The sequence below is a fragment of the Topomyia yanbarensis genome, chromosome 1, assembly GCF_030247195.1.
Source record: "Topomyia yanbarensis strain Yona2022 chromosome 1, ASM3024719v1, whole genome shotgun sequence".
Lineage (NCBI taxonomy): Eukaryota > Metazoa > Arthropoda > Insecta > Diptera > Culicidae > Topomyia > Topomyia yanbarensis.
Window position 1 is genome coordinate 209095507 of NC_080670.1, and position 144179 is coordinate 209239685.

Consider the following 144179-nt stretch of genomic DNA (forward strand, 5'->3'; position numbering starts at 1 on the left):
TTCAAATAGCTATACTGCCCATGCTTGCAAATCAGTCCCATAAAGATAGGAAATCCCATAGAAAACGGGACAAATATGCGTTCATGGGCAGTATAACTTTGGGGTTGGACAAGATTTCTTCACAAAAAAGTGAAACTAATAATTGTGACAATCACCGTTTATTTAAGCGCTAATAGTTACAAGAAAGATCCCTATAACTGAAGTTATTGCAATTGCTCTGATTGGATTTCACTGGAGCAGTGCTGCCAGAGACATTTTCAGTTATCAGTGAAAAATTATATTTTGATATATCTTCGTTTTCTTCAACTATTTTTGAAAACTGATAAATCTTATTAATTTGGACTGCTTTCGGCTACCTTTTCTGCCCAAACGAACTATTGAAAACTTTGCAGGAGATGTGTATTAAGGATTGGTATGTAAAAATTCAGCAGCTTCTAACACTGCTAGAGAAGCATCTGTCTTGATCAAAACAGGTTTTTCGTCTTTCTTCACTCTAACAATTTTAAGAAAAACGGTTTTGGAACCCTATATGTGCTAGAAAATTATGTATGAGAGTTAATTTAATCCATATTATTCATATTATTTATTTTATTATTCCAATTTTTTATGGTTTTATTCATATTATTTATTTCAATCATTTTATTAATGGTTAGTTTTTCCCAGTTCACATATTTTATTCAGTTTCTTAATTTTATCAATTCGGTTTAGCCAGTCCTTTATGTTATTGTATGATAGCTTTTATCCTGAAACAATTTAATTCACTCTCTTAATTTCATTTCGTTTTAATATCGTCTAATTTTAATTTGAGCTAATTTGATTTATTTATTTTATTAATTTGATTTATGTTAACCATTCTGTCCATTTTATGAATAACTTTGTTATTTTAAATTTTTTGTTTTATTATTTTTCTTTAATTTATTCAGTTTATTCGAAGCGTTATTCGTGCACATCTCACATCTAGTTGTTCGTAAATTTAGCGTGTGATCGGCAAGCTAATGAATAATACAACAGTGATACGTGTAAGAAATGTCTCATCTCACTGATAGGTGGATTAAATCGGTTTTTTATTATAGTACTTTTTTTGTTATTTCTCATCATATAATCTTTGGCAGATTTTAACAATCTTGTTTCCTGTTGTTGATTGGAAATGACCGTAGCCCTACACGGAGTGTCAATCGATGAAAATAAGACACCATTCCTGGTTTAAACTACTCTAAACACTCATTGATCACTGACACAGATCCACAATCGACATCTCGAAAACGAAACGCTACCCCGCAGCAACAAACGCTCATGAATTTTTCCATCGTTCGAAGCACGTGTCAAGCATAATGCTCCAGTCGCAGCATCAGAATCGTCCTGTCAGTTCCAAAACAAAAACCCACACACAGCTCTGTCTGTGATTGTCGCATTCCGTCTCTTTCCAACCAACGACCATCTATCGAATAACAGGCGCACATTCCAATCGGAATTGTACCGTCGTCCGTTTGCCGTCTCACTCTCTATAGCATAGCCGACGACAACAACGGCGGCTGTTGTGTTTTTTCCAACATGGCGGGCTGACTGAATGGCCGCGTCATGGAGAACCGTGCACATTTTTGGAGAGGCGTTAGAGACCATCAATTGGAACTTTAGTGCAGTGTTGCGCCAATCTCAGATATTTCTGTGAAAAGTAGTTTTTTCATCGTTAATCGACAAAGATTTGTTTTATAATCAAACAATTTTAAAAATTTCATTCATTTCTCGTGATTTTTGTGAATATTCCTTGTTTTAAAAGGGTTTTTCGTCCATTTTAACCACCAAAAAACGAAAACAATCTAGCAACCCTGATTTCGCCAATCGTTCTCAGCCGCCTTTGCTCGTCGTTCACCACATTCGCCAGTCTCATTCAGTCGAGTCGAGTCGCGTAGCGCAGTCATCAGTATATAGTGTAGTGTCCTCGCGTACGTCCGCCGCCGTCGCTGCCGTCCGTCTCTGTGTGTGTGTGTAAAGTGCTGCTGCTGCTGCTAGTACTACCATTAGTATTGAAGTGATGAAATCGACAGAACGACAGACCTCCGCAGAAGGATGATGAGATGCACACCATTTGCAGCAGCCATCAACCATGTTCACACCCCTTAGGCTAGTGTTTTTAAAATCGTGTAGCAACCAGAAGAAGCGATCTCGCAGGTAAAAAAGTGTAATTTTCGCACGGTGATACGCGTTGGCTGGCTCCGGGTCCGGATCGGTGCGGGAACGGCGAAAACAGCGGCCCCGAAAGCAACAGATTACGACCGGGGGTTAAGGGCTGCTGCTGCTGCTGCTGTTGCTGTTGTTGGTTGTTGATGAACGGGCAGGAAGGATTGAGCGGGAGAGAGGGAGTGAGAGTGAGTGAGTGAGTGAGTGAGAGAGAGGGTGCAAAGCAGGGCAGGGCACTTTAACTGAGTGTGAATGGTGGTCCAGGCGAATGTGTGAGAGTGAGAGCGGTGATATGAATATATCTGTGCTTCGTTGGGAGCGAGAGCAATTTGGACATGGATGTGAGCGAGATGGGAGTGATGCCCTGTTTGGTATGGAATGAGGGAGACGGAAAGCGAGAATAGTTTGCGAGAGAAGAAAGAATCTGTGTGTTGGGCGTTTTGCGTTTGGAGAAGCTTTTTTCTTGTCTTGTCGGGCAGAAGTTACAGAAAATTTGGTCCCGATGTAAAAATGATGTAAAATTCGTGTTTTCCAGAATGGAGACATGGTAGCAGTGTAGTGTAACAGAAATTGATAGCTAGACAACAGTGAAGTGCAGTGGTGAAGTGATTTCGGGAGTGTCTGGGTTCGGTGAGTGATAGGAAACCCTGGAAAGGTAGACGGAAAAGTTGAAAACTAAGGCCAGACCCAGTGGATATTGGCTGAATTCAGTGCCTGTGTGGGATCGGCGTGTGCAAAATGTTACCCTCTTGGAGGGAGTCTGGTTTGACCAGACACTAGCTTTGGTGTAGTGTTTTTATGTGAAAGTGTCCGATCGAGGGGCGAGTTCCTTGCAGAAAAGAAAAAAAAACCAACAAAGTGCAAAAAAAAAGTTTTACCAAGGGGCGAGCAGTTATTGCAAATTTAAAGTGAGGAAGAGAGAGTGTGAGCAGAGCAGTAAAACGAAGCAAAAATTGATTGATACATTCGGCCGATGATGCGCTGCTGTTGTGCCGGAAACATTGCTGCTATTGGCCCCACTAATTCGTCCAATTCGCACACTAGACTCGATAAGGTAATTGGCTCGGGCTGCGCACCCCCAGCCCCCGCTTTCATTGCATCCGATCGCCGTTCAATCGGATGGAAATAGCGGAATTTTCGCCTCCATCTGTTCCCATTTTTTCGGACTTTCTTCTTTCTCTCTCTCTCCACTACCTACCCGCGCGCCAATCGTCCGAATCGACCCAATACCCCCCGCGCTTTCTGGTCAAGCAGCTCGCAGCATGAAAGCAATCGCAGTAGGCAAAGCGACAGCAAAAAACACAACGACTGAGGCAGCTCGCACCAACAACAATAACAACAGCAACAACACCAACAACCAACACAAAACAAAACGAGAAAGAAACAGAAAAACTGGATTACCTTCAGAAAATGCGATTTGCGCAAGCCAAACGCGTATATCACTTTACTCTTTTCGCTCCGTTGGCGATTTGGAGTCTAACTCTTGCCTGTGCCTGTGCCATTCGCCAAACGGGGAAGGGCCGCTTGTCACTTTCCGAGTAGGCTAAATATTGTGAAGTTTGTCAAGGAATGATGCAAAACAAAATGTAGGCCCCCGTGATGAGTCACGGAATCAAGTTCGATCTTGTTTATAATTACGGTGTAACTTTTTCTTTCTAACGGATCCAATTGGGTGATTTAATGTCTTTCACCGCGTTGGAAGAATTTTGAGTTCAGGGAATTTGATCAATACTGTCATTTGTAAAAGAGGTTACGAGCTGTTGGAAATATTGGTATATTTATTACAGTTGTTAGAGCCTAGAATCGTCATTACATTGACAATAACGTTCTAATTGATAATGATAATTGGTAACAATCGTACATACTTTTCACATTACTGTTTGACGCTGAACCGGAAGCAAACCGTTCCAACAGATCACTCGATCATCACTCGTAATCGAGAGAGACACGAATGGAGTGTTACGACTCTGATTTTATGTGATTCGACTGTAGCTATTGTAGCACATGCTGTTTCACTTTCTATTTTTGTGAGTTTAAATATTGGTATGAATTTAAACACAGTCAGTCATCGTACCTATTTCAATAAACTGGGACTTCTAGGCACACATTTTCAGATTAAAAATTTGACAAGATAAAACATGAAATATGAAATATAAAATATAAAATATAAAATATAAAATATAAAATATAAAATATAAAATATAAAATATAAAATATAAAATATAAAATATAAAATATAAAATATAAAATATAAAATATAAAATATAAAATATAAAATATAAAATATAAAATATAAAATATAAAATATAAAATATAAAATATAAAATATAAAATATAGAATATAAAATATAAAATATAAAATATAAAATATAAAATATAAAATATAAAATATAAAATATAAAATATAAAACATAAAATATAAAATATAAAATATAAAATATAAAATATAAAATATAAAATATAAAATATAAAATATAAAATATAAAATATAAAATATAAAATATAAAATATAAAATATAAAATATAAAATATAAAATATAAAATATAAAATATAAAATATAAAATATAAAATATAAAATATAAAATATAAAATATAAAATATAAAATATAAAATATAAAATATAAAATATGAAATATAAAATATAAAATACGACATGACAAAATAACAAATTAATGAATGGAAAAACCGAACATAAAAAAATCAAAAATGGAACAACAATAACACGTAAAAAAGACTAAGAAAGGAACGAGTGAGAAAATGAGACACGAAGGATTGCAAAATTAGACAAATTAAAAATGGCAAATAATTAAATTAAATTATTTCTGGAAATTTGAAAATGATGGCACGAAAATAATACAAAAATTAAAATGAGGAAAATAAAACAAGAAGATTGATAAGTTGGAAAAATAAAGAAGTCGCCTAGTGGAAACAATAGAAATAATGGAAAATTAGTGAATACATAAACAAAGATAATAACATGAAAAAAGAGTAAGAAAAAGAAAAGAAAAAATTCAAACCAGAAAAACGGAAGAATTAAAATATGATTTAACTATCATAGAACTGAAAAAAATTAAAAAAGGAAAATTGGCGGAATGTATCAAAAAAAATTAATAGAACGAATACATGTAAATATGAATAGATAACAAAATCTAAACAATTAATAAAATGAAACAATGAATTTAAAATTTAAAAAAATTTAATTCATCAAAATGAACAAAAAATTGAAATACTGAAATGTTTTCTATTTTATCATATAATTTTTTTCATTGTCATTTTCAAAAAAATAAAGCTAAACTTTTTAAAATGATAATAATGAAAAAATAGCAGCAAAAATCATGCAATAATAAAACATGGAGTAATGTTAAACACAAAAAAATAATTTAAAAAAGTGGGAGATTTGAAAAACGACATAAAATAGTAAATAATGGAAAGGTATTTTTTTAATTAAAGAAAAGTGGAAGAGTGAAAAAATAAACAAATAAAGAAACTGAAAATGGACGTATAAAAATTGAAAACATGGAAATCAAAATAATGGAAATGTAAAAAAATATTAAAAATGGGAATAATTGAAAAATAAATAAATAAATTTCGATTAACAAGTAAATGTATTGAGTTTCAGATAAGTATAAAAAAGCAATATTGAAAAAAGAACATATTTTTTGAAGTAGTTATAGAAGATTATAAAATAAAAAAGCGGAAAAATTTAAAAAATTAGTGACAGCAAAATGACAAAAATAGGAAAACATTAACAAACAGGTGAAGAAAAATAATCGAATAAAAAATGATGAAATGAAATATTGGAAAAGTACAATAGTGTTTACTATTTTCTTTTATAGGAAAGGTACAAAATGAAAAAAAAATCATATGCAAATTATAGAATGAAGAATCGGAAAAATAAAAAAGGAAAACAATATATTTCGAAAACAGAAATAAGATGCATAAAATACAAAAAAATAAAAAGCAACTGAAAAAAATGAGACGACAAAACAGAAAATGATGAACTCAAAAAAATGGGACAAAGAGATAAACTAACATCAACTTGATGCCAGTAAGACAATAAATCCAAACTAGCACCAAAATTGGCACCAGTTAGGCATTGAATCCATTGCGCGGTCATACAGCTTGACCCGCTAAAGGAACTAGCTAAGCCAGAGTTGTGTCTCGGGAAAGCAAAAATGAAGTTTTGTTTTTTGGCCTAGGAATTTGGGAATGGTTCTATTATTTCCCCGCAAAAACAAATATAATGGATTAAATAAAAAAAGAAATAAAAAACAACAACATGGAAGAATTAAAAAACAAACAAGTAAAAATCGAAAAATAAATTGGAAATAGGTGAATCAGATTAAAATAGAAGCTTGGAAGATTGAAATATGGCAGAACAAATACTGAATTGAAACAAAAACGCACAAGTAAAACTGAGCAATTATAAAATAGAAAAACAGAAAAGTGATAAAATAGCAAATCAAATGGAATTGAAAATAGAAAAAAATAAACAAAAGAAAACTGGAAATGGAAAGGAAAGAAAAATACAAAATGGCAAAAATAGAAATAAAGCAAACAAATTTCTAAACAGCGAATTATAGAATGAAGAAAACAAAAATAAAAATGAATAATGAGAAAACAAATAATTCAAATCAAAAACAGAAATGAACAAAATTAAAAATGGAAACATTGAAAAAAAATAATATAATATATACTAGTAAAATAGTATAGTGTAAACAAGAGAGAAAAATAAAATTAAATCGGGAAAATAAAAAAATTGAAAGTAAAACCTACAAATGAAAGTATGTAGACAAAATCAATCCAATTGAAGAAAATAAAAGTTCTAAGTTCTAAGAATTATGGTTTGAACAAAATGTGAAAGTAAAAAAAAACGATATTATATGGACGTTACAATGCACAGTAGTCCAGAATGCAATTTTTTTTAGAATTTACTAAAACTAATCAACGTACTCTTATTAAGTCTTTGGAGAAGTTTTTGTAGTATGTTATCCCCTTCTTTTTATTAAAACAACAGTTAGGGTGGTTCTATCTTTTCCAAGATCAAAAAAAATACTTTTTAGTCATTCTAGCTAGAGCCAAATGACCTTCAGCGAAGGTAGGGTGGTTCAATTTTTTTAAAATCAGAAAATTAACTATTTAATGGCTCGAGATAGCTTCGCTGCCTTCTGGAAAATTTAGGAAAATAAAATTTTAAAAAACTTTGTCGAAGCCACTGAAAATCTATGTCGTGTACTTTTCATTTTGCAAGAAATTTTCCAAAACAAAAATTAGGGCGTTTCTTAAAAAATGGTTTTCTTTGTATAACTTTTGCAGTTTTGATTTTTCATTAAGATTACTTAAGAAATACTTGCAGATAATTTGAAGGAGAACAATTTGTCTTAATATACCAAACTTGTAGCTTCTCTCGTTAAAAAGTTATGTGTACTTTTTACTAAAAATAAACTATTGTCAATTTTTGATGATTTTTTATATAAAAGTTCTCATAACTTTGAAACGAAAAAAGTTTAGTAGTTGGTGCTTTAAAGCAAATAATGCGCGCTGAAATAATCTTCAAGTTGCCCAAGGGGTAGCTTAGTGTAAAATTAAAACTGCAAAAGTTATACAAATAAAATCGTTTTTCTAAGGAACACCCTAAAGCTTACATTTGGATTTCTCGTACAATGAAAAGTATACAAGCTAGAGCTTGCCTGTCTCCAGCAAAATTGTCTAAAATGTGTTGCTCTACAACTTCATCGAAGACAGCAAAGCTCTATCTCGAACCGTTAAAAATTTCAATTTTAAATTACTCTAGAATTAGAACCACCCCAGCAACTGTTTGGACAAAAAGAAGGGCTTTGCAAAGTACAACAACTTTGTCAAACATATTGTATGGCTAAGTCGTTTAATTTCAGCAAAATGTTAAAATTTCTGCTAATTTCACAATCTGGACCACTGTGCAATGCGAAAAATGAAAATAAAAAATAAAATGAATAAATAAAGGAAATGGGTAAACTGTGTATGAAATGAAAATGAAAATTTATTAGATATCAAAAGAAACTGCAAAAAAACACAAATGGTAAAATGAGAAAATGGGAGAAATGACCATTTTAAAAAAGAAGAATTTGAAAGTTGAAAAATAAGAGCACGCAAAAATAAACAAATGGGTTAAATGAAAAGGAGAAAATATGAAAATATAAAACAGAAGTAAGAAGATGGAAAAAAGGAAAATAGGAAAATGAAAATTGATTTAAAAAAATACTAAAATGGAAAAAGGATAAAAATAATTCAAGGAAGACTGTAAAAGACATGAAAATATAGATAAAAGTAAAAATTGGAAAAAAATGCAAAAAAATATAAAATGGCAAAATATGAAAACGGAAAAATGAAGAGAAAGAAATAGAGGAAGAAAAAAAATAATTTCGAAAAAATACTAAAAGCAGAAAAACGTTTAAAAAATAAGTCATAGTAGAAGTAAAGTATGAATCTAGAACTAACACTTAGAGATCTGACCTCGCTATTTACATAGCGTGGCCTGAGCATTGATAACGGCTCTTGTTTTGATATTTTTAGTCTCAGATAAGAAGGAATAAGTAAAATCATTTGCAATTTTACGACAGGAACACCGTTAGAAATATCTGGGAAGAAAGATTTCTACATGTTTCGCACGCAATAGACATTTCGGTGAGATATTTGAAGTAAAGTTATTCGGAAATACGCAAAGACAGATCGTGTAGAAATACTTTGATTCTGTCAAACGTCTATATATACAGGGATGTTACACGCATCGACATGTTTCAGCTTGTTATTTTGAGCACAATAAAGCCATAAACTTTGGTTTTAACTATTGAAAGGCTGTCAGTTCAGAATTTCGTGTATGGTGAAACCGTATATTAAAGCTCAAATTGCTTCTTCAACAAATATTCTATCTCGTGAATAGAAGGACTGTTACCACAATATTTAAAATCAACAGACATTGTATTTGCGTTGTACTGCGGAGCCTTCTCTCATCCTTTTGGTCGTTTCATTCCATCTATATTGTATGAATTGGTCCAGGGTTCACCTCAAGCAGACATAAGTGTATTTATAACTAACTCTGGAGATGAATTTTCGGAGGTTGCCTAGGTTATAGAAGTTTTAACCATAAGGTTTCAGGTTTAACCCTCCGGCACTCGAGCGAATGGCTCCCCCGAATGAGCAGCCGCTGGTGCTGAAAGAAGATTTCGCTAGAGTTTCGGAAGGTGTTGCACAAAATACAACGGCGCGAGTGCCAGGGGGGTTAACTTGACTCAGCACAGACTTCCTGGCGACAAGTTTTAACATTTTCTTCCGTTTTTTTCAAGCAGTTGAATGGTCTCTGATGAAGAGACTTGTTCCCTAATATCGGCTTTCGTCAATGTCCAACATTTGATTTTGGGTATACTTTGCCAGTTATATAGACGGATTCAAGTCATTTGAAACGAAAATAAGATTGCAGTGGTATACCATTCTAGCACTGATTTTGAGTAATAACAAGACGCAAGGTCTGACCAGAAGACAATGGAATATTTGTGAGTTCGAATCATTGCTAGAAGTTATTTTTGTAAACATTCAACGAAGCAATTGTAATGAAGAGCTATAAAAATTTACCACAGGTTCAAATGGCTTGCCAGATCATCGCCTCTATAAAACAACACGCGAAAGATTTTCAATTATTGCGAAATGGCAGCGGTTTATGACTGCGTCAATACTTTTTGGGACAGTCTTTATCTGATAGCCAAGTCGAAAGGCCAGATACTGCTGAATGGCGGAATAAACGAACGAAATACATTATGGGTGATGAAAAATATAAAGTGAAGTCGTGCACAGTGGTTAAAAAAACTGATGGGAAAACTGAACAATTCTACCCACCATAACGGCATCTTTAAATTAAAAAAAAACTCCGATCGTCGGCAAAGGAAGCTGAAATGGAGAGCGATAACGTATTTCCCTTGAAAAAGGCCATAACCAGTGGCCGAAACGTTGGGCAGTATAAATCACCCGTTCTAATTAGTCAGACTGAAATAGCCTAAAATCCAATAAGTATATGAAAAGTGAAGTTTTTTTTCCAATATTATTTAACTGTTACAAAATAAATGCTATGAAAGAAGATGGCCGATCCTTTCTAGGGCCATCGTTACAAAAATTTTGACAAAAAAAAAATTAAATTGAAGAACTTGAATTTGAACAACCAAATAGTTAGTTCATTAGCCATAATGACCATTTTATACCGGTTTCTCATCAGCAAAAAGAACTGCTGTGCTTGTGGGACGTTGTTTACCTGATCAAATTCGTTTCTTAATATAGCGCTGGTGCTAAATCACTGCCAAAATCACTGATGATAAAAATTTGCTAGTTTGAAATTTTGCGAAAGAAAATTATTCCAATTTATCGAAAAGCAAAATTATGTTACCGTATGAAAACTGTAGAAACCAGGTGTAAGTTCTATAATTCTACTAGGCCGTTTAGTTAATTCACTATCAATTGGTTCGAACCCGTTATCAATGGTACAATTCCCAGGCCCAAATCGGTACGATTATTTTCAAGTTCCGAACTAAGTTCAGCATTTGTCATAACATTGTACTTCTAGAGATAGCATCGCACCGAACACTTTCGGCTCCCTCCATCCCGTGTTCGATGATTCATGCTAGAAAATTTTCATTCCCGGAAAAATTATCACTGTGTTAGTGATCACGCCGATTAGTGTGTTATCTTTTTCTCCTTTTGTATTCACGGCTAAGTGCACCATTTATAAACTATGATTCCCCCTTCGGTTTTCTGTTGAAATCAAATTAGACTGACACGAAGGTCAAATTTTCAGCCGAACAAGAAAATCCAACACAGAGAGAGAAAAAGAGTGTGAAAAATCCTATTGGAATTGAAAACAGCTCCGACGATGGCACTGGCCCGTAACCGAACAGGCCAAAATTTACAAACAAAACGAATGACGTGCATCCATGACCCTCGCACAGTTTCTCGATACCAACTAGCATAACATAGGTACCTTCCTAAATAGACAATAAACGTGCGAAGAAATTTTTCTTACTTCAGCACATCACAGTCGGCCATGCGCGCGGGTAGTGAAGGGAACACTGGAGCAAGTTGCCAGCGTCAGCGAAAAGAACAAAACACCAGAGACATCCGTCGACGACGACGGCGACGATGACGAAGAAGACGCCGCCCGTGTCGGTTGATGTCGGTGAAGGCGAAAGAAAAGTAAAAGTAGCTAATTAATGAAACAAACAAAAAAAAGCTTCCATTAATATGAATGAGTCAAATTTGGACCTGGTCGGTCGGTCGGGGTTGCAGTATGGTCGACCGTCGGGTGGGTGTCGGGACTGTGACTGTGCCGTCGCAGTCATCGTCGTCGTCGGCATCGTCGAGGAAGGCTAGAAGACCGAAGCTGTAACGTAATTAGTTCGGCATGTTCCCGCGCTATACGTCAGGGAATATAAGTGCTCACAGAATGATGAGAATGAGCGCTCCTCTGACGTTTGACACCGTCGCCGTCGGTCTGCACTTCCGGTTCCGGATGACTTCCCGGGAAAACTTTTTCGCAGTGACATGTATGATGTGAAGGGTTGAACAAAAACTCGGTGGGCTAAATTAGAGAAGTTCAGGGAAAGAGACTTGTGGAGACTTCATTCTGGATTGTTTGGAAACATGTTCAGCTGTCAAACATGGATCCAATCAAACATCTCTTTACTCTGATTACATTGGACGTGTTGCCATACAATGCGGTTTTGCTCTTCGCAGATCTAGTTTTTCTACTTGAAATTGCTCTAAAGGTGTCCATTATTAGACCCGTTTCAGATGGAATCACGAAATCGAATTTGTGGTCGAGATATGATTTGACGTTTCGTCAACATAGTTCGCCCTTGAATATTTAAATACCGATCATTGTCGAATCAATAAATATTCTCAACGCACAACGAACTCCCCATTTCAATTACACATTTTGCAGAATTTTGGGCGTTTTCAGTGACCTCTAGCGAGATCAGTTGGAAACAGTTTCTAGTAGAAAAATCATAGAAGCGCTAGACAGGAGATTTGCTACCTTCGACCTCCCCTGTACTAACTGTAATCGAGCTAATAAAGCTATGTCCTGCTCAGAATCCTGCAAGTAAGCCCCTGGTAAAGGAGCATACTGTCAGGGGCGAAGGTGAGGATGGAAAAAAACTCCCCACAGTCCGGTTGAATGTTGCGAATGAATAGTGCGGCACAATATGCGGGAGAAAGGGCGTAGAATTTCCAGCTTTCAAAGTTGTTCCGTTTTTTTTGTTTCCTTACTGAAGGATTACTCCCGGGTTCCGGTTAAAGGGGGAAAACCGGGGGTTGAACGGGGGGGGGGTCCGAGAAAGAGTGAGCATTGATTGCATTTCATGAATACCCCCCCATCCCAGTGCTAGAGAGTGGGTAGAGGCATGCTTTTCAGCTCTGCTGCTGGCAAACCAGCAGCGGGCGCGCGTTCGGTGGAAAAAGTGGAAACTCGCACTAAGTGGCGGAAAGTGTTGCACACCAGAACAGGAAACCCTCGCAGTTGAAATGTGTTGTGCTGGAAAGTATACACACCTGCACACGCACGAAAGAATCCTCTTTTGCCTTATTACTTCTATGCTGAATCGCGGATGGGGGGGTCCTTTGCAAATCGGTTGAAGTAGCGGCAGAGTTGCCAGCAAATTAGCGGCTAGTAAAGTTCTAATTACTGACTCTCCGAGGAAACGAAACTTTTTCTCACCCTTTTCTGCGCTTGTAATAATTTCATCTATTTTATGAATTTCTTTTTATTTTATTTTCTTTTGTCCTTTCATTGTTTCTCTTTTATTTTTTCCTACTTTCTGTCGTTTTATTTCGATTCCAGTTATTCTTTTTTATTCTCTGTTCATAGTTTTCGATTCTCAATTTTTTTCTTTTTTAAAGCTATATTTTAATTTTTTCGATCAGTTCACTTTCTTTCTTGGCTTTCGTTTTTTCAATTCCTTTTTTAAAATTACTTCTCTACAATTTAGTTTCTTTTTTATCAATTTAATTTTATCCATTTTGTCGTTGCTCCCTCTTTTTGAATTTAAATTTTTCATTTTTCTGCATTTCGTTTTCCTTCCACTTCACTCACTTTTACATTCACGATTTATTTTTACATTTTTTCTATTCCAGTTTCTATTCTGCTAATCCCTCTCTTATTCCATTTGCATTGGGTTTTTCGCCGTTCTTTTTCCTGGTCGATTTTTTCTTTTCCATTCCATATTGCCGCTTCACTTCACGAATTCTTTCTTCCCGCTCTTTTAATAGAACCCTTATTTTTTTCCTTTCAATTATTTTTGTCGTTTCCTTTTATTTTCTTTTATTTCCCTTGTTTATCTTCAGCTTTCCTTTTTCCATTATCATTTTTCTTTTCTGTACCCTTCTCTTTTAATTTTCCCCTTTTTTCTTGCTTATACCTTTTCCTATTCCTTGTTGTTCCTTTTTCTCATTTTGTTTCTTGCTTTATTTTCTTCTTTCTTTTCTTTGTGCCCTGTCATTTTTCCTACTTTTCTTTATTTTTAGTTTTACTGTTGTTCTCTGTTCATGGTTGTTTTTAAATTGTTTTCTGTTTCCTAATTGCCGTGCATTTTAATGTTTCTTTTCCTTGCCTCTATATTTTTCCTTTTTTGTTCTTAATTTTATTATTTCATTTTTTAAATTTTCTTTACGATTTCTTTTATTCCAATATTTTCCATTCATTTCTTACTCTTTTTTCAATCTTTGTTTGTCATTTTATTTTCACCCTGTCTTTATTTATGTTCACGTTTACGTTTTCTCTTTTACCTCCTTCTATTCATTTTGGTGTCTTATTTTTTCTTGTTGCACTGCCTTTTTCTATTTTTCCATTTAACCTTTTTGGTTTCAGTTTTGTTTCTTTGCCTTTTTTTCAGCTACCTTTCCCTATCATTCTCCGATTTTTTTTGTCATATTTTCGTTTTCTTTTTCTTCTATCCTTTTTATTCTCCTTGTATTTTTCCTACTTCTTTCCGCTTTTTTCAATATTTCTAGCTTATCTTTTTAATTTTTTTAATTTTGCTTTTACGTTCTTTTTACTCATTTCATATTATTTTTTAATTCTTTTTGTTTTTCTCTTTTTTATAGTCTACCCTTCTACATCTGTCTTTTTTGAATTTACACCACTTTAATCTTTTTTCCACCTTTCCTTTCTCAATATTTTTGAATTTTTGTTTTCCAATGTTTATTTTTTTTCATTTTTACCAATTGCCTTTCACTTAACTCGCTTGCGCATCTACATTTTTCCTTTTACATTTTCCGTTTTTACTCTGTTCGTCCGGTTCTCCGGTTTATTGGTGGGTTGGTAGGTTTTACTATTTTTTCTTATCTCTTTTTATTTATTTATTTATTTATTTATATTTATTATTATATTGTGAACTTTTATGTTTCTTTTCCCATATATTTACTTTCGCTTCTACCTTCTTCATTTTTTCCATTTTTTTTCTAATTTTCAACATTTCTATTTTATTTTGTTGATCCATTTAACCTTTCCTCTCAACATTTTCCAATTTTTTTTATTACTCCCTTCTTTAATCTTTGTATATCATTTTATTTGCATAGTCTCTACATCTTTGTCTTTATTTACTATCATGTTTACGGTTTCCCGTTTACCTTCTTATTTTGGTTTTACCTTTTTTGTTACTTTACCATTTCCTGTTTTTACATTTTTAATTTTTTGTTCATTTTCACTTTTTTGTTTTTCCTTCTACTTTTTCTCGTTTCCGATTTTTTAGTAATTATTTACCTTTCTCTTTGTTTCTATTGTAGTCTATATTTCTTTGTTCCCCTTGTATTTTTTCCTGCCTTCTTTTGTTTTTTATTATTTCTAGTTTATCTATTTTTTTGCTCATCGTTCTCTTTATTCCAATATTTCTTTTTCAATTTATTCCATTTTACCTTCTTTATCATTTTTCCCCATTTCGTTCTACATTGATGGTTCTTTTTCTTTTCCTTCTTTCTTTTGGGTTTCCCTTGTTCAGGTTTTCTATTTTTTTCATTTACTTCGCTTCAATTTCTATTTCTTTTTGTTAATTTAACTTTTTGCTCACAATTAATTTTTTCTTCCAATTTTTAAAATTTTTCTTTTCATTTCTTTTAGCGTTTTATTTCCTTCTACTTGCCTCCGCATTTGCGTTTTTTCTTGTAACTTATTTTTTGTTTTTCTGTTCGTATCGTTGTCCTTTTCTATTTAGGTTAGTATTTTTTGTCATTTTGTTTCCTTGACTCTTTTTATTCTGTCTTTTTTTTTCTCTTCCGCTTAGTCGGATTGTCATGATTTTTTTATTTGTCGTTCATTCACTATTTTTTCCTATACATTTGATCCTTGTTTTTTTTTTTAAACATTTTTCTTTTAGAATAATTGTTTTATTTTACTTTTTTATTCCCTTTTTTCTTTTTATTTCAGCGTTCTCTTCTGTGTCCTTTTCCTCTTTTCGGTCTTCTTTTTCCACTGCATAATACCTCTTTTTCTTTCACATTTCTTTTTCCTTTTCCCTTCTTTTCCATATATTTTCTCCTTTCGTTCCTTTTCATTTTCCTGTTCTTTTTCTTCCAAAGGCTATTATCTTTTTGTTTTGTTTTAGTTTCCCAATTATTGATTTGTGTTTTTTCCCTTTCCTTTGCTCCTCCTCTAATTATTTTTACATCTTTTCTACCGTTCACCATGTTTATATTTTCCCGTTTTTTGCTTTCACCTTTTTATGGAATTGTTCAAGTTTTGCAGTTTACTAATTATCAACACATTGGTGTGGGTCAAAATCCAGCGTCAAAATAGCCGAAGAAATCTCACACGCTTCTTGGTTTCGCGAGCGTCATCGACTTCAGTGGCGTTGATCGCAGAGCAGTGGAAGAGATATGTATGCCTTTTGAAAGGAAGGCCCGATTCGAAATGGTGTTGTGTTCATTAGCAAACAACTGGTTACGGATGATGTTCCGCATGCACAGAAATTTTAATTACTGGTGTGAAGCATTCCAATACTTTGCACTTTGATGTACAGTTCGGCATTTTCATCGTCCAAATTTATAATTTTCCTATCTTTCGATTTTTAAGATCATTACTTTTACAATTTTATTTATTGATTTAGTTTTTTTTTATTTTGGTAACTTTTCAATCAGGTACTAAAATCATTTCCGTGTATCTGTTTGAACTTAAGAATATTCGAATATTCACAGTACCCAACACATACATATTTCAACAGTACTCAAAAAAAGACAGTATCCGTTTTGCTTCTAAACACTATGCGAACTATAAATTCAGGGCAAAAAATTAGCTGCATAGCCGCCACTTCCGACCTCGCACATATTTTTTTTTTCTACTTCCATGAATCTCCACCGTTCCACTATCGGGGACAACCGGCCGTCGTGACTTCATTTGATTAAAACTTCCAGATAAGCTTCTCCATCCCTGATATGAGCCCACAGCTGGGGTGCATTCTAAAGCATACATATAGTCATGGCCGCTTTGAAAAAAAAAATACACTACACTCTAGCACTCCTGCACGGCAAGTGGAGTAACTTTTTTCTTTCTTTCTTTCTCTCTAGTAAATAAAGACACACATTCAAAGTGCAATATGAGAATGAATGTGACGCGTGACTGAATCGAAAACACGGTTCACTAGATCTCTTAGCCGCATATATGTGACATGGTAGAGACTTTGTATTATCACAGGAGGCAGAGCCTGCTTATTCGCTTGAATGTTTAGTAAACCGATACCGAACTCGAATGTCATCCGTCATTGGGCCGAGACGCGGCGGCTAAAATGTTGCTGTGTTGTATGTGTTCGCCAAGTTTGTGTTCACATTGATGCAAAAACGGCGATGGACGCTCTTTCGGTTAGGGTAGGGTGACCGAAAAAAAAACAGTTCTGCGATTGTTTTCCGGGTATGCAGCATTTTCATTCACCTGCCCACATTGCTGCGGTAAATCACAATTAATACTGACAGCTGTCAAGTTGTGTATTTTAAGTTTGTGTGTATGTGTAGGTCGGAGTCAGATATCACAGGTAATGCAATTTTCGTCGGAAGTTACTTTCTTTTGCGTGCGTGGTTAGAGTGAGTGTATAGGTAACACATTCGGAAGAGGTGCGAAGTTCGCGATAAGAAGTGGGATCGTCGACCGAGTGAAATAATACAACATAAAACAGAGTTTAGATTGAATTCCACCTTTGCGGTCACCGTCCGTGTCGTTGTCATTGTCACTGAAGTTGTCACCGAGCTGGGCTTTCCTCCGCAACGAGAAAACTTCAAACTGTGAGAAGGCGGCGTCGGCTAGGTAGGTGGGTGGGTTATGATAGACGATTTTACCTTTGGAATTCTGTAGCGAAGGAGGACGATTTTTGCTCTTCGCTTTACATTCGTATGTGTGGCATGCCATTCGTCGTCAGCCGAGAGCTCACGGGGGTTGATTATGTTAAAACTGATCTCTTGTTTTTGATGACTGCTGTCTATCCGCTATACGACTGTAGGCAGTCGTACGAACATTTCCCTAGGTGATAAGGCAAATGTACCGCCAACGCCCACCCACACTCCGACCTTGTTTCGCAAATTTATTGCGTGAGTAATGAAGCTACCCTTTTCGGAATGATAGCAATTTGAGACGAATGACAAATTGAGGGCTGTCTTGTTTCGTTCATCTCGGAAAATGGGGGAGGAAAATTGGGTTGAGAGCGGTAGAAATTATAGTCTACTGGAATGTAACAGTTTAATTTGAAAAAGATTGTGTTCTGGCGAGTGTATGTACGAGAGTGCCTTACGCGGTTGCCAGCTTCAATAAACATCACTGGAATGGTGGGCCGCAGGAAGAGGAATGTTTAATTTATTTACAGGTATTCAAGTAAATTATGTTGAGGGTATCTTGAACATTAAAATTTATTATTTTTAAGGGGAGATAAACAGTTGGGAACCAGAGAGCGATCATTTTGTTATTATTTTTAAGGATAACCTTTGAAATTTCAAATCGTGAGTTTCTCTACACATTCTAAAATATGTTAATTATTTTTCAATAAAAAATCAAAAGTTGTCGAAATTGTGGTTCATCGGAATACCGTGAAAAAGTCAGCAAACAGTATTCTCTAACAAATATTGCATCACGTCAATGATAGAGTAGTGGGCATAGGGCCAAGTTCTCACTGGCGATGCAAAGCTGATAGGTTTCTAGCAGCTATCATGTACTTTGTCTTGTCAGAGTTCATAATCAATTCGATTCTCGCAAACTCCCTTTTAAAAAAGCACACCTGCCTCTTCTGCTGCTCTGCGATCAGCGTCACTGATGTGGTTGTCGTCCGCAACGCCAAGAAGCATTTAGAATCTCACCTTGTTAGCTGCGTTCCTTTGCACATCAGATCTTCGTATCGCACCTTTGAGCGCTATCTTGAACAATAGATTGCATGGTTCTACTTTAATCCATCTAACATTACAAACGAGTCAGATGTCTCTCGGACTATTTTGACGCCTAGTTTGGATCCGTCCAACCTTTAGAAAAAACCATTAAAATGGTCTTTCACAAGCATATAAAGTGACCCCTAAATGCACCAAAATACAGTTTTTATATGAGATCTACTTAACCATAATGATAGTGCTTTCGCGAGTTGAACCCTTTTTGAACACTCATGTCAGACACCATACGCATGGGGGTATTATTGGCTTTTTGCTTGCTCTTGATGTTCCAGCAATAGCTGCTACAGTTCGTTTTGTTTTACTGATTCGTACGCAACATTGAAATTCACAAGCTGAAACTGGTGAGTCCACTTCTTGGATTTTTTCCACGGTAAACAGCTAGTCTGTCGTTGGTCGTTCTTCTCGAAACACACCATTTGATGACAAAGGCTTCAGCTAATTGGTGCAATCTGCTGTTTCTAAATTTTAGTTAGTTTTTTTTATTTTCAGTCCATTTCTTGTATTTTCTTTTTAATATTTTCTATTGCTATTCAAATGATCAACTTTTTAATTTTTTCTCTTTGCATCCATTATTTAATAATATTGTTTTCCGTTTTTATGTTATTCTTCTATTTTTTCCTTGTTCCATGCTTTCTTTTATTGGCTTTTTTCAGTGCAGTTTTCGATTTTATTATTTTTTTCGTTTTTTATTCTATTATGCTTTTCTTCTTTTCTTTGTTTTTTATTTTCGTAGTTTTCCTTTTTTCTTTACCATTATTTTTTCTTTATTTTAATTTTGCTTTTTCATTTCTCTTTTTTCCTTTATTGTTTTCAGACTGTTTTAATTTCTCGTTTTCTTTTCTCTTACTTTTTTTAATTTCTGTTTTTATCTTCTCTCTTTTGGCCATTTTCCTTTTTGCATTTTTTATCCCTTTTGGGGTTTTTATTTTCTTCTTTTCGAATTCACTTTTTTATTCCCTACTCCAATTTTTTGCTTTTATATGTTCGTTTTATTATGTCCATTTTATTTCTATTTCCTTTACTATCCTCATATTTCATTAAGCTTTTACTTTCTCATTTTAATTCTTTTTCACTATTTTCTACTCTTTTATCTTTTCTATTTAACTTGTTCGTCTTTCCTTTTACTTTTTTGGTGTCCTTCATGCATTTTTCTTTCAGATTTTAATTTTCTTTAATATTTTCTTTCATCTTCTCTGCTTCGGATTTTTCCTTGTTTTGTCCACTTTTGCCTTTTACCGTTCACAATTTCGCTTTTATTCAATGTATATGTATAAGACTCGCTCAAACTTTGAAAGCCTTTTTTAGATATTTTGTTCGCTGTTCTTCCTGTTCTACAATTCGTTTACTAACCTTTATTTAATTTCTATACTCATTTGTATTTTTACATTGCTCTCTTCTTTTCTTTTTCGTTATTTCTCTTTCTTTCCATCATGAAGCTCTTCCATTTTTCCTCTTCAATCCTTTTTCTATTCTGTTTTTGTAGGTACTTTTTCCATTTTCCCACTCTTTCTTTTTATTGCTGTTATTTTCATCCTTTTTCTTATTATTTCTTAATTTGCTCTTATTTGTCTTCTTTCTGTGTTCTCCGCATCGTTGTCGCTTACGTTTTACATTACGTTTCAATTCTGAATTTTTCTGCACATTTTCATTATTTTTCCATTTTATTTCTCTTCCTTGTCTGCTTTTTTACCTTTTGCTCATCCTTCTTTCTTTTTTTCGTTCCCTAATTTTTTTCCCCTTCTTCCATTTGCCTACTTTCGCATTTTTTCCTTTATCCTGTTTTAATTCATTTAATCAATTCATTTTATTTTTTCACTGTTCATTCTAACTTTCCTTTATTCATTACCTTTTGACTTTGGTTATTCCGCCCTCTGTTCACTTTTTTGCAGTTCGGTTTTTCACTCTGTTTCTGTTAGCTTCTTTCTTCTGTTTGGAGTATTTTGTTATCTCTTCCATACGTTACAGTTTTCCCTTTCGTTTTCTCATTTTTACTACTTTACTTATTTCTATTTCTGTTTTCTTTTTGTTTTCCTTTTTTTGGTTTTTCCTTTATTACATTTGCATCCCTGTTGGCCTTTTTTCATAGTCAACTTTTCTTCTCGTTTTCTGTTCTATTTTTTGTCTTTTGCTCTTTTTCATTTATTTTTTCTTAGATTTGGTTTCCCATTGCTTTTTTGGTCTGTTTCTTTAATAGGTTTTTCTTACACTCGATCCTTTCCTCTTTTTTCCTTTTTGTCCAGTCCTTTTACATTGTTTATTTTTCATATTTTTTGTTTTACTCTTGTTTCATTTTCAATCTGTTTATTTCTCCCCCTTCTCAACATTATTTAGTATTCATTATTTCACCTTTTTCCCCTTTTATTTTTTTCTATTTTCTCTTCGTTTTTAGTCTTGCCTTTGATTTTTCACCATTTACCATTTTTTCATGCTTTTACCTTCATTCCCTTCGTTATCCCTTCGGTTTTCTTTTCTCCGTCTTTACTTATTTCTTTTTCTGTTCTCATTTTTTTTCTTTTTACCTTTGTATTTGCTTTGTTATACTGCCAGAGAGTTATATTAGTCATTAAAATAAAGCAAAAACTACTTTTCCATAATATCCGGACGTTTCGATCGTTGATTTCGGCCTTCTTCAGCGGAAATCTGTAATATTTTTTATTGCAACAAAACTTTGCACGTGTTAATTTTCGTAATCGACGCACTATATGTAATATTCACGTTAGCCGCTTTAAACAAACTGTCTATCATAGGATTTTTCTGTTTCTTCCAATATTGTTGCACTTATTTGAAGATAATTGGTTGAAGAATTTGTTCCAACGGTTGTTGGTCCCGCAAGGGGGATATATTATGGCAGGGGAGTGCGACTTGTGGTAGCTAGGAGCGAGAAGGAGCGCGTGAGATACTTTAGATGTTTAGTATTCGGCAATTGGGTGACTTGAGTTATGTGCTGTTACTGAAGAGCGGGAAGAGGTGGGATGTTTGATCGGGCTCGTTTACCCGTGTTGCTACGCACTCTATGCAGTACTCCAGCGTAGGTTACACTTATACCGTTTACATTGTTTCATCTGTTAAGTGTTTGAAGTATTATAGATGTGGAAACACTCTAGTATAGGAGTGTGTATTTCTGTCTGGTCTATAAATTTGACCTGATCCAAACCAAATCGATGTTCACGGCTCAACACCAGGGATGCCAACGGTACCGATAAACTACATTTTTTTCGATATATTTACATTTGCACAAGCCGTACAGCCCGCTACAGCGACGCATCACTACAGCTCTTGCCAGAACGGTAGCCAAATCGAGTACATTTTCCCGTACAGCAGTAGAATACATTTTTGTTTTGCTGCTGTACTCCGACTGCTCGATGAGAGTGTGGCGTAGTAAAGTTTGTTCTCTCGCGTTGTACATTTTTCTCTGCATAGTCAAAGGGAGAGGCCCGCACACGACAGCGTTGATGCCGGCCGTGGCGTAAATGAGCCGCATTCATTGTCGTCATTTTTGAATAAAAATATTAAAAAGATTGAAAATATTAAAAAATGTAAAATAAGGAAAGAGAAGCTGTACCGCTCGCGTCTGGTGGCTGTACTGGGGACAGTAGTTTTTTGTCATGTTACTGCTTTGCACACAGGCAGCCGTACAGCGCTGGGCGTCCTGCACTAGCGAATGACAGCAGCATCGAGAGAGAAATGAGAATGTAGGCAGAAAAGTTACAGCCGCAGAAAAGGTAGGCATTTTGCATCCTTGCTCAACACAGTGCTCTACGATAGTAGTGTTTTCACTGAATTATACTACTGTTGGGTCGGTGTATGCGTGACCAAATTTGTTTAAATCGTTTAATTGGTTGATTTTGGATTGATGACTGTATATCCTAGTTTTCAGCCTGTTTCTTGTCAAACCCACGTAACATCCTTCACAGTTATTACATGGGATGCTATGCATTAAGTTGATTTTTGTCAGATGAGACATAAGGTCTTTAGTGAAAAGGATTAACTGTGTACCTATTTTTGGTTGCTATCGTAATTGTAGGATTCAAACGATTGCTAGTGAGCTGCCTGAGATTAGAAATCTATGGAAGGAAGACGAATGTTGTTAAGCGAATGTCTTCTGAAATATCGACGACTATACCGCTTTGATTATTGATGCTGTAAATCTGTGAGCTTAAAGGGTGGAAAAGGCGCATTATTATTGAAGTAGGACAACTGTTTCGGGGGATGGGGCATGGACGAATTGATCTGCTAATCATGTTCGTTGCAATGTTCACTTTCAGCTGGATGGGATGAACCAAGTAGTAGTTGAGTACCCTACCAGTGGCAATGGGTTTGCAGTATCATTCTGTTGTTATTGTATTTGATCTTCTGGAATTCAACTAGCAATTTTTTCAGGAAAAGAACAGTGAATGACTGTTTTTTTTATTTATTTTCTACAAGTGTATTCAAGACCAAATCTGCTAATGCGGGAGCCATTGGACTACCCATTGCTGTACCAAGCTATTGCGGATAGAACTTCGAAGTGAACATAAAGTTGCTTATGTTGAGGAGAAACTTCATCATTACAAGAAAAAGATCCAGATGTATGTCGGTCTTATTTCCAATAATATTCCAGTGAGCAATGATTTCTCCGATCGTCTTTGGAATGTTTATAAACGGCGACATTACATCGAACGATACCAGATTGTATCTTTCGGCTATCTTTAGGCTGCGAATTTCAGCGGCGAACGTGTACGAGTCTTTGATCTTGTATTCACTATGAATTGCAGAATATTGCAGACAAATTTTGAAAGCCAATATGGTGGGTTAATGATGTTCGGTACGACCGGCTTCAAAGGGAGAATCGCTTTCTGGGCTTTGGATTGCCCGTGGGCAAACTGCAGCGTGACTCTGTAATTGGTAAACTGTTTTTTATCGATCAGTGCTAAATCGCTTAGTAGTTTAACAAAACTGGTTTGGATTTTGCAAATCTTTAACTTTCATGTGGTGGAAATTATGTTGTACCTACCTATTTCGGTCACGAATGTTCGAGCTTCTCCGGGCAGGGTCAAAGCATCGATAAAAGTTTTTCTCAATAATTTCTATTTCCTATTCGTATTGCGCCAAAGCAAATTTCACGTTCCATTGGCAGATTAATACCGTTACTTACAATCGGTTATCCAGTAGCAGCTCCACCTTCGCAGTTTGGTTGATCGGTTATAATCCTGAGGTACGGATGCTGACAGTAGATACTGGAAGTTCCGCCGTAAAGCTTTCGGCAATCAAAAACTGGATGCTGACTCTTCTGCATGGAGTGGACTGTGGTGATGGCGATTACCTTTCGAACTGGAACTATCCACTGCAATATAAAAAATCGGGTTTCATTGTATCAGCAATTTGGAGGTGTATTTCTCTAGGGAGCTAAAATGGGGGTAATCAAGGAATTTATACAAGAAGTTTAAAATAGCTAACCAAAGTAAAATTGAATTTTCTATATTTCGGATTCTCCTCATCAGTAGCTAATAGAGACTGGAACAAAAGCTAGATAATAATTTGACACACAACTTCTCTGTTCGGTTAAAACGACTGGTTGGGACTGATGTCCCGATTGGTACAGATCAAACTGAAAAGAAACACCAATGTGGCAATATGTGATATGTGTGATGCGACAATTTCTTTACTTTTTTTATGGTAGTATCCAACGGGATTGAACACGAATAACTAATTAGTTAGACGAGAAATTCAAACAGTCACACAACTTGCGTAAAAATGCCCCTGGTTGATTCCGAGTCGTGTCTCGGGGAGTGCAAGTACAGAAGCTCTGGATTGATGACGAAAAAGCGAGCCTTAGCTTGGCTTGAGAAATAAAAACGACTGGCACTATGCAAGATATCGATTGAGCCAATTAGTGCATAAATTTAAATCTAATTCAGATCAAGTTGGAATCAATTTTGCTTCTAATTCGTCTCGTCAGTAACAAGCATTAAGCTATATTAATGCTAGTTCGGTTTTATCGAGTTTTTAATCCACCTGCAATCCGTTTTCAATCCGCCTAATCGCCTCTAGGCGGTCCGTTCTAAATAAGTAACTGATTCATACTGTATTTATTCGTTTTTTAGTTTATTCATATTTTAATATGTTATGGAATTGAACATCAGAGGATATCTTAAGCAAATATGTAAAATAAACCACGGGATAGAAATGAACCAAGAAGTACTCAACGCGGATATTTACTTTGCAATGCTAATTTCACACTGATACTTCCTGCTTCAAATGACTTTTTCGTCGGCTTAGCGGCGGGAGCCAATTGAACAGAACCAGTGACACTGATTGTCAGTGAAACCCAGTTTTCGGTGCAAATTCATTAAACCATTAGAACCTTCAACTTCACCAACTAACAAGCTTCCTGATCCGCCGAAAAGCTTTCGGTAAAACCCCACACCTCATATTCAAATTCGTGCGGACACATTTCAAATCACCCCAACGGCAAAAGTTCCAAACATTTAAAAATCCTCCGCTAAAGTTTCCGCTCCGAATCCGGTCAAACTTTTCAACGCCTAGCTTACAAAGGGCTTTCGGATATGAACCGACGAATGTTGAACAAAAAAAATACTAAAATTTGACGTGGGTAGGTAGGTTTCTTGCTGGTTGCTTGCTTGGTGAGTGTGTTGACAGAGGCGAAAACATTTTTCGATGACAACGCAGCAGGCACCGCCCGCTTCGAACGTGGTGCAAAGTTTATAGCCTCCTTCGATTTATGCGCGGAAGTAAGAACCGGGGGTGGTGAAGAACCGAAGAGGTGTGAAGGAATTTCGCTTCCACGGCATCACAACGTCTCCCCCAGGGGAGGAATTTCCTATCGATTGAAGCTCAGGGCCGTCAAGCGCGTTGTAGTTTCGATCAAAGAAAGCGGGGGGGGGGGGGGGGGGGGGTGGCGATGTATACCAAACCAATTAGGGAAACATCAAACAATCTGATTGCAGTGGGAAAAACTTGAGAAAGTAGGGAAAAGCTTTGAGATTTTTTTTTCGTGTCAGTAGTTTACCATAAAAAAAACCGGCAACCCTAGCTGCGATGTGCTTACGTCGAACTTCTTGACGATTTTAGTTTATTTTTTCACAGAAACGTGTGCAAGAGGCAAAATTCAAGATGGAAGTTTGCTGGAGATTGACATTTGAGATTCTTTGGGAATTGTTTCTGTCAGCCGTTGTTGAAAAATCGACTGCTTGGATTGATTTGAGGATGAGAAAATATCGCTCACCTTAAAATTGGCACAGCTTTCCATCCAACAGTCTCCGGGCCTGGTAACGGTGGTACTCGCCCTTAAAACCTTCGATACTCGCTGTTGGCAGACACGAGAAGGCGAAAAATTTATTCACTTTCAATATGTAAACTAACTGTATCAGATAACATTGTCGTGTTTATAGTTTTTTTGTTCCTCTTCTCCTTCCCTGCTAGAGCACATTCATGAGAGCACAAACACATTTACATGATTTATCACAATCGCACCGCTTGCTGTGTGCCATTCATGATGCATGCTGCCGGGCTCGGGAAGGTCGACAATGAAGAAAAAATGCAATAAAGCCGAGGAAAGCAGTAACAAAAAAACCAAACTACCGTCAAGTGAAATGATTGAATGAATGCATGCATATATTATTAGCAAGCAAAGAGTCAAGCGCACACACACACATACATAAACCTACCGACAGACCGAGCGATAGAGGAAGTACAATAGAGGGTAACAAAAGACCGATATACCAAAATGTGTTCACAGACCGCGCACAGCCACCCCTGGCTGCACTGCCGTATCATCTTGCCCCGGACTCCGGACAAAAAGCCTCACCGAATCATGCGATGCAAGAAGCACAGGCGAAAGACTCTTCCTTCGCTGCCACCATCATCGCCGTTGCCGGAATCGAACAGGAAAGAGCAATTTCTCAGCTAATAATGATTACGAGCTTACGTACCAACCATTGGACGGAGACGGAGATGGTGGTGCGACGGGCGCTGGTACGGAACTGACGGGATGGGAATCTTAATTGAACTGTTGAGAAATCAGTTCGGTCGTTTGAGGTTACATAGAGTATAGGCATCGGTAACAAGAACCGATTGTTGGCCACTTGAAGATACGACGACACGCGCGGTTCGAGATTCGCTTGGAATTTTGGTTTGTTCGCGAGAGCTTTTAGGGGGGATTAATCAGGTCGGTTGATTCGGTGGTTGCTAGAAGAAGTAGGCTAGGCAGCCGGGTGTCAACGTTGTCACAATCATCAGCAACAATCTAGTCTGGAAGCATGATTTATTCATTTGGGATAGCTCCGTCACCAAACCAGTGCAGTGCCATTGAGTGCTGCAATTTCGAATCTAAATATTTGCGGACGGATGGAGTGCTGAGTGTTTTCTGTTCATCGGAAGTGCTATTTTGAAGATTTCCACTATCTTGCTTCTAACGAATACACGTGCGGGGGTTATACGCATTGTTATTTTTTTGCGATTCGGAATTAAACTTCTTAGTGTCGATCATCGATGATCATGACAGATATGATAAAAATCACATTCTAAGTAATTCCTAGTCAAATTTCAGTTACGGAAAATTTGTAATTGTTTAGACGGGGTGCGAGTTGCAAAAAAGAAGGGAAAATATAGACAATACTCCAGAAATACAAATATGGTGTAACAGACAAAAACTAAGACGAAAAACATAATAAAAAAATGTAAATTTCTAAATAAAGCTGCTCGGACGAAATTTCGAAAACGACAAAAATCAAATTTGGCAAATATTTATAAACGAAAAATCCAGAATAGGTAACTAATAGCATGGAGAACAGATATTGCCAAAAAAAACTGCAAGCTATGCAAAAAAAGTTAGAGAGAAGGGTTTTGTTGCCTCCTAGGCGAAACAAGTTAGAAAAGGAAAAAAAGGGAAATGTAAACATAAAAAGGACAAATAGGTAAAAAGAATAGAATATCTATAAAAGGCAAAAAACAAGCAGAAAACAAGGCAAATATTCAGATCTGAATAAGGCAACGACAAAAAAGAAATAAAAAGAATATAAAATAAAAAAGGCCATGCACAGATAAATACAAAACAAACAAGTATAAGTACATTAAAATAATAAAAATCAAAATAGGCAAAACAGGTATATAACATAAAGTAGACCACGAACGCAACACAATATAAAGAAATACTTTACTTTGTACTTCTTTTCCATTTCCTCTCCCCTTTTTTCCGTTTTGCATTCATCTTTCTTATTTTTCTTCTCTATTCTCTTGCTTATTCTCTTTTTGTTCTTTGGTATTTTCCTTTTCTTTTTACTTGTGTCCATTTCGTTAATTTGACTTTTTTTTGGATTTATACTTCGGTGCTCCTTTCTTTTCTTTACTTTTTCCTTTTCTTTTCTTCATTATTCCTTTTACATTTTATTTCTTTTTCCTCATTCCATTTTTTATCTTTTCTATATTATAACCTATCAACTTCTTTACCTTTCCTTCTGCGTATTCTCTTTGCTCTTTTACCCTGCCCCTTTTATTTAATATTTTTTCTACTTCTATTTTCAGTTTTCCTTCTTCATTTTTCTTTTTACCTTTAACTTTCTGCCTCTTCGTTTCCCTTACTGTTTATCTTTTCAATCTCCTGTTCAACTTTTTTTTTATTATTCTAATTTTGTTTTATTTTCTTTCTATATACTTCTTTCCTGTTCTCTCTTCCCTATCTTCCATTGCTGTAGCTTTTCATTGTTTCTTTTTTATCTTTTCGTTTATGTCATTTACCATTATTATACCATTTTCTTTACGTAATTTTGTCTGCTTTTCTTGTGATTTCCATTTTACTTGTTGCGTTTATGATTCTCGCTTTTCCCTTTTTATCATTTCCCTTAAACTTCCCTTTTCTCATCATTATTTCATTTCAGTTTTTCAAGTTTCCTCTTTCATTTCCCCTTTTCACCTTTTCTCTTTCCCTCTTCACTTTTTTCCATTATTTATACAAAATTTGTCATAATACATTTTGCCTTATTCATTTAATTTCTTTCTTTCTCCATCTTCCTTCTGTTTATTACCCATTTACTATTTTTTATTCTTCATTTTCTTATTTCTTGTCCCATTTTTTTTTGTTTTGCTTGGTGCCATATTTTTTTTTTTTATATTATTGCATTTAATTTTTCTTTGATTTCTCATCCCTTTAAATTTTTACTTTTTTTCTTCTTTTACTTTTTTTCCTTTTAGCTTCTTCTTTTCTTCACTTATATTTATGTCAATTTTTCCCGTTTCTTGCCTATTTTTTTACTTTTGCATATTTTCCTTCTCTCATGTCGTTTTTCGTTTCGCTACTCTATTATATTTCGCCATTTTATGGATCTTTACCCTATTTTCTAATTTCCATCGTTTTACTATTTCCCTTTTTCATCGTAGTTTTCTATTTCAGTTATCGTTTCATCATTTCCTTTTTTCCAGTTACATTTACTTTCATTTTTGATTGCTCTACTTCCTTCTTTCTATTGTTTTCATTTTCTCTTTTCAATTCCTATCACCGATTTTATCGTTAAACTCTAGCCTTTATTCTTGCTTCCTTTCGTTTTAACTTTTCCTTTTCCTAGCTTTCTATTAATTTTCTGTAAATTTTTTCTTATTCATGTGTCATTGTTTCTTTTCTTCTTTTTATTTGCATTTTCAATATTTCTCGATTTTTTATTTGGTTAGGTTTTTTCTTTTCCACTTTTTCCATTTCACCTAATTTTTTCTCTATTCTTTTTTATTGTTGTCTTCTCAGTCATTTTTCTCTTTTCCCTTAACTATTTTCTTCCTTTCTTCATCTCTTTCTAATTACTTTTTATAGCCGTTTTTCCCAATGTACGTTTTCATTGAATTCTATTTTTTTTCCTCCCATGAACTTTCCTTTTTCTTTTCTTACTACATTTTCCTTTTTATTTTCTCATTTTCTTTTTGCAGTTTGTAGTGTAATTTTATCCTGTTTTGTACCTTCCCATTGTTCTGTTTTTTCTTTCATTTGCCTTTTCCTATTTTTAATGACTTCTTTCTTTTGCCTTTTTTCATCCTTTCTCCATTTTATATTGTTATTTTTGTTTAAAATCCCCTTTTCATTTTCTTGAATTTTTCTTGATTCTTGATTCATTTATTTGATTTTCCTTTTCAGTTTTTCCTCCTTTCATCTTTTTCAGATATTCTTTTGTGCTTCTTCCTATTTATTACTACTCCTTTTCTCATTTATGTTTAAATTTTTCTTCCACTATCCATACTTCTTTTGTTTCTTTTCCTTATCCGATTTCTTTTTTTTTTCAATGATTTTTTGTCGTTATTTTTTCTTTTCTTTCCGTTATACACTTCTCTTATTTTTGTACCTTTATGGGCAGTTTTACTTCATACTGTTAGCTCTTTTCAATATTTTTAATTGATTTCTGTCCACAACCATTCTGCATATTATTTACCTTCAACTGTTTCCTTACCTCAACATAAGCGTACTATATTTTTTTTCTTCTTTTCCTGTTTCACTGTGCTATTCCGTTATTTCTTTTCCTGTCTACATTGACATTTTTTTTAATTAAATTTAGTCCCGTTTCGCTTCACTTTTTATTCCATCAATTTTTTTTCTCCTTCCGCTTTACTTGTTCACATTGTTTCATTTTATTTTATCCTGATTTTTGTTTGTTTTGGGTTTTTTCTTCTTTATACAGCTCCTTTTCAATTTTCCTTTTCCCTATTTTAGCTTTTCTTCTTTTTGTTGTTTACAATTTTCTTTTTGACTACCAATTTTTGTTTTTTTTTCATTTTTCTTACTGTTCTGCATCATTTTTACACCTCTTTCTTTGCCTTTTTTCTTCTGTAAAACATATTCCCCCTTTTTCCTTATTTCTTTTTCCTCTTTTATTAATTCGTTTTTAATTTTTCTATTTGCAAATTTTGTTCTTACGTTCTTTTCTCCCCCCATTTTTACTTTTTTATTTTCTTATTTTTTCCGATTGTTTTTCCTTCATTCCCGTTTGTCTCTTCCCTCTACTCTCCCTTGTTTTGTTCCATTTTTTCACATCACTTTCTTTTTTTTCACCCTCTTCTTCTTTCGCCTTTCCTCAACTTTTTTCTCTTCTCTCCATTTTGTTTAATTTTTTTTTCTTTTACCGTTCACCTTTTGTTCCTATTACTATTTTTCTTTCATACTTTTTCGTTCACTCTTTTTTTTATTTTCGCGTTCCATTTTTTCTTTTACATTTTCCTTTTTTTTGACTTTCGCCATCTTCCATTTAATTTTCTTTGTTCTCCTTTTACTTGATGATTTCCTATTTTTACATCTTAATTTTCTTTTTATACATTCACATTTATTTTTTCTTTCGTTTCACTTTTCACTTTTTTTAATTTCTTTTTATCGCTTGACTCCATCCTTTTACTGTTTTTCTTTTCATTCTTCTATTTGTTCTGTTTCCAGTTGTGCATGCTTTTTTGCTTTCTGCCTTTCTCATAGAGAAGGGTAATGCAATCACTCTAAAAATCGTCAACGTAATCCCGGCCACGGAGGCAACTTTGACTTTTTAGGCGTAGGTAGGAGTATCCAGTGAGGGGTTGCTACTTTAAAATTGAAACTAGTTTAAAATTTCTTAACAAGTTGAAAATTTTCGGCAGGGTCCGGACCCCCCGGATCCGCCGCTGGTTTTAAGCGATGTTTCAGTGTCGCATCTCAAGATCGTGGCTGTCGGTCCATTGTATGTATGTGCAAATCGTACTGACCATGTAATATTCATTTCCACCGTTGTATTGAACATAACCAGCCATGGGATCGTAGTTTGAACAAATGAGAAATGCACAATTGCACCACTAGGTAGATTAAAACAGGTTTTTCCTGCTAATTTTGTCGTTTTATTTTGTTTTTCTTCTTCTTTTCACTTTTGCTTATATCTTTATATCGTTTTCCGTCTTGGTCAGTCTTGCTTTCAGTTCTATCTTTTTCCAATTTATCTTGTTTTTTGTTATTCGTTTTTAGTTTGTTTTTTTTTTTCATTTTCATCTCTCTGGTCTGCTTTTACTTTTTTCACTTTTTCATTTACTTTTATCTATTTATATTTTTTACCCTTTTTGTTTTGTTTTTCATTCATCTTTTTTTCTATTCCTTTTTACGTCGATTGTTTTACATTTCTTGCCTATTTCCTTTTATATCCCAGGTTACATCCCATTCTTTTCCTTTTTGCTTCTTCTCCTACTCATCTTTCCTTTTCTTCTTTTTATTGTTATATTTTCATTTTCATTTAATATTTTTGATTGATTTTTTTTTATCATTTCTCTGTACTCCCTTTCACCATTTTTCGTTCCTTATCTCTTTTTTCCCTTTTTTGTTCTGTTATTATTTTTCCCTTCAATTTTTTTTTCTCTGCAAACCTTTTTTTCTTTTTCTATTCTTCAGTTTGTCTGCTTCTTTTAATTTTCTATATATTTTTTCTATTGTATTTTTTTCTTTTATCTCTTTTATTCTCTTGTCCGCTTTTCTATTACTGTTGTATTGTGCTTTTCTATTTTAGCTGCTCTTTTTTTCGTTTTTGGCCATTCCCCTTACTTTGCTCTTGTTTTTTCTCCGATTATCTTTCTTTAATTTCCTTTAAAATTCTTTTATGTGTCTTGTCCCTTTTTCTTTTACCTATGAATATTTTTCCGTTTTCTATTTCCTTTTTATTATTTTTTTCGCAATTTTTTTTCTGGCTGACAGTTTCTTACTGCTTTTAATGTTTTTCGTTTCACCTATTACTTTTTTATTTCTTTTTTGCATTGTATGTTAGCTAATCTTTTAGGTAGATTGAAACAGGTTTCCTATTAACCCTCTTAAGACAGATGCCTTCCGTTTAAGTTCACTTCCTCTCCTTTACTTCATTTTTTTCTTTCTCGACTTTTCTTTCATTCCATCTCTGTCTTCTTTGTTCTTTCTACCCATACTACTTTTCATTGTTTCCTTTCGTTTCTTCATTGTCTTTTTTTTTTTTTAATTTTCCATTGATTTTATTTCAATTTTTCTGTTGTTAGCTCATGTCTAATTTTTTCTTTATTATGTCGAGAAAATTCTCATAGCTTCAAACACCGTGCAAGCCCATAAAATGGCCATAAATTTAAATTAGTTATGGAATTTGTGTTTCGACTTCGTCTCATCAGAATCCGAGAATAACTTAGTGACAGGACTAAGCTCTGGCTCCAAAAACACGCAGACACAATGTCTTTCTGAGCGAACCCCTAATCAAGAGTGATGCTCCGCAAGACTCTTTTTAAGCTGATGAGAACTAATGAAATCGAAACATTTGGTTTGGCTTAGCAAGTCAATGCAAGAGGCACTATGCTATATTTCTCTTTGGTAGAAAACGCCATATTTAACAACCATCGATGCACCAAAAAATGGTCTCAAGATATCATAAGAATATGGTTTTTATATGAGATCTACCGGACAATGGAGATGGTGTTTTTAATGGGTTGAACTCATTTCAAACACCAATAAAACACTATAAAGTGGAGGTGAATTTAGAAAAACCATGACCATGAACGAATTATGGGGTTTTCATTTGCTCGGTACATTTCTCTTACCGTTCTTTTTTTTTCTCCTTGACTCTTATTTTCTTTTGTTCCTTTTTATTTTTTTTTTTTGCTTAATTTTCCTAATTTATCATGTTGAATTTCCTTTCATCTGTTTGTGTTTCATTTCTCCATTTCTACTTTTCTTTGTTTCTACTTCCATTGCTTCTTTTGTTCTGCTTTTCTTCTCTTCATTTTATTTCTCTTGTTCTTTGGTTTCATTTCCTCTTTACTACTTTTTTTTCTTTTGCCTTTTCTCAATATTTTTCCATTCTTTATCTACGATTTTGTTTTTTATTTCTTTTGTTTGTGTCTTTCCGTCTCGTCGTTTTTTTAAATTCTCTCCTTTACCTTTTTGTGGTTTCCATTTTTTATTTTTTCATTATTTTCCCTGTTTTGTTTTGTTGCGTTCCTCTTACTTTTTACCCTTTTTTCCTTCTCTTGTTTATCTATTTACATGTTCCTTATTTTCTATTTTTTCGTGATATATCCCTATTGCAGTTCCTCTGTTTTTCTTTTTTTTTTTCTTAATCCTCTTACCGTTTTACCTTTTCTTTTATTCTTCTATGTGCCATTCTTCTTAAACAATGAACCCTCAGAAGGATTGCTGATAATTCTTTTTATGTTTTCTATTTTTATTTAATCTTCTTTCAACATTTTCTCTCTGTTATTTTAGATGATTCCTTCAACATTTTGCCGTGTTTTCCCTCTTTTGTTACTCTATTTAAGAAGTTCCTTCAACTTTTACTTACATTTTTTTCTGCTCTCCCTATTTCCTCTTTGATCTTTTCCTTTCTTCTCTAAATATTTTTTTGTTTATTCTTTTTCCCCTTTGCCTTAACCTTTTCCATTTCCTCCTCTTTTTTCTGAAGCCATGTTTCTGTTTCACCTTTTCTTTTTTCTAATTTTTACAGTTCTCCTAAAATAAACACTTCGTAAATCCTAAAAATAATTGGGACTGTCTAACTCACCTACGATACTGTGGCCACCAGGAAGCAATATTCAGCACAGTTTCCGCTGATAGAGATTTTTTTAATCGAGAAAAGGTTTTAGGTGCTGCTTTAGAGAGAGAAAGAGAGAGAGAGAGAGAGAGAGAGAGAGAGAGAGAGAGAGAGAGATATGGGTCTACAAGCATTTTGGTTCAGACCATAAAAGTTCCAACATGGCTCGGCACCGTATCATAAAGGGCTTGTCATTTAGAAATGGTTAAACATTTTTTGGTTACTTTATTTTATAGACACGCATATGTTGGGGCGTACACTAATGGAGACCATTGTGTGATTCTGTTTATGAAAGAAGATTGCTGTGAATTTTTCATGAGTGTCTGACGGCCTAAATATGCCATGTTGCAAATTTAACTATTTCTTTAGCGCAATGCTAGGCCTCTGGGGCCACGTGTTCATTATTAACAGTGGATAAATAAATAATTAATTAAAATATTTGAAATTGCAGTTATCGAGCTCTTGGCAAAGGTTCCCAACGGATCGAAACGTTGGATGAATACAATATACCATGTTTTGATTATAAATTAGTAGAATAGTTAATTACAGTAATGACAACATACTAACAAGCCTTTTATTTATTGGTTTGATTTGATAGTGATAGAAGCTCAGTCTTCTGACCATTACAAAATTCTTTCAAATATTGAATCACCTTACTTATATTAAAATGTTAAAACTAAACTGAAACAACCCAACCCAAAACTGCCCACCAAAAAAACACAGAACGAACACTCGCAAAAAGCCATTCCCTCACGGACCCCAGGTGTTTTTCCAACCAACCAACAGAGAGACACAGTAGTGTGGGACAGTTTGTGTAGGTACTTTTCGGAAGGCCTTTCCCCGCTGCCATCGCCAACATCTCGCTGCAGCCCGGAGTCTGGGCGAGCCCGGCATGTAGGTAAGAGATCTATCTCCAACATGAACGCGGGCACGGCACGGCACTGCACTGTATATAACAATGCATTGTATTGCCGAATGCTGGCAACAGCTCGGGTCACTTACCCCCAAGCCCGTCGCTCGTAGCCAGCCAAGCCAAATCCACCGCGTGACCGATTCCATTCAGTCTCTGTGTGTTTATCCGCTTTGAGCAGCACCCTGCGATACATCGAATCAGCCGGAGCAGCAGCAGCAACAGCAACATCAGAGCGGACCGAGAGGTCGCCTTTCTTTTGTTCGGAACTTATTACTCATAATTGAGTGTTTTCACTGGACGATGTGCGATAACTGCGCGACTGTGTGTACACACAAAAGGTTTCCATCGAATGAATGTTGTTTGTGTGTGTGTGTGTGTTTGGCCTGGTCAGTCGCAGTCTACTTCGATTCGGTTGAATGGAGCGGTGCGATGCATGTGCGATATCTGATCGAATTGAACGGATTTGTTTGGGGCGTGGGGAAAAGATATGAAGCCTACTAAGGTTGACGGATCGAATTCACTGAAAGTACTCGAGGCCAGCCAACCAACCAGCAACTTGTCTTCTTTAGCGGCGCTCAAGGGGGGGAATGAAAAGCATACAACTGTATCTCTTTCATAGAAAAATGCATGTAGGTTAACCGGAGAAAAAAGTAACCATTTTCTTCTATCCTTTTACCTTCACCTCGTTTCAGAACTCATAGCAATGGAGCGAATCCAGTGGTGCAGCGTCATCCTTATCATCCTCATTAAGATTCTGTGCGCGCAGCCACTGGCAAACAGCAACTTCCCGCTGAAGGGAGCAAATGGCACAGAGAACCTTAGCAGTCGACTAGTTAGTCAAATAGTTTTTAATTCTACCCTGAATCATCTGGCGGTGGACCGGACCAGTGGCATGGTAAGTTTCCTTTTTGTTCTAAATATTTGATTCATCCGCGTAGGGGATGCGTTTTTTTCCCGCAATAATCTAGGTCACCGCTTTGTTTGATGTCATTTGTGACAGTTCCGTTAGAAAAAAAACTCCAAATTAGTGGTTTCTCAAGAGAGCACTCAATAGAAACCAGTTTTAATTTAAGGACCCTTAAAAACGACAACCGATGCAAAAAAGGAATTTTAAATCCGGCTCGCCTTGACCGTGCAACTATCCCGAACCGGCTTCGATATTCTACAACCTAACAGTCGAGGCACAAGCGAGCGAGCAAATAAAACACAGGTGTTCCGCCATAAATCTCAATCCACATCCGATAAGATCTATTTGCAACAGCCCATACACCCGCACACGATACCCATATTCAAAAGGTTCCCCCACTATTCGCCAGATGGCACCACTGATACGTGAAACAACTACCCCTTCATCAAGCGCGAAGCCCCAACCCAACAAGGTTGAGAAATGCAATGGCCACCCATTCAAACGCGATCGGTAAGTGCCCTCCAGAGAGCGAGTAAGTTGTCAAGACTCGACAATTGATGAAGAGCGAGAGAGAGAAAGGAAGAGTAAGAGACCAATATCGAAAGAGAAAGAGGATGGATACATTTCAAGACGAGAGTTAATGTCATTAAATGCTTCAGCAACAGCACGGCCGTCGTCGTCGTCTCAGTCGTCTTTCCATTTTCCCGACGGTCTTTGTTTGTTTGTATTGGTTCTATTGCTTAACAACCCGAGTCGGTGTTTGTGTCCCGTCCTGCCAGTAGGAATTGTGCAGAAGCAGAAAAAATAGCAAGAGACCATAAAGTTTTCTTCCTAGCAAGTGCACTAGTGCTTGTTCAGGGGTGGGTTCTCAGGGGATTTAAAAATAAATTATCGGAACACGGGGTAACCGAACGACGAAACAGACGGACTACCCCGTACGTTGGTACGAAACACAAGAGGGTTTATGCTCTGTTATGCTATGCGTGCGTATGTCGACTGTCATTTTATGAGCTTTCTCGGTGGCTGGCTGTGGCGTGACCAGAGAACGCGAATGGCAAAGAAGGGGGTTTTGGATTGGGTCGAATATTGGGTGTGTAATGGTTGGTAGTAAAACCTCCCCCGGTCGTGTGCCGGGCTATTCGCAAAAAAAGGTGGCCCACGGTGCGGCAGCTGGCGACGACGATGACGGCTAATGGCTGAGCAGACCGAGGCAGGCTGTTGATAGGCATATAAGAGCACAAGTAGGATAAATGTGATTCGGAGCGAAATAAAAAGTGAAAATATCAAGTGGGATAAATGACGGGCCGTTTTTTTTCAGTGCAGTCAGTCGTTCGCGGGTTGCTAGGATCAATGAGAGCGAACAGAGCGTTTGGGAGGTTGTAATTATTTGCAGAGAAGATTTAGTCGAGGATGTTTTTTTCCGGGAATGTTGACATCTGTCGTCGAGATTAAAGATTATAGTCACTGATTTACGGCATGGGTTGTGGTAATGAATGAAGATTAGAGATAAAACATGCATCAATTAAATTGTTTTAACGCATTATTCCCCCAGAACTGCTAGTAGAAAGCAACTTTCGAAGTGTTCTATAGAAAGAACTGTTCGCAACTATAACGCGACCATTTTATATTTGACTAACAGAATTTCTACTAAGTCACGAGGGATCAAGGGATCCTAATTCTCGTCAATAATTTTGTACAATATCCTATTTAATATCAATCTAGACACTCGAAGAAATGATTCTGCACTATCCGCATTTTTCAACACTGAAGTTTAGCCGCTGCAAGCATTCGGCTCCTAGCCTGATTTCACTCGTCAGACTCTTCTTGTAACAAAATACATCTAACCTACAACTTTGTCGAAGACTCTATCTTTCTAATCAGTTTCGTAGGAAAGTTGATAACAGCGTCCAGCACTAGTGATAGAATTTCGAACCAATTTGATAAAATTCTGCCCATTTTTTTTTGTAAAATTTGCAAAATGTGGGTGGGTTGCCTGTCATTACTAATTATTGAAGAATGAAAATCGATAATTGAGAATGAAAAATTGTAAACTACGATATGAGATTTGTTATTTGAGGATTGCGAAATGAAAAACGGGAAACCAAAAATTATAATTTTGAGTAAACAATTGCGAAACAGGAAGTGAGAATTGAGAGCTGTGAGTTGAGAATTTAGAACTGAAAAGAAACGAATGAGAGCTTAAAAATGAAGTACTAAGAAAGGGGAGTAGGGAACAGAATGTTTGAAACTGGGAAATGGTATTGAGTACTGAAAATGAAGAACTGTGGATTGAGTGTTGATTGCTGAAAACTGAAAAATGAGTAGTAAGAACTGAGTGTTATACTGAAAAGAGAAAGAAACGAAAATGAGAATTGAAATCTAAGAATCAATAGATAAGAATAGTCTCAGAACTGATGATAGAAAGCTGAGATATGAGAATTGAAAACTGAGAACTGAGAATGTAGAACTGCAAATAGAGAAGCAATAATTGGGAATTCAGAACTTAAAGTTGAAAATCAAGATATTGTCATCCATGATTGGTGAATTCAGGAACTTACAATTGAGAACTGAGTAATTAGAACAGACAATTTAGAACTAAGAAGAAGAGAACTGACAAGAAAAACTGAAAATTGAAAACTGAGTTATAAGTTGTGCATATGGAGAATTGATATCTGTAAAATATGAATTGAGTTTCAATGACTTAGAAATAATAACAAAAAAAGGAAAATTGAGAAATAAGTGTTGAGAACTGAGAACTAGAAATTGAGAATTAAGTACTAGGAACAGGGAACTCATAACGAAAAATTGATAACTGAGAATGGATAAGCGAGAATTACGAACAGAGAATTGATACCTTACAATTAGGAACTGAGACACTAATACTGGTAATCGAAAACTCATAAATGAGAACAGGAAACTGTGAAATAAGAATTGGGAACTACGAATTTTGAACAGAAAACTGAGAATAGAGAACTGGAAATTGAGAACTAAGAATAGATAACTAATAGATAATGATAATTGAGAAATGTGAGTTAGGATCTGAGCAATGGGTACTAAATATTAAAAACCGAGAATTTAATTTTAAAAATTGAGAACTGAGAACTAAAATTGAGATATCAGAGTTAGGAATCGGCAATCTAGAGAACTGAGAACTTCGAGTTGCGAACTAAAAATGAGAACTGAATTTTGAGAATTGAGAACTGAAAACTGAGATTTGAGAACTGTGAAATCAGAAATTGGGAACTGAAAAAAGAGAGCTGTGAAAGGCGACTTGGACGCAACTGAGAATAAGTCTTTGAAAACTCATTCTCAGTAGCGTCCAAGTCGCCTTTCACAGCTCCTTCTTCACTATTCGCATTGTTCAGCACTGAAGTGTAGCCGCTGCAATCATTCAGCTCCTGTGTGCCTAATTTTCCTCGTCAGACTCTTCCTGCAACAATACATCCAACCAGCTATCTCTTTAATTTCGTCGTTTAGCAGTCGAATCTAGAACTGAGAAATGAGTATTGAGAACTGACAATGGAGCACTGTGGATTGAGAATAGAGAAATGAGTATTGATAACTGAATACTGAAAATTGAGTTCTAAGAACTGAGAGTGTGATACTAAAACATAAGAATGAATTGAAAAATAGGAATAGGGATCTAAGCATCAATAGAAGACAATAAAAACTGAGAAAGGAGAATCGAGAACTGAGAATGTAGAACTGCGAATAGAGAAGCAAGAATTAGGAATTCAGAACTTAAAATTGAGAATTAAGAATCAAGAAATTATTACCCAAGATTAAAAAATGAGAAAGCATAACTAAGTGTAGTTATCTGAGTATTGGGAATCGAGACACGAGTATTGAGAATAACGAGCTGTGAATTAAGAAATGAGCTCTATAAACTGAAAACTGAGTTATAAAAACTGATAATATGGAACTAAACATTGAAATCTGATTAATGCGAACTGGGCTCTGAGAACCAAGAGCTGAGAGCTGAGAATTGAAACCTGCGGATTTGGGAGTGGTAAGCTGTGAAATGAGAATTGAAAACTGTGAATTAAGAACTGGGGAATGAGTACTAAATACTGAAAACTGAGTTATAAGACCCTTGAAACGGGAACTAAAAATTGAGAACTGATTAATGACAACTGGAATTTGCGAATCCACAGATAAGAGCTAAGAATTGAGACAAGCGAATTGGGATTGCGGAGCTCTAAAATGCGAATTGCTCACTGAGAATTGTGGACTGTGACTTGAAATCTGAAAAATGAGTACTGAATCTTGAAAACTGATTTATAAGAACAGAAAATCGGGAACTAAAAACTGAGAGCTGATTAATGAGAACTAGGATATTAAAATCAAGAAATAAGAACAGTGAATTGAGACCTTGAAATTGGAAGTGGGGAGCTGTAAAATCAGTATTGGAAACTGAGAATTGAGGACTGCGTATGAAGAATGAAGGAATGAGTACTAAATACTGAAAACTGAATGATAAGAACTGTGAATCGGGAATTGAGACCTGCAAATTGGAAATGAAAAACTGTGGAATGAGAATTGGAAGCTGAGAATTCATGACTGTGAAATGAGTGATAAATACTGAAAACGAAGAACTGAGAATAGATCACTGAAAACTGAGAATGTAGAACTAGAGAGCTAAAAATGAGAATTGCGAATTGATAATTGAAAACTGACACAGACAATAGAGAGCCGTGATATGAGAATAGAGAAACAATATTTGGTAATTCAAAACTTAAAAGAAATGAAAAAAAAGAATTGATTAGAAATTAACAATTAAAATTAAAAAATGAGGATGCACAACTCAGAATTGGAAACATGTGACGAGACTGGAGAATTGTAGATTGAGAACAGATAAATCGATATAGGATACTGAAAACTGAGAATTTAGTTTCACGAACTGAGAATTAAGAACTAAAAATTGAGACCTGTGAATCGAGATGAGAATTGAAAACTAAAAAATGAGAATAGTACATTGAGCAATGAGAATTGGAAGCTGAAAATTGAGAACTGAAAATAAAGAACTGGGAATAGAGAACTAAGAACCGGGGTTTTCAGTACTTAAGCCTAAAAACCGCGAATCGAGAACTGGAAATTAAGCAAAGAGCGTTGGGAACTGGGAATCAAAAGATCAGAGCTGGGAACTTAGAATTGCAAAGTTAGGAATGGGGAACTGTGAAATGAGAATTGGGAACAGATAATGGGGAACTTAGAAATGTGTACTAAAGCCTTAAAGAATTTAGAACAAAGAATTCCATTCAGGAACTTAAAACTGGCAGTTAAGAGCTGAGATTTGAGAACTGCGAATTAGGACCCGAGATATGGGAACTTAGAAATGAGATCTACAGTTTAAGAAAAGATTTGAATTCCTAGCAATGAGACTGAGCATTGAGAACAAACTGAAAACTGAGGATTGACCAATGTGTACTGAATACTACTGAAAATTGAGAACATCGAATACTGAGAATTGAGAACGAATCAGGATCCTATAATTGAAGCTAGAGAAATGAGTACTGGGAACTGATAATTGAGAACAGCAAATTGAAAAATGATAATAGAGAACTAATAATTTAAAATTTAGAATTCAGAATAGGAACCGAAAGTGCTCAGTTCTACACTCTCTGTTCTACATTTTCAGTTTTTCACTTTCAATTCTAAATTGTTTTCAATTTTCTATCAATTATTCAACGAATTGAGTACAAGCAATCGAAATTTGTATATTAAAAATGGAAAATTAAGAAAAATTAGGAACTGATAACGAAGAACTGAGAATGTAGGATAGATAATGCAGAACTGTGAATTGACAACTGTGTAATAAGAACAGACAATTTAGTACTAAGAATTGAGAACTAGGAATTAATACTGATAATTTGAGAACTGAGAAACGAGTTGTAGATACTGAGAACCGCGACCTGTGGATTATGAATTGAGTTTCAATAACTTAGAATTAATAACATAAAATTGAGAATTAAGAAATAAGTATTGAGAAATGGGAAGTGGAAATTGAGAACTACGAACTGGGATCTCAGAACTTCTAATTGAGAACCGAGAACTGATGTGCGAGAATTAAAAATGGAGATTCCTTAGATTTAGGAACTGAGACACCAGCAGGTGATTGAAAAATGAGAACAGGAAGCTGTGAAATGTGAAATGGGAACTATGAATTGAGAACTGAAGACTGAGAATGAAGACTGAAAACTGAGAATGAAAAACTTGAAAAAAATAACTAGAAAAGATAACTAAAAATTAAGAATTGTGAACTGAGAATTGAGAAATGTGGACAGTGATCTGAGAAATTAGTACTAAATATGAAAACTGAGAATTGAATTGTAAAGCTTGAGTACTGAGAACTAAAATTGAGAGAAGTATATTGAGAATTGCGATCTATGAAATGAGAACACAGAACTGAATTTTCAGAATTGGGCGCTGAAAAATAAAATTGAGACTTGAGCTCTGCGAAATCAGCAACTGGGAACTGAGAATAGGGATAATAGCTGAGAGCTGGGACTAAGAAATAATGAACGGTAAGGAACAATTAACGAAAGTTTACGAATAATTAAGAAAGAATAAAAAAACTAATAGAATCGGAAAATCAAGAATCTCAAGGATTTTATGAATCTCGAGAATCTCAAGAACCTCTAGAAATATAAGAGTCTCAAGAAACATGATAATCTTAAGAATAAAATAATTCAAGTCATTGGGGATAGGGGGTTGTGCATTGGACCGGAGTCCCAAGGGTTGCAGGTTGGAATCTTGCCTCTGGTGTGATTTTTTTCCCTATAATTGCTTTCGTTCAACTCATTATTTCGATGTTTTCCACGTTTCATATCAACAAAAAAGGTATAAGGTAGGCTCTCCTCTAGTCAACTGAACCACAAAAGTTGATCCTCAGGAAATCGGTAAAGAGCTCTTCAACCACTATCCGATAACGCTTCCATCCCACCAACTTTTCTAGCACGCTGTAAAGGACTCGAAAGAACGATGGTATCCCTTCTGCCGGACTTGGATTTCTCCAAGACCTACAGCAGAGTCTACCACGAGGTGGTCTCCGCCAGATGGATAGCTGTGGAGTCACCGAAAACTTAGGGAACTGCATCAAGAACAAATAGATTCTTTTCGACTGTAGTCATTTAAAAAAAAAATGGGAAATAATTTCGGCAGTGCGGCGACGTAAATATTGTGTCGAATCATCTTATTTATCTTCACCGACGTTTCGACCCGCTCAAGGGAACTTCTTGAGGACTGAACAATTATCGATAAAGCCAGTTTTTTGAGTGCGAATTCCTAAAAACACCCGAAGTTAACCCTCTCGAAATTGACTGCTGGCCGTATACAAAACAAGCCGTGACTTTGTCAATTATTGTTGAGCTGTGAAAAAGATTCCAACAATGGGTTGAAACATCGCCGAGGATAAATAAGAGTCGACGTATTCCATCATCATTTGGTCTGACGGTCTTGGAACGGTAACAGCTAATATTCAGACCAACGAGGGTACTTAAGATCCGCTGATCTATTTTGTTACAAATTTAGAATGGGCTTGGTTTTTCTCAAAATTTCAATGAAGTTTGCTTGCAACTGTAGTTCTTAATTATGTAAATATTTGTTTCGAATTGGTCTTAATTTAAAATGTCATAAATTACTCAATTTTTGTATCGGCTTTGCATAAAATTTATATTAAATTGATAGCTTTCCTTCTCTCAAATTTATCAATAACAAAATGAATTTTGAAGATCTTTTTTTCATTTTTAATCCATGCAACCAAATCATTCAATCCAAAGTGACGAAAACCCATCCAGAGAGTACTTTCCTACAGAACTTTGCAACCAATCATCAACCAATGCTACAGCACTCAAAACTCATTAGCGCGCATCCAGTCTAGTAGCCCTCGAACTTGTTGAAAACTTCGCCAAGGGAAAAGTAATACAGTCATAGCCGCGTTCCTGCCGCCGCAATTTTTGGACTGATCCCAACTTGAGAATTGTTACAATCAAGGATGAGGTACCCTGCTCGTTCCTCGTTGTTCCTCGTTCACACACTCCGATCGGAATCAGAATCGCTTTGAATCGCGAGAAGAAAAATGGAAACTCGCCGATAAACCGGAGACTCGGAGAAAGCAAGGGGGGGGGCAGACTAATAAGCAAACTTAGCAACCAACCTCCTGGGGAAGGGTGCAGGCATAATGCCGTACCTCTCTCTTTTTCGATTGGCCGTAGGGTGGATGGTTCTTAATTTAGCTTAGCATCTGTATTCATCTCATTGTTTGGAGATTCAATTTTAAATAAGTGCAAAAAATTTCATGAGGTCAATAAGTTAACGTAAATAATTCAAGTGAGTTGAATTCCCAGAACATGATCCATATTTAATTTTGTAGTTGTCAGAAATTGTAATCAAACACCGGATTGAGATTTCAGAATGATATTCAGAATCTTACAGGATTCGAAATAATAACTGTTGAAAACATTTTACGATACATTTTATCAAATTTTCAACCCGTTTAACGGAATATGTCAACTAAATCCCTAAAAAGATTTATGCTCACCTATTAAATTCTACTTGATAGTGGAATCTGGAAGGTGATGGAAAATCTTATTCGGATTTAGTGAAAGCTAAACCAGTCAAAAAATTTGAAAAGGTATGCCATGAAATTTGCAACAAAATTATTACAGGTATTTCGCAGCACTTCTTTTATGCATCAATTTATTTTAGACCTATAAAGTACACATTCTTACAATTAAACTCGTATATGGTGGTCCAAGCGTTAAAATAAACCTGTTTTAATCCACCTAGCGGTGCAATTGTGCCTTTCTCATTTCTCTAAACTATGGCACGGAGGCTTTTTATGTTCAACATAATTGTGGAAATGTCCATTACATTCTTAGTACACTTTGCACTTATACACAATGGCATGCCAGCCACGAACTTGATGAGCTACGTGTCGACGGTGAAACACTTGAAACAAAAAAATATCATACTCCATTAGCCTAATCAGCATTAGATCAATGTTATCTGCTTGCTAACTCATTTTGTCATGCAGGGCTGGGTATGTGAAGAGGGCGAAAGTCCCATGAACGAACGACTCCCCAGCTTAAATTGGTATGCTTTGTGATACAGTGGTGGTTTAAAGATGACGGGGTTGAAAGGGAGGGGTATGAGGGCTGGATGGGGTGGTGGTCTGAGGGGTGATTTAAGGAGATTTTTAAAGGAGGGGCGCGAACAGTAGAGGGGGGGGGGTGTAACCCCTCTCCGTAAACCATCAACTACGCCTCTGTTAAAATCCAGAAACCCTAAACGAGTCGAAAAAAAAATTTGGCCGGGATTAGGTTGACGTTTTTCAGAGTGATTGCATAACCTTTCTATATGAGAAAGGCAAAAATGTGCCAAAATCCAAAAAAGTGAATCGTAGTCAAATTTTTTTTTCGAGTTTGCATCAAATCTCGACGTTTCATGCACCTTGAACACATTTAGCATCAAAAATAAAAATTCTATTTTTAATTTTTCCTATAGTTTATATGAGAAATTTCTGTGTGGCCGTACTCTGAAACCCGTAATTCCGGAACCAGAATTCCGATCGATCCAAAATTCAATAGCAGCCGATGGGAAGGTTGCACCTTTCATTTGAGACTAAGTTTGGGCAAATCGGTCCAGCCATCACTGAGAAAAATGAGTGACATTATTTGACACATACGCACATACATACACACACACACATACACACACACATACACACACACATACATACATACACACACACATACAGACTTTTTCCGATCTCGACGAACTGAGTCGAATGGGACATGACACCCGGCCCTCCGGGCCGGGATTAGGTTGACGTTTTTCAGAGTGATTGCATAACCTTTCTATATGAGAAAGGCAAAAATACAACTTGAAATAGAATTTTAATTGTTTTGGAATATTTCTACCAATTACCTTTAGTAACAGCTTCTTCTTCGGTCGGCTGCAGGAAGACTTTTCTCTACACGTTTCATATCATAACATAAAAAAACACAAGCACTATCACTTACTTTGCTTTTAAAAAACTGAAACTGCTTTCACTCCTATTTCTACAAGCCGCCAAACCTTTATCAGCTGGGCATTTCCCACCAGAAATTGCAAATAAATGATCTGCTTCAAACTCAAAATCGACGCGGTATCACAACTGGCACAGCTGACAAACATCGCAATCATCTGCGCCAACCATCAATACAAATCAACGCTCACTTCGATTGAAAACCATAATCGACAGCGCTGACGCTTGCCACCGAATACATCTCACTTCGCTCTCTCGACTTTACCTTCACTCTACCGCTGCACCGCTGGTTGACAATTTTGCCGATCGCAGCAATCGTGCTTGTACACCGCATCATGATTGAACGTGTTGCGCGTTCAAAATGGTTTCCCTGATATTAACACTCTTCGATTCGAGAGGTTTTACCTCATTTTGAACACAACACTTTTCCGCTGCTTACACAATCGGATATTTGCACTTCCGATTTGGCGCCGTTTTCAGCTAGAAAACGAGATATTTTCCCCAGCAGAGCGAAACATTTTTTTTTCCATTTTACTACCGTGGCAGAACACATGACAAAGCTGCTTCCGATTAGCACAAAAACACTCGCTAGAACTACATTATAGCTTCCGAGTAGTGATATATATACTACTGAGCTTAAAATGAGGTTAATTTGTTAATCCGGACGCGGATGCAGCGAATTATTTGGCCGGAAAGGGATGGCTTTAAACAATCGAACCGAACCGGTACGCGATCGCTGATGAAGTGAACGAAGCAAACAAACGAGACAAGAACGACGCGTCGATGCGATCGCTCGCAGTACAGATCAGTGCCGCCAGTTATTTTCAATCTGAATTGGGTGCTTTTAATTACAAAGTCAGGAGAAAATGGAATGCGCTGTTGTAGGAATAAGACTTGATTGGCCAACTAAAAAAAAGTTCGTTTAGGGTAATTTATCCATCCGTATGAGGTTCTAACAGTAGTTTAAACAGTTATCTTGTTCCATTAAAGTTTAACTAGCTTGAAAGTTCCCAAGAATTTTATTTTAACTTTAAAATGTGCTTTTCAAGTATTGTGCGAACTTTTGGTTGCTTGGGATATTGAATCAAATTCTCATTTTTTTTCCAGTCCGATCCAAATTCTTATTTTTCTGTTTCTTTCTAATGATTTCAACTTTTGGTTTGGATTCAATTTTAGTTTGTTTGTGTAATTTACGCTTTATTTTCGATCTGTTATAGGTTTTGTTTGTTCATTTTTTGTTCGTATTTGATTCAATTTAATCTCTTTTCTTTATAGGTGTATAACGTTTTTTTTCGTATTTCTATTCTCATAACTGTTTAATTTCTTATTGAATGTCTGACTCATTATATGCCACTTTTGTCTAATTTTTTTTATCTATTTTCATATCTATATTATTTCCAAAATAAAATATTTCATTTTTGGAAAAGATCTTTTACAGAAAGACTGACGAACTGTTAAAAAGTGCAGCCAAAAGAGTTTCATAGTCCTGTGAGTGGAAGTATAGAGAAATTTATGCGATCTTCCGTGATGCTAACATGATTGCTAGTTTCACTGTTTTTGTCTTCCCAAGTCTGTAGGTGAAGGATCTGTTAGTATGTTCCGTTAAGTGCTACTGTATCTATTTTGTTGAATTTTTTCCAGCAAATTCACGACTAATAGAAACTAAAGATAGAAAAATTGAAAGCCGGATAGATATTCTAAAGCGAGTTAGTTATAAACTAAAAACGGAAACTAGAGCTTGGCAGGCTCAAATAGGTACGATCGAAAGCAAATGTGACAAATCTTTTGCCTTCTACTGGTAGGAGTCGTGCGTTCTACCTTAGCCAAACTAATCTCCATATTTGACCACAAACGCCGGCAAAAGAATCTTCACAAATCATCGCCTCTTTTTCTTTCACATTTTTTCCGTTTTCATATCGTTCGGTTCTCCAAATTTTAAATTTGTCGAAAATAGCCAACAAAATTGATACAGTGTAAAGAGTCGCGTTGCTGCGACTTTCATCGAAATAGGAGGAAAACACAATTTGTTCCGAAGCGCCATCTGGCGGGCACAATAGCACACAAACACGCTCCATAATAAATGTCTACTACGCATAATTTTGTACGGCAATCGGATAAGCCAGTTGGGAGTCCATAAATTATATACATACAAACATTGAATTTTATATATAGATAGATATATTACTTTACTTTATATTTGTTTTTTATTCAGATTTGTTTTAAATCCTCTTTTGTCGTGACTACGACTAACGCTTCAATATAGGGGCCCCTCTTCAAAATTTCGGAAGAGACAAGCAGGTAGAGTTTTTGAACGCGAGTAACTAGCATTATATTGAGCGGAATTACATCATGTTTGCAACAGAAAATTGAGAAGTGATAACTGATAAGCGAGAATTAAGAACTGAGAATTGATACCTTAGAATTAGGAACTGAGGCATAAGTGCTGGTAACCGAAAACTGAGAAATGAGAACGGGAAATAGGGAATTGCGAATTTAAAACTAAAAACAGAAAGGAGATCTGAGAACCGAAAACTGAGAATGGAGAACTGGAAATTAAGAACTAAGAACTTAGAGAATTGAGAAATATGAGTAGGGATCTGAGAAAGTAGAACTAAATATGAAAAACTAAGAATTTTGTGTTAAAAATGGAGAACTGAGAACTAAATTTAAGAAATGTGAATTAAGAACCGGTAATCCGGAGATGATAGCTGAGAATTTTTAACTGTGAAATGAAAACAGAACTGCATTTTGAGGATTGGGAACTGAGGAGCTTTAAAATGTCAATAATCACAATTCTCAAGACATTCAAGAGTCTCAAGACTCAATCGAATCAAGAAACTCTCATCAGTCAGAAAAATGTGCATCAATTTAGTATTAAATTTTGAAGTCTGCATGATTTCTATACATAAAGCAAAACCGGAAAAACTTTCGAAAGCGACGAGGAAAAACGAAATGTTCCTGCCAATTTCAGACAGAGTCGTCAATATAGGAGCACCTAAGAGACCCAATCGTAGACAGCGATCCTATATAGATATAGGTCCCGCGTGATCTTTTTCTACCATTCGTTGCTTGGATTTTGAACGAGCAACATATGGATTGGTTGGGCACGTTTCCTGGTTATGTGAAAAGTTTATCGGGCGCTCTTCACTCAGCTGTGAAAGGTTAAATCCGTATGTTCTTTTTATATCATTCGTTGCTTGAATTTTGAACGAACAACATATGGATTGGTTGAGCAGGTTGAGTTTCTGCTCTTGATTTTTCGTCTGATTTTGTAGTAAATTTATTCCAATTCGTCTACAACTCCGAGCATAAAAATTATTCCAAAAAAGAACCTGGATGAATTTTTCTTTATTTGACATGGCATGCGGTGCGTTAGCTTAACGGAGCCGATATTTACAATACATAATTTTTTAAAGAAAGCTTGATACTATTTGGATCTTCTGCTAGCGATTTTTTATTTGGAACTAAAAATCTTCTTTCTCGGAGGGAATCAAATTGACAAGTTCGCTTACTGTTGCTTGAAGATCAGTCAGTTCATTTTCTATCGACCTATCGTAGTCGTCGATACTGTCATCGCTGTTCTATTGGAACGAATTGTTGTTTGACTTAGAGATACTAGAAACTGGCACTTAAGAATCTGTTCTTGATGAGTGCACAGCGTGGTATGAGCAATTTTTGTTCCATTCGGAGAAACAAATATTCAAAGACTATACGTATGAAAATTATTCGCCTAAACACGTCTTCAATATTCAGTGATGCGACTAAAAATTTCCAAAGAAGCAACCGCGCTTTCACTCAATGAATGTGCTAATCCGTTTTTATTTCATTTGGATGAGTCACACGAATTTTTTTAATAAATATTTATTCCATTCTCTACCATTATCATATTGCTCATCAGACTTCCCATGAGCATCGACAAATTTGTACCTGTGTTCAAAATTTCGTGCTCGCGTTCAACTTCAAACTTGCTTCGTCTCGATGTACAGGTTCGCCTCGAACATCGCACTCATGCGAACAGTTTACACTAGTTTAAACATCCGTGTACCTATACCGGGTGCATACACGAGAACGATTCGTACAAGGCAAAAAGAGTCAGCACTAGTGAGGATGAGAGTGAGAATGAGAAAACTGGTGCCACGACCCTATGTTCACGCATCCCGTGTACTTACATGGGGTTCAGTTGTGCAGGCGAACATGCGCACGTGTTTTGGTACGAAATAACGGGTTTGAGTTCGTACACGAAATGTGGGTTTAATATGAGCACAGAACCAGAGCGAACATTGTGTATGTTGTTCACTTGGGAAGACTGTTGCTTATTCCCAGAAGTGCAAAAAGAGCTTAGATTTTTCCAAATCTGGTCCTGCTAGTTTTGATTAACGGAGCCGAAGTAGGAATGAATACGGTTTTCAACCCGCATTCTTACCACAAGAACTCCGTTAGGAATATTCCTAGAAAAAAGTTTCTCCGCGTATCAGGTGTGACAGATTCCACTTCTCCGAATTCCGACATGATTTTTGCAATTGGCTCCCGCGGTGCCAAATCGTGTAGTTGCCCCACTATTCCATCATCTTCCATATACCCCTGTGTCTTTGATACCGACACTGTCGCACATGGTTTAGTTTTTTAGGTTGTTCTATGAAACTTTCTACTTGGCCTACTACCGGCTGACCGATATCGGTATTGAATATCTTAAGTGATGAAACTGGATGAAGGCAACTTCCGTAGCGAATATCATCAAATTTGTGTCCTAGCGGAGCAGCGCTTTTTCGTCAACTTCCTTTGTCCACGAGACAAGGCACACTAGATCAAGTGACGCGTAGTTGTCGTTCTCTTTGCTCGATTGCATCTCCGACTACGGGCAGAAGTAGAGAGAAATTCAGGAGGAAATAAAGGGTACAAGACACCCTTGAGTGGTCTCACTATTATCCATCGAGAAACGATCCTCATCCAGGAAAGGAAAAGTTTACTTCCTGCTTTTACTTCACCGAACACTGGTCTAAAGGTTCTTCTACTCGTTAATGATTCACCAGTGGAAAATCGGGAGAAGTATTGCAAGGACTGTGTATCCAGGAGGTAGAGACAGTTCTTACCCCCGATTGATCCATTCCTTCATAGAAAGTGGAGAAGCTACTTTCCTGTCTTCTTCCCCAAACCACGTTTGGAACGATCATAAATTCCATAGTATCTGACGTTAACTGTTTTTGGAAGACTGATCTGTGGAACGGTTTATCCCACTGTCTCAACCCCTGGTGACGAGACTACTACGAACAAAAAGTTGGGGTACTGGGCAAAGATTTTGTGTAGATCGATGTTGCTACGGGATTCGGATTTTCATTCCACGGAGTGTCATATGTGATGGAACCGGAAAGATCCCAATTTCGTCTTCCACTACGAGTAAAGATATTATGAAATTATTAAAAAAAAACAGGAATAACGAGTAGAATCAGAATCCACCATAGAGGTGTTCCTGCTCTATTCCGATTTTAATTTTTGACCCCATTGGTAATTACTTAGACTAGTTACTAGACATTGATAAACATTTAAATTTAAGAGCTTTGGCGGTCGGAGTTTGTTCTCCGAAAAGTTAGTTGCATTTCGTCAATCTCCTTGACTTGAAAGTTCAGAAGTTTGAGAAGACTGCAAATCCAAGAGAACTAGGGCTCGAGGGACAGAGTCCCTCCCTCCGGATACTGAGAGTGTCGAGGTGTACTAACTGGCTACGGTTTTCGCAGCTCGCCAGTTGTAATGTGTTTAGCCATGGAAGATATTGAAGGGCAAAGCTTATGAACCGGTGCTTTGGGCTTCTTAGAATCGGTGGAACCTGTTTTGGTAGTACGGATTGCAAACAGCAAAACAAAATTCTAGTATTGAGTGGACCCACGTGTAATAAAGCGATTTAAGACTGTATACATTCCGGAGGATCTTTGCGAGTGGAAAGATGAACTCTATTTGTATTAACGCCGTATTTAAAATACAGTATTTGGTTTGAACGTAAGTGCCGAATTCAAGATAACTCCTAGACTCTTGATATGAGAATCGATCACTCCTTATTTGAGTCAATCCGCATCCGTCAAAAAATCGTCAAGTTGTAAACGAAGAAGATGCTGGCGATTTGATTTTGACGTTATTAAAATAAAGGATAAATATAGCTGGGCCCAAAAGGCTTCCTTGCGGGATGCCGGATGTCACAAGAAATGGTACATGTAGACAGTCACCTTAACACTGATTTGAAGTTACCTTCCATTGAGATAGGAACAAAATAAATTGAATATACCCGATTGCATACTAGACTCCAAGAGGTTTTCAGAAAATGATTTGTCTTTTGAAGTAAAATACTCGCCTGAGAGAAGAGTTCGGAAGACAACCCTTCACAACCTCCGAGCACAGTACCGACTCGACAAAACTAATTACTGGCAGGAGGCACGATTGTGTCGTGGTACATTCGTAGTAGCTTGGACCCAACGAACATGTCACCTAACACCTAGCATACAGAATAAGATTGATGCTGAGATTTAGCGATTTCGGAAAGTGGAATAAGTGGCATGACGGTGAAGCACCAACATCCAATTGGGAATATGCTGGAGACTTCCGGTAAATAGGAGTATGCGACGTACTTCTCCATCCTTGATTTGAGGGACGCGCTGAAGAAAGCCTGCAAAAATGTAACCGCTTTCAGAACTTCAAAAGGTCTTTTTCGATTCAAAGTCTGTTCCTTTCGCAATTCGTGTGCCGCCGACTGATGGATAAGGCTTCGATTTCATTTAAGACTTTTTTGGTGGTATTCAACGGGAAGAACAGATCGAAATGGTGATTCAAACGAAAGCGATTATGTGAAAAAAATTCCCCCTGAGGCAAGATTCGAACCTGCAACCCTCGGGACTCGGCATCACTCGGTACCTGCCAGTTGCTTTGGGCGTTCACACGTGTTGCGTGAACTGTTTGGATGTAGTGTCAAACAGGCGTCAATTTTGTTGTTACTTTGGATATATTGTCTAATTGGCAGCAAGTTGCCGTTATTCTTACTTTTCACGTGGCAAGAGGCTCGTGAAACTATAGTCTCCACCCTTTTATTGTTGTAATAAAAATAGAACAGTTCATAGGAAGATAATGATATTTTACCATCCACCATAAGATTAATATGAGATCAAGTACCCTACCCTGGCATCCATCACCCTTCATTTCGCACTGGAAAACTGTTTTACCCCAGCTCTCAGCCAAATGTGACACGAGAAGACACGAGAGGAAGCCGGGGGGCAACCAACGATCTGCAAAGCATGCTTCGCCGGTTTGATAGTTAGCCAGCCTACTGCTGCCGTCTGGTTGGCAAGAGCGGAGAAAGGCAAAACAGTCTCATGGAGAGAGAGTGTGAGAGAGACCAGCAAAAAGTATACACATACCTACTATACCAAACAAACTGCGCAGAATCCTTGCAGTCTCTCTTTCGCCCCCCTTCCCCTAGAGATGCCATTCGAGGGGGAGAAAGTGAAACGTCATCCGCACGTTAAAAAGCACTAGGAGGAGGGAAATCAGTCACCATACAGTCTCATCGGTCTTCCGTCCTATGCCTTTGCGAATTCCGACCGATGGTCCTGGAGCACTGAAACGGGGTGTAGCAGCGCAGGGCGTGTAAATTTCACCGTCCGATCCGGGTCCAACCCTGGACCCGGACGGGACTGACTTGTGATACGAATACAGGAATTGACAACAAAAGCTTGAAATTAGTTGCCAACAGTGCCAACGGGGGTTGATTTCCGCTCATGGTAGACTAATTCTTATGCTCGAGGTGACGTGGCATGACGTGACGTGACGTGACTTTGTTTTTTTACGTGAACCGTACTTTAAAGGCAACGAGAGCCAGGGATGCCACATTAAAACCTGTGTTTCCGTAAAAAAAATCTTTTGCAATTCTTGATGCTTAGAACAGAATTAAAGCACAAAAGCCAACTGTGGAAATTCACTTTTAGGGAAAAATCTGGACGAACCGTTACTAGCCTACCACAGCTGTTGACAGTACACAAAAGAGAAAAGTTTTCTCCTGCGTTGCCTGCTATGAACTGTGCTTGGCCAATAACGGTTTGTGTAAAACTTCCCCTCAAAGTGTATTTTGACAGTTAGCTTTTACGCCCTAATCTCAAGGTTTTAGAGACTTTTTTTAGGTTTTCAAAAAATCGGCAAATTGACAACAATCTTTGAAAATTTAAAAATATATGTCAAAATTCTACCATCAATGAAAAAGAATATGTAACCAAAAATTCTTCAATAAATCTGTGACATCCCAGAAAAATCTGTAACAGTGGCAACCCTGCGCACAAAAGTAGAAGAGTAGGCTGCGGGAGAATCGTTTCGAAACCAAAATCGACCGACTGTTACGACGACGACGCCACCGCCACAGCCACCTCCGCCGCCTACTACGATGGGTGGTAGACCGATCCCAGAGGAATCACTGGTGGATGATTGCGTGGTTGCTTGCGTGTTGCAGAACTAAACTGCTTGGTTTCTGGTAGACGTGTCGGCGCGGCGGCGGCATTGGGATGCGGAGGGATTTTTTCTTCTTGCAAATACTCGATTCAGTACGAATGGAACGCCGGAGCCGCCGTCGGACGACGTAATGCATTGGACCAACCGATTGACGAATGTCCGCTCTTTTTCTCTTCGGTCGGTTGTCAAGACACCCTTGAAAATGGCCATTGCCGGGTTGTGTGAGCGTAAGTTGGAGTGCGGAAAAAAAGATATCCGGGGGGTGGTAGACGGTTCGGAATTTTTGAGATTTTACCTTGCCCTTCTCCCTTCCGGTTCGGCTGGCCAATTGCTTGTTTATACGGTCGAGCTGGAAGATATTGGTGAGGACGACTCGGTATTTTCCCTCTGTGGGGAGAATCCAGCCCCGGTCGGATGAGAGGGTAGCCAAAGTGACTGTAGTCTGCAAGAGCAGGGAAAAATAGAGCTAAGGAATTCGAATTTTCTGGTGGCATCAAATGGGTTGGATCAGATTTCTCTAGTGAGAGCTTTAATTGTTTGTTATCGTTTGTCGAATCAGGGTTTAATGACTCAGTTTGACGTTGGTTTTTGGGAAACATTCTTTACTTTATTAGGATGAAAGAAAACTAAATATTCGATAACCCAGGCTGAAAAGATCAAGAGTAGTAGTAACGAGTAAATTTGGAATGGTATAGATCAAAAAGTAAACAGGGAAGCGTGAAATAGTGTACTTAAGCAGTACAAAATTACATACACATTACTGGGAGGGAAGAGTTGTTAGATGTAACGCTCTGCTTCGACAGAATTTCGCATGAGCTGGCAAATGGAAATGGCACTTTCCGGTAATTACAAAACAGTGAAAACTACCATTAATATGGGTATCATTTGGAAGGGGCTGGTCAGGAGATGATTGAGGCAATTTTTATTTACCAAGATGACGGCTTGCGGTAACCACAAAACAGTGACAGATATAGATATGGTTCCCACAATACACATAAAATGTACCATCAATATGGGTAAGATTTGAAAGGTCGTGGTCCGTAAATAGAGGAAAATGGCGATTTAAGCCATTTTGAAATTCTAGATGTCTTAAGTATCGCGTGGTTTTCAAAATTCGTAATTTTAGATTTCATAATGGCCGGACACTTCCATCTCTTTACGTCATCTACTCAAGATCCCCTTTCAAGTAACACCCATAATGACTCAGCCCAAATTAATATGTACAGCGATGACCCGCTCTCATCAGCCCCAATTTTGGTAGATTTTAATTCGATTTTATTATACTGTTCTGATGTTCTGATTCTTGAGCTAACTCGAAATCAAGCTTCTTTCTATATCTATAGGTTCAAGGGGACCATATTGCCTATGAGGCGGCAAACAGTTTCAGACAGATTAGTCTGACCTTTTTCCTCCTCCAAGCAGTGCTAATCGTTAAGACATGTAAAGATTAAGACACTGAATGCCTGCGGATGTCCGCTAGGTGGAGTGCTGTCACCACTTTTATGGCTTCTTGAGGAAACTCAATCAGTCTGAATTTCCAACATAAAACCTTCGGTTAATGATCCGTTAAAACAGCTCTGCCATGAAGATCTCGGCCGAAAAGCAACTGGTTCGATGTCGCTACAGTTCGGGTTTCGCGAAGGCAATAACAACAGCAGTTCGCTATCAATGACCTGTAGAAACGCTCCCTCTTATATCGAACGTCCACAAGAGCTTGTCGGTGGTGATGTCGATATTACACATGTCTATGGAAGGCAAGAAATTCATGCGCTGTCGTGCGGCCTTTTCCTTCTTTTTGGAAAAGGTGGGGGATACCTGGTCCCATTTTATGAATATCCCAGCCAGCGTGTGCCAGCCTGTGGTCGATGAAGTTATCGTCAAGGACTTCGGCAAAGTACCGAATGATGTCCACGGTCGGCACTTCTTTGGTTATGGTCATCCTGGCTCTCCGACCTAGCGCTGCCAGGTGGTCTGCTTTGATGTTCCCCATGTATACTGCAGTTCCCGGCGATCCAGAATAGTGTGGTGACTGGATCGGCGTTCACTTCAATGGTCTGGACAAAGGGGTGTCGGGATGAAGATTGTAATTGCTGTCTCTCCTGGCTTTCGAGGCAGGGTCAGTACGATGGCTGCGGCTTCGTTGGAAAAAACCCAGCACTTTGTCGGGAGACGGCGGGATCCAAGTGATTCGAGAATCACCGCTCCGCTAGTTGATTGTAGGCTGAACGGACGACTTCAGGGGCTCCTCCGGCCAGGATCGTCTGGGAAAGGCTTATGTCGATCTGGGGGGGGGGGGCTCTAGGGTGTATCATGGTCGAGACCATACCCGGATCCAGAAAATTCGACATACTGTTCTCATCGCTGCCAAGTCGTACTCTCCTGACGTGCACTCGAGGACCCCTTGCGCCCACCGGAGGGCCACCAGGGTGATCTTCCAGCGAAATAGAAAGACCCCGTCCTCGATGGAGGAGCTTTCGGCTGATGTACTGGGTAGTAGTTGATCAGTTGTTCCGTCCGGTAATCTCGATTCCGTAATAAATCCGGCTGTGAATTAGTGCTTGGTAATGGTGAGTGCCATATTCCGATTGCACTTCGGGTTCCGCGCGCATATCGTCAGCCTCCCGGTCGCGACCAGCTCGATGTCATCCGCGCAAATGAATATGAAGACCACCTTGAAGAGGGTGGCATATATAATAGCTGGTCCGAGGAAACGTTATATTTAGTGGGTTCCTCAGCGGTCGAGCTGCCGGAACGCGCCCTCCCACCATATGTCTAGTGCGGCGATGTTGGTGTGTAGGCCGTCTCGGTCTGTTTGAGGTAGGGCTTCCCCCAGAGATGCTAGGATGGACCCTGTGCCCTTGCCTTTCCGGAAGATGTTTTGCCGGTGGTCCAGTACCTGGCATTGCTCAAGGGTTGTGATTAGCCTTCTGGTGATCATCCGTTCGAGGGTCTTTTCGGTGCAGGGAAGTGGGGGCTAAGGGACTGAAAATCTTTGGCCGTTGGAGTTCCCTGAATCCTTTTGGGGATCGGAACGACGAGAGCCGTTTGCTACGACTCCAGAAGGGTCCTCCTCTCAGATTCGGTTGTAGCATTGGAGGAGAGCTCTTTTACTCGCCGGTGGGAGGTTCCTTAGAAGGTTAACTGCTTTCCGTTCGTCGTTCCGGAGCTGATGGAAAAGGTTGATCCTGGTGGCCCAGATCGGGCTGTCGACCGTCGTTTTCCGGAAGCTTCGGAGGGCTTGTCGTCGGCTTCCATTAGCAACGCTCTCCCTGGAAGGGAGCACTGATCCAGGAGATATTGGCCTCGGAGGCGTGTAGGTCTTTTGTGCGTCGAAGTTGTCCACAAACACTTCGTCGAAGTTGGTCCAATCAGCCCCTTTATATAACCACCGTCGCAGCCGCGGGACATTTTAGAATCGATAAGGGTTACAGACAACTTCGGTCAGAGTTGGACATGGCGGTTGTCTTGACGAAGTAAGTAGTAATGGAGCGTGGTTTAATGGTAATTCGTTATGTATCATGACGCGTATGAGGGGCCAACACAAGAAACTCGCATTGAAGAAACCGACGAAGAGGCGAGAGATCTCGTATTGCTCCTTAGACGTCCAAGTAACCTCTTGGTGAACAGAGCTGATCAGAGTGACTGCAAACGCTTGATCACCAACTGTGCAGACGCAAGAGCAGTGGAGAATCGGTAGAGGTTGGTTAAAACTCAGCTACCAGCTGTGCAATATCCGTTTCAAATAAACTGCAATCCGCGCAATGCATTATCGGGAAACAAGTGAAATTCGAATGTTTTCAGGTCGAAATGCGTACGCTTACAAGCTTAACTAGGAAGCCTGGACAATCCTCCTTCCAGATCTTCGAAGACACCCAGTGCAATGCTCTAGCCGAAGCCTCTCCTCCGTGTTTCAGTAGCTCACATGGTGATTGATAATTGCCATCCGCTTTATTACTCCTGAACCGTTCGATCTTCTCCTGAATCTCAGGTAGATCGGATGCTGGGAATCTATCGTCGGCCGCGCGTGTCCCCAGACTGATTCTTGCGCTACTCTCGTAGTTTACTGCCATTTAGAAGTCTGTGCTTCCACCTATCAATCACCTCACACTAGTTCCTGAAGAGACTCCCCTTGGTGTATCTGGACATGTTGACACATGGAGCTCCAACCGTTTCGTTATCCTGATATTCCAGTAGGTGCTTTTTTACACTGGAATACCGAGTTTTGTCGCCCTTCTCTGTACCTTTTCTTGTTTGCTTTCGTGCAGTGCTGCAGCATTCTTCTCCTCAAATAACTGCTGACATTCGACATCAAACCAGTCATTTTCATGATTTAAAGCTCTCGTACCCAGTACGGCCTCGGTTCCAGCTATGCTCAAGAGTAACTGCCCTGAGCTGTTTTCTCGTGGTAAATGTTATACTTGCTTGTGAAATGTCGAGGCTCCTGCTTGAAGTCTCTCGATGACACATACTTGAAGGGTATATTCACAACGCCTTATAGTTGCCGAGCGTCCGAAACTTATCACCTTACATTTATCGACGTTGAAGTGCATACCGTTCAGCAAGCACCATTCCTCTATATTGGCTATATCGTCTTGGAGCACAGCAGAGTCGAGTGCTGAGGCAATTGAACGAAAGATCATCAGCATAGAGTAGTTTTCCAGACTTGATGTGGGTGCAGAGATTGTTGATGAATAAGAGAAAGTTCAGTGGCCCTAGATGACTTCCTTGAGGCACACCGGTTGGCGTTACGAATGCGTTTGAGCAAATGCATTTATAATTGTCATCAAAAATCCACCGAAGATGAGAATGTTGTACAAGTCAGGATCACTGTTCGGCTTTAGATAAATGCAGCAAATATATAACGATCTACCTGGCCTTGAAACGCGTACGACAACTTGCTCCAAAGCTTTACATCCAGCCATTTTTAGTACAGTCCCAGTCAGATGTTTCTTTATCGCTATAAGAACACCACCTCCGCGGCTTAGATCATTGATAGAAGAGTTGCAATCGCATCGGTAGATTGCGTAGTTAGTCGATAGCTTAGCGTTTGATATATCTCCTCGTAGCCAGGTATCGGTGAAAACGATAATACAGTAGTCGCAGGAAGTGAGGGTAAGCAAGAAGGCCTGCGTTTTTGTTCTCATTCCGCGAACCTTCTGGTAGTAGACGGATAGGAAATTATCTGCTGTATGCGACGGTGTGCTATGAACCAAAAGGTTTTCAGGGAGCGGATTATCATTTAAAGCAACATATTCGCCAGAGGAGGGAGTTCGGAAGACCACCTCACGACCTACGAATGACCTCAGGAGCGCTCGGGGGCTTCCGTATTACTGTATAACGGGCGTCCCGGTGATGGCAGCGCAGCGTGAGTGTGTAGATGTAGTCTCGCAGCTAATGTAGCTTTCGTGAAACACGGAGTTATCGGAGTCGGGATATGGGAACCCGCCGTGAGATGTTTGTTACACCAGTACTGGTAGGTTGAAGTTATCCAATATCTCGTAGCCTGGAGTACTACCTGCCATGTAATTTGAAATCGACTGGAAGTAAGCATCGATTAACATACAATCACGAATTATATCCGGAAGGTTCGATCACGAATTTTAAACGTTTCGATCACTAAGCTCAATGACTACCCAGACTTGTTAACTTCCACGCATTGCTCTCGGCGATTTTAGCTATCAGTTTTTTTGTTCAAAGCAACACCGACATCTCCACCGGTTAGTTTTTTACTATTTCACGAATTCTGGTAGCAGCAAGCCTTCATATTCAAGTTCAGCATACGTGACGATATCGTAACAGTCATCACTGACAGCTAACTTGTAGTCTTCAAAGGTGACGTTGATTCCACCGACGTTCTGGTAGTAGATCGTCGAACTATTATGTAGAGATCTTGTTCCAGTACGCGGTGGGAGTTCAGGTCAGCTGTATTCGAATCGTGAAGCTCGGAGTTTGGCGATTAATTGTCTGGCAATAGATATCGTCGAGGCAGGTTGACGAGTATCGGCTATAATTGGTGGCTAGCCTGGCTTCGGAGCGAGATGCTTCCAAAAATTTCTCGAATTGGCGAAGAATTCTTTCGGAGCAAGTTGAAGCACATACGTGTCACGTCTTCAGTTCAGGTTTTTCTCCAACTTTGAACATCAAATTCATTGTGAAACGCCTGGGTCCTTTGCCACGAGTCTAATGATTTCAACGTCATCGGTGATAAGACAATGTTTAACCAGGACGGAAATACTTCTCTAATTCGTTTCCCGTTCAAACTAGATAATCCTGTACACGCTACAGGGATTCTGAAATAGAAACAAGAAAAGATTAATTTGTGTCGATTCCGTCAGTATTTTTGTGTCTAAATATGACGGAAGCTGCATTCCGGAGCGCTAAATATTTCTTTTAAAGTTTTATTTCCATTAAGCAGATTATTCACCACGCTCTTTGAGGCCTCGAATGGTGTGCTCCTTGTGATTCCTGGCCGCCTAGACGCCGGTCAATGTCTCGTGTTTTCCACCGAGTCAAAATTTGAAGATTGCAATGGGATGGCATCCTTTTTTCTTTGATGGTGACAATCCTGAAATATAAATAGAAACAAATATTTACCATCATTTTTCTGCTAAAATTTTACTACTTTCGAAAGCGGCATTCTGGAACTCTGAATATTTCTTTTCTAGTTTTATTTCTAAAAGGCAGTACACATCGACAAAATTCGCCACCGTCTTTGAAGTTTCGAATGATGTGTTCCTTGTGATTCCAGAATATTCAGATGCTGGCTGGTTGATGTCTGGTGTTTTCCATCGAGTCAGAATTAGAGGATTAAGAAATGTCTCTGATAGTGACAATCTGATTAAAAGTGATCCTGAAATATACATGAAAAAAAATTATATACTCAAATATAAATGGAGAAAATTACTTACCTTCATTTTCCTGCTAAAATTTCAGTTTTGGAAACAGCATTCTGAAACGCAGAATATTTCTTTTCTAGTTTTATTTCTACAACGCAGTACAAATTGAAGAAAATCGCCGCCGTCTTTGATGTCATAAATGGTATGCTTCTTCCCTATTGGTGTACCACGTTTTCCGTACGACTAATTCGCCATTGCCTGAAATGTAAAACGAAATAACTGATTAAAACGATGTTTTTCTTTCTGTTCAACTAAATCCTATTTGCTTTAAAATGATCCCACAGAGAATACACAACAAACACGATTTCGGACGCATTTCGAACGGGACAAACCCAAGTTGTTTGTACTTTACACCGTCAACAACTTCCTAATCTCTTGAATGTGCAAACAAATCGCTCCAAACCATTTTTTTTAGTGCAGTAAAAAGCATCCCTACAATTTCCACCCTCTCACACTGTAACTTGAGTTGGTTGGGAACAAAATGCAAAGGAAAGAGAGCGGCGAGAAAGAATGTGACACGGTGAGAGCCTGAATCCAGAGAAGAAGTGCTACCCCACAGTTTACTGTCAACCACCCATCAAACACACTCCGGCTCACACACCGACCACCCACACAAACTCTCCGGGACGAACTCAAGGGGGGAACGATTGGAATGGGAAATGAATCGGAAAGAGCCCCTTTTCGAGAGATTTATCACGGAACGGAATTAGAGACTAAAGTGCAATATATAGACACACGAAACGTACGTACGCTTGAAAGGTGTACACACTACACACAGCCGGAGATACACATCTCGGTTTCCATATTGACGAAAGGCGGGGTCGGCGGTAGGGGGAAACTGCAGGCATACCGTGTAAAGTAGACTTTATGAGGGAAGTTTTTCGTCCCTTTATCGTCGCGCGCTATGTGCGAATTTTGTACCAGAGGAGAGTCCGTGGAACAGGTGCCTCCTCACCAGGGCACTCATAAATTTGCGAAAGTTAAGGGTTACCGTCATCGTCGTCGTCGAGTTCGGAGCAAACTTTAACAAAGTATCAATCGAAAATAATTTCATGCACACTGCTTAACCGGCCACCAACCGAGCGCGGCCGACTCGGTGCGGATTGAGCCTGGGAGCTGGAGCCGGAAGAGCGAAGGCAATGTAAATTGAGTGGTTGGCTTTTGGTCCTTGAAGACCTCACACCAACTGGTCCCCCTCCCCACTTCTCCTTCCTCGATTTTCGCACAGAACCGCTCCGGGCGTTCCGGGATCAAAAACAGATATTTAATATCGTTGTCGCTTGATGCGGAGAGAAGAATTTCCGCATTTGCCTCCGGGCTACGACGAAAAGGGTTTGAATTGATGCGCTGATTTTGAATTTTTGTTGTTCAAGATGAAAAGTTACAATTTTCGAAACAAGAGGGTGACTTTAGTGGCATGCTGTTCTGTTCGGTTTGAACGATAATGAATGGCGGTTGCGATGAGAACCGACGCTGTTAAGGTTAATCCTATTATTGTTCTAATTCTAATCTGTCTTTTTTGTTCTCCACTTTCAGGTCTACGTCGGTGCCGTCAACAAGCTGTACCAGATTTCCGGCGATCTGAGCATCCTGGCCGCGGTCACGACCGGTCCGCACAACGACTCGAACGAGTGCTCGATCCTCGAGTGTCCGTCGGACATCGTCCGGCGTCCGACCGACAACTGGAACAAGGTCCTGCTGATCGATCACTCGGCGAACAATCTGATCGTGTGCGGGTCGCTGTTCCAGGGTATCTGCCACATTCGATCGCTACAGAACGTGAGCATCGTCGAGTACGAGGTGCAGGAAGCTGTCGTGGCCAACGTAGCCAATGCCAGTACGGTGGCATTTATCGCTCCGGGACCGCCGGTTCCCTCGGAGAACAACGTCCTGTACGTGGGCGTCACGTTCACCGGGAATTCGCCCTACCGGAGCGAAATTCCGGCCGTGGCCTCGAGGAGTTTGGCGCGCGATAAGCTCTTCCAGATCGCGTCGTCCGCGGTGACGACCGGAACGCGCATCTTTGTCAATTCGTTCGCTCGGGAATCCTTCCTCATCAACTACGTGTACGGGTTCAGTTCCGAGCGGTTCTCGTACTTCCTCACGACGCAGTACAAGAGCAGTGCACACAACACCCCAAAAGAACTGATCACCAAGCTGGTTCGGATCTGCCAGGACGATTCCAACTACTACTCGTACACGGAGATCCCGGTCGACTGTATCAGCGAGAGCACCAAGTTTAACATCGTCAACGCGGCGCACGTCGGAAAACCGGGTCCGGATCTGGCGGAAAATCTCGGAATTACAACCGAGGACGATGTCCTGTTTGCAGTATTCTCGGAAAGCAACGACTCGAAGAATGTCAACAAGTCGGCGCTGTGCGTGTACTCGCTGAAAGCGATCCGTCGGAAGTTCATGCAGAACATCAAATCCTGCTTCAACGGACACGGTCAGCGTGGCTTGGATTACATCTCGATCAACATGCCGTGCGTGCCAACGAAGCTACAAACCATAAGCGAAGATTTCTGCGGTCTCGATGTGAACTCCCCGCTGGGGGGTGAACAAGCGATCGCCTCCATTCCCGTCCTGCTGTCGGAGTTGAAGATGACCTCGATCGCAGTGACGACCACCTCAAATTTCACCGTCGTCTTCATCGGGACGCTAAGCGGCCAGCTGAAGAAGGTCGTCATCGAATCGTCCAGTTCGGCCCAACAGTACGCCCTGATGAATGTGGACGTCGATTCCAAGATCCAGCCGGATATGTCGCTGGACAGTGTAAAATACGATCTGTACTTGATGTCAAAGCATAAGCTATTTAAGATTAAGGTCTATGATTGTTCGGTGTATACCACGTGTGTTGCATGTCTATCAGCGAAGGATCCCTTCTGTGGCTGGTGTTCCCTAGAGAATAAATGTAGTCCGAAAAGTGAGTGTCAAGATAATTTTAAGGATCCCCTGTCCTGGCTAAGCTACAAGTCGGGCAAATGTACCACCATTACGAGCGTCAGTCCCAGCCAGCTACAGCGAACCACCGCCCGCACGCTGGAACTGATGATCGAGAATCTGCCGAATCTCAAGGAAGCGCTGGTTTGTGCGTTCACCTTTGCCAACATGGAGAAACCCATCATCACCAATGCAACGAAGAAACGAAACGGCGTCAACTGTACGACGCCCCGGACTGACCTACTGCCTCAGATAGGATATGGAAAGAGTGAGTTTTTTTTTTGTCTGCTTCAATTTTGTTACTCTGTTTTCAACAATGGGGATCACTTAATTGTATCTATCGAAAGCGAGACACCGTATCGAAAATTGCTGTGTTATCTCCACCGGTCCTGCCTGTTTGGAGGCGACACGGGTCCTTTTTTTCTGTTGGTCGTCCTTCCGGTTACGCGGCGGCGGAAAGGGGCGAGGCGAAAATCAATGTCCATTAGTGTTGATTTGCTTTCGGTTAGCATAGCAGCCGAAAAGGGGTTCGATTAGATTAGAGGGGGATGGGGTGATGGGGATGGGTGCAATTATCGGAGATGGTGAGTTAATGTTTTTCGAGCATAAATATTTCTCGGGGCAATGGATTGTAATCAGCGATGATTGGACTGCCGGTTTCGGTAATGGTTTCTCGGTGGGAACAGGGGAGAAAAAAAACATTTGCTGACCTCGAAGTGGAGCAACTTTTCTGTATGCTTTAATTCGAATCAATCAAATGGGCGGTAGAATTTACCTGCGTCATGGGTGTTTTTTTTTCGAAATTTGACGATCAGATCCGTTGGAAATTGTTGTTGGAAATGTGTGTGTAATGTGCTTTTTGAAGATTTCATTTTTGGTGCCTCAAGGAAGCCACTTTAAGTCGAAAATTTTCATTCTCGTCATTAATGACATTGACGAGATGGAATCTAATGGATATTTGGAGCCTATTTACTAGCGATTGTTCGTAGTTAATGCAGTTTATCACCCGCAACAAAAAGCGAATAAGTAGATGAACCTTGTCAACGAGGAAATAGTTAGGTAAAGCTGACCGGACGAATGTTACCCTATATGTGTGTGTGTTGACATAGGCCATCTTCCCGTTAACTGCAACTGATGCTGAATGTTGAATCACGGGGTCGTTTGAAACAGCAAACCTCGTATTTCAGCAGATCCACACAATTTAAACATGAATCGGAAACAACCCCATCGCTTTCGACCTTGTTTGCAGGTCTTTATACTCTGAACTCCTTCAGACCGTTAACCGCCACTTATCTTTTTTTCAACATTTTTTGTCATGATCGAAAAGTGTTCCACCAAGACTTTAGGAATTTCCAATAAATTTAAAAAAAAAATTGGTCACTGCACAGGAAGAAGATCACAAAGGGCCCGTTTGAGGAGCATGGGTACAGTTTCAGAGCCGAGGAGTTGATTTTATTCCAAAATTTATCTCACTTTGAGGCGAATATTTGTCAGAAGGCATTTTTGCACGGGTTTAGATCTCAATTCAGGATGATAGAGACAGAAAGGAATGATACGTAACGCTGATCAACGTGTCCAGCGATGAGTCTTTTCTACTGCTCCATCAACGGCTATTCACACACACAGAAAAGCCAAACCTTTAAGATACGGAAAGCACAAAAACCTTGTAAGCGATTTAGCAAACTGGGCACCTTATGATATATATTGTTACACTGCGCGATCTGGAAAAAGCGTCCGAGTGCTCCGAGAGTAACCGTACGAATGACTTGACATCACGTTGAACATTGTGATTCAAATATTGACGTACGGATTGCATATTATTGCGGGTAAAGCAGGCGCAAACATTTGGGCATATGCTGCACGTGCTGCTATCGAGTACGCCTGCATCGCCGCACTGTTATGAACACTCGAAATAAATTTACTCTTGCTACAAAATACCCCCACGCTTTAAGCGCTTTTATGGAATAATTCATGGGCAGACTAGAGTGCCCAGAAAAATAATGAATTTTTGAAAACTCAATCGGCCCACCCCTGAGTCGATTCCTAGTCCAACTAGGAGTACTTGCTCCAAATTTGAAGCAAATCGGATAAGTCTAGGTACCGGACCAACGCGCCTGAAGTTTGTATGGGATTTTTCGACAATTTACATGTAGAAAACCCACTAACTCGCATTTTCGCCGCTAGGTGGCACTATATGCATCGTATTATCACTGTAAGTGAAAATAAGAAAGATAATTTAATTGCCTACAAATTTGTTGAAGACTTCTAGTCAATCCGGGTTTGTTAAAAGAAGTTATTAAACATTTAACGAAGTGATGTCTGAGTCAGTTTTGCATGGGGCCTAGCAGTGCATGGTTGTGGATCGGTACTCGATTACCACCAACTATACATTTTTGTGAGATAATGGTTAGATTTAGCTGAATGGTATTTTCACAAGAATTGTAGTTCATAATATGAGTTACGTTTTGGTTAGAAAATTTTAGTTCCACATGTAACGGCATAGAGGGCGCCAGCACTAACTTTTCATAGGAGTGAGATAGAATATCGAGATATTCGAAAGAATTATATAAAAATGCCTGCTTTACAACTTTGTGGAAGACATCTAATCTCTATCTCTTTCCGTTAAAAAGTTAGTATTGGCGCCCTCTATGCGGTAAAATGTGGAACTAAAATTTTCTAACCAAAGCATGACTCGTATTACTTACTATAAATCTTCCGAACATATTATTGACCTAAACCTAACCATTATTTCACAAAAATGTTTTGTTCGTGCGAATCAAGTACTGATCAACAATCATGCACTGCTAGGCCCCTTGCAAAACTGACTCAGACATCACTTCGTTAAAAGTTTAATAACTTCTTTTACCAAAGCCGGATTGACTAGCAGTCTTCAACAAATTTGTAGGCAATTAAATTATCTTTCTTATTTTTACTTACAGTGATAATACGATGCATATAGTACCACCTAGCGGCGAAAATGCGAGTTAGTGGGTTTTCTACATGTAAATTGTCGAAAAATCCCATACAAGCTTCAGGCGCGTTGGTCCGGTACCTAGACTTATCCGATTTTCTTCAAATTTGGAGCAAGTACTCCTGGTGGGACTAGGAATCGACTCAGGCATGGGCTGATAGGGGTCATTTTTTCCTGTCACTCTAGTGCAGACCCATGATAGTGGGGGTAGTTTTTGGGGTATTTTAGGGGGAAGCCCCCACATTATTCCGGATGGTTTACCCCCAATGACTGTCATTATGGGACGTGAGTAACTACAAACGTGATTTGCTGGTTGAGCACTCGGCAACAGGACTGCTTTTAAGCTGGACCTGCGCTTGTTGGGCAATTCTCGAAAATAACTGAACGTCAAAATTACTTTGCAAATCAAACTGCCAAAAACTGACAGCATTTACCCGAGCAACACCTCTTCTGGCCAGTTTTTGGAAGTCAATCAGTCGATCCAGCTAATTATTCGAATTGAATTTGATGGTTGGGCAGAGGTGGTAGTATCAAGTTTTTCTCATTGATCCTTTATGACTAAGATCCAAGACTCTAGAGGGTTGTACTGAAATCGCGATCACAGCAACCTGCGAGCTACTCATCCAGTTACGTATCGCAAACACGCCTTCCGAATGCACGTACTTGACGTTCGGAGCTAGTTGAATCCCTTGTTGCTCCGTATCTACAGTCACCAGCTAATCGTCTACGAAGTGGCACTTTGATACGACGGCGGCCGGAAATTGATCGGAGAAGCGATTGGTGTTATGAATTGGGTGCTACAAGGAGAACAACAGACTCCAAAGTTCATAACCCGCATAGCATATGTTCCGATTTCACCACTTCCGTCACTGTAGAAGAACCCCTGGCATTGTTGATCTTTGTGGAACATCTCGCGTATGTCGCCGGTCCGTGCCGCTGAAGGTTACGCGCCGCTCGCGGAACGGAACCGCGATCGTCAACAGTGGACAGAGTTGATCTCAGCTGTGCAACAGGACGAAGTTCAAAGCCTTGACTGCTACATCCCAAATAGTTCTAACCTCCTAGTTCTAACTAACCTAGTTTATTGGAACGTGGCAACGTTTGGCCCAGTTCTTCGCTGGCGAGTTTCCTTGCGTATTCTTTGGTCCAAGTAGTAGGCAATTTTCTGGTTTCGAGCTACTGCTACCTCGGGGTCCTTTTCCATGCATTTCTTGAGACAGTTATGTCGACGCATTGTCGTTGCACGGGTATCTGGCCGGTCACGTATCGGTCTTCTAGAATCGCATCTAGAGATTCATCTATTTCTTGGTCATGTTCGTGTCCACGAACATGGAATGTACACAACGTCGAATCAAAGAGTTGCTCCAATCTAGACGTATCTCTACAACTATCAGACCTCCGTCTATCTAGTCTTCTGTAGGATATCTATCTATGCATGTTAAGTGGAAATTCCTGGCCTGGTTTAGCTTCGAACACGGGCTACGTCTAGGCTAACGATTCTTGACTTATCCTCGTTCCGTAGGGCACCTCCAGTTCAACGCAAACATAACATCACCTTCGAGGGACAACTCATCCAGTAGCATCTGATCAAGCAAGATTAGTTCAAAACCTTCCTCGAAAAAGGTATATGTTCTAACCATCCGACTCCTCTTGCCAGTGATTCGTCAATACGGTACCATGGTCGATCCTGTGAGCGTTACACCTACTGGGCTCACGGCTGGTTGCCGAGCGAAGGAACCTTACCAGCTAAAGTCGGTTGATTCTAGGCTTGTTCGTGCGCAATGTGCCAGCCGTTCTTCCCGCACTGCTTTGCTCTTCAGAAGTCGATAAGTCAATGGAGACATATGTGACAAATGTCAAACTCTGGGACAGCTGTCCATCGAGAATCCCTGGAAAGATCTTGGAATTTCCCAACTGCTCTACCATTTCCTTTGCAAACTAGATATACGTTAATGACAGTTCGCTTCATCAATTCGTAGACATGGGGTGGGCTTCACAATCTGAAATACTGATTCTGGTGGCTCTGCTTCAGCTACAGTAAGGCCGATAACGTTGCTAGCATTTCTGGACGAAGGTAACTCTGTCACGTTGTTGGAGGACAGACTAGCTGACCAGCGGAGAAGGAATCTAGACGAATGAACATTTAGGTATCGTGTACCGAGACAAGTGCAGGTTGCATAATGGTCGCATAGCAGGAACACTGCCGTTGCCAGGAACTCACCGCGAAGTTTAAGTGTATAAAGTCTTATAAATAACTGGACATCATGGTTGACATCGGGTTGAACAATATCCATACGTTTGCCGCGCTTGAAGCGAAACACCTGTAGGTCGCGTGGCAAGTGTAACCTCGAACGGGTGGTTTACGGGCCAAAATACTCCGTGACGGATCCTACGAGTAAAAATCTCAGTTATCAGAAGACGATTGCAAAACGATGATCTACACGAACTACTTAGAAGCCAGAACGCTCTGGTGGTGATACTAACGCAGGAGAAGGCGATCGGGGGACGTTAGAAATACTTGGATAGACTACAAAACGAATCGGTGGACGCTTTTAAATCAACCTTTTATGGGAGGTCGAGGATCCACGCTTCCCGAAAGGTTATCCCGTGGAACAGCATTTAACAAAGCAGCTAGAGAATCGTTGTTGAGAAGAATTCAATATTATGCGAGAACGTCAATCAAATCATCAGATCAAAGAGCACCAGCTGTAAGGTTATGCACATCGTCCAAAACCCAGAAAACAGGTAAGATACGGTTCGTATAGAATGTTTCAGCGAACGTACCAGGAGTCTCACCAAATTCAAAATTTCGTTAAGGGCCGGACTCCGATATTCCGTTGTTAAAGGTTATCATAGTTTTTCTCGGAAGGCGAATAAGATTTGGCGGGAACTTGAAGGAGATATTCCACCAGATCGCCAATATCAACTCATGTGTAGCACCAAGAAGAGCATCAGGAGCTCCAAGGAATCGTAGATCTTGTGCTGACCAGACGTTTACCCAAAAAACGTCGGAGCTTAAGAACAAAAGAGGGCAGCTCTACGAGTTGCCCAAGGAACAACAGCAGCGTCCCTACCAGGATCACACAACTAGTGAAACGTATCAAGTCTCCTTGAATGCCGTCAAATGAGAGCATACCATACTTAAGACGCGAGAAAAAACGTCTAACGACGGGGACTCCGCCAGGTGAAAATCCGCACCAAGCATAAGCAAACACAGCTGTTCATCTTCAGGAAGTCTTTGAATGATATCCCTGTTTACTTAATGTTCGTAGAAACATTTGGCGAGTTTAGCTCTCCGTGCTCGGTTTCGAACGAATAGCGTCGATCGCTGGCACTTAATTTACGGTGCGAAAATATAAAGTACGATCCCATCACCCAAAAGAATGAATTTTGCGATCGCAATGTGTTTACGGTGAAGTGTACGACAGCAAATCGGTATTTTTTCGAGTTACCTTCTTTTTATTCAAATTACATTGAACAGTTGAGTATAAAATTCAAAATTTTCGCTTGTTTTTTTTTATAAAATGGAGCCTGCTTGTTTTTTGCCAACGTTTCGACCCCTAGTCGAGGTCTTCTTCAGGTTTTCTAATTTATTAAAATGGCAGTGATGGAACAATAAGATTGACGACAATGTTAGCTAAAGTAGCGAATATGATTAACACGCTTGTGTTGCATTATTTTCCGCAAGATGAAACAGAAGCACTGACCTGGAATCACTGCTCGAGGGGACCGCGGATCGGTGCGGAAGAAAAACTGAATAATAGACCGTCGAATTCTGTGGGAGCACTGTGGAATAATTACAAACGTCTGCAGTTTGTAATTGCTGACAAAATGGGAAAAATGAATACATGACCAACAACAGATCAATGCTATGAGATGTAGTTTGGTGAATCTGACAGTGTAGTAGATTCAGTTAATACGGAATTGCCAGAGGTTGGGGTGCAGCGATGCCCTAAAGCAATACAAGATTATTGCATCGACGTTTGAAAACTAGCGCGGGTGAAAAAATCTCCCAATTTCCCAATAAAATTAATTTAGATCATAGCCAACGAACTTTCAATTCTCATTTCTTCGCAATGTGAACAACATTTTTAATCCAAATAGCCATCGAAAACAAAAAGTTTCTTCGTCGTAATGTTAACAGTGTAACACTTCTCCGTGAAGATCTTTCTCCACAACCAACCAGAACCTGATCTATCGGTGTACGGTTCGAAGCGTTGGTTGGAATTAGCTTATTGAGATCATACCTTTTGTCGCATCCGATTAGCAGCCGAAGATATCGTGATGTAAACTTCGCTGTTTAATTTGCAGCTACAAATTGCTTGCAAAAGAGGATTTTTTTCAGTTTCCTATCTATTTTTTAGCTGTTGTTCTATTACACGACATCAAAATCTTAGTCTGGAAAGTGTCCAGATTTATGATGCTGGTCTACAAGACAAGCATGGAGCGGATGTCGATTAGAGTCACGGCGGGAGTATTTCAGGGCTCCATGCTCGACCCTACGCTGGGGAATATGATGTACAACGGAGTGTTAACATCGGAACTGCCTAGGGGAGTAGAGATCGTCAAACTTGCATGTGGCGTCGTCCGTACGATAAGCGGCGAGACTCTTTAGGAAGTAGAGATGTTGACGACGGAGACAATAGATATTATTGAAACCTAGATGGCGTGTCGCGTGATCAGCATCGGAAGACACTCGATGCCATCGAAGCGTGCGTTGAAGCACCGGGATGTGATGGATCGACAATCGGTTGAATTTCAATAGCCACGTCGATTTTATTATTTATGTGAGAAGATTTTTTTTTATGTGAGAAGGTGGTTAACGCAGTGGCAAAGATCATGCCGTACATCGGAGGAGATCAGATCTGTGGCGCTGAACTCAAAGCAGAACCGCACGAGGCTGACGAGCACGTTTCGTCTAATGGTTGTTCTTGTCACGAGCGCGAACGTTACGATGTCGTCGAAGACGGAACGCGTCATTACTGGGATGATCCCAATCCGCATCACTCTGGCTGAGGATCTAACATGCAACCAATGAATGAAGGGAGACTGATCAGAGTGGACTCGTTGGCTGAGTGACAGCAAGAGTGGGACAACGCAGAGAAAGGAAAGTGTACCAACCGCCGCATCCCAAATGTGTCGGTGTGGGAGTATACGAACTATGGAGAGATGAGCTTCCATCTGAGGTAATTTTTGTCCGGACTCGGCTGCTTCTGGAAGTACCTGTATCAGTTTGGATATGCTTCGTCAAGAGACACCGGAATACGTGGTCTTCGAATGCCCTAAGTTCGAAGAAGTTCGACGTAAAAGTCGACAATATCGTCGAAGACATGGGACCAGACGAACACACCTGTGACGCCGACCAACGGAGAAGGAATTCAGATCACTGAACATCTAAGCATCGGGCACCGATGCAAGTTCAGCGAAAATTGGTACACAGCTGTAAGTCAAATTTCCTGCAGAAGAACCCTTAGATACATCCGTCAAAGATAGGATCTCCGGCTTAGTCGTCGCTGGTCTTTTTTTCATTTAGAGGGTTTTACTGTAATCGCGACTGCAACGACCTCCGAGATATTGATTCAGTTGCGTATCTTTAACCGACCTTCGAGCCATTGCTCGATTATCTGACAAGCGCGTCTGCTTGAGTCGTTCTCAAAGACTGGAGTAGGTGTTGACCACCTACCAGACCAAAGCAATTCTGCGTTAAATACGTTTTTATGGTTAGATACAAGGTTTTCATGGCTGCTAGCCACGAGGAATGTCGACAGCATTGAATCAACTGATTGATCTACTTACTAGTCTTTGTAGCTATCGGATTATCCAACCCCATATCTCTAGCCTTCTGGACCAGACTTATCCCTGCGTCCTGTCCTGATTCGTGGCCGAGCGTCACAACACGAGTAGACGTGGAGCGAATACGCATCCGCTAGCTAGTCTACGTTCAGCGTTTCAAGGGGAAGTAACAGTTCTTCGACTGTTACTAGGGTATCCAAGCAAGACTTCCTGATTTGGCTTCGAACACTCGCCACGTCTAGGCTAGCGATTCTTGACTTCTTCGCCAGTATCTGTTCAAGCAAGGTCAGCTCAGACGCTTCGTATCATACTCTCGGATCGCTGCTTCTCGCGAACACCGGGAAGATCTTGGAATTGCTTGCATTTCTCTACTGCCAAACTCTTTGCAGATTAGATGTAGTGATGGAGCCGAGTTTCGCTGCAGTACTGACTGACTCGACGAAAGAATTAACCCATTTTCCGAGTGTAGCCAGCTTGTCAGAAGGAACTATTTTGTCTATAACGAGTCCGATCCAATTTCACAGATACTCCCTTAAACCTCAGGCATCAACTATAGCGCAGAGGTTCTGTACGTCATACGTGTCGGAGCCGTAGACAAATTTTTGCACGACTGATCTTTTGCTTTTGGGATTATCGCTTTCGTCGTATTCCAGGCTTCCTTAAATATTTTCAGCGTTTCTGGTCGCTGTTTCACTGTTGTTTTTACCTTTGGACATCTCCATGGTATCATTCTTGGTCTTCTCAGTAGTTTGTGGAATACAGCTTCCTCAAATATCTTCGCTGAAAACTCTTCGAAACCTGGTTTAACGGCTTGGTGTATAGATGTTGTTACCAACTGTTCATAGGTCGTCTAGTTTACGCGCTCGTATATCCAACGACATCCTCTTGTAGGTCGTTTAGTGTAATTTGGGGCAGTACGTTTGGAAAGTGATCATTGGTGTGCAACTCGGTGGAAAAATTGGAAGATACGCGATTTTCAGACTCCAGTTTCTTTTCGAGTGACAGCTTTCGAATGGAGACCTTTTGGACGTAGTCTTCCTTTTCGGCGTCTCATCTAAAATGGGTTCACATTTCATCCGTAATACTGTTTGCTCTGTTCTGTCATCACAGTTGATCGTATGTTGATCCGTCTTTTCATTTGATTCGTCGTCCAGCTTGGAGGCACTTCCGTGAACACGAGGTACGTTCGTGTATTCATCGTTGACTAATTCTACTTTGTTGAGGCTACATTAGCTACACTCTTGTTGACTTTGTGAGGCCTGCACCAATATTTACCAGCGCCATTTGCGGGTTCTATCTGTAGACATATCAGAGACGGAAGCTTGAGGTCGGTAGAGATCCTATAACTCACCAGCGCCTCTGAGATGTTTGCTCCGAATTTCGTGAAGTTACTTTTCTGATAGCCTGGCAAATGCTGACGTCCCTGTTTCTTCTCCATTCCGAGTATTGAACGCTGATCGTACGGATGAGTCATTTCAACTTGAGCATTTCCTTTTGAACTGGTGGAAGTGCTGGAAGGCCCCTCTAAGGATATCTTGCTCTCATCGGCAGGTATGGAAGAACTGAACTGAGTGGCCAGTGAGCAGTGGACTAAGGGAGCCGTTCTGTTAAAACCCGCAAGTATGCCCTTCGATTGGCTGCATTTATGGTGTATGAGGCTTCCATAAAAGTTGAATCTTGACTTCGAGGTATTGTCAGAATGCGAACTGGCGGAAGGAAGGACATCAGCCTTCTGTTAACCAAGAGCACCATAGTTTTCCAGTTGTCCGGGAGTACGTCACGTCCCCAGACGGTTCATGACCTGCAATGGCAGGTGTCCCAAATCGTCTATCCGAAGGTTCATATCCAGCAGCTTTTTGCGTGTTAATATAAGGGCGTGGTTTAGTTCAAAACCAGATGTTTAGTGAAGTCCTGCCCGAGTACGGAGGAAAAGTAGTCGAGTGGTATTCCAAGTTCCTCTCCTGATTGAAAAGGGGCAGTTGAAAGGCGGTATCGGTATTCATCAGCTACAGAGGGCTATAGACCCGTTGATTTGGAGACCAAACCGGTGATTCCGCTCTTGCCGTTTAGAGCGTTAAATCGCCCCCAGAGTTCACCCAACGGTAGTCTGTGTAAGATCCGCCTGGAAGCTCAGCCTAGAGAGATGATCAAGACAGTCGTGTAGAGTGCGCGTACTACTTTGCGCCACCGGTTTCGATAGCCAATTCGTCTCCAGTAAAGCGCGTTGTTCTTGCTACTCCATTGGTTCGAAGAAGGCAAAGCTTGGTTTCCTGCGTTACGAAGAGTCCTTTAATAACGTCCAGGCTTGTTACCAAGTACGAAACTTGAAATTGAATTCATAAATGCACCCACGGTGAATTTTCAATGCCTGTTAACCCGTGACCATCGACACTAATCACATTACAATCGAATTTCCGCCGATCTTCGATCAACTATTTATTTCTACAGTAGTATTTTTATTCCTAGATTCGTTCGCACCCTTTCATTCTGCTACTACCGACAGAAAGATAATAGCACCCAGTCGATACAGGCCTAAGGACCAAACGTCTCAAAAGATTTAGACTGGAGTGGAGGCAAGAGCTAGGAAACTTGTGAGAACTTTGTTATCTCATCGCTTGACGACCACCGATGGAAGTAGCTACACTGCTTTCGATAAACTGACAAGCGTTCGTTCGTCCACGAATTCTTGAAGCATCACCAAATCCTTATGGATGCGTGGTTCGATGTGTTTAGGAATATCTTGAATTGAACTCTAGAAGCTCCGGATAGCTTTGAATACTGTGGTTTCCAGAAGAATTGGCTGAATCTATCTGCATTATTAAACGGTTCTGGGACCTTAAGGTAGAGTTTTCGGCCGCTCTCAGATTGTTTGCCACAGAAAGTCGAATCTGCGACACTCGAGGAAGAACCTTCAGCCATGTGCGCCATTTTTTGAAATGGAAAACATAGATTTGATCATCTCAGTCGTAGCTCTCCAGGTTCTTGCAAAAGAATTCGGAGGACCATCAACCCAAGCGGGCTTAAATCAATCATCAATGTACGTAATATCTCAGGCTGGGTAGGTTGTTTTCTTCCGGACAAATAGGATCGTGGCGGGTAGATAACTTGAACGTAAGGTAGTTTGCGGAAATATTACACCACATCCCGAGAACCTCACTCGGTGATTTCTGTTTCTTCAATGTTCATACATTTTTCTAGAATTTCTTCTTCTGTGAAAGCAGCAACGACTGACAGTGAATTCGTGGCTCTGCTGTTTTTACTCTTGAGCACTCCCATGGTATCATTCTTGGGCCGATCTACTTACTAGTTTGTGGAATACAGCCTTTTGCTGCCTCAAATGAAGATATTGAAAAGTAAAAACTCTTCGACACCTGGTTTATAAAGCAGCAATGACTGGCAGTGAATTCGTGGTCCAGTTCCGTATATCAAAGCTTCCAGCTTTGTGAACTTATCTCCTTCTCCTCCAATTCTTCACTGATCAGCATACCATCGCCATAGTACTGGTGAACGATACCTTGACCGATTTCCGGATCTTGCTGCTCGAATTGCTTGAAGGACATCACTAGTATACGTGCTGGAATTCTAGTAAGTTACTTTCTTCTTACGCCGGAAGTGTTGACTGCGCCGGTTCACAGGTCTTATGCGGACTAGATCGTACATTTCCGGTCATCGCCAAGATAGACATAAGGGACATCACTTGAATGGGTCCGTTGAAGAGTTTTGGCCGCTTTCGGCGAACGAGTCCTGTCTTGCCGGATTTGTTAGGATTCACAATTGGAAGGAACGGAAGGTACTAAACTCGGTCGAGAGTTGTCTCCAGTTCCTCTTGCAGGGAGTCTCCTTATGTAGCCTTTGGCTAGGTAGTCGTTGATTTCTGAGATGAGTTCCTGAGATAGGTTGCCGTCCGCATGTATTCGCCGATCGAGATATTCTCTTCTCCGTAGTGTCATCTTCCCGGAAGTTTCACGTTATCGTATCGCCATAGACGGCGAGATTCGTATCGTCCGTTCGTACGTCTAGCCAAAGATTACAGATTCTGAAACTTTCGAGTAAGAAATACCGCTTCGTAGCCTCGAGCAGTTTCTCGTGTGATTCGATGTCACATTGACAGAATTGGACACTGTGTAATCCTAGCCTAGTATTTGTTGCTATGGGTTCGTTCGACTTGCCTTGGCGGTTTTTCATCACGTTCTCTAAGCTGGAATGGACCAACCTGAAGAGAGATCGCGGACAGAGATTTTGGATCTACCGGTAGATCTATCAGATGTCGGATCTTTTTCCTCGTCATGTCCAAGGTATTAGTAGCGCTGGTGGTGGACTGTGTGTACTTCCTAGGGCGTGAGTTTCTTGGAGGGCGAATCCGCTCAAGAAACGCTAGAAATCTGGAAGTTTACACGTCCGTTCTGTTAGTGCCACCATTCCATTACAGGCATCGTACTTACAATTTGTCTGCCAAACTCTGCTCCATCACTCTAAGGCCCGATTCGCCGTCTACAAAGACGTAGGTTCGTACCATAAAGGAGAACTAGTACAATTCTGAACATGATCTTGGACCCTTGATACAGGCTACACATGGTGTTGCTAGCTGCTTTCTTTGGAGTTCGTGGAACAACTCTGTCCCCGGAGCTGACGGTGACCTGCGCGATTACTTGGGCGTGTAGAAAGAGATGGTACAGCCATCGGAACCGTACACCTTTTCCTGTTTTCATACTTCCGACATAGTATACACTTCCGCATTACTGCTTACCTTAAACCGTAGCTGAGTTCTTGGAATTGATTGCACCCGACGCGGATCCTCGGGTGGATCGTTACCGGGCTCTTTTGAAGTAGTAGCTATTCTACGCATTGGGGCATTCGGAGGTTTCCGTCGATGCCTGACGGTCCTTTTCGGTATGAAGATTTATAAAACCATCTATTTTTATTGCTAGGGGTCGATGATCATCGCCGACCGAAATTGCAACGTTTGTAGCGACGAAACATAGCCATGCACTACAGTTCAGTAGCGTTGGAGTAAAGTTGTTCCACGAAGTTCTTATCTGGGCCAGCTTGAATGTCGGGCGTACCTCAAAGAAGCATTTCACATAAAGTCCTCGATCCCACAGGCTTCTACCGTTGCGAATAGATTCTCTACGCCGAACTCGAAGTAGATGACTATGTCCAGCCTTTCAATGACAGGAGACGGCAATGAACAGATCTTCCAGATCATTACTTGTATGATTGTTTCCGGCCCTCCATATCATCCTTCCGTTCACATTCGATGGGTGTAGCAAGTGGCGCTTCACTGCTTCCAGCGCATTCTGGAATGCAGTTCCACCGCTGTACTTTAGTCTCATCTTCTAGGATGTAGTCACGATCTCCAGCTTCAGCAGCAGGCTACTTCTGTTTCAAACATTGAAGCTGACATTTTCTTTCAATCCGATACGTAACTCAACTACAACTAATCAATTAAGATTAAAAAAGCGCTTGTGCTCTTTTCAGAAGTTACTCTTGAGACGAAAGGGCGAAAACTGCATCTTCTTCGATACCGTAGACGTGTTTCATCTAGTTTAAAAAGACCGAGACTAGTCACTAATAGATTTGGTAGAGCATTCCACGAATCTAATGAAAAAAAAAAATTCCGCGGCTCGACGTTTCGGCTATTTGCTGTAACCTTTTTGAAGAGAAACTAATATATTTTTAAATATTTTTAAACTGACAGAAGTAGTAAACTCAAAATTCAACACTTCATCCCTTCCTGCTCCATTCCACAGATCACTTCAACGCACAGCTCTCGATCAAAACCTCCCAGGGTCCGGACATCGTGTCGACCAAGTTCACCTTCTTCGACTGCAGTACCCATCTGTCCTGTACGCAGTGCGTCTCCTCGCAGTTCCCCTGTGATTGGTGCGTGGAAGCCCATCGCTGTACGCACGATACGGCGGAGAACTGCCGCAACGATATCCTCGTGACAGGGATCAGCCGAATCGGACCGAGTTACCGATCGGGGCCCGGGTTCTGTCCTACGATCAACGTAACCGGCGATGGGCCGGAGATCCTAGTGCCGGCTGGGTCGAAAAAGTCCGTTAAAGTGAAGGTGCATATCATCGGTCAATTCATCGTCCAGACGCGGTTCGTGTGTCAATTCAATGTGGAGGGCCGGGTGACGAGCGTTAATGCGCAACTGCTGGGCGATACCATCTACTGCGATGCGATGGAGTTCTCGTACACGGCGAAGACGCCGAATCTGACGGCGACGTTCGCTGTTATTTGGGGCGGCTCGAAGCCGCTAGACAATCCTAATAATATTCATGGTGAGTTGAGGGGAGGTAGTCGTAAGATTTAAGTAACTAATTCTTTCCAATTTCAGTCGTAATTTATCGCTGTAGAGATATGTCCGATAGCTGTGGTGTTTGCTTGGCGTTAGATGAAAAGTATAAGTGTGGTTGGTGTTCGTCGTCTAATACGTGTGAGGTCGAGGACCAGTGCGGCATTTCCGGGAAGGTCGAGGGCCAGGAGAAGAAGGACTGGCTGAACAATCAGCAGACCTGTCCGAATCCGGAGATTCATTCGTTCGACCCGAAGACGGGTCCGTGGGAGGGCGGAACGAACATTACCATCCGGGGGATCAATTTGGGTAAGAAGTTTGAGGACGTTTACGGTGGGATCAAGATCGCTGGGATCGATTGTATGCCGTTCCGGGAGCTGTACGTGCAGACGAAGGAGATTGTGTGTAAGGTGGATGGGCCGGGTGTGAAGAGTCACCGGTCGGGGCGGGTTGTGGTACAGATTTCCGACTTCCGAGGTGAGTCGACGTATGATTTCGTGTTCGTCGATCCGGAGATTACGGACTTTGGGCCGAAGTTTGGACCGATCTCGGGTGGGACGATTATCAAGATTGTCGGGAAGGATTTGAACACGGGAAGTAGAGTGAATGCGTTCTTGGAGCAGCATCCCTGCGAAATTTTGAGGTTAGCTTTTTTTCATTATTCGAATTTGTTTAATAAATTTTAATAAATTGTCACCAACAGCACGGACGAATCGGAGGCTACCTGCCGGACAACGGCAGTTCTCGACCAGATGCAAGGGAAGCTCCGTATGGAGTTCGACAATGGCGTTCGGGAGTTCAGTGGCGACAACTTTGAGTACGTGGCGAATCCTTCGATTGACTACGTGACTTCCGGGGATCTGGGGACAAGAACGGCACGAGGTAATCTATCGCCGAACCGTATTGGACAGTCAAACCTCAATTTCTACATTCTATCGCCAACAGGAATCCCAGCCGGTGGCATCAAGATCTTCGTGTTCGGTCAGAACTTCTTCTCCATCCAGAAGCCGAAGATCTACGTGTACTATCGGGATCAGATCTTCCTGAACGAGTGCCAATCGATCTCGAACAAGGAGATGCACTGTAGCTCGCCGGAGATCGATCTGCAGGAGGAGGACACATTCCATTCGGACGAACCGCTTCAGCTGGAGTACGGCTTCATCATGGACGACGTCAAATCGGTTAAGAATTTGTCCGCCAAACTGGGTAGCCGATTCGAGTTGCACCCGAATCCGGTGTATTATCCGTTCGAGGAGAATTTGAAGCACTTTAACAGTGAGTATCTGACGATCAACGGGAAGAATTTGGATCGAGCCTGCAAGGAGAGTGATGTGATGGTGCGGATTGGTGATAATGCCATTTGTAACATTACGTCACTGTCGCGACAACAGCTGACCTGTCGGCCACCGATGGATCAGGAGATCAAGAAGGTCAACGTGAAGGTTGTGATCGGGAATGCACTGACGTACGACATCGGGTATATGAGTTACTCCTCGGCTAGTATTTTGCCGTCGATCAATAATAAGGCGGTGACGTTGATCGTGACGATCGGGTCGGTGATTTTCTTCGTGATCTTCATCGGGTTGGTGATCGCGTATCGCAAGAAGACTAGCGAGAATAATCGTGTACTGAAGAACATGCAGGAACAGATGGATATTTTGGAGTTGAGGGTCGCAGCCGAGTGTAAGGAAGCGTTTGCTGAGCTGCAAACGGAGATGACGGATCTTGGTGGGGACATCACTTCGGGTGGTATTCCGTATCTGGACTACAGGACGTATGCGATGAAGATACTGTTTCCGAACAACGACGATCACGTGGTGTTGCAGTGGGAAAAGCCGGAGCTGTTGCGAAAGGAAAAGGGACTCCGACTGTTTGGGCAGTTGGTGATGAACAAGACGTTCTTGTTGTTGTTTATAAGGACGCTGGAAAGCAACCGGTATTTCTCGATGCGGGAACGGGTGAACGTGGCTTCTCTGATTATGGTTACACTGCAGAGTAAGTTGGAGTATTGTACGGATATACTGAAGACGTTGCTGGCGGAGTTGATCGAGAAATGTATCGAAGGGAAGAGCCATCCGAAGCTACTGTTACGACGAACGGAGTCCGTCGCGGAGAAGATGTTGTCCGCGTGGTTTACATTCCTGTTGTACAAGTTCTTAAAGGAATGCGCCGGTGAACCGTTGTACATGCTGTTCCGAGCGGTGAAAGGTCAGATCGATAAGGGTCCGGTAGATGCGATTACCCACGAGGCTAGGTATTCGTTGAGCGAGGAAAAGTTGATCCGACAGATGATCGAGTTCAAAGTCCTGACGGTTTACGCGAGTATCACGCAGCCACCGATTTTGTGCAATAACGTCGAAATGATTCCGACCAACACGGAAAACATTCCGGTTAAGGTGCTGGACTGTGACAGCATCGGCCAGGTGAAGGAGAAATGTTTGGACACGATCTACAAGGCCATTCCGTGCAGTCAGCGACCCAGGAAGGAGGATCTGGACCTCGAATGGCGTACCGGAAGCTCCGGCCGTGTGATCCTCTACGATGAGGATTCTACCTCGAAGACTGATGGCGAGTGGAAGAAGCTCAACACGTTGCACCATTATCGGGTTAACGACGGCGCCTGTCTGAGTCTGGTGCCGAAGGAAAGCTCCATTTACAACATTACACTGATAGGGGAAAAATACTCGGAGAAAATCCACAAATATGAAACACTAAACATATCGAAGTACGTTTCGCCGTCGCCGCCCTTCAGCCGGGCCGGCAGCCCGATGAACGTGGACATGCAGGAGAACAGCATCAAGTACTGGCACCTGGTGAAGCACCACGACAGCGATGGGTCGAAGGAGGGAGAACGGGTCAACAAGATGGTCTCGGAGATCTATCTGACCCGGCTGTTGGCCACCAAGGTAAGTTCTTCTAGATCAGAAACGGGACTTGACGCATTAACTCACTTTGAATTCCAACAGGGTACCCTTCAAAAGTTCGTCGATGATCTGTTCGAGACGATCTTCAGCACTGCACATCGAGGTTCCGCACTCCCACTAGCAATAAAGTACATGTTCGATTTCCTAGATGATCAGGCTCTCTTGCATGGCATCACCGATCCGGAGGTGGTGCACACCTGGAAGAGCAACAGTTTACCGTTGCGGTAAGTTCTAAGTGGTGATCGTGTCTTCACAGTTCCATAGCTAATTGTATCTAACGTCTTGCAGATTCTGGGTGAACCTCATCAAAAATCCTAACTTTGTGTTTGACATTCACAAGTCAAACATAGTGGATTCTTGCCTATCGGTTGTGGCTCAAACCTTTATGGACTCTTGTTCAACTTCAGATCATAGGCTAGGTAAGTTCGAATGACCTACGAAACTGAAGCCCCCTAAAAACCTCCTCACTTTTCACAGGGAAAGACTCACCTAGTTCTAAGCTTTTATACGCTAAGGATATCCCATCGTACCGGGAGTGGGTGGAGCGGTACTACAGCGACATTCGGGAGATGGCCGCCATATCGGATCAGGATATGAACGCGATGCTCGCCGAAGAGTCACGGGTAAGTGTAGGTTCTTCACCGCTTCCAGCCCCGCAGAGCTGTGATGATCATTTCCATGTTTCTTCCATGTTTTCCCTTACCGGACAGCTCCACACGACCGAGTTCAACACGAACTGTGCCCTGCACGAGCTGTACTCGTACGCGGTCAAGTACAACGAGCAACTGACGGTCACCCTGGAGGAGGACGAATTCTCGCAGAAACAGCGGCTTGCCTACAAACTGGAGCAGGTACACGGTATTATGTCGGCGGAGTAGTGGTAGGTGTAGTAGGCGGTAGATGTAGTAGGGGGTCGAAAGCGAGGGGGGCGAAGGGAATAGGGCGGGGCGAAACTGAATTGTGTAAGCTATATAGTAAACAGAAAAAAAAAACAACAAAACAAACATTATTAAGTGGAGAGTGTGAAATTTATTGTCGAAGCAAAACAAAAAGTAAGCATGTCGTATCTATTTTTAAACAGTCGCTTTAATTGATGATTGATATGATCCGGAGACTTGAGGCAAAAATTTCAAACTGAATAGAGAGAAAGAAGTAACCGTCAAAACAGAAACAGCAAAATCAACCATACACAAGAAAACAAGAACAACAACAACAAACAAAAACGAAACGTGGAAAAATTCTTATAATAATTAAAAATATCTCATATAGCTCAAACAAAAAAAAAAGTCTAAATGTAATAAAAATGAAAAATTGTGTAATTGATGTGTTATAAGTTATTACTAAAATATAAGCTGATGATTTTATTAGTAAAACCAACAAAAATGCATGTTCGATGTTATTGATTCGAAAGAAATTCGATTTTTTTAATTATGGAAAAATGACACACTGCAATCTGATTTTTGTAGGTAACGTACGTCGTTTGACCGTGGATTGAGAACTACACAACTGTAATTGAAGTTTTAGGCCTAATATAATTAAAGGGAGCCTGTTGACTCTGGAATTCTGAGCTCTGGACACGGAACAGAAAATATCTGGACGATTGACGCCAAATGTAAGACTCAGGATGCTGAAAGCTGGACTGTTGACAATAAATTTTGTCCGTTGGGCCCTGCCATTCGACCTCTCCGAAGCTGTCTGTACTCTTGACACTGGAACTGTAAACAGTGTACTCTAAGTGAGATGTGGCTTTCGAACTTTGGACTTTGAATTCAGCGCTCCCAACTACAAGTTGAATTATGGCTTTGGGCGTCACGACTCAAGCTTCAGAAACCTGCATTCCGGACTGAGAACTCTGAGCTCGAGATCCATGTCTCTGAATTCTAATCTCTACACCTTGAATTCTAACCTGAACTTGGACCGCATATAGACTGCTGATCCTGATTTCTCGACTCAGAATTTTGAACCATGAGCTCGCAACACTGCAATCTGAGTTCAGGTATCTCAATTCTCTGGTAGCGGGACATTAAGTTGGGGACTCTGGACACTGACATTTGAACCGTGAAGAATTGTTTCTGGACTCTGACTGCCCGAATCTTGACACTGAACCTCTGAATAATAATTTCCCAAATCTGGATCCTAGATTCCAAGTTCTGGACTTTGAGTGTCGAATTCGAGACGGCTAACGTCAACCTTGGGATTCCAGATTGGGGACTCAGAAATCTGCATGCTGGTCACAAGATTGTGGACCGGCAGCTAGTACACCAAAGATACGCATAGCGCAACAAAAAATTTTTTACTGACGGCTCCACTGCTGACGACGAGGTAGACGCGGGAATCAGCGACTCGGGCAGCCGACTCCTGCCTCTTACCCGCTTCTTGCTCAATTTTTTCAGCGGAAGCGGCCGCCATTGAAATGAGAATGGCTAAAAGAACCTCCAACACACCGACGTTCATATTCACCGACTGGTTCTCGGTCCTCAGAGACGTCGAGAGCGGATCCTCCAAGAACCCGTTCGTTCAGGTCATGGAGACCCATCGAGACATACTGGTTACAATCTTCTAGGTCCCGGGCAACAGCGGGATAAGGGGCAATACAGACGCTGACCGTTCGGCTCTCTCCGGCAGACGATCCCGAACCTGGCTGTTATTCGAGTCCCTAACAGTGGATATCGTAAAGTATGGATTCACCAACCACTAGCAGAGATCCCGAAGCCACACGCAAAAGGTCAAGGCCTAAACTGACACGTGGATCGACCGAGATACTGATGAGATGAGAGCAAAAGATACTCTCCCGACTCTGCGTGACCCACACCCACATCGTGTGCAACAGCTTCATCAGAATACGCCTCATGCAACACCCGGCTCACCGTCGAGCACCTGCTCTGCAACTGTCGGGAGTTGGAAGGCCTATGGCAACAGTACGACCTAACCGGGCCAATACGAGATCCCCTGGACAATGACCCGATTTGGGAGGAGGCACTCCGCTTATTCCTGCAGGACGCAGGTCTGTACGACAAAAGGTGAACAAAGAACGAACAATCAAACGCCACACTCCCAGGAGCTGTGAGGAAGTCCTCCACGATCCACTGTGCGCAAGCACAACCAATCTGCACCAAGATTCCGAGAGCGACACTTGCCAAACACCACCGATGGGCCCTCTACCACACCACCTCAGCGTTCGAGAGGACGCCCATGGCCCAACACCATGGGAGTCTCCCACCATTCCAGAGCACCTTCAACGGCCAAAACGGTCTAGATACCATAGCCGAATCCACCTAACCGTGGGCTATCTGCCACACACCACGAGATGCTGGAGAGGCTTTCCGCGGCCCAAACCAACCCAACAACTGCTAACCTCACAGCTTGTCAAAACCACAGTCCGAGTGTAGTGGAGGGCCCGCTGGTGACTGACTATCTGCTTGGTTGTACATTTGGTTGCAGAGGGTTCCATCCTGACGTCCTGGACTGGTTTGGCGGAAAGGGACGTTCTGGAGTGGTAGTGGGTCTACTGTGGGGTCTTCTCCGATTTCCTTGGGGTCGTGTGGAGTTCAGCGTAGTTCTATTGAGCCACAGGCAACCGGAGTGCGTGTGGTAGAGGGCCCACCGATGGAGGAGTCTGGCGGCAGTATCCGTTTAGGTGTCGTCGAAGAGGCCAAAAAAAATCTTATAAAATTTTACTGGGTCGTTCGATAAATGGATGGAGTGCGCTAGGTCAAACTTTTACGGAGGTTCTCGAGCTTCCGACCGTTGGATAGTAGGTGTTCGACCACGTCCCGCTTTCCAGGGAACCCTTTAATTTTGTGGAGGTTGCCTTGGGTAGATTATCAGTGGTAGGTGAAATTTTCTGCTGGTGGTTTGAGGCAATTACCGAATGATAACCACTGCCGGGACCTCCCTTGGTAGCTCCGTTCTGGATTTGCTGCCAAGGGAGGCGTCAACGTTTCTCCGTATGTTGCATAGACCGAGGACCATAAAGAATTAATTCGTTAGACTGCTCGAATGCGCATCGGGATTGGCCAGGTCCTAGAGGGAGAAGGACGGCGAGTAAGTCCGAGTAGTTGACCGTATCTGTATCGATGTGCTGCCTGGATATGACTACAGCGGACACTTGAACACGGCGTAGACTACTGCTTATAGTTTGATCCATACTAAGCTATTGGTTTTTCCTGTACTGACGAGTAAAATTTCGTTGACGCACGCAAAAATGAAGATTCTCCAAGATAACCTGGAGAAATAATATTTCATGAGGTAAGGGGTAACCGCCAGAGCCGAACCTTAGGGTACACCGTTCTGCTCCGTGTAGAATTTGAATTCGCTGGCACCGATTCTGACTGGAGACATACGGGTTTTGAGGAAATATTTGGTGTATAGGTCGAGGTTTACTTGAATTCTCCAGCGGTCGAGTTACCAGAGTAGACCTTCTCTCCACACGGAGCTGTAGGTGGTTTGCATGGGCTAGGATCTTCCCCAGGAATACCAGGTAAGATCCGGGGCTTCCTTTATCGGAACTCTTGGTGTTGTTCCCAGGTCGTAGTGAGCCATCGGTTGATCATTGGTAAAATTGGTTGGAAGTACTTAGGTCTTTAGATACCTTGTATCTTTTTAGGAATCGGCATGACCATGGCCGTTTGCTACGATTCCAGGCACCCTCCCTATGTCGATTTACCTTTTAAGGAGTGCGTTCTTGTCTTGAGGTGGTGAATAGCCGAAGTTGTCTATCTCGGTGGGTTTCCCTCAACCACGACGGCAAGCTCCATTACGAAGAAGGTTTGATTCCATCCCGGTGTTGGGTCGAGTGAGAGAGATACGGGAGTTACCACAAGCAATAGAGCCTCACGCATGATTTTCTTGACTCGGAAATCCAGTGGGAGCAGAGCGATTATTGATCGGGAGGAGAATTGATGGCCTAGTTTTTTGGTGATCTCGTGGGGATTTAGGGTTACGATGACTTTGATGTCTACAGGAAACCTTTTTCTGCTGAGTACATCAATCCTTCGTCAAATCTCTTCCATGTAGGAATAAGGGTAGATTCCGTCCAGGAAGTCGCCCCAGCTTGCCGATTTGGCTTCAGCGACGGCTTTTCTCGCAGTATTGCAAAGCTGGTGGAAATGGTTTAACCTGATTGTCCAGAACTAGTGGTCGAGGAGGGCGTTTTCCGAAGCGTCCGGAGAGCACGACGCTGGTTTTTAACTGAATTGGTTACTTCGGTGCACCACGAGTGGAGTCCTGGAGGGTCCAGGCTCTACTCCAGATGGATACTAGATTCAGTGTAGTAGAGTATGAACTCCATTAATTCATCTAGGAAGTTCTACTCGTGTGAGTCCAGGCTACGCAGGAACCATTCTACGAAGCTATTTTAGCCGAACTCCTGATATCTTCACCGACGACGGTGGGATGTTCACGGAGGGACTGAGTTATGGGTTACTAGGTTGGAGTGGTGATCACTATTTTATGGGACTTCGAGTTCGGAAGAGCGGCATTCGGCCGCAAGGGAGTTCGTGCATATTGCGATGTCTATTGGGACTAGTACGGATCCTCCAGCGAAGGTCGGATTTCCATCGTTGAGGGAATACTGCTCCGTTGTCTTCTATTGCTTTAAATGTGTGATTTCTGCGGCGTTTGGATTAACGTTCCCCTAGACCGTGTGATATGCTCTAATCTCCCCTATACTATGACCGGGACCGGGTTTAAACGTATCAGTACGTCGAATTTCGTTCTAACCTCCTTGATCTCCTGCGGTATGTATATGACTACCATGGTGCATGGGATAGACAATCCGACCCTTCTCGCAATTGTTAAAAATTCTGTGTCGAGCTAGATTCTTTCCACGGGGATCGCCAGTCCAGCTGTTTGATAGATCCGTAGATCCTCATCGTAACGGTTTTCGAGTCACGTTGGTGTGTCCGCATTGTGAGTCTCTTAGATAACCAGAACAATGGAGCTAGCTGTCACGGGCGATAATTGCCTGAAGGTTGCCTAACTTCTGTGTTAACCCATTGGTTTTCCATTGCAACGCCAATTAACTGCGGTCCGTGCGGTGGTCGGTATGAGAGCTGGTGGATGAGATAGAACCACTGCTGGGGTATTTGTCTGGGCTGTACCGTTTCTCCATTGGCTTCTGGTAGCGTGGTGCCGGGATTCTGGAGAGACCCCCCTCAGGAAGCCGCCGGGGTCGGGTGGAGAGTCCAAGTTGTTGGACACTGAAGCGCTGGGGGGAGGCTGTACGGTGAGCTACCTGAAACGGGTTCACAGGCGTACGACTGGTCATGATGGGGTAGGGGAGACTTAATTTGACTTATCTGAGGTGTGAGCAGGAATCCTCGCACAAACAGTCGCCGGAGGGTTTGGAGTTGCGAATCCCTCTTGACTTTGTGGCTCGACTGTTGTCCGCTGCAGTTTCTGAGAGTCCGGCTCGTCAATTGAAGGGGCTGAGGAGTGTTGCGATTGGTGTAGTTGGGGGTGGCTCACCCGGAAGAGCCGATGTTCTCTGTGTGGTTCCATCCGGGATGTGTGCTTTTGACAACGATGTATGGCGAGCGGCCGGGTTGCGCCGTAGCTCGCGAATATTCGGGCCACCCAAGATAACCGAACTGTCCACCATGCTGGTGTTTGTAGTCGCTGGGGGTGGTAAGCGGCTGTTCAATTGATACGACCGGAATTGTATGGGTTACTTCCCTGGAGAGGTCCCTTGCTGAGGACCGCTACTTCCCGGGACAGGGTCAGTGTCGCTGGCTATTGTTGTGTTTATTCGGTAGACATCGCCGGGTTTATACTAACCTCGGGGCCCCTGGTTTGAAGAGTGGGCTTCTTGACTTTTTGTCGCTCTTCTCGTTGGGGGGGGGGGAAGAGGCGGAGGGAAAGGCATGTCTCGTTGCCGCTAACCCCCATTTTGACTTCATTGTATCTTTTAGAATCCGTTGGAGTATATGAGGGTGAGGTTCGAGCAGCGTTCGTTCAGCTACATAGTTGGTGCTATGCTGTTACTGCGACTTCAGAGATTCCGAGACCATCTGGAATAGAGATGAGAGAGGTGGTCTCGCGAGCTTCTCATGGATTCCTTTAGCGGTTTCCAGGCTTACCGAGTCTTCGGATATTTAACGCCCACCAAAAGGTTACTAGGACGCATGTCCAGCGGAATTGGCGCTTTCGTCGGTTGACTATGCGTTTGAGCGGTTTGCCAATGAAGAAGCGGAGGCTAATTGGTCGGAATTCCTTGGGTATTCAGATCCCTAGTGTCTTTTTAGGGATGGGTGTGACTGTTTGCCATGATTCCAGTAGGGACCCTGTAGTAGCTTTAAATCAGTGCTTTTTTGCCTTGAGGTGGCAAGTTCCTTATCAGCGGGTTACCGACGTTGCATATCCCGGTAGCTTTCCCACGTCTACGCCGTAGGGCGTCGACAGGCTCCATTCCGGAGGGCTAATTCCATTTCGGTGATGGGTCGGGTGCGAATGATACTAGGGTGGTCTCAAGCATGGCTTTCTTGACATGGAAATTGGCTGAGAGCGATGCGGTTGTCGATTGGGAGGAGCAATGATGTCCTAATTCTTTAGAGATTCAGGAGTTTATGATTGCGATCCTGTCGATGTCGTTATCCCGCCTTTCCCCGCTGAGTGCATCAATCCTTCACCAAATCTCCTTCGTGTGTGAATCAGGTTCCGTCCAGGAAGTCACTCCGGCTTGCAGATTCGGCTTCGGTAACGACTTTGTTAGCAGCACTGTGAAGCTGACGGAATTAGTTGAGCCTGGATATTGACTGACATTTTCCGAAGCATCCGGAGAGCTCGTCGGCGATTTTTAACTGCAATTGGCTACTTCGGTGCACCACCAGTGGACTCCTGGAGGAGGGTCTCAGCTAGTCCAGCGTGATACTGGCTTTGGCAGCGTGGAGTATGAACTCCTTCAGTTCGGCTAGAGAGCACAATTTGTGTAGGTCGAGACTACGCAGAAACCATTATTCGTAGCTATTCCAGTCGGTCCCCTTGTACCCTTCACCGTCGACGGCGGTATGTAGTTGAAGGAGCTGAGTTGTGTGTTACCAGGATGTGGTGGGGACTTTGAGTTCGGACCAGCGGCATTCGGGAAGGGAGTTCGAGTATATTGTGAGGTCTATTGGGAATAGTAAGGGTACTCCAGCAAAGATCGAGCTTCCATCGTTGAGGAATACTGCTCTGTTGTCTTCAATTGCTTTGATAATTTAAAATTGTGCCTTCATGCCCCTTATTATTGTGAATAGGGCCAGGTTTCGACGAATCAGTAAGTGGTGTTTCCTTCCAACCTGCTTGACCTCCTGTGGTATGTATACGACTACAACGGTGCACCGGCTGGATATTCAGATCCTCGTCGCAATTGCTAAAAGCGCTGTGTGGAGCTGGATTCTTTCACTGGGGTTGTCGCCTCGGGTCGCCAGTCCGATTGTTGGATAGAATTTAACTTCGATCTGTAATTTAAATCGTAACGGTTTCCGAGTAGCCCAGAGAGGTTTGAGTCTCTTGGATAGCCAGGACAATGGGGTTGTAACGCCAATGAGCTGCAGTCCGTACTGCAGTCTATATGAGAGCTGTTGGATGAGGTGGAGCGAATGCTGGGACGTTTGTGATGCGTCGTTCCTCTGGTAGGCTGGTACCAGGTTTCTGGGCTGCCTTCCTGTAGCCGTCAGGCGGAGAATCCAAGTTGATCGGCACCGAAGCGCTAAGGGTGACTGTACGGTGAGCTACCTGGAACCGGAGAGGACCAATGCAGATGAGAGGCGTTCTCTCTAATCGTGTGGTGGCGAGTGGTGTTTCGGATATGATGTTGGCGGCTCTGTCCCCGGCCGAGGTACCATTGGTTCTAGTGTTGGTACAAATTGGGTGGCGGTATTGTTGTTGGTAGGGGGCTTCTGGTGAACTGGTGGGCCGCCCTTGCAGTGACCACCGCTTGGATCGGGCCTGCGATCTCTCTCCGTTAGGTTTCGGTCATAACTGTTTTTGGTGTTGTGTACGGGGTGTTGCAACATCTTAGTGAATAGCCGATCGTGCCTCGACTGGATGTTCGTCTTTTGGAAAGAGGTTCGGGCCGCTGAACTGCTCTGGGGGCATGGGTTACAGAGATAAGCTTATCCGGAGCGCAGCTGGGTTCGTGGTACCGGTAGCCACCGAAGGCGCGTCGGTGAGGTCTGGTAGATCCGTGGGCAAGGCCGGTACAGAAAAAAGGTCTTTTCCTTAGCGCTCATATGCTAGGTGTTCTCGGTTACGAGGTGTGATTCGTTGGTGGTAGATCGGAGGATTGATACCGGATCACCCTTTTCGGGATTGTTCTGGTGTACTGATTGAAGCTGTGGATCCCTGTGGATTTTGTGGCCCGACCGACTTCCGCTAGGGCTTCCGGGGGGATGCCGGCCGGGAAGGCCTAGCGGGGCTGGGGAGTGTTGTGATCGGTGTAGTTGGGCATGGGTCGGCCGGAAGAGCCGATGCCAGCTTTATGGGCTGTTTCGGGTTGTGTGCTTTTTACGGCGATATATGATGGACGGTTGAGTTGCACCGTGACCCGCTGAGAGGCAGACACATTTTGGTGTTGCCTAGGAAGGTTCCGATGGTCCCGCACCCACAGCCGCCGAGGGCTCATCGGGGAGGACCGGTATTCCCGAGGCAGGGTCGATAGGAGTAGTCTTGTTTGAGGTTGTTTGGAGCTATCGATCTCCAAGTCTATACTATCTGCGGGGGCTCTGGTTTGGAGAGTGGGGTTCCGGAGTTTTTGTCGCTAGTATGGTCTCCCACTCTTCTTAATTCGGGTTCCGACGGGTTCCGGTTCCGCTGGTTTGGTTTTTTCACTATTCACTGAACTGTAGAAGGTTGGGCTCCGATAGGTTTGCTTCTGGTTGCGCTTGATCCGATACTAGGGGTCTTGGAACTGTCATTATTTGAAGTGTCTTGGTGTCCGCGGTAGACACCTTGAGCAGCAGTGGGTTGAGGCGGGGGTTACTCTAGACAGTAGGTTCTTCAGATTGGCAAATGCTAGGTTTGGCCAGTGACGCTGATATTGACCAGGACTCGCACTTCCGATAAGCTTCCCTGACCGAGTGGTAACCATGGTAGTTTATAAATCATGCCCAGAAAGCTGTATTCTGGGACCTGGAAGCCGGAGAACGTGATGACTAGAAGTCAGGTAATTATCTGGACGCTTTGGTGGTACGGGGGACTCCCAGGTCTTGCAGTCCTTTTCGAACGGCCTCGATGTCCAAGTTTTAGCGTCGATGTCAAAACTAATGCCGTGAGTTTGTTTAAGGGTATGAGGGGATCTCTTGGACGTCGTCCAAAGGATGTCTGAGTGTCTCGTGCTTCTTCAGTAGTCTAGATGAACATGGTTCAACTCCGACGGCGTTTTTAGCGACAGGTGAATTTAGAACGGATTCGACGGCAGGCTCGGTATGTTGCTTTGGATCTCTCTAACTACTTTCAAAAGCAGCATCTACTGGTCGATCTCGTTGCCAGCGTTGAGGAATCGAGGGATTCCATGGCTCAAAATTTTGAATCCTGTACTTTGAATTCGAGGCTTTGGAATTCTGGTAGAACACTGAAAGTGGGATAACAAGTTGTAAACCCTGGACACTCGAATCTGGACTCTTTATTTTAAACCTTGGACTCTGCAACTCTGAATAGTAAACTCTCAAATCTACCTCCAAATACGGACCCCAGATTCCAATCTCTGGACTCTAGACGTTGAATTCGGAGCACTCTGACCAACTTTGAAAATTGTGCTATGCCCTTGGGACTCGGAAATCTGCATTCTGAACTAAAGTCTCTGAACTTGGGAGCGGTGAATCCTGGTCTTTGAATACTGACCGCTGAATTCCTTAATCTGGACTCTAGACTTCGGATTCTAAATTTAGGAATCTAGATGGCTTTCTGAACTTCGGCTCAGGAACATGAACTCCATGCTCTGGTCTTTACATTCAGAACCCAGCATTCTAAAATCGGACCACTGGTCTACAGCTTATTATTTCTTGACTCTGGAAGCACAAATCTAGATTTTTATATCTGATATTTTGACTTTAAATGTTTAAACCATGAACTCTGAGCTAATAGTCTCTGGAAGTGGGACATTAAACTCTAGATTTTGGACTGGTGTCAAGGCCGATTTATAGACTCTGACCCTCCGAATCTTCATGTTATACCGTGAACTCTTAAATATTGCACTCATAACGATCAAAGAACCTCTACGAGAATCTGCTTACGGAATATGTACGCGTCGTAGAGGATTATGAAACGTATTTCAAGGCCGTTTTCGAACAAATTCCTGGACAAGAATTTTACGCCTCATTAGATCGACCTTGTATCCAGACAGACAGACAAATAAAATCGGTTCCTCATTTGGCAAGCAATCTCAAGCTGCGGACTAAAAAGTGACGCTTCCGTAGCTTCTGAAACCATTAACCAGGGAATTTATCAAAAGGAGTGACTATAGAAGAGCGACTTGGCAAACTGACACTATTTAAAGTCGGCCAAAATATACCGCAATTCTCACTTCGTTGTATCTCTCCATGAGGAGAAAATTGGTTGAAACTATTTTGTGCACGGTACATATAAATTTGAGTAAGATTATTAAGATTTAGTCTCATCAGTATATAGGATCTGACTTGACTAGAAGATGAATCAAAAAAGAAACTCTACTTCTGTTTACGAGTAAAAAAAGTAAATAATTTTTGAAATTCCATCGGCTTCGATGATTTTTTCAAAATAAAAAAAAAAATCGAAAGCTTTTCTACAAGAAAAAACCGCCCTTTCAAAACCCCCCGTTTATCCGCACATGCGCCACCAGCAGGCCGATATTCACCAGTGTCGCGCCTTGACGACCCCACACTCATCCACCCACTATCAGCTGACATTTAGCCACACTCTTTAGCTGCTGCGGCTCTGACAGCTGCTGCTCCTGCTGGATAAACTACCCCTTCCACCATCACCATTGACAACCGCATATTCTTCTATCGCATCGCCTGCTCTAGGTGAGAAACCCCCCTGTACGTTTGCTGAGTGAGCAACCAGCCAGCCACAGCCAGTGCAAAACCGTACCCCGAGCCCGAATCACCATGCCGCGCAGTGAAAATGTCGATCCGATGTCAGCAATTTGATGAAAATTCTTTGTTTTCCGTGTTTTGAACTCGGGTCGCGTTTGTCAGAACGTAAAGTAAATACCGTAAGCTTGCCCCTCAGTGTAATGTGTAGTGTTTTCCGTCGGTGTAGTTTGGTGTTTTTTGGGGGGCGAAATGCCCCCTGGCTTATTTGCTTTTCCTGATTGTAGGATGCCAGGAACTAATCGATATTTTATTTTTTTTGCGAATTCAACATCACATTTCCCCTTTTTTCGGTGTGCCTTTCCCTGAATGCTGAGTACCTGCGGATAGTGAAAACAAGGCCCCCGTGCGAGGGGAACAGAGACGTGAAAATGCAAATTGACCCGGAATCGAAATAATAGGTCATTGGAGCAGGTTGAAAACTGTTTTCGGTTTTGACATTTCGGTGCTTCATTGACTCTAAACCACGGTGTCCGTGTGTGTGTGTGTGCATTCGATTGTTAATGTGGATGATGAGCTAGGAAGGTAGGGAGAGAGCGGTGTGAAAAATTTTTCCACGATTTACAGCCGCCAGATCAGTTCCGCCTACTGAGAGGCGGAGGACCCCGTTTTTACAGTCGAATGAATGCCAAGGGTCAGTTCGTTGGCATGGTAAATTGTCCAGTGAGCGATAAACAATTGTTACGGGGTTTGCCTGTGTGAGTGTGATGTACTTTTTATTACACTTTAAACGGATCTAAATTTAAATGGGATAGGATTGCTTTGATACTCCTGGCATCATCCCCGTTTCCGTTATATTCAAGGATGCAATTTTGCGGGTGAAAAGTGTGCTGCAGTAGTCGGTGGTACGACAAAAATACGACGTCACCAACACGGTTGCGTGTGTTGGTGTGCTACAGAAGGATCACTTCCTCTAGGCCTTTCTGCCATGTGGGTTTCGGGTTGGGTCCATTCAGAGGAAAAAGTTCCAATTAAGTTAGATTGAATGGTTCAATTTGTATGGAATCGTTTTGAGTGTAATCCCATAAATAACAAAAAAAGTTGACCCTGACAGAACTCGTTTCATAGGCTGCTTTACCCCATAACTGGAACCGAAAGGATATTGGCTACGTGCCAAATGAATGATATGTTTTGATAGTCGTTTCAGAACGATGGCAAAAAAATGAGAGCAATTTTCTCGTTGTGACTGTGTGTGGGTTGAGATCAGTGCGGTCGGATTAGTGATTTGTTGTACAAGTTTGCGGCCAAAAAAGGTTTTGTGGGTAATTGTTATGAACAACGATTCTTTTCAGTCGGTGCTATCGATTTGAAGAACCAATTTCACTTTAGTAAATCGAATGATGTGCGTTTCGGCATCTCATCAGTATCATGGACTGGTCGCCACATAGACGTTAAATTAAAATAAAATAAATAGATAAAATTAAAGAAGAGAAACTGGAAAATAACAAGGGAAAACGTATAGAAGAATAGGGACAAACACGGAAATAGGAAAAAAACAACAGAAACCAAAATAAGAGAAATCAAATAATGAAAAATCTTTGACAAAATACAAGGAATCAAAAAGAGAAAAACAAAAATTAAAACGGAAAGGAATGAAACAAAACAGGCAAACTTTGCGCCGAAATTTTTTAAAAGATAGAAAAAAAGCGATTAACGAAAAAATAAAAGGAACATTGAGATATTAGACATTATAATTCAAACACGGGATATAAAGGAAAAAGTAGAAGTTTTTTAAGTAAATTGGGAAGGGAAAGAGAAAAAAGAAAGATAAATTATGGAAGAAAAAAAAACTAGAAACCTAAAAAAGAAGAAAACAAAAAGGGGAAAATATGCAAAAATAAAATAGTAGCTTAAAAAGTGAAATAAGTGGAATGGCGAGAAAAGGAACAAAAAAAATGATAAATTAAAAAATATGAACACAATATACAGAAAAGTGTAAAAAATAAAAAAGTTAAATAAATAAAGAGAGAAAATGACAAAAACAAAGGGCATACCAAAAAGCAAGAAAAATTAAAAAAGAAGGCAGAGAAGAAAAGGTAAAAAATAGAAAAAAACAACAGAAAGCGGAAACAACGATCATTCTAAATGCAATAATGAAAAGGAAAAAATTAAAACTAAAAATAAATAAGAATAATGAATAATAAATAATAAATAATAAATGATAAATAATAAATAATAAATAATAAATAATAAATAATAAATAATAAATAATAAATAATAAATAATAAATAATAAATAATAAATAATAAATAATAAATAATAAATAATAAATAATAAATAATAAATAATAAATAATAAATAATAAATAATAAATAATAAATAATAAATAATAAATAATAAATAATAAATAATAAATAATAAATAATAAATAATGATAATAAATAATAAATAATAAATAATAAATAATAAATAATAAATAATAAATAATAAATAATAAATAATAAATAATAAATAATAAATAATAAATAATAAATAATAAATAATAAATAATAAAGGAAAACGAAAATCTAAAAAGCACAGTTATGATCACAGTAAACTGGGAAAGAGAATTAGTGCAAAGGTGAAACAAAGAAAGGAAAATGCAAAAGTGGAAAATAAACATGTAAAGGAAGAATTAAAAACACAAACGTATGGGAAAACTAAACAGAACAGCTATCTAAGAATAAAAAAATTCTACATAAAAAGAAAAACTACCAAAAGAAAAGAAGAAAAAAAGAAATCTGCAAACATACTAGAAAACAGGGGATGCAGAAAAAATGATAGAAAAGGAAATTGTTAAACAGGAAAAATGAAAAATGCAAAAAGGAATGAAAAAAAGAAGGGAATTGAACAGTCGAGCACAAATAATAGTATAATGGAAAACGGGATAAGCGGAAACAAAAAATGTAATTGGATAACAAGATATAATATATAAGAAATTCAAAATAAAAATTAAAGGCAGAAAGGGATTAGCCACGGATAAGAAAAACGGAAAAATGAAAAATAAAATTGGGATAGTAAGAAGGAAACGGACAAAGAGAATAGCAAAGAAGAATAGAAATAACGGAAATATTAGAAAAAAGCAGATACAAGTAAAAAAGGAACGAATGAGAAAGAAAAGGGAAAACGAATGGAAACAAGAAAGAAGCAACGAAAAATAAGGAAAACGGAAAGTAGATAAGCAAAACAGAAAAAAAAGGAAATATGCAAAATAGACAACAAGCACAAGAAAAATATGAAGGTAGTAATGTAAAATGATAAAGAAAAAATAACCAGAGTAAAGCTAACAGGAAATGGAAGAATATTCAGGAACAAAAAACGACCAAAAAGAACTGAAAAAAGAATTAAGAGAAAATAGTTAGGTAAAGTAAAACTAGAGAAAAGCAAATACACGAAAAAAAGTGAAACGGCAAGAAAAAACGAATGAATGTAACAATTTACAAGATAGATTGGAAAATTGGAAAGATAAATAAAAAAAGATTCGACAGAGAAAAAACTAAACAAAGAATATAGTAGTAATAAAGAAAAACATAGAAAAGGAAAAACTAAATAAGCGAAGAAGAGACTATGAGAGAGTATAAAACAAATTGAAAAAAAGAATGAAGAAAACTCAAAAGGGCTATAAGGATACGGGAAAGAGTACATAATTAGAAGTAGTAAACAAGTAAAAGGAAAAAATAGTAAATTGAATGGAAAAAATGCAGATAAATAAAGAGAATAAAAGACTAAATAATAATGAATTATCAATAGCAATTAATAAAAAATAAATGAATGATAAATAATAAATAGTAAATAATAAATCATAAATAATAAGTATTAATTAATAAATATTAAAGGATAAATAATAAATAATGAAAAATTAATAATAAATAATAAAAAAATAATAATAAATAACAAATAATAAAAAATAATAAATAATAAGGAGAGTCAAAATTAGGAAAAATACAATTATGCTCGCAATAAACCGAATTAGTAAAGGAAAATGCAAAAGCGAAAATAAAAACATGAAAATGTAAAGGAAGAACGAAAAAAACACAAACGTATGGGAAAATGAAACTGAAAAACAATCCTAGAAAATAGAAAAATTCTTCCGGGACAGAGAAAAATTAAAACAAGAATTTAAAAAAGAGAGAAAATTGGGAAAGCTGCAAATAAACTAGAAAAAAGGGAAGGCGACAGCACAGTAAGAAAATAAGATGGAAAAGAAAGCAAACTGGTAAACATGAAAAGTGAAAACTGCAAAAAAAAAACAAAAACAGGGAAACTTCAGACGTTGAGTGCAAATAATAATACAATATGAAAACATCAGGAATAAAAACGGAAAGGTTACAGGGAAAGGAAATAAAAAAACACAAAAAAACAACTAAAAGAAAAAGTTTAAGTGGAAGAAAACAAATAAGGCAATAGGATAAAAATATATATGATACACGAAAAAATGAAAGGAAAATATAAATGTAAAATAGTTTCAGCAATGGAAAAGAAAAATGAAAGGTGATTAAAAAGCAAGGAAAATTGAGAAAGAGAACTGATATAAAAGATATAAAAAATAGAAAAAGAGAGAAGAAAATACAAACATAAACAGAAAAAGCAAAAAATAAAAATAAAAAAATTTTAGCTGCTAAATAATAAAAAATGAATAATAAATATTAAAGAGAATTAATAATTAAGAAATAATACAAAATAAAAAAATTAAAATGCAAAGAAAGGAAGAAAAAAGACCATTGCTGGAAAACTAAAACTGAAAAAAAATCCGAAAAGATAGTTTAATTCTACAGGAAGGGAGAGAGAAAATATCACGAAAATTAAAAAAGAGAGTAAATTGGAAAGCTGCAAATGAACAATAAAACAGGGAAAGCAAGAGCACACTAAAAAGAGGGTGGAAAAGGAGTTATATTGTTAAACAGAAAAATTAAAAAATGCAAAAACGAATGAAAGAAAAAAGGGATACGTCAGAAGCAGAGTACAAATAAAAATGCAATTAGAAAACATCATGAATAGAAACGGAAAGGTTACTGGGAAAAAGGAAACAACCAAAAGAAAACGTAAAAAGAGGAAGAAAACAAATCAGGCAATGGGATAAAACTATATATGATACACGAAAAAATAAAAGGAAAAAATAAAAGTAAAATGGTTTCACCAACGGAAAAGAAAAATGAAAGGTGATTAAAAAACAAAAAAAATATGAGAAACTGGACAGAAAAAAGGAAACAGGTAGAGAAAAAATACGAAAAGGCAGAAAAATACATGAAAAAATAGAAAAAAAGAGAAGAAAAAAGAAAAAAAAAGAATGGAAGAGAAAAAAGGAAACGAAAAAAGGAAAAAAGAAAAGCAGAAACGTGAATCATAAAAAATAATTGCAATAGAAGATGCACAAGAAAAAAAAGAAAAACATGATGGTGGTTATGTTAAAGGATAAACAAAAAATAACCAGGGTGACGCTTGCAGGAAAAGGAAAAAATCATAGAAAAAAATAAATAAGAAAAATGAAACAGTAATAATTTACAAGATAGAGTGAAAAACTTACGAGGGAAGTAAATAATAGAATCGATAGAGGAAAAGGAACAAAAAAGTGCAACAAAGAAGATAGTAGTATAAATTAAAAACTAATTAAGTGAAGAAGAGAGTACAAAACAAATTGAAATGGACAAAGAAAACAAGAATAAGTAAAAATTAAAGGAGTTATAGGGACACAGAAAAAAGCACATAATTAGAAGCAACAAACAAGTAAAAGAAAGAAAAAAAGCAGAGCAAAAGGTACATGAAAAAAGTTTAAAAAACAAAGAATGTAAAAAGTAAATAGGAAAAATGTTAAAAAATAACTGCTGAAAAAATAACATAAAATGGTACATGCATAGAATAACGGACGCTGGGAAGATGAAAAAAAATTAAAATAATGAAAAGAAAATAAAAAAAAAGTTAAAAAAATGAAACAGGAAAGGAAAAGACAAAGCATAAAAAATAGAAAAAAGGGAAATAGTAGTAGAAAAAAGGAAGAAAGAGATTAAATTAAGAAAAAAAGAAAGAAGAAGTATACATAAAAGGAAAAAGAATATTAAAAGCTTAAAACAACATTAAAATGGCAGGAAGAGTGAAATATAAAAATTTAACAAAAGCAAAATAAAGCATGCAAAAAAAAGAACGTAAAACAGGAAATGGAAAAAGTTTCTAAAATAACGAGACATAAAAAACGAAAGAAAAAAGAAAATTCAAAGAACATAATAATTTTTAAACAGGGAAGGAAAAGTAATACGAAAAGGTAGTTAAGGATTGGACAGATGAAAATAAATAGGAAAACAAAATAAGCGAATAATTTAGGCAAAGAATCAAAATAAGATGAAAAAATTAAAAAAAAAAAAGGAAATTAAGAAAGTAGGAGAGCATATGAAGACAGACCGAGAAACAAGAAAATGGAAAGAGGATAAACAAACCAGCAAAAGAAAACAGGAAGAAGAAGACCAAAAAAGAAAGAAGTACAACTTAAATGGAACGAATTATAAAGAGTAAAACCAATACCATAAGAAATTGCACAAATGAAGTGGAAAATGGATAGCAACAAAGAAATAATAGCAAAGAAAATTAAAGTAGAAAAACTAGAGAGAGGATGGTGAATAGAAAAAAGGATAAACGTAAAAAAAGAAAAACAAACTGGAAAAGTGAAAGAGAAGAAAAAGAAATAAGAAACAGAAAAGATGGAGAATGAAAAACAGAATGAAAAACAGAAAATAAAAAAAAGTAAAGCAGAAAAAATTGAAAAAAAAAATAGTAAAATCTATTTTTACATAAATTTCACTATTATTTTTCTTTTCATTATTTTCTTAAGAAATTTCAAATTAAATTTGAATTGAATGAATATATAGTTAAGAGATCTAAAAAATATAAAAGAAATGCAAAACAAACCTGAAAAACAAAATAAACCGATATAAAAACTTGGACAAAATGATAAATAAAAGTAAGGAAACAATAAAAATAAAAATGGAGTAAACAGAACGATTTAAAATCTATTTCCTTAATTATTTAAAAAATGAAATTCTGAAAATTTTAAACATGAACAGAAGACGAAAAAAAAATGATAAAGTGGAAAAAATACATTTAAAATTAAGAATAATAAAAAACAAAGCAACAAAAGTACAAATAATTATTTCTTTAGCAAAACTTGAAAAAAGCGGCACATATTTAAAAAACAAAACAAATGTTTAGGAAAAATTAGAAAAAAGTCAAATGTTGCATAAAAAACATAACTGCGAAAAATGTAAAAAACTGGAACAAAATTATTTGAAAAAAAGAAAAAATACGAAAAATAAAGGAGGATTATGAAAAATGGAGAAACATAGACCTAATTTATAAAACAGATTTGTGATAGTAGGACTGCTTAGTAACTATTTGAGAGCAGTTCAAAAACAATCGAATAACAGAAAGCATAATGAAAGATATTCACACTAAAAACCTCTCAATATTGTATCTGCCGATATTTCAAAACTCTGTTCTGTAAGGGTTATTTTAGTTCTCGCGCCGGTTGAAATCTTCTATATTGGTATCAATCTATACGACTGTGCGTTTATTGCATCGCTTGCAATTTGATGTCAGTGTTTACAAGCTAGCATCTGATTTTCATAAGTAATAAGTGTTGTCTGGGTACTATGTTGAATAGGTGTAGGACCGTCGCGAACATAATTAAACGTTATTTACAATATCACTGATACAGTTCCAACACGACTTCTCTGGCAACTCTTTCCAACCGAACCAAATCCCGCATCCTGCTCCATCCCTTTCTCTCTCCCTCACCAACCAACTCCACCAGCGCCCTCACTCGTACACAAAGTACTAGCGATCCCGAGCGATTGCATGTTGTAACTCGCCGGGCGATGAAACCGTGGGTAATCCATAAAATTTGCAAATTCGATTCGGATGAAATGGTTTTCCTTTTATTTTTATCTCGGAACCGACGTCGCCACTTCCCTCGTCGTGTCCCACCATCTCCCCGTAGACTCGAGTGAAAGTAATCGAAGAGGTCCAATCGTCTCGGGGATGGTGGTGGACTTGTTCTTGTTCGAGTTCGACCCGTATGTGGTGGACAATGTCGTCGGCCAATAGAAAGACCCCACCCTCGTCCACTCTTACCCGCTAACCGTCTACCGGAAAGCGCTTGTTTTATGTATCCTGTTGCTAGGACCTAGTTGAAGTTGATTCAAGTGACGGAAAATGAGTCAAGTAGCAGCCAACGTGTGGGCTGGGTACGGCGTGTCGGTATGTGTGTGTATGTGTATGTGCGATTGCACGAGCTGCTGCTGTTTTATTGTTTTATGTAAATTGATTAAGTGCTCTTGGTACTCGCTTGGTGCGCGGGGGTGTACCAAATGGATACAGAGAAGAAGAAAAAAACTCGTTCCGCGTGGTTTTTCCCCGATTGCTACGTTGTTTGTATAAATAGGAGTAGTAAAATTTCAACCCCCCTTACCGCGGAGGGGGGCCAGCCATACTTCCTTATCCTTTCATTTAATGGACTTTCTTGTTCGGGGCGTCTCCGTCTCGGATTCTTTTGCGAACTTGGCAAACCCTTTATAGTCTTCTACAGCCCCCACGTAGTCTCGTACGAGTTGCTGAAGCAGCCACACACACGCAGTGTCTAGTTAGCCTTGGTGCGTACTCAGGCAGAGAAGGATTATTTTTTCGTCGTTTTTTTCATCGCCTACTGAGACAGTGATAAAATCGATTTCGGCCGGCTGATAGTGACGTTTCGTGGTATCGGCATTGTCCAATTATCGAGAGTGAGAGAGAGAGATAAGAAAATAAAAACGGCGATGATCAATCCGACGCGAAAGGAAACACGGTAAAGACCATCGTTAAACTATTTGCTTAATCATTGCGGCAGTGATTTCAGTGGGTGACATGCGGAAATAGTCCGTCGTTTGTCTAGCAGATTAGTCAGAATAAATCAGCGAATCAGTAGACTCCATTCATTAGAGGATTAGTCCGCATCCGATACTCTACGATAGAATACACTGGAAATGGAAATTAGCAACAGCGGAGGAAGATGTTCGCCGACAGACCGGTTGAACATTCCGGCCACTCCGCCTGGTGACGCATTCGGCAAGTGAGCGTATGCTTTAAAATTCCGTTCACGTTCGACAATTGGCAGAAAACTGACTTTCGCGGTGAGATAAAAATTTGCCGAATGGCCTCGGAACAACCATTGTCTAGCGTATACCCGCCGGATGAGAAAGCTAGCTACCTCTATTTAAAAAAGAAGAAAAACTAAAACTGTAAAGTACTCTTGGTCGGAACAAGTGTTGCAGTGGGCGGCCTGGTTGGCGGTTTTCGGGGATTCGGGAAAGCTGAAACGGAACGGAGCGTTTTTTTTTGTTCATGTACTTTTTGCCTTTCGCCAATTCGCTTTCGCAAAGTAGGTCGATGGGAGGAAAACATATGGATTTCCCGGAGAACAACAAGTTTGGTAGTTTGTTTATGTAAGAACTTTGCTTATGTTTATGGAATAGGGGAAAAACTCTGGATGGAGTGAAGTTTGGTTTGAATGGTATTACCGGATCGTTGCGCGGAGGTGGGTGGATTTGCTTGAATTTGAAGTGATTTTTTTCTGATAACGGTTGAGTTGAGAAACTCGGAGCCAGGATTTGGACGAAGTTTTAAAATCTGTCGTCAGCAGTCAACTCTTGGTAATTTTGACAAAATTATTCGATTCACAAAAAAACCCATCTTTTATTTGGATGAAATTTTGTCCCAAGAGAGGTAATTATGTCGAAAATTCAAGTTGGGAACTTTCAAGGAGAAAAAGATATTTGAAAAAAAATTTCAGTGTATTTTTATTCACAGTCCATAGCCCAGAGACCAGAGCCCAGAATCCCGAGGAGAGAACCCAGACTCCAGATTCTTTAGCCCAGAGTCCAGAGTTCCAAGGAGAGGGACCAGAATCAAAACCCAAAATACTGAGGCGAGTCTAGGGTCCACAATCTAGAGTTCAGTGTTGAAAATGCAGACTCCAGAGTCCATATCGCAGCGATCAGAACCTAGAGTTCCGAAGGCAGAGCTCAGAGTCCAGAATCCAGAGTTCCGAGTGCAGAGTCCAGAGTTCAGATGCCAGAGTCCAAAACCTAGAGTCTAGAGCCCACAGATCAGAAACCAGAGTCTAGAGTTCTTATCCCAAAACACTGAGCCCAAAGTCTTCAGCACATAATCCAGAGCCCAGCGCCTAAAGCTCAGAGCCCCTATCCCAAAATAGTGAGACCAGAGTCCAGATTCCAGAGCACAGAGTCCAGAATTCAGATTCCATAATCCAGAGTTTAGATTCTATAGTTCAACGACCAGAACCCAGACTCCCGAGGAGAGAACCCAGACTCAAGATTCCTTAGCCCAGCGTCCAGAGTCCCGAGGAGAGAGACCTAAATCCAGAGTCGCGAGTCCTTAACCCAAAATACTGAGGCGAGTCTACAGTCCAGAATCCAGAGTTCAGTGTCGAGAAAGCAGAGTCCAGAGTCCATATCGCAGCGATCAGAACCTAGAGTTCCGAAGACAGAGCTCAGAGTCCAGAATCCAGAGTTCCGAGTGCAGAGTCCAGAGCGCAGAGTTTAGATGCCAGAGCCCAGACACACAAACCAGAGTCCAGAGCCTTTATCCCAAAATACTGAGACCAGAGCTTATAGACCAGATTCAAGAGCGCAGAGTCCAGAATCCGAGTTCAGATTCGATAATCCAGAGTATAGATTTCATAGCCCAGCGACCAGAACCCCAGAGTCCCGAGGAGAGAGCCCAGAGTCCGGAGTTCAGAATCCAGAGTCCCGAGTGCAGGGAGCATAATCCAGAATTTAGAGTCCAGAGTCCACAATTCAGAGTCCAAAGTCAAGAATCAAGACCCAGAGCCCATAGCTCCGAGACCACAGTCTATAGTCCAGTGTCCATAGCACAGAATCTTGAGGCGAGAGCTCAGAATCCAGCGTTTATTAAGAATGCAGAGTACAGAGTTCAGAGTGCAAAGAACAGAGTAGTGAATCTTGGGTCCAGAGCCCAGAGTCCTCAACCCAGATTAGTGTGGCCAGAGTCGAGAGCTCTGAGACCAGACTACAGAGCCCGAAGTATTTAACCCAAAATACTGAGGCAAGAATTTAGACTCCAGCGTACAGAGCCCAGAATCCAGAGCCCATAACACAAAATCTCGAGGTGAGAGTCTAGAGTCCAGAACCCAGCGTGTAGAGTGCAGCATCCAGACCTCAAAGTCCAGAAACTAGAGCTCAGACTCCTGGGACCAGAGTTCAGAGTACAGAGCCCAGAGTCCTCAACCCAAAATACTGAGCTCAGTGTCTCGAGTACAGAGACCAGAGTCCAGAGCCCAGAGCGCAGAGTCCAGAGCAGAGAGCCCAGAGACCAGAATGCAGAGTCTAGAATCCCGAGGAGGGAGCCCATAATCCAGAATCCAGAGACCCAAGAGCAGAGCCTAAAGTTCAGAGTCCAGAATTAAGAGTTCAGATTCCAGAGTTAAGAATCAAGACTCAAGATGCCAGAGTCCATGGCTCAGAGCCCAGAGTGCATAGTACAGAAATTCGAGGTCAATGCCAAGAGTCCATCACCCAGCGATGAGAGTGAAGAGTCCAGAATCTAAAGTTTAGTGTTCATAGTCCAGAGACCAAAACCCAGAATCCAGAGTCTAGAGTGGAGATTCCAGAGTTTAGAGTCCAGACATCACAGTCTAGATTTCGGATTTCAGAGTCCAGAATCAAAACCCCAGAGACCATAGTTCAGAGTACATAGCACAGAATATCGAGGCCAGAACCCGGTGTTCAGAATCCAGCGTAAAGAGTACAGAGTCCAGAGTTCACAGTCTAGAATCCAGACTGACTGGGTATTTTCGGAATGGTCTTGACGAGTAGGTGCCAGAAATTTATGTCTGACACAATGTTGAAATCCAAAATGGCGACTTACGGACGTAAATTACTACGACTACACTTCGGATTATTTATCTTTGCACAGCACTTGATACTGTTTAACTTTGATTTATACAATTGATCCATAATTTTTTGTAGGATTTGTCATTTTTAGACTATAGCCATTTGAAAAAAAAATTGGTAAAAAAAAGTTTGCCCCTTTTCAAAAGACAGTCTAGATCATATTTGGAAAAACAAACTATGCAAAGTGACTTTTGGTGACAAAGTTCTCATGTACAGAAAATTTCATTAAAATCTGAGAGGGTGCTGCCAACATTTGTTCGAGTTGACGCGAACTTCGTTTTATGCAAAGCAGACGAAAGAAGAATCAATTCTCAAACTCCAGGATGGACTCTTTTATTTCGAATTCTTCGAATCGTTTTACCCTATACAGTTCAGCTCTCACAGGGCCCTGACCAGCAGAGATCTTTGGAAAGAAACATGTCTACACCAATTAAATGTTACAGTTTTTAATCCATTATTGCACATATTTTCGGTCCTGGAGATGGAAGGTGATAGCTCTACTATATATTGAACGACTTATTTCGAGAATATCTATTCATACACGCACATTCTCAAGTCACTTTCAAACTCTTTCGCTGATCCATTTTCTTGGTTTCTTTTTATTATCGTTATGATAATGAATGCACGCCAAGAATCTGCAAACGAAGTGCCTTCTTAGACCCCATGGAAAGTGTCATCCCTCATCTTTGCTCGAGAGCCACTGACAGCTCCTTTTCACTAATGCACTGTTCGTTGTCCTCCCGGGAGACGGATAAGAAAGTGACTGGCGTTCGTTCTAAACAAGCAGGCGGAAGTGCTGAGCTCGCTGTAGTGATGCGGAATGCATCTCGCGTTTGTTGGTTAGCTCTGTGATGATGTTTGTCTTCTCTTTAGCGCACTTGAGTTCAGTAGTTGAAGTTTCTTGGATGGTTCTCGGCCTTGAAGCAATTCTTCGCAGTACCAGAAGTGCTTTTCGATAGTTTCGCATCAGCTACGAGAGTTATAAGCAACCTATGATTTGCCCTGTGAGCGAAGGTTTCCCGTTGTTTCACTCCGGTGGCTCTACAATAAGGATGGTCAATTCTTCCAGGTCGTACACGCGTTCAAATCTACTGGCGTCATTGTAGTCAGATTGAAATGGTGCGCTTCCGTCAGGAACATTGTTGCGTTGTTGTTCTCGACAATCGGAAGAATATTGTTTCCACGGAACTCCAAGCAGAATGATGAACATTGAAATGGATTCATCTTGGAAGAATCCGCTGAAAACCTTAAGATTCTGATTGAGTTCTTTTCTGTAGGTTGTTGGAATTTTTCTAAGGATCTGATGAATTCAGATATTTTTGAAAGAAACATTGAATCATCTCCGTAAGAAGGAATCCCAAGATGGATTGCGTCAAACCTACGTAGTTTTATAAGTGATAAGCCAGTTTTCGACAAAACCTAGAACAGGATTCTATTACACTCCTTGGCATGATTTCATCAAAATCCTGGAGAAAATTTTACCAGGGAAAAAATATTGAGAAAATCATAACTCAAAAGAAAGCTATAAGAGTCCAAAGAGGGAATCTAAAACCAACTCAAACTCGAAAAAGAACCGACTTTTCATGCGGTTATACTGCCACCTAATGGTGAGTCCAACGATAAATCGTATATAAAGGCCAGATCCAGAAAAAATGAACAGGTTTAGTAAAGCAATTGCGTTCGATGGTTTGTAACTACTGCAAAGCAGTCCGTCATCGTGACGCACTTTGTGTCGGACGGATACAGCCAAAAGCCAATCTACAAGATTCTGGCGCTCGTAGAGCAAGGTAAAAGCATCCAGCGCAGGCTGGATTTCGGCTGTCCAACGGATTTGTGTGACAGAAAGGTGCAAAGGTAAGTGCTGAAGCGGAAGACGGAACGCAAGGTTGCGAAATTCTGCCACGCATTGGGCTCCGATAGGTCTGCGATACCAATTAGATGATTGACACGTATTCGACATGAACATGAGCATCGTCATGTGAAAGCGGATGGCAAGGCCGGTTATTTCGGAAGTGCAAGCGGCCACCTAAAACCAGCCGTCCACCAAAAATGTCTTTCCTACGAAACGCAACGTAGTTGTGATCATGTATGATGGAACGTATCTGACGCTCGACGGCAGCGACTGACAGGGAATCGGCATTTTGACGTCCTCCAGAAAGAAGGTGAGCAGTGACGCAAAGTACATCTGCCACACGAAGATTCCAAATCTGCTTGTGACTGACAATCAGTGAGAAGCGGATGTCGAAGCCGATCTTCATATCTTCTCAATTCGATGTCGACGGGGTCGTGTACAGTACGAATTGCTTACCGGAAGTTTTCCCGAAGAACGATGTCGTATTCTGGCCGGATCAAGCCTCGTGCTCCAGCGATGCGCAATTGACAGTTTCTGGGCAAGATTTTATTGCTTTCAGCGTATCCCGCTCTGTGGTCAGCAGCTAACAGTTCGGAGACCACAGAAGATCCGACTAAAAACAATGCTGGGTCTAATCTGAGAGCTGCCCGGGATTCAATCGAGCAGCAGTTAGAGAAGGAACTACACACGCAGGAAAGAGCCTTTGCAAGCAGGTGGGTGGAGTTCATGAGATAAAACTCCAAGATCTTCGTGAAGTGGAACAGACGAGACGAGACTATTCAGGGACGGATCTTTCAGTTGTAACTGAGTATGATGCGAGCAAAAAAGAACCGAAACCTTGAAATCCCAACAACAGACTAAGACAGCGCTATCGGGGGTGATACTGAGAAAGAGAAGCACCAACCGGTTAAGAACTGCTTAACCTTCCGGAAGTCATGCTAGTGCAGTGAGTGCACGCTGCTCTGAAAATCTAGCGAAATCGTCTTAGGGCTGCTCGTTCAATGGGCCATAAGCGCGACTTTCGGACGGGCAACTAACCAGAGGTGTTTCACTGCCTTTAAAGCTTGCCAGCAAGCATGAGACGTTAAATCCTGAGCTGTAACTAGTTAGCGACGTGGAGAATCATCCGGATTCCGATGATGAGGAAGGCAATGAACGTGACTCCCATGGAGAAAGAGAAGGTCGGACCGGACCAATTAACTATATCACTGTGTAAGAATATGCGTTCCGATTCAGGGGTACCGAATAGCTAGACTGACATCAGATTAGTTAGCGACATAAATTCAACGAGGAAGCTAACATCTGGCTAGTGTTCATAGAAAGTTATGAACAGTTCACTGTAGAAAATCTGTAGTGAATGACGAACGATTTTGAAGATTAAGCGCAGACTGTCATTCAGGATCTACGGAGACGGTTCGGCTTAACCCGGAAAGTTGATGTAGACACTGCTGTACAGGGTGAGAAATGCACTAATGTCGATAGCAGATCGACTTGTAACCTACATAGGATTCGACATAACGATCGAGCATCTTAGTGATCGCCAGGAAGCCGCATATCTCATCGATCATCTCAACAGTTCGATGCAAGTTGCAAAACAGGTGAACTTTATCACCGACATGACAGGAGACTTTTCCCAGGTAGAGTAACCTACCGCTACGGAAGCACAACACATCTCGGGGGAAGAAGCCTGACGATGAAATCGAGAATCTGGACGAGCAAGGGCCCAAGCGAAACGAGAGATACCTAAATGAGGCAATTACCAGAACATGCTGGATCTGCCCGTGGACGGACCACCGAATGAGGTTCTGCGACGACTGTAGGAAAATGAACATTACGAAACGGTTGAAGGCGGTAGAAAAGTCACTAAGCGCACAGTTTCGTTTCGACTCATCGACATTTTTGGATCAGGGTCGGCTACGTTGGTGATCGATCGTTAAGCGACTAAAGCCAAATGAGGAAGCTGAGCCTAGAACGATTCCAACATTATCGCGTTGATGCTTTCAGTAAGAAAAGTGGCAGCTGGAAAACGTTCACAGAGTGTCCGAATGGGTCTTGCCTAAGCAGAGGATTAAGGTTTCCACATCTGGCAGGCGTGCCAGGAAATCTTTACTCTAGGAAGTGGCCTGCGATTCTTGGGACAACCAGCACGTAACGTCTTGCCGAAGTCACGGATTGAAGAGAAAAATGGAAAGCTGTAAGGATTATGGCCCGGAAAGCTCAGGTCTATTGTCAGTAGGTGTCCAGTGTCCAAAAAGCGGTCCCTATCATACCATAGGCCCCAAGTCCGAGAGAACAACTTAAGAACGTCTTTGGAGGGATTCCAAATCAATATAAAAAACTACAAGATCTAGATGAAATTGTTAGAAAACTTGAAGATTGTATGACCACCGCGTATGAAAAGCGCTGCTCACCAATCCAATGGACAGTAAAAAGAGAAGTCCCATGGTGGAATAAGAATCTTGAGAGAATGCGCAGAAAGGTATCAAGTTTTATATCAATTTGTGGAACTCCTTAGAGGTGTACTACAGACCATTTCAAAATTTCAGAAGATATCATACGTCTATCTTTAATTTTGATCCCGGAATTTTTCAAAAAAATGTTCTTTTTTTAAAACAAAATTTGGCATCTTTTAAATGTATACATAGAGAATTTTCGGGATCCAGAAAATGATTTTGAGGCCTGATTTCACAACCATATTTTTGCTTCTTTTTCTAAAAAGGCGAATTTATTGGGAAAAATGAAGGAATAAAGGAAAACCTATTTCTCACTGTTAATTAATTTTCATTAGTCCAAAACGTTATGCATAGAAAATTAGGTTACTTAACCTATGTCGGTTTCATTCAATTAACGTCAATTTCAGACTGAAAGGTATGGAAAAGGTATTGGACTCGCAGAGAAGGATCGAGCAATAAACATTTTGCCTATGAACCTGGGCAATCAACGGTCACGGAAGAAGCGAATGCCGAGTGGTTGCTAACATGCCATCCTATCATTCTCTCCTGCCCTAACATTCCTAACTACAGTCGACCCCTAAGCCAAGGTATGATGTGATTTGGGGGTAGTAATGAATGGTTTAAGGGTTTATAACTTTAAATCAATTTACAGTTTCTGGTCTAATCCTGTCTATTCGAACTACTTTTTTTCGATTATAATGTTTTAACCTTGATTCATTCGTCTCTTTTCGTGCTAGAGAAATCTGTTTTGGAAAAATCTCTAGCCCTATGTGCGGAGTTGGAAATCGAACCCAGGTGAGCTGCGTACAAGGCAATCGATTTACCAACTGCGAATTGCGCTCCATTAGAAGGTTAGCAACAGTTTTGTTTCTGTTTGAAATGTTAAACTTTGGAGTTCGTTACAGCTCTACTGTAAAAAAATTAAGGCCAAAGTTAAGCAAATCATTTGAAATAAATTTGAACGATTAAAAAATTGTCTAATATTCGTTACCAAGAAAAATAATTAGAGCAGCATTCTGTGCTCTTACGTACATAGTTGATTCTCATAAAATTTCCAACAAAACAGTCGGCGATAACTGATTTTTACCAGTAGAAATGAAACATCTTAGTCTCCCGGGTATCTTCGAAAGAATTTACCATTCACCAAAATTTATCGGAAGCGTTTGTAAATCGAAGCTACAGAAAAATATGTCGGAGTAGCAAATAAATATTGTAGATGGAGACTTCAATATTCAGTGGGATGAACCGGGTTCATCCAGAGAACTGAAAACAGTAATGTCTAAGGAATGAGGCAAAAGGTTTCAGACCATACCCGTGTTTGCCTCATGAGTAGCAGTTTGATTGAGTTGGTTTTCACCAACCAGAGTTTAGGAGTATGAAGCCAAAATTTTAGAGTCACTGACCGTTCGACTATGACAGACACAGTATCTCAGTTAACTGTAGTTCGCAGTAATAATTACTCCTGCATTAATAAATTCTACGAGTCTAGTTTGACATCGGGAAAATCTCAAAAAGATTGCGCGTATCACTTATTTAAGGCAATGAAAAACTCAAAGATCAGCAAACCCTTGTATGAATGAAGTTGCTCTGGAAGTTTTTGTCAAACTGAAACGAACGATTGAAGCAATCGGTAGTCGTAAGCTGACTTGTGTTGGAAAGATATAGCGTAAGAGTATATGATCCTGAATGATTCCGCAGACGTACGCAAGATGCGAGCTACAACAGCTCGACATTATCGGAAGCCGAAGTTAATCTTGCTGTTCCACAGGGTACTACTCTAGGACCATTTTTGTTTATCCAATACATTAACGACATGAGAAAAATTCTGGAAATCACAATGTTTCCGATGTCACAATGTTTCGGTGATAATTTCGACGAGTGCATCAGACCTGGCAAATAGTTGTTGAAATAAATTGGTAGATGACTGAATAAGTTGCAATTATCAAATATTTGAGCACATGAACGTGGCGTCCTTTATAAGATTAATGGATTTCTCACGTTCGGTACATAGCTCAGATTGACACCACTGCAATTCCTCATTTTGATTACAATGCCTCTACTCTGTTCCTAGCTTCCAAGAAGAAACTCATTTTATAAAAGCTACAAATTCAACGCAATTCCAAACGGACCAATAACCTGAGAGAATTTAAACAGACCTGTAAAATATTTGAGATTCAGATTTTTTTGGATTTATGAAACGGAAGGGTGTAAACAAACGTGAAGTAGGATTAAAGAAATTTCTAATGATTGAAAACAGTGCTATCGAAAGATATCTGGTCTAAAGCCTTTCGCCCTACAAAAAAATGGGTGTGGATAGGAGGTGGGCCATCCCTAGATAAAAAGAATTCTGTTATCCTACGATTACAACAAGCTTAGAGGCTACGGGAGTTCCACTACATTACAGAAAATAAGACTTTCTAAGGCAAATTCCACGCCAATGGCCGAATAGTCGGGAGGGACTAACAGATACCAGTGAATGGAGTAAAATATGTTCTACGGACCCAACCAAGTTTTACGACATTCAAAAACAGCTTCAAATGAGATTATCATAAATATGGACATGTAGAATTGATCCGTATTCGGATGGGAAAAATATGGAAAAACTCAAAATATGCCTCCAACGCAGATTCTGAATTTCGTGCAAAGAAATGTATGTATAGGTCGTCATTCAGATACTTATATTTAACTTGTCATGAAAACACGAATATTATCCCTACACACTCGCATAGACATGTTTTCTGGAAAATCGGTAACAGTAGCGTTTTATCGTTCTACGAAATCGTCGATAACTAGTGCACACACAGATGGCCATTTTGACTTAAAAAAATCGAAGAATTACGATTTGTTCAAAAATTAAAGATGGATGCATTTTGCTAAATGATACAACCGGATGAGCGTAAACTCTTTTCACTTTGAATTAGTGCAAACGCAGATATCACAATATTTCGAAATAATCTATCGACTCTAATGGCCAACAGCAATACTCTCAGTTTCAGTTTGAATCAACCTCCTCCTCTGATACAATTCTGATACGTAAATCTTGGTACGAGCGAGAGATCAGATTTAAATATTTAGGTCTGAAACTGGTACATAATGGAATACAGGGGGGTACTTACCAGTGCTACAGTTCCAGCTTCTCAAGATTTGTTAGGCCTTCAAAATCACAAATGCACTAAACTTTCTTGGCGCAGTCACCTAATCTTCCTTTACTTGCATATTCACAAATATCTGACGACGTGTTCAAATAGATTTATCATTTTTTCTCAATAATTTCTATATCCTATCATATTCATATACTCCAAAATTACAGATGTGTTGATAACGCTCCAATCGATAACAATCTCTCCAATCTGCCAAAACATTTCCATCGGGTTGTCTGTGTATATTACGGCTAATTCCGTAAAATGGCGTCAATCTCGGTCATTCCAGCCACAAGACAATAAACGAGTCCAGGACGTAGTTTGCGCCATGCTCTGAAAAGTAAAAAAGATTAGGTTAGTAAGTTTTCTTCCGGTTCGTGTCTCCATTTCAAAACAATCTAGAACCACTCAATCTACAAACCGTATCAAAAAACTACTCGCAGTCTATTTTTAACCAACAACGCGACACCGTATCCAGTAATGCGCCTTGTTTTCACTATCCGTCCTAAATGAAAAATGAAAAAAAGAACAGAAGAAAAGCAGACAGCAAAACGGATGGATGTTTAACACCCTCACTGTTCGCTATTTATAGTTTACCGAAGAATATATTATCACTTTTCGTCGCCCTTAAAGATAACGTTTTTTTTTCTTCCTTCTTACCTGCTATCTTTTCATGACACGCCCCATCGGAACAAAACACAACAAAAACACCCCCAGTTATGGAAAATCCCATGTACCAGAACAAAACATACGTAACTGATGGGTTCACTCATGGATGCTACTGGGAAACAAGCGGCAAAATCGAATTCTACGCTGATAATCTGATCCATCAAAACAAATTCGAAGCGAAAATGAATCATCACCACTATATGAACAGCAGCGTCAACCAGCAGACGACGAGCAACAGTGGCGGCCCCTACCGCGATGGTGGCGGTGGGGGCACGAGTGGCGGCGGCGGCGGCGGCAACACGGATTCGTACTACACAACGGCCGGATCCCGGAATCAGGCATATCGCGGCGGTAACAATTCGGACACAGTGATTGGCGGTGGCGGTGGCAACTCCAGCTCCGACATGTTGGGTGCGTACAGTAGCTACAATCCTGCGGTATATCAGCAGCAACCGCACATGTCCAGCGCGGTGTCCGGTTCGGACGGTTCCATTCGAACCGGTCGGAAGCTGCCGAACGTGGGCGCAGGTGGTGGTAGTGGCAGCAGTAAACGACAGTTACCATCCGTACAAGGGCGGAGTAGTTCGTCACTCGGGAGCTCCGATTATCGAGTTGCTACGCAATCACCGACTAGTAGGCGGTTGCCTGTTCCGCAGAGAAGTGTCAAGGGAGGTGTTGGAGGTGTACAGCCTCCTTTGATCGATAACTTTAACATCGATCTGTCCGTGAAGGTAAGTGTCAAAAACTTATGGTTGAGTTTTCTCGAATAACCAATATCTTTTCGTAGGCCCGCAAAAGTATCTCCGGTTCGATGGACGATGACAGCCTCAAGCGGCTGAATAACAACATGTTCGGCGGTAATTCGATTAACTACTTCTGCGACTTGTCGCAGAACAAGGAGAACTTTATGACCAGATCGGCGTTCTACATGAACGACGACGACGACATGGATGAGTACTGCTACAGTGACTTCCTGGTGACCTCGCAGATCACCCTATCCAGTCGAAAAATCAAAAAGCTGCCAAAAATTCAAACCGTTGTCAGCCACGCCAACCAACAGCCGCGAGCATCGCAGTCAATGTCGTACATCTCGGCAGGTGTGAATGCTGCCGCTTACAAGGGATACTCCACGAGTGTTGATGAGCCATACACGAATCCCATCTACGAGGAGACGGACCACTATTACGATGATAGGTATGGGGACAGTAATGTCCCTGCGTTGGGTTACAATGATGTACCGTCGATGTCGAGTGGCGGACGAAGCGTTTACTCGACCGCCAAGTCCAGCGGTTATTCGTCGTACAACGATCACGACGGAACAATGATGAATGGGGAGGACAGAGGAACGAAGGCGAAGAAAATGTTGCCAACGATTCAGTATAATCAAACGAGCCAAAATCACGAGCTCGGCTATCCGTACAAACAAGCGACATATCCAACGACCACAGCCGGTAGTAGTAGTAGTAGTTATCGAGATGATGGCCAGTACAATGGACTGACGGGAAGTTATGATAATCACGTAGTCGAGAAGCGGCACGAAGCCGTCACGAAAGGAAGTCTGATGAATGATCGTGTTAGTTCGTTGAAGAATCGTAGTAGAAGCAGCACTCCGGTATCGAGTGCGTCAAGCGGAAAACAATTACCGAACGTCGGCAGTACGTATCAGGATAGTTACCAGGGGTACGATGCGATGAATCACATCACAACCACATCATCTGCGGCCAATTCCGGAGCAAACAGTCAGTATTCCAATGCGTACAGCAGCACACCAAAACAGTTGCCAAAGCCGGTACCGAACAGTGGCAAGAGCGGTAACTATCTGGCCAGTCCGGAGAAGAAGCCACCTCTTCGCCGTTCACCGGAGCTGTCCGATCCGTACGACAGCCATCTCGATCCGTACGATATGGGCGGTTCGCTGTATGGGGCTCCCCCGGTTGTCCCTGCCACTGCTACGACCAGTGCCGGAGCCTCGCGGAGCCAAGAGCCGGCCCCATATGTGAACGATCGGCGTGGCAGCTCGTACGGAGATGTCCATCGCAATGACCCGTACGGTGATCCTTACGATGTCCATCAGGACGACCCGGATGTGTACGTGACGGGGTCGCTTCGGGAGGACGATCCGATGTTGATGGATGAACCACCGCTGACGGCAACGGTAACGAAGAAGCTGGGCAAGGATGGTTTGCCGAAAAAGCAGCTTCATTTCTTTGATGAACGGGATGAGTGCTTTGACGAGGAGTTGGATCAGCTGGAACAGTCGGCTAATGAGAAAGGTAAGCAGCAGCAGCAGCAGATGCTGCATGATCCACTGAATGGGCCATCGATGTTGGATCCGACACTGGATGCTGGTCAAGCGGATAAAATTGATCCGTTGACTGGGTTGACCGGTGTGGAAGCCGTTTCGGCCGATATCGGGAAGGATCTTACGCAGGGCAAGCGGGAGAACTTCAACGCACGGGATAAGTGGCTGTGGGCGTACGATCAGATCATAAACGTGAGTAGAAACGATTTGGTTTTTGGTAGTTTGCTTTAGAGTAGATAGTTTCCATGAAGGTTTCAAATGTTTATTTAGTTATAAGCTGTCAAAATAGGACGCGATAGCAGACGGCAGTGCTGTGAGAATCTTATTTCTACGGGGACAGTAGATTATAACTCCTCTGGATTGTTCTAGGATTCCTCGGATAGTCTAAGACAACCGCTTGAGAGTCAATTCGAATGTAATTACCGATTCCGGCCACGCATTTCACAGTTTCAACTAGACACCAACAGATGGCGCTAGTATGTAGTCGGTATAAACTTGCGTTTCTAGTCGGACTAGATTGCGAAATATTTCAAATGAGAACGATTCGGAAGCTAGCAAATGAACTAGCCGAGAAATAGCTTAAAAACATTTCAACCTAGATTCGAATAAGGATCATTACTTCGAAAGATGATTGACTGGGTTAGTAGCACAGTCGATGTTTTTTTTTTATTTCCCGGTATCACAATGTTAAGTATTAAGTGTGTCACAACAATTATTGTGGACCTTTCTTCAAATGGGGCTCCGGTACAAAATTCTAGCGAAAAAATATCGTGAGAATTTGAATGTAACTAACACTCTAAATACTGAGCGAGATTAGTTGATTTTTGCACGATTAGGTTCAAAATAGATACATCAACAACCACTGTTAAATTTCGGAGTGCATACGACTAAAGTAAACAACTGACTAACTTTGAAATTCCAAATTTAAACTTGAAATATGGCGAATTATTCTGCTGAATGCAGGAATTTAGGAAAAAGCGCATCTTATTTTTGTCAATTACAACGATCTATTTGATTTTTTGAATATTTGAATTTCATGATTATTGAACATTTATAGTTCTTCGAACTAGAGTCGATTATGTCTTAGATCTCATATTTGGCTATGCGATCAAAGCACAGGGTTTCATCTTCATCCAACGATTCGATTCGTTTGGTATCCTTCTTTGAAGGGTTCTTCTATTAGTGTTAAAAACTAGTTATCGAGTTCGTGAAGAAGACTCTCAGATGGATCGAAACGTCGAGTGGCATTCGTTGCGAAATTTCAAAATTAAAAATGGCGAATTATGGAAAATTTACAGAGTTTATCTAGCAAACAGAAAAATGCCTCGAAACTGCTGGCTTTGAGAATGTATTTGTTTATGAATTCTTCAATTGATATCCAGTTCCAATAAATTTTCTGGATTATTGAATAATTTTAGTTTTTATTTGAACTGGTGGCGAGTGTTTTCTATTTTTCGATATATTGGCATTTCTGGATTGAAAGCAGTCTGTTTTGAGTTCAACCGACGTATCGATTAATTTGGGAACTTACTAAAATATTACCAAGCGGTGTTTTGGTGTCACTTAGAGCCCAGCAACAAAATAGTCTAAAAATTCTACCAAAACTGGATGCTTGCATCCGACAACTTTAACAATTAACTAACTTATGGATCCTACGGTTTGGATTTTTTTTTAATTATTTGAACTGGTGTCTTCAAAGGCACCATAACTACTTGTGGCAAAATAACAGTTATTAAGTCCTTGAAGAAGGTTCCAGCCGAGCCGAAACGTCAAATAATGTTTTTTTCGGGATTAAAATTATAAATGTCGAATTATCGCTACTCGACACTCTACTGGAATCTCTAGTTTTTATATTGTTAATTGTCGAATTAGTACCCGGTATTTCATCCTACGTTTCTTCTATTTTCGAACCTTCTTCAAGGAATTGATAGCTATGTTTTTAAGTCGTTTCGAGTCTGACAACTCCAACAATAAAAAAAACTAAAAATACTCGGTCATTTCAAAATCATCACCGGTTTGGGACGATTTCTGTGTTCCGTTCCGGCAGGATTTGAAAAAGTTTTTTAAATAGTTGCTAATAGAAGTGGACCGTAGTGATTTACTTCAAGGAACGGGAATAAAATTTCTTCTTACCTGTTGTTGGGGAGATGGCCAATTACCTTCAATCCGTCGATAGTCCTGAGCAATGGTAGCGTTGGAAGGAATTCCAATTCCCAACATCGAGGGGCACTGCAGCAACCCAGCCACAGCACAACCAAATTTCGTTCCTATTCCAGGGGAACAACCAACCGTGGAACCACCAGTAAATGTTTTTTGGTTTAAAATCCGGAACACACCATGCGTAACTTAAACAACGCCTTTATTTGCTACATACTAGATACACATGCTACTAGATTTATTTTACACTTAAACTAACAGAACATATTACAGAACAAATTAAAACTTCATGCGGATCCACCGCGCATGCTTCCCGGTGAACTGATTGCAGATTGATTTCGATGGGTACTGATCGGTGCTCCGAATTTAGATCATCATCAGACCTTCGGCAGCAGTGATGCGATGTTTTCCGTCGGGTGTGGGAGCGGGAGATTGTTATCAACTCTCCCCGCTCTTATCAGTGGTATCTTCGGGATAATCGGCCGTCCTTATCACACGCACGGTTGTTGGTTTCTGTCGATGTGTTGCTGGTGGTGATCGTCGAAATCGTCTCTGGTACATCTCGCGCTGCTACCTGCGATGGCAATCACCACACATATCCCCATATGTGGTTTTACTCGCTGTCGTTCGTGCTGGTGTGATATAGTGCAGGGTTGTAGTGTAGGGTGGCTGATCGTACTCCCAAACATCCTCACCCACCCAGAAATTCATCAAATTTCTGAAAAAGATAAGAAAAAAACGGATCCTCTTCGATGGGATGGGATAGTGGAAGGGTGGGTTTCAGTTGGACGTTTTTGGTGCATCGGGTCCAGTGTCTTCATCCGAGAGTGGTAGGATGCAAATCTTTTCCACCGGTCGAGAAAGCAGTCCTGTGGCTGTCCTTAGGGTGACTACTCTCACCACTCCATCTGCACCTGGATGAACCTCGCAAATTCTTCCCATCTTCCATTTCATGGGAGGTTGGTTGTCTTCCCTGATGACTACTAGCCTTCCCACCTCAATGGAACTTGCTGGTTTCCATCGCTTCGTCCTCGCTTGCAACTGACTGAGGTATTCCCTACGCCATCTAGTCCAAAAGGCTTGTAGCTTGCATTGGATGAGTTGCCAGTGGTTGAGTCGATTAACTGGTACCGTAGCTAGATCTGGTTCTGGTATAGCATGGATAGACGAACCGATGAGAAAATGCGCTGGCGTCAGTGGTTCTAGATCGTTGGGATCATCAGACATTGGTGTTAAAGGTCGGGAATTCAGACATCCTTCCACCTGAGCCAGCAATGTAACGAAATCCTCTGGAGACACAGGTGTTTCACCTACTACCCTTAGCAGGTGATGCTTGGCCGAACGAACTGCAGCTTCCCAGAGGCCCCCGAAATGGGGTGCGCTTGGCGGATTAAAGTGCCATTGAATTCCTTCTTTCGCACATTCCTTAGACACTGCATCATGGTGATCGCGATTCTTTAGCATCTTGAGGAACTCTTGCAATTGGTTTCGCGCACCGACAAAGTTGGTTCCGTTGTCGGAATACATGTCCGTGCATCGTCCTCTCCTGGATACAAATCGTCGCAGTGCTTGAAGAAACCGGTTGGTAGAAAGGTCTGTAACGAGCTCCAAATGAACAGCCTTGGTGCAAAGGCAAATAAAAATGGCTACGTATGCCTTAACTGCTGCTCGTCGCGGCACAGGTCTTATGTAGACAGGGCCAAAATAGTCAACTCCGGAACGGGAAAACGGGCGGGACACCGTAACTCGTGAGGCTGGTAGGTCTCCCATAAATTGTTGAACTAGTGTTGGTTTTGAACGAAAGCATCGTTGGCATTTATGCACGATGTGTCTTGCAACACTTCTACCTCCCAATGGCCAAAACTTGAGTCTGACTACTCCCAATAACAACTGCGGGCCAGCGTGGAGTAGTCGCTCGTGGTAGTATCGTAAAATCAATCGAGTAAACTGATGTTGTGCGGGTAAAGCGATTGGATGCTTGGTGTTCTCGGATTCGAGAGAGTGCCGCAATCGACCTCCTAGTCTGATTAGCTCATCATTCGAAATAAATGGATTGTACCAACGTATCGGGGATCCCCGTGAAACTGCAGTACCCTTGGATAGAGCCTTCCACTCATCTGCAAAGACCTCTTTCTGCACTCGACGGATCAGTGTGTTCTCCGCCTGTCTCAATTCGTCCGTGGTAAGAAATTCTGCGCAATTTCGATCCCTTGCTGGTACTCGTAGAAGATTCATCAATCGCAACCAGTATGCAGTACGGCGAATGAGATCACTATACGATGAAAATTTTCCTAGATATTCTTGGTTGAACTTCTCGTGAACCGAAACAGTTCCAGCAACCACCGTGCGTCGCTTCTCTTCCTCTCCCTCGTCTATCGGTTGATCCACGACATTTTTTGGCCATTCATGCTGCTCCTTCTCCAACCAGCATGGACCTTGCCACCAGTAGGTGTTCTTAAGAATATCTTCCGGACTGATTCCTCTAGATATCAGATCTGCTGGGTTTTGAACTCCTGGGACGTGTCCCCATTGACAGCCCTCCGTAATTGTTTGAATTTTCGCCGTTCGATTAGCGACAAATGTAGTCCATGTGGTTGGAGTCGCTTGAAGCCACCGTAAGACACATGTCGAATCAGTCCAGAAGAAGGTTTTTGTAGGTATCCTAATCGATTGCTTGACTTTCTCATATAGCTGGGCTGCTAAAAGAGCACCGCAGAGCTCCAGTCTAGGTATAGTTTGGCACTTCAGAGGAGCCACCTTTGATTTGGAGGATAGCAGTCGGACTCTAAACCCCCCTTTTGCATTCTGACTCTTCAAGTACAGACATGCACCGTAAGCTTTCTCTGAGGCATCCGAGAAGCAGTGAATCTCGATCTTCAAGGCTTCCGGTATGATCACGCAACGATCAATTCGGAGTTGGTTGAAAAGCGGAAGTTGTTCGTGGTATCTTTTCCAGGACTCACCCACCGTTGGAGGTAGTGGCTGGTCCCAACCTAATCTGTTATTGGTATCGTCTCGTAACGTCCACAATAGCTGCATAAAAATCTTCGCCGATGTAATAGCAGCTCCCAAAAGCCCCAAAGGGTCAAATAGAGTGGCAATCACAGACAACACATAGCGTTTAGTTAGCGGTGTTGCAGTGTCCAGGATGGGAATCGTGAATTGGAACTTTAACGTATCCGTAATTGGCATCCATGCCAATCCTAAGGTTTTAACTGTCGGGTCTGGGTCCAAATCGATACCATCCGAAGTCCGTATTGCTAGCTCCTCCTCGGAAATACCTTCTAGCACTGAAGGGCAGTTCGATGCCCACTTTCGTAATCGAAATCTTCCCCTTGACATCATCGTTTCCAACTGCTTTCGTAGCTTCAGTGCTGTATCGACCTCGTCTGCGCCAGTGATCACATCATCCATGTACGTGTCTTCGGTGAGCGCCCTTGCAGCAAGTGGAAAGTGGTTCTCCTCATCTACAGCCAGCTGTTGAATCGTCCTGGTAGCCAAAAATGGTGCTGGTTTGGTACCATACGTAACTGTATTCAGCTCGTAAGTGTCAATCTTGTCTGTTGGCGTGGCACGCCAAAGAATACACTGAAGTGGTCGATCTTGTGGGCTTACGTTGATCTGCCGGAACATTTTCTCCACGTCGGACACGAGCATGATCTGTTTGGTCCGACTTCGTAAGATTATTGATCGTAGATCCTCCTGTATCACTGGCCCAACCAGCAACACATCGTTGAGCGATACTCCCGAAGAGGTCTTACAGGAAGCATCGAAGACCACGCGAACCTTGGTGGTAGTGCTCGATTCCTTGACCACCGGGTGGTGCGGTAGATAACACCGTTTGACTGATCCTGCAGAAACATTGTCGACCTTACTCATGTGCCCCAGCGCTAGGTATTCCTCCATGAAGGCAGCGTACTGATCCCGTAGTGATGAGTCTCTTGCCAGCCTACGTTCTGTTCCCTGAAGCCGTCGGATTGCGATGTCCCTTGACTCGCCCAACCGTGGAAGTACGTCTTCATTCTTGGGTAAAGCGACGGTGTACCGACCGTCTGGATTTCTTTGAACCGTACGTAGAAAAAGCTCCTCGCAGCGTTTCTCCTCCAGTGAGTGAGCCTTACCAGACTCTACCTCCTCACAAGACCAAAAGCGAGACATCAACTCGTCAAGCCCATCCAATGTAGATACGTTGCAATTAATGTGTAGGGCTTGGGTTGAAACCGAAACGCCGCCGCATATAACCCATCCGAACACGGACTCGTTGAGAGTCGGTAGGCCTTCCCCAATGGAAATTCTTCGACCGGTTTCAAAAAAGTCGAAGAAGGATTCGATGCCGAGCACGAGGTCCACTGCGCTAGACTCGAAAAATGCAGGATCTGCAAGTTGAATCCCATCCGGTATTATCCATCTATCCGTGTTGAGAGTAGAGGTTGGAAGGTTGACCGTAGCCTTGGGTAGAACTAATAAACCCAACTCTCGAGAAAATGAAGATATACGTGACCGGATCACCGCACGTAACCTGTGCTTAACCTTGGTTCCAGTTTGTCCAATTCCGAGGACTGATATATCCACACGATCACGAAATATCTTTAACCGCTGACTTAACCGCTCCGTAATGAAGTTGCTTTCCGAGCCCGAATCCAGAAGGGCGCGAGCGGGAAGTCGATTACCTTCCTCGTCCTCAATCAAAACAACTGCTGTAGCCAGTAACACCTTAGAAGAATACTGGTGAGTCGAACCAGACACCAGGACATCAGTTGCAGCCACATTAGCCACTTGGGTTGAAGTAGAGGTAGTTGGTTCCTTGGAAATTGGTGGTTTACTGCTCGCAGCAGCTGCTGCAACCTTAGAATCCTTATTTCTCTCCGACTTAAAGCAGACCAGTGTGTGGTGACGACCCTTACAATTTCGACAAGAGAATTTAGATTGGCAATCCCTTGCCTGGTGTCCTGCCCTGAAGCAATTCCGACAGAGTGCATGAACCTTCAACAGTGCATCTCTGTCCGTTACGGCCATCTTTTGAAAAGCGCTACACTGGTACAGTAGGTGATCCGCTGAACAGGATACACAGCGCCCCCCAGACGCTTGGGTCGAACTATAGCTGGTCCTCACTGGTTGCTGTTTCGGCTTCAGTTGTTGCGCTGCCTGTTGAACAGCCCTAGTGTCAACCGCTCTTGACGGTAAGCAATCCAAAACCTGGATTCTACGCCGCAGAAAATCCGACAAATCTACCAGCGTATCATTCTCCTTTGAAGCGGAGACCTCTTCCCACCCCCGTCGAGTGACCGGATCCAGTCTAGCAGTGAGAATGTTGACCAACAGCAAGTCCTTATAATCCGCCGGTTGAATCACCTGATCGAGAGTCTGCACGATTCTTTCGAAGCCTTCAACGAGAACGTGGAGATCTGTGACTGATTCCTTGGAGAGTGTAGGTAGATTAAAGAGCGACTGCACCTGCCGCTTCTTCAATTGCTTGCTGTTGTTGTATCGCCTCAACAGCATTTCCCATGCCACCTGATAATTGGCTTTGGTGATTTGGAGTGGGTCGATCAAGCTTTTAGGCTCCCCTTGAAGACACCCCTTCAAATAGTGGAACTTCTCCACCTCTGGTAGGTCCACCTTCCAGTGTATGAGCGAAGTGAACAAGTCCCGGAAGCTCAACCATTCGTCCACGTCACCATTGAATGTTTGAAGTTTAATTTGGGGAAGGCGGACGTGGTCTGAGGTCCCATGCGGCAAACCATCACCTGCTCGAAGAGACTGCTCCAAAACCTGGGGTTCCTGAAGCTCCTTGACCTTGTCCATTAAGAAGGTCTTGACCTCGTAATAGTTGTCACTGAATTCCATTCGCTCCTTCTCGTACGCCGACCCTTCAACGTTGTAGTCATCGTGGGATAGGATTTCAACAAAGGTATCACTGAAGCTTTCCCACAATTCTTCCAACTTACCAAGGCGTACTTCGATATCAGTAACCGTGTTAGACTCCTTGAAGGATTGTACAAACCGCCAAATATCGCTGAAGGATAGTTGTATTTCCTTCAACCTTGCCGTCAACGCCCGCATTGACGGTGGTTTTTTGTTTGAAGACGAACTTGCCGCAGGCATCATGCACTTCACAGTAAACAGAAAGAGAGAGAGGCGTGGTGTAGTTATCTGTGAAGAATCCTAGCTTCGCTAGGCATATACTGCATGAAGCTACTGACCCGACAGAACAAATAGCGACGCTCCAGTTCCATCAGTCAGATAAATCAGTCTTCACAACGTCGTGACGTCACACCAAATCCTCCAAGGATATTAAAACTCGCAAATCAGCAAACAAGTGGAGCGAAGAGGAAAGAACGTGGTGTAGTAATCGAAAACCTCCGGCTTCGGCCGGGCATATACCGTGCAACTCACCACACAAACCAATAACGGCACCAATTGTTTGATTAGTTCCAACCAAATGCAAAAAAAACGGTGAAATATTCCAAAAATGCTGCAAAATCACCAGTTCGAAGACTGAGCAAAAAAATCGCGGCGCCTCCTCTTCGTACCACGGGTGTCCTTGAGTTGCTCCTAGCGTAGTCGATTGGCTTAGTTGATCCTTACAAAGGGCGGCTTTCCTCACCGTCAGCGGTGTTGCGATAATTTCATACTCGAGGATAACCGCGCCGTGTAGAAATCGTAGGCCAAATTGCCGAACCACGGCAATCAACCGTGTTTTCCAGCAGATGATTCCAGTTGAGTCACACAACAGCTCCAATGAATGGGTTCGGATTAACAAGGGCATAGAAAACCATGTGTTAGCTTGTTGAATTTGCCAAGTTCGGCTGGACATATAGCATGCAAGAATTCACTAACCTGGACAAAAATCCAATCCGCTGGGTCCAAGCCACGTGTAAACTAGCAGCAGCAATGGCGGTCCGTCCGAAGCGATGCCAATTCCAGGCGCCAAGCGAGTTGTTGAATAGGCCAATTGTTCGTTGGCACGATGGCGCCCGCTATTGAATTCCTGCGGCTTCAGCAATGGCGATTCCTAGCGTCGGTGTGGTACCAGCGTCGACCCAGTGTCGATAGCGTCCTTTCCAAGGCGGTTCCGATCCGGTTCGAAGGACCAGAATGTTGGGGAGATGGCCAATTACCTTCAATCCGTCGATAGTCCTGAGCAATGGTAGCGTTGGAAGGAATTCCAATTCCCAACATCGAGGGGCACTGCAGCAACCCAGCCACAGCACAACCAAATTTCGTTCCTATTCCAGGGGAACAACCAACCGTGGAACCACCAGTAAATGTTTTTTGGTTTAAAATCCGGAACACACCATGCGTAACTTAAACAACGCCTTTATTTGCTACATACTAGATACACATGCTACTAGATTTATTTTACACTTAAACTAACAGAACATATTACAGAACAAATTAAAACTTCATGCGGATCCACCGCGCCGGCAAGGGATGTGTTGCTGGTGGTGATCGTCGAAATCGTCTCTGGTACATCTCGCGCTGCTACCTGCGATGGCAATCACCACACATATCCCCATATGTGGTTTTACTCGCTGTCGTTCGTGCTGGTGTGATATAGTGCAGGGTTGTAGTGTAGGGTGGCTGATCGTACTCCCAAACACCTGTTACATGTTTTGTAGAATTTTACCTGTAAAAATGAAAACTAATTTTAGAAGATTGTGTTGCATTGACATAAAAAGGTGTTTAACATATAACCCTAGCAACAGTTGAGGTTTTATGGTAGCCACTCTTAAAACATAGATTGCACCTGTAGCGCGTACTATAAATCTTCAATTGTTACTCGGAAAGGAAAATCAATAAATAAGTAAAAAATGAATTTATTATAGTTATGAAACTGACTGATTTGAATCATTTAAACGGTTTAAAATATCGTTAATAAACAGGGCTACAGTCTAATGAATTCTTCGTTGGTACTGTATATGCTTCATATAAGCTCGCAAGTAAATGATTCGCCTTTCGAATTCGTCTCATCAGTATCTTGCAGAACAGATTTGAACACCAAAGAGAAGCTAAATAAATGTTTTTTCAATTTGTTCACTATTTTCTATCATTTTAAAAATTCTGCTGTTACATAAGGTTTAAGCTTCATTTTTCATGCCTTCTAGTTTAAATTTTTTGTTTTCATTTTTTATGTCATCATTTTTTATGTCTTCAATTTTTATGTTTTCAATTTTTGTTTACATTTTTTATGCTTTCATTTTTTATCCTTTCATTTTTTACGTTTTCATTTTTTATGCTTTCATTTTTTATGTTTTCATTTTTTATGCTTTCATTTTTTATGTTTTCATTTTTTATGCTTTCATTTTTTATGCTTTCATTTTTTATGTTTTCATTTTTTATGCTTTCATTTTTTATGTTTTCATTTTTTATGCTTTCATTTTTTATCCTTTCATTTTTTACGTTTTCATTTTTTATGCTTTCATTTTTTATGTTTTCATTTATTATGCTTTCATTTTTTATGTTTTCATTTTTTATGCTTTCATTTTTTATGCTTTCATTTTTTATGTTTTAATTTTTTATGCTTTCATTTTTTATCCTTTCATTTTTTATCCTTTCATTTTTTATCCTTTCATTTTTTATGCTTTCATTTTTTATGTTTTCATTTATTATGCTTTCATTTTTTATGTTTTCATTTTTTATGCTTTCATTTTTTATGCTTTCATTTTTTATGTTTTCATTTTTTATGCTTTCATTTTTTATCCTTTCATTTTTTATCCTTTCATTTTTTACGTTTTCATTTTTTATGCTTTCATTTTTTATGTTTTCATTTTTTATGCTTTCATTTTTTATGCTTTCATTTTTTATCCTTTCATTTTTATCCTTTCATTTTTTACGTTTCATTTTTTATGTTTTCATTTTTTATGCTTTCATTTTTTATGCTTTCATTTTTTACGTTTTCATTTTTTATGCTTTCATTTTTTATGTTTTCATTTTTTATGCTTTCATTTTTTATGTTTTCATTTTTTATGCTTTCATTTTTTATGTTTTCATTTTTTATGCTTTCATTTTTTATCCTTTCATTTTTTATCCTTTCATTTTTTACGTTTTCATTTTTTATGCTTTCATTTTTTATGTTTTCATTTTTTATGCTTTCATTTTTTATGTTTTCATTTTTTATGCTTTCATTTTTTATGCTTTCATTTTTTATGTTTTCATTTTTTATGCTTTCATTTTTTATGTTTTCATTTTTTATGCTTTCATTTTTTATCCTTTCATTTTTTACGTTTTCATTTTTTATGCTTTCATTTTTTATGTTTTCATTTTTTATGCTTTCATTTTTTATCCTTTCATTTTTTATCCTTTCATTTTTTACGTTTTCATTTTTTATGCTTTCATTTTTTATGTTTTCATTTATTATGCTTTCATTTTTTATGTTTTCATTTTTTATGCTTTCATTTTTTATGCTTTCATTTTTTATGTTTTCATTTTTTATGCTTTCATTTTTTATCCTTTCATTTTTTATCCTTTCATTTTTTACGTTTTCATTTTTTATGCTTTCATTTTTTATGTTTTCATTTTTTATGCTTTCATTTTTTATGCTTTCATTTTTTATCCTTTCATTTTTTATGCTTTCATTTTTTATGCTTTCATTTTTTATGCTTTCATTTTTTATGCTTTCATTTTTTATGCTTTCATTTTTTATGCTTTCATTTTTTATGCTTTCATTTTTTATGCTTTCATTTTTTATGTTTTCATTTATTATGCTTTCATTTTTTATGTTTTCATTTTTTACGTTTTCATTTTTTATGCTTTCATTTTTTATGTTTTCATTTTTTATGCTTTCATTTTTTATCCTTTCATTTTTTATCCTTTCATTTTTTACGTTTTCATTTTTTATGCTTTCATTTTTTATGTTTTCATTTTTTATGCTTTCATTTTTTATGCTTTCATTTTTTATCCTTTCATTTTTTATCCTTTCATTTTTTACGTTTTCATTTTTTATGCTTTCATTTTTTATGTTTTCATTTATTATGCTTTCATTTTTTATGTTTTCATTTTTTATGCTTTCATTTTTTATGCTTTCATTTTTTATGTTTTCATTTTTTATGCTTTCATTTTTTATGCTTTCATTTTTTATGTTTTCATTTTTTATGCTTTCATTTTTTATGCTTTCATTTTTTATCCTTTCATTTTTTATCCTTTCATTTTTTACGTTTTCATTTTTTATGCTTTCATTTTTTACGTTTTCATTTTTTATGCTTTCATTTTTTACGTTTTCATTTTTTATGCTTTCATTTTTTATGTTTTCATTTATTATGCTTTCATTTTTTATGTTTTCATTTTTTATGCTTTCATTTTTTATGCTTTCATTTTTTATGTTTTCATTTTTTATGCTTTCATTTTTTATCCTTTCATTTTTTAACCTTTCATTTTTTACGTTTTCATTTTTTATGCTTTCATTTTTTATGTTTTCATTTTTTATGCTTTCATTTTTTATGTTTTCATTTTTTATGCTTTCATTTTTTATGCTTTCATTTTTTATGTTTTCATTTTTTATGCTTTCATTTTTTATGTTTTCATTTTTTATGCTTTCATTTTTTATCCTTTCATTTTTTACGTTTTCATTTTTTATGCTTTCATTTTTTATGTTTTCATTTTTTATGCTTTCATTTTTTATCCTTTCATTTTTTATCCTTTCATTTTTTACGTTTTCATTTTTTATGCTTTCATTTTTTATGTTTTCATTTATTATGCTTTCATTTTTTATGTTTTCATTTTTTATGCTTTCATTTTTTATGCTTTCATTTTTTATGTTTTCATTTTTTATGCTTTCATTTTTTATCCTTTCATATTTTATCCTTTCATTTTTTACGTTTTCATTTTTTATGCTTTCATTTTTTATGTTTTCATTTTTTATGCTTTCATTTTTTATGCTTTCATTTTTTATCCTTTCATTTTTTATGCTTTCATTTTTTATGCTTTCATTTTTTATGCTTTCATTTTTTATGCTTTCATTTTTTATGCTTTCATTTTTTATGCTTTCATTTTTTATGTTTTCATTTTTTATGCTTTCATTTTTTATCCTTTCATTTTTTATCCTTTCATTTTTTACGTTTTCATTTTTTATGCTTTCATTTTTTATGTTTTCATTTATTATGCTTTCATTTTTTATGTTTTCATTTTTTATGCTTTCATTTTTTATGCTTTCATTTTTTATGTTTTCATTTTTTATGCTTTCATTTTTTATCCTTTCATTTTTTATCCTTTCATTTTTTACGTTTTCATTTTTTATGCTTTCATTTTTTATGTTTTCATTTTTTATGCTTTCATTTTTTATGCTTTCATTTTTTATCCTTTCATTTTTTATCCTTTCATTTTTTACGTTTTCATTTTTTATGCTTTCATTTTTTATGTTTTCATTTATTATGCTTTCATTTTTTGTTTTCATTTTTTATGCTTTCATTTTTTATGCTTTCATTTTTTATGTTTTCATTTTTTATGCTTTCATTTTTTATGCTTTCATTTTTTATCCTTTCATTTTTTATCCTTTCATTTTTTACGTTTTCATTTTTTATGCTTTCATTTTTTACGTTTTCATTTTTTATGCTTTCATTTTTTATGTTTTCATTTATTATGCTTTCATTTTTTATGTTTTCATTTTTTATGCTTTCATTTTTTATGCTTTCATTTTTTATGTTTTCATTTTTTATGCTTTCATTTTTTATCCTTTCATTTTTTAACCTTTCATTTTTTACGTTTTCATTTTTTATGCTTTCATTTTTTATGTTTTCATTTTTTATGCTTTCATTTTTTATGTTTTCATTTTTTATGTTTTCATTTTTTATGCTTTCATTTTTTATCCTTTCATTTTTTATCCTTTCATTTTTTACGTTTTCATTTTTTATGCTTTCATTTTTTATGTTTTCATTTTTTATGCTTTCATTTTTTATGCTTTCATTTTTTATCCTTTCATTTTTATCCTTTCATTTTTTACGTTTCATTTTTTATGTTTTCATTTTTTATGCTTTCATTTTTTATGCTTTCATTTTTTACGTTTTCATTTTTTATGCTTTCATTTTTTATGTTTTCATTTTTTATGCTTTCATTTTTTATGTTTTCATTTTTTATGCTTTCATTTTTTATGTTTTCATTTTTTATGCTTTCATTTTTTATCCTTTCATTTTTTATCCTTTCATTTTTTACGTTTTCATTTTTTATGCTTTCATTTTTTATGTTTTCATTTTTTATGCTTTCATTTTTTATGTTTTCATTTTTTATGCTTTCATTTTTTATGCTTTCATTTTTTATGTTTTCATTTTTTATGCTTTCATTTTTTATGTTTTCATTTTTTATGCTTTCATTTTTTATCCTTTCATTTTTTACGTTTTCATTTTTTATGCTTTCATTTTTTATGTTTTCATTTTTTATGCTTTCATTTTTTATCCTTTCATTTTTTATCCTTTCATTTTTTACGTTTTCATTTTTTATGCTTTCATTTTTTATGTTTTCATTTATTATGCTTTCATTTTTTATGTTTTCATTTTTTATGCTTTCATTTTTTATGCTTTCATTTTTTATGTTTTCATTTTTTATGCTTTCATTTTTTATCCTTTCATTTTTTATCCTTTCATTTTTTACGTTTTCATTTTTTATGCTTTCATTTTTTATGTTTTCATTTTTTATGCTTTCATTTTTTATGCTTTCATTTTTTATCCTTTCATTTTTTATGCTTTCATTTTTTATGCTTTCATTTTTTATGCTTTCATTTTTTATGCTTTCATTTTTTATGCTTTCATTTTTTATGCTTTCATTTTTTATGCTTTCATTTTTTATGCTTTCATTTTTTATGTTTTCATTTATTATGCTTTCATTTTTTATGTTTTCATTTTTTACGTTTTCATTTTTTATGCTTTCATTTTTTATGTTTTCATTTTTTATGCTTTCATTTTTTATCCTTTCATTTTTTATCCTTTCATTTTTTACGTTTTCATTTTTTATGCTTTCATTTTTTATGTTTTCATTTTTTATGCTTTCATTTTTTATGCTTTCATTTTTTATCCTTTCATTTTTTATCCTTTCATTTTTTACGTTTTCATTTTTTATGCTTTCATTTTTTATGTTTTCATTTATTATGCTTTCATTTTTTATGTTTTCATTTTTTATGCTTTCATTTTTTATGCTTTCATTTTTTATGTTTTCATTTTTTATGCTTTCATTTTTTATGCTTTCATTTTTTATGTTTTCATTTTTTATGCTTTCATTTTTTATGCTTTCATTTTTTATCCTTTCATTTTTTATCCTTTCATTTTTTACGTTTTCATTTTTTATGCTTTCATTTTTTACGTTTTCATTTTTTATGCTTTCATTTTTTACGTTTTCATTTTTTATGCTTTCATTTTTTATGTTTTCATTTATTATGCTTTCATTTTTTATGTTTTCATTTTTTATGCTTTCATTTTTTATGCTTTCATTTTTTATGTTTTCATTTTTTATGCTTTCATTTTTTATCCTTTCATTTTTTAACCTTTCATTTTTTACGTTTTCATTTTTTATGCTTTCATTTTTTATGTTTTCATTTTTTATGCTTTCATTTTTTATGTTTTCATTTTTTATGCTTTCATTTTTTATGCTTTCATTTTTTATGTTTTCATTTTTTATGCTTTCATTTTTTATGTTTTCATTTTTTATGCTTTCATTTTTTATCCTTTCATTTTTTACGTTTTCATTTTTTATGCTTTCATTTTTTATGTTTTCATTTTTTATGCTTTCATTTTTTATCCTTTCATTTTTTATCCTTTCATTTTTTACGTTTTCATTTTTTATGCTTTCATTTTTTATGTTTTCATTTATTATGCTTTCATTTTTTATGTTTTCATTTTTTATGCTTTCATTTTTTATGCTTTCATTTTTTATGTTTTCATTTTTTATGCTTTCATTTTTTATCCTTTCATATTTTATCCTTTCATTTTTTACGTTTTCATTTTTTATGCTTTCATTTTTTATGTTTTCATTTTTTATGCTTTCATTTTTTATCCTTTCATTTTTTATGCTTTCATTTTTTATGTTTTCATTTATTATGCTTTCATTTTTTATGTTTTCATTTTTTATGCTTTCATTTTTTATGCTTTCATTTTTTATGTTTTCATTTTTTATGCTTTCATTTTTTATCCTTTCATTTTTTATCCTTTCATTTTTTACGTTTTCATTTTTTATGCTTTCATTTTTTATGTTTTCATTTTTTATGCTTTCATTTTTTATGCTTTCATTTTTTATCCTTTCATTTTTATCCTTTCATTTTTTACGTTTCATTTTTTATGTTTTCATTTTTTATGCTTTCATTTTTTATGCTTTCATTTTTTACGTTTTCATTTTTTATGCTTTCATTTTTTATGTTTTCATTTTTTATGCTTTCATTTTTTATGTTTTCATTTTTTATGCTTTCATTTTTTATGTTTTCATTTTTTATGCTTTCATTTTTTATCCTTTCATTTTTTATCCTTTCATTTTTTACGTTTTCATTTTTTATGCTTTCATTTTTTATGTTTTCATTTTTTATGCTTTCATTTTTTATGTTTTCATTTTTTATGCTTTCATTTTTTATGCTTTCATTTTTTATGTTTTCATTTTTTATGCTTTCATTTTTTATGTTTTCATTTTTTATGCTTTCATTTTTTATCCTTTCATTTTTTACGTTTTCATTTTTTATGCTTTCATTTTTTATGTTTTCATTTTTTATGCTTTCATTTTTTATCCTTTCATTTTTTATCCTTTCATTTTTTACGTTTTCATTTTTTATGCTTTCATTTTTTATGTTTTCATTTATTATGCTTTCATTTTTTATGTTTTCATTTTTTATGCTTTCATTTTTTATGCTTTCATTTTTTATGTTTTCATTTTTTATGCTTTCATTTTTTATCCTTTCATTTTTTATCCTTTCATTTTTTACGTTTTCATTTTTTATGCTTTCATTTTTTATGTTTTCATTTTTTATGCTTTCATTTTTTATGCTTTCATTTTTTATCCTTTCATTTTTTATGCTTTCATTTTTTATGCTTTCATTTTTTATGCTTTCATTTTTTATGCTTTCATTTTTTATGCTTTCATTTTTTATGCTTTCATTTTTTATGCTTTCATTTTTTATGCTTTCATTTTTTATGTTTTCATTTATTATGCTTTCATTTTTTATGTTTTCATTTTTTACGTTTTCATTTTTTATGCTTTCATTTTTTATGTTTTCATTTTTTATGCTTTCATTTTTTATCCTTTCATTTTTTATCCTTTCATTTTTTACGTTTTCATTTTTTATGCTTTCATTTTTTATGTTTTCATTTTTTATGCTTTCATTTTTTATGCTTTCATTTTTTATCCTTTCATTTTTTATCCTTTCATTTTTTACGTTTTCATTTTTTATGCTTTCATTTTTTATGTTTTCATTTATTATGCTTTCATTTTTTATGTTTTCATTTTTTATGCTTTCATTTTTTATGCTTTCATTTTTTATGTTTTCATTTTTTATGCTTTCATTTTTTATGCTTTCATTTTTTATGTTTTCATTTTTTATGCTTTCATTTTTTATGCTTTCATTTTTTATCCTTTCATTTTTTATCCTTTCATTTTTTACGTTTTCATTTTTTATGCTTTCATTTTTTACGTTTTCATTTTTTATGCTTTCATTTTTTACGTTTTCATTTTTTATGCTTTCATTTTTTATGTTTTCATTTATTATGCTTTCATTTTTTATGTTTTCATTTTTTATGCTTTCATTTTTTATGCTTTCATTTTTTATGTTTTCATTTTTTATGCTTTCATTTTTTATCCTTTCATTTTTTAACCTTTCATTTTTTACGTTTTCATTTTTTATGCTTTCATTTTTTATGTTTTCATTTTTTATGCTTTCATTTTTTATGTTTTCATTTTTTATGCTTTCATTTTTTATGCTTTCATTTTTTATGTTTTCATTTTTTATGCTTTCATTTTTTATGTTTTCATTTTTTATGCTTTCATTTTTTATCCTTTCATTTTTTACGTTTTCATTTTTTATGCTTTCATTTTTTATGTTTTCATTTTTTATGCTTTCATTTTTTATCCTTTCATTTTTTATCCTTTCATTTTTTACGTTTTCATTTTTTATGCTTTCATTTTTTATGTTTTCATTTATTATGCTTTCATTTTTTATGTTTTCATTTTTTATGCTTTCATTTTTTATGCTTTCATTTTTTATGTTTTCATTTTTTATGCTTTCATTTTTTATCCTTTCATATTTTATCCTTTCATTTTTTACGTTTTCATTTTTTATGCTTTCATTTTTTATGTTTTCATTTTTTATGCTTTCATTTTTTATGCTTTCATTTTTTATCCTTTCATTTTTTATGCTTTCATTTTTTATGCTTTCATTTTTTATGCTTTCATTTTTTATGCTTTCATTTTTTATGCTTTCATTTTTTATGCTTTCATTTTTTATGTTTTCATTTTTTATGCTTTCATTTTTTATCCTTTCATTTTTTATCCTTTCATTTTTTACGTTTTCATTTTTTATGCTTTCATTTTTTATGTTTTCATTTATTATGCTTTCATTTTTTATGTTTTCATTTTTTATGCTTTCATTTTTTATGCTTTCATTTTTTATGTTTTCATTTTTTATGCTTTCATTTTTTATCCTTTCATTTTTTATCCTTTCATTTTTTACGTTTTCATTTTTTATGCTTTCATTTTTTATGTTTTCATTTTTTATGCTTTCATTTTTTATGCTTTCATTTTTTATCCTTTCATTTTTTATCCTTTCATTTTTTACGTTTTCATTTTTTATGCTTTCATTTTTTATGTTTTCATTTATTATGCTTTCATTTTTTGTTTTCATTTTTTATGCTTTCATTTTTTATGCTTTCATTTTTTATGTTTTCATTTTTTATGCTTTCATTTTTTATGCTTTCATTTTTTATCCTTTCATTTTTTATCCTTTCATTTTTTACGTTTTCATTTTTTATGCTTTCATTTTTTACGTTTTCATTTTTTATGCTTTCATTTTTTATGTTTTCATTTATTATGCTTTCATTTTTTATGTTTTCATTTTTTATGCTTTCATTTTTTATGCTTTCATTTTTTATGTTTTCATTTTTTATGCTTTCATTTTTTATCCTTTCATTTTTTAACCTTTCATTTTTTACGTTTTCATTTTTTATGCTTTCATTTTTTATGTTTTCATTTTTTATGCTTTCATTTTTTATGTTTTCATTTTTTATGCTTTCATTTTTTATGCTTTCATTTTTTATGTTTTCATTTTTTATGCTTTCATTTTTTATGTTTTCATTTTTTATGCTTTCATTTTTTATGTTTTCATTTTTTATGCTTTCATTTTTTATCCTTTCATTTTTTACGTTTTCATTTTTTATGCTTTCATTTTTTATGTTTTCATTTATTATGCTTTCATTTTTTATGTTTTCATTTTTTATGCTTTCATTTTTTATGCTTTCATTTTTTATGTTTTCATTTTTTATGCTTTCATTTTTTATCCTTTCATTTTTTATCCTTTCATTTTTTACGTTTTCATTTTTTATGCTTTCATTTTTTATGTTTTCATTTTTTATGCTTTCATTTTTTATGCTTTCATTTTTTATCCTTTCATTTTTTATCCTTTCATTTTTTACGTTTTCATTTTTTATGCTTTCATTTTTTATGTTTTCATTTTTTATGCTTCCATTTTTTATGTTTTCATTTTTTATGCTTTCATTTTTTATGCTTTCATTTTTTATGCTTTCATTTTTTATGCTTTCATTTTTTATGCTTTCATTTTTTATGCTTTCATTTTTTATGCTTTCATTTTTTATGCTTTCATTTTTTATGCTTTCATTTTTTATGCTTTCATTTTTTATGCTTTCATTTTTTATGCTTTCAATTTTTATGCTTTCATTTTTTATGCTTTTATTTTTTATGCTTTCACTTTTTATGCTTTCATTTTTTATGCTTTCATTTTTTATGTTTTCATTTTTTATGCTGCCATTTTTTATGTTTTCATTTTTTATGCTTTCATTTTTTATCCTTTCATTTTTTACGTTTTCATTTTTTATGCTTTCATTTCTTATGTTTCATTTTTTTTGCTTTCATTTTTTATGCTTTCATTTTTTATGTTTTCATTTTTTATGCTTTCATTTTTTATGCTTTCATTTTTTATGCTTTCATTTTTTATGCTTTCATTTTTTATGCTTTCATTTTTTATGCTTTCATTTTTTATGCTTTCATTTTTTATGCTTTCATTTTTTATGCTTTCATTTTTTATGCTTTCATTTTTTATGCTTTCATTTTTTATGCTTTCATTTTTTATGCTTTCACTTTTTATGCTTTCATTTTTTATGCTTTCATTTTTTATGTTTTCATTTTTTATGCTTCCATTTTTTATGTTTTCATTTTTTATGCTTTCATTTTTTATGCTTTCACTTTTTATGCTTTCATTTTTTATGCTTCCATTTTTTATGTTTTCATTTTTTATGCTTTCATTTTTTATGCTTTCATTTTTTATGCTTTCATTTTTTATGTTTTCATTTTTTATGCTTTCATTTTTTATCCTTTCATTTTTTAACCTTTCATTTTTTACGTTTTCATTTTTTATGCTTTCATTTTTTATGTTTTCATTTTTTATGCTTTCATTTTTTATCCTTTCATTTTTTACGTTTTCATTTTTTATGCTTTCATTTTTTATGTTTTCATTTATTATGCTTTCATTTTTTATGTTTTCATTTTTTATGCTTTCATTTTTTATGCTTTCATTTTTTATGTTTTCATTTTTTATGCTTTCATTTTTTATCCTTTCATTTTTTATCCTTTCATTTTTTACGTTTTCATTTTTTATGCTTTCATTTTTTATGTTTTCATTTTTTATGCTTTCATTTTTTATGCTTTCATTTTTTATCCTTTCATTTTTTATCCTTTCATTTTTTACGTTTTCATTTTTTATGCTTTCATTTTTTATGTTTTCATTTTTTATGCTTCCATTTTTTATGTTTTCATTTTTTATGCTTTCATTTTTTATGCTTTCATTTTTTATGCTTTCATTTTTTATGCTTTCATTTTTTATGCTTTCATTTTTTATGCTTTCATTTTTTATGCTTTCATTTTTTATGCTTTCATTTTTTATGCTTTCATTTTTTATGCTTTCATTTTTTATGCTTTCATTTTTTATGCTTTCATTTTTTATGCTTTCAATTTTTATGCTTTCATTTTTTATGCTTTCATTTTTTATGCTTTCACTTTTTATGCTTTCATTTTTTATGCTTTCATTTTTTATGTTTTCATTTTTTATGCTGCCATTTTTTATGTTTTCATTTTTTATGCTTTCATTTTTTATCCTTTCATTTTTTACGTTTTCATTTTTTATGCTTTCATTTTTTATGTTTTCATTTTTTTTGCTTTCATTTTTTATGCTTTCATTTTTTATGTTTTCATTTTTTATGCTTTCATTTTTTATGCTTTCATTTTTTATGCTTTCATTTTTTATGCTTTCATTTTTTATGCTTTCATTTTTTATGCTTTCATTTTTTATGCTTTCATTTTTTATGCTTTCATTTTTTATGCTTTCATTTTTTATGCTTTCATTTTTTATGCTTTCATTTTTTATGCTTTCATTTTTTATGCTTTCACTTTTTATGCTTTCATTTTTTATGCTTTCATTTTTTATGTTTTCATTTTTTATGCTTCCATTTTTTATGTTTTCATTTTTTATGCTTTCATTTTTTATGCTTTCACTTTTTATGCTTTCATTTTTTATGCTTTCATTTTTTATGTTTTCATTTTTTATGCTTCCATTTTTTATGTTTTCATTTTTTATGCTTTCATTTTTTATCCTTTCATTTTTTATCCTTTCATTTTTTACGTTTTCATTTTTTATGCTTTCATTTTTTATGTTTTCATTTTTTATGCTTTCATTTTTTATGTTTTCATTTTTTATGCTTTCATTTTTTATGCTTTCATTTTTTATGTTTTCATTTTTTATGCTTTCATTTTTTATATTTTCATTTTTTATGCTTTCATTTTTTATCCTTTCATTTTTTACGTTTTCATTTTTTATGCTTTCATTTTTTATGTTTTCATTTTTTATGCTTTCATTTTTTATCCTTTCATTTTTTATCCTTTCATTTTTTACGTTTTCATTTTTTATGCTTTCATTTTTTATGTTTTCATTTATTATGCTTTCATTTTTTATGTTTTCATTTTTTATGCTTTCATTTTTTATGCTTTCATTTTTTATGTTTTCATTTTTTATGCTTTCATTTTTTATCCTTTCATTTTTTATCCTTTCATTTTTTACGTTTTCATTTTTTATGCTTTCATTTTTTATGTTTTCATTTTTTATGCTTTCATTTTTTATGCTTTCATTTTTTATCCTTTCATTTTTTATGCTTTCATTTTTTATGCTTTCATTTTTTATGCTTTCATTTTTTATGCTTTCATTTTTTATGCTTTCATTTTTTATGCTTTCATTTTTTATGCTTTCATTTTTTATGCTTTCATTTTTTATGCTTTCATTTTTTATGCTTTCATTTTTTATGTTTTCATTTATTATGCTTTCATTTTTTATGTTTTCATTTTTTATGCTTTCATTTTTTATGCTTTCATTTTTTATGTTTTCATTTTTTATGCTTTCATTTTTTATCCTTTCATTTTTTATCCTTTCATTTTTTACGTTTTCATTTTTTATGCTTTCATTTTTTATGTTTTCATTTTTTATGCTTTCATTTTTTATGCTTTCATTTTTTATCCTTTCATTTTTTATGCTTTCATTTTTTATGCTTTCATTTTTTATGCTTTCATTTTTTATGCTTTCATTTTTTATGCTTTCATTTTTTATGCTTTCATTTTTTATGCTTTCATTTTTTATGTTTTCATTTATTATGCTTTCATTTTTTATGTTTTCATTTTTTACGTTTTCATTTTTTATGCTTTCATTTTTTATGTTTTCATTTTTTATGCTTTCATTTTTTATCCTTTCATTTTTTATCCTTTCATTTTTTACGTTTTCATTTTTTATGCTTTCATTTTTTATGTTTTCATTTTTTATGCTTTCATTTTTTATGCTTTCATTTTTTATCCTTTCATTTTTTATCCTTTCATTTTTTACGTTTTCATTTTTTATGCTTTCATTTTTTATGTTTTCATTTATTATGCTTTCATTTTTTATGTTTTCATTTTTTATGCTTTCATTTTTTATGCTTTCATTTTTTATGTTTTCATTTTTTATGCTTTCATTTTTTATGCTTTCATTTTTTATGCTTTCATTTTTTATCCTTTCATTTTTTATCCTTTCATTTTTTACGTTTTCATTTTTTATGCTTTCATTTTTTATGTTTTCATTTATTATGCTTTCATTTTTTATGTTTTCATTTTTTATGCTTTCATTTTTTATGCTTTCATTTTTTATGTTTTCATTTTTTATGCTTTCATTTTTTATCCTTTCATTTTTTATCCTTTCATTTTTTACGTTTTCATTTTTTATGCTTTCATTTTTTATGTTTTCATTTTTTATGCTTTCATTTTTTATGCTTTCATTTTTTATCCTTTCATTTTTTATGCTTTCATTTTTTATGCTTTCATTTTTTATGCTTTCATTTTTTATGCTTTCATTTTTTATGCTTTCATTTTTTATGCTTTCATTTTTTATGCTTTCATTTTTTATGCTTTCATTTTTTATGTTTTCATTTATTATGCTTTCATTTTTTATGTTTTCATTTTTTACGTTTTCATTTTTTATGCTTTCATTTTTTATGTTTTCATTTTTTATGCTTTCATTTTTTATCCTTTCATTTTTTATCCTTTCATTTTTTACGTTTTCATTTTTTATGCTTTCATTTTTTATGTTTTCATTTTTTATGCTTTCATTTTTTATGCTTTCATTTTTTATCCTTTCATTTTTTACGTTTTCATTTTTTATGCTTTCATTTTTTATGTTTTCATTTATTATGCTTTCATTTTTTATGTTTTCATTTTTTATGCTTTCATTTTTTATGCTTTCATTTTTTATGTTTTCATTTTTTATGCTTTCATTTTTTATCCTTTCATTTTTTAACCTTTCATTTTTTACGTTTTCATTTTTTATGCTTTCATTTTTTATGTTTTCATTTTTTATGCTTTCATTTTTTATGTTTTCATTTTTTATGCTTTCATTTTTTATGCTTTCATTTTTTATGTTTTCATTTTTTATGCTTTCATTTTTTATGTTTTCATTTTTTATGCTTTCATTTTTTATCCTTTCATTTTTTACGTTTTCATTTTTTATGCTTTCATTTTTTATGTTTTCATTTTTTATGCTTTCATTTTTTATCCTTTCATTTTTTATCCTTTCATTTTTTACGTTTTCATTTTTTATGCTTTCATTTTTTATGTTTTCATTTATTATGCTTTCATTTTTTATGTTTTCATTTTTTATGCTTTCATTTTTTATGCTTTCATTTTTTATGTTTTCATTTTTTATGCTTTCATTTTTTATCCTTTCATTTTTTATCCTTTCATTTTTTACGTTTTCATTTTTTATGCTTTCATTTTTTATGTTTTCATTTATTATGCTTTCATTTTTTATGTTTTCATTTTTTATGCTTTCATTTTTTATGCTTTCATTTTTTATGTTTTCATTTTTTATGCTTTCATTTTTTATCCTTTCATTTTTTATCCTTTCATTTTTTACGTTTTCATTTTTTATGCTTTCATTTTTTATGTTTTCATTTTTTATGCTTTCATTTTTTATGCTTTCATTTTTTATCCTTTCATTTTTTATCCTTTCATTTTTTACGTTTTCATTTTTTATGCTTTCATTTTTTATGTTTTCATTTATTATGCTTTCATTTTTTGTTTTCATTTTTTATGCTTTCATTTTTTATGCTTTCATTTTTTATGTTTTCATTTTTTATGCTTTCATTTTTTATGCTTTCATTTTTTATCCTTTCATTTTTTATCCTTTCATTTTTTACGTTTTCATTTTTTATGCTTTCATTTTTTACGTTTTCATTTTTTATGCTTTCATTTTTTATGTTTTCATTTATTATGCTTTCATTTTTTATGTTTTCATTTTTTATGCTTTCATTTTTTATGCTTTCATTTTTTATGTTTTCATTTTTTATGCTTTCATTTTTTATCCTTTCATTTTTTAACCTTTCATTTTTTACGTTTTCATTTTTTATGCTTTCATTTTTTATGTTTTCATTTTTTATGCTTTCATTTTTTATGTTTTCATTTTTTATGCTTTCATTTTTTATGCTTTCATTTTTTATGTTTTCATTTTTTATGCTTTCATTTTTTATGTTTTCATTTTTTATGCTTTCATTTTTTATCCTTTCATTTTTTACGTTTTCATTTTTTATGCTTTCATTTTTTATGTTTTCATTTTTTATGCTTTCATTTTTTATCCTTTCATTTTTTACGTTTTCATTTTTTATGCTTTCATTTTTTATGTTTTCATTTTTTATGCTTTCATTTTTTATGCTTTCATTTTTTATCCTTTCATTTTTTATCCTTTCATTTTTTACGTTTTCATTTTTTATGCTTTCATTTTTTATGTTTTCATTTATTATGCTTTCATTTTTTGTTTTCATTTTTTATGCTTTCATTTTTTATGCTTTCATTTTTTATGTTTTCATTTTTTATGCTTTCATTTTTTATGCTTTCATTTTTTATCCTTTCATTTTTTATCCTTTCATTTTTTACGTTTTCATTTTTTATGCTTTCATTTTTTACGTTTTCATTTTTTATGCTTTCATTTTTTATGTTTTCATTTATTATGCTTTCATTTTTTATGTTTTCATTTTTTATGCTTTCATTTTTTATGCTTTCATTTTTTATGTTTTCATTTTTTATGCTTTCATTTTTTATCCTTTCATTTTTTAACCTTTCATTTTTTACGTTTTCATTTTTTATGCTTTCATTTTTTATGTTTTCATTTTTTATGCTTTCATTTTTTATGTTTTCATTTTTTATGCTTTCATTTTTTATGCTTTCATTTTTTATGTTTTCATTTTTTATGCTTTCATTTTTTATGTTTTCATTTTTTATGCTTTCATTTTTTATGCTTTCATTTTTTATGCTTTCATTTTTTATGCTTTCATTTTTTATGTTTTCATTTTTTATGCTTTCATTTTTTATCCTTTCATTTTTTATCCTTTCATTTTTTACGTTTTCATTTTTTATGCTTTCATTTTTTATGTTTTCATTTATTATGCTTTCATTTTTTATGTTTTCATTTTTTATGCTTTCATTTTTTATGCTTTCATTTTTTATGTTTTCATTTTTTATGCTTTCATTTTTTATCCTTTCATTTTTTATCCTTTCATTTTTTACGTTTTCATTTTTTATGCTTTCATTTTTTATGTTTTCATTTTTTATGCTTTCATTTTTTATGCTTTCATTTTTTATCCTTTCATTTTTTATGCTTTCATTTTTTATGTTTTCATTTTTTATGCTTTCATTTTTTATCCTTTCATTTTTTATCCTTTCATTTTTTACGTTTTCATTTTTTATGCTTTCATTTTTTATGTTTTCATTTTTTATGCTTTCATTTTTTATGCTTTCATTTTTTATCCTTTCATTTTTTATGCTTTCATTTTTTATGTTTTCATTTTTTATGCTTTCATTTTTTATGTTTTCATTTTTTATGCTTTCATTTTTTATGCTTTCATTTTTTATCCTTTCATTTTTTATGCTTTCATTTTTTATGCTTTCATTTTTTATGCTTTCATTTTTTATGCTTTCATTTTTTATGCTTTCATTTTTTATGTTTTCATTTTTTATGCTTTCATTTTTTATCCTTTCATTTTTTATCCTTTCATTTTTTACGTTTTCATTTTTTATGCTTTCATTTTTTATGTTTTCATTTTTTATGCTTTCATTTTTTATGCTTTCATTTTTTATCCTTTCATTTTTTATCCTTTCATTTTTTACGTTTTCATTTTTTATGCTTTCATTTTTTATGTTTTCATTTATTATGCTTTCATTTTTTGTTTTCATTTTTTATGCTTTCATTTTTTATGCTTTCATTTTTTATGTTTTCATTTTTTATGCTTTCATTTTTTATGCTTTCATTTTTTATCCTTTCATTTTTTATCCTTTCATTTTTTACGTTTTCATTTTTTATGCTTTCATTTTTTACGTTTTCATTTTTTATGCTTTCATTTTTTATGTTTTCATTTATTATGCTTTCATTTTTTATGTTTTCATTTTTTATGCTTTCATTTTTTATGCTTTCATTTTTTATGTTTTCATTTTTTATGCTTTCATTTTTTATCCTTTCATTTTTTAACCTTTCATTTTTTACGTTTTCATTTTTTATGCTTTCATTTTTTATGTTTTCATTTTTTATGCTTTCATTTTTTATGTTTTCATTTTTTATGCTTTCATTTTTTATGCTTTCATTTTTTATGTTTTC

General features: G+C 38.1%; 2 protein-coding genes across 5 annotated transcripts; one reads left to right on the top strand and one right to left on the bottom strand.

Annotated features, from left to right (window-relative positions):
* The first annotated feature begins 1906 nt into the window (after window positions 1-1906).
* LOC131690488 (plexin-A2) lies at window positions 1907-83600 on the top strand. Of its 4 annotated transcripts, none has more exons than XM_058976304.1 (11): window positions 1907-2169; window positions 2714-3232; window positions 35731-35933; window positions 62883-64557; window positions 78804-79343; window positions 79400-80000; window positions 80061-82263; window positions 82324-82505; window positions 82570-82700; window positions 82759-82904; window positions 82992-83600. In XM_058976304.1, exons 3-11 carry the CDS (start codon window positions 35742-35744, stop codon window positions 83157-83159), a joined length of 5838 nt encoding a protein of 1945 aa, XP_058832287.1. In that variant the 5' UTR covers window positions 1907-2169; window positions 2714-3232; window positions 35731-35741; the 3' UTR covers window positions 83160-83600. The 4 variants fall into 4 exon arrangements, with proteins under 4 accessions (XP_058832287.1, XP_058832276.1, XP_058832295.1 ...); XM_058976312.1 differs by lacking the exon at window positions 1907-2169 and having other exon boundaries at window positions 2579-3232; window positions 80061-80239; window positions 80303-82263; window positions 82759-82910; XM_058976322.1 differs by lacking the exon at window positions 1907-2169 and having other exon boundaries at window positions 2582-3232; window positions 80061-80239; window positions 80303-82263.
* A 36017-nt stretch (window positions 83601-119617) lies between these two features.
* On the bottom strand, window positions 119618-124942 carry LOC131676201 (uncharacterized). Its single transcript, XM_058955322.1, has one exon. The coding sequence runs from the start codon at window positions 124940-124942 to the stop codon at window positions 119618-119620; it is 5325 nt and encodes a 1774-aa protein (XP_058811305.1).
* Between the last annotated feature and the right edge of the window lie 19237 nt (window positions 124943-144179).

Coding starts and splice junctions, on each gene's coding strand:
- LOC131690488 (XM_058976304.1), top strand. CDS start 35,742: ATGGAGCGAATCCAGTGGTGCAGCGTCATCCTTATCATCCTCATTAAG. Junction 80,001..80,060: donor CATCCCTGCGAAATTTTGAG/GTTAGCTTTTTT, acceptor TGTCACCAACAG/CACGGACGAATCGGAGGCTA. Junction 82,701..82,758: donor AACTTCAGATCATAGGCTAG/GTAAGTTCGAAT, acceptor CACTTTTCACAG/GGAAAGACTCACCTAGTTCT.
- LOC131676201 (XM_058955322.1), bottom strand. CDS start 124,942: ATGCCTGCGGCAAGTTCGTCTTCAAACAAAAAACCACCGTCAATGCGG.